Source organism: Anabrus simplex, chromosome 6, assembly GCF_040414725.1.
Source record: "Anabrus simplex isolate iqAnaSimp1 chromosome 6, ASM4041472v1, whole genome shotgun sequence".
Classification (NCBI taxonomy): Eukaryota; Metazoa; Arthropoda; class Insecta; order Orthoptera; family Tettigoniidae; genus Anabrus; species Anabrus simplex.
The window spans coordinates 305,026,368-305,170,546 of NC_090270.1; the positions used below are offsets into that span (position 1 = coordinate 305,026,368).

The 144,179-nt window shown below is 41.0% G+C and overlaps 2 protein-coding genes across 2 annotated transcripts; one reads left to right on the forward strand and one right to left on the reverse strand.

The window, feature by feature from the left end:
- Positions 1-11,583: 11,583 nt before the first annotated feature.
- On the reverse strand, positions 11,584-113,872 carry LOC136876513 (cytochrome P450 6j1). Its single transcript, XM_067150527.2, has 6 exons — positions 113,802-113,872; positions 104,362-104,917; positions 96,010-96,405; positions 88,704-88,925; positions 35,768-36,019; positions 11,584-12,132 (listed from the first exon to the last, which is right to left on the reverse strand). Exons 2-6 carry the CDS (start codon positions 104,876-104,878, stop codon positions 11,966-11,968), a joined length of 1,554 nt encoding a protein of 517 aa, XP_067006628.2. The 5' UTR covers positions 104,879-104,917; positions 113,802-113,872; the 3' UTR covers positions 11,584-11,965.
- LOC137501192 (piggyBac transposable element-derived protein 3-like) lies at positions 41,179-43,478 on the forward strand. The gene is made up of 2 exons (XM_068228054.1): positions 41,179-41,206; positions 41,668-43,478. The coding sequence occupies exons 1-2, from the start codon at positions 41,179-41,181 to the stop codon at positions 43,476-43,478; spliced, it is 1,839 nt and encodes a 612-aa protein (XP_068084155.1).
- Positions 113,873-144,179: the final 30,307 nt, after the last annotated feature.

The window sequence follows — 144,179 nt, forward strand, 5'->3', positions numbered from 1 at the left end:
GAGAGGACTTTTCCTATTTGTGAAACTCACAACCTGACTTTTAACCCCGTTTATCAACATACCATTGCCTGCTGTCCATCTCACAAAATTTTCGAGGTCACGTTGCAGTTGCTCACAATCTTGTAACTTATTTATTACTCTATAGAGAATAACATCATCCGCAAAAAGCCATACCTCTGATTCCACTCCTTTACTCATATCATCTATATTAAAGTAGCTTGTCCTGACTGACTGACTGACTGACTGACTGACTGACTGACTGATTTATCACCGCCGAGCCAAAACTACTGGACATAATGAAATGAAATTTTGAGGATACATTCATATTAAGATGTAGGTGCTCGCTAATAGAGGATTTTTGGATATTCCATCGCTAGGGGGGTGAAGAGGGGGGTGAAATTTTAAAATGAGTGTATCTATATCTCAAAACTTTAAAAGTTTACAAAAGTGAAAATTGGTATTTACAATCTTCTTTAAAAATAAGGAAACACGTGTTTTTTGTTTTCATAAAATCCCAATAGGACGGGTGAAAAAGGGCGAAAAAGGGGTTGAATGCCTTTAATCAGGATACCGGTACTTATATCTCAGAAACTGAAGACATTACAGACCTGAAAATTGGTACTTTTGATCTCTTTTAAAAATACAGAAACACGTGATTTTTTGTTTTTGGAAAATCCAATTAGTGGGAGGGTGAAAAGGGGGGTGAATTTTTAAAATGAGTGTATCTATATCTCAAAACTTTGAGAGTTTAAGATGAAAAAATTGGTATTTAGAATCTTCACTAAAAATAAAGTAACACTTTTTTTTGTTTTCGGAAAATCCCAATAGGAGGGGTGGAAAGGGGTGAAAAAGGGGTTGAATGCATTTAATGAGGATACTTAAATCTCAGAAACTGAAGATATTACAGACCTGAAAATTGGTGTTTGGGATCTCCTTTAAAAAGAAAGAAACACGTATTTTTTGTTTTTGGAAACTCCAATTAATGGGGGGTGAATTTTTAAAATTAGTGTATCTATATCACAAAACTTGTATTTATTTATTTATTTTTCTACCAGATCTACAGCAATGAAGCCTTATTGATCCATTACGGAAGAAAAATAATAATGCCTAGCCTAGTCTGCTTAAGTTGCTGTAGACATATCATGAAGCTCGTATAGTAAAAATAACTAACACCAAACAAAGAAAAAACAAAGTTACTGGAAATAATAATAATAATCAAATGTCAATAAGTCACTGTTGTCTTTTCAGATATAAACCAAACCTCAAAAAATCTCAATATTGCTGTTAAGAACAGGGATAAAACGAAAACTGATAGTATTGAAAATAATAATAATCAAATGTCAATGCGTCGCTGATGTCTTTTCAGATATCAACGATCTCAATATTGCTATTAAGAAAAAGGATAAAACGAAAACTAATATAACTACTGCAATAAGGTAATTCCATCTATTTGACAATATGGCAATAATAGTAATGGGAAACTAAAACTGGCAACATATAACTGAGCAGAGTACAATGCTGTGTCGGGCTGAATCAGCACTTAGGCCACAGAGTATATCACTTCCGGCCGGGATCTCATTCAGCGCATTCTCTCTTGAACACTGACCTTTCTTATATTCTACTTATGTTGAAAACCTGACTACGTGTTACCTCCACTGTAATGCCTGTGTGCCATTTACTACACCTTAAGATTCTCTACTGGTAATCACACTTCAGCATCTAGTATTTCACTATATTTGTTACCTTTAGAGCCCAAACAATTCGCCAACTAAGATGAAACCATATTCACTCACATATCACTAGGCTAACTAGAGCCCCAGCTCATATTCCAACCATCTCCATATATTAACTTTCTCCTTGGCACCTGTCCTATTTACACACACTCTCTTCCTCATTCACTACACACTTCACCATCTGGTATCATGCCTCTTCAGACCCACTTGTCATTTAACTGCTCTTGTCATAGCTATGTATAACACGCACACACTCCACTATTCTCCAGTATGCAGCAATTTACTTCCAACTACAGATTACCTTTTTTGCTTCTTGTCACTATGCCTTCGTCTTCTCTGTTCTTTTTGCCCCATATCTCTCTTATGCTCAGACTTCTCCCTTTCACTAGGGCACCTCTTGCTGCTTCTTCCTGACTCCCAGTCGCATTTTCGCTTCATTACATCCTGCGTTTCTACTCCCACAATCGCTCCCTGTCTTCTTCTTTCTTCTTTCCCACTGGCCTCAGTTCTGGACTCCTTCACTATTGCCCTGGTCTCCCTGGTTTCCTTCCTTATTTCCCTCCTCATCTCTGCTAACACCTCCCTGTTCGCTACTTCGAATGCTTTAGCTATCGCATCCATCCCTTTCTTTCTTTCTTGCTGCGAGCTTGGGTCCGGTGCTTTATTGTCCTTGGTTCTTTCTTTACCTCCATATCCGTCTTCGCCCACTTTACTGTCTCTGGCCTGTCTTACTTCCACACTTTTCCCCACTACCACTTCGTCTTTCCTGTCATCTTCCATTTCTCGTAATTTCTTCGCAGTCCACACTCTGGTCCATATACCGTTAGTCACAACTAATTTTTGACCCTTAATATAGGCTCTCCACCCTTGTAATTTAGCCCTGGCCAAATGTTTTTTCAGAGTGTTAATGTTCTTTACCCCTTCTCTATCAATGTCTTCTTTAATCCAAATTTTTGTGCTACGTATGTTGTCTGCACCTTTTAACACTACTTCCGCCATCAAGGTAGAAAACAGCTTCAATTTTATCGGTCTGTCACCCCTTTTTTTACCTATCCTTTCCACATCATCAATATCAACTTCGCTAAAGTTAATTCTCATCATTTTCTGGATAATCTCCACTACTTTGTAGGTTGTCAGTACTTTATCTTCTGCTTTATCTTCCGGTACTCCATATATAAATAGGTGTTTCTTCCTCCGTTCTCGGTTACAGTCTTCAATTTCCGCTCGCAGCTTCACCACCTCTCCTTCCATCTCCCTTATTCTTGTCTTGAGTGATATAATCTCTCTCTCGTTGGATTCCACTTTGCTCATTATCTCGTCTGTTTTTCCCTGTATCCACCGTCTTATATGCTCAAATTCCTTCATTTGCTCCTTCATCATATTCTTAATCTGCTCAAACGGGCATACTTCTTCCACCACTTCTTTCACCACTTTTCTTATGACCTCCACGTCTTCCCAGTTCATGCTGCCACTAGAAGTCGGGCCGGGGTTTACCTCTACAGCTCCTTTAGCTAGTAATACCATAATCACCGCTGCCGCCAATATCATCTCGTCCATCATTCTTGTTTCCATTATACCTCCTTTATTTCCAGCTATCTCCTTTCCCCCTTTCCTCTGCCATCTCCCAATAGCTGCACGATATTGATCCACGCCAATTATCTTCCTCTTCCCACTCGAATTACTTTACCACACACCGTTCACATTCCACGCCGGCTCTCCTGGCACCTCCACACAATACGTCCGTCACCGAACGCTGACTAGGTTAGACTCACAAAACTTTTAAAGTTTATAGATGTGAAAATTGGTACTTAGAATCTTCTTTAAAAACAAAGAAACATGTATTTTTTTATTTTCGGATAATCCCAATAGGAGGGGAAAAAAGGGGTTAAATGCCTTTAATGAGGATACTTAAATCTCAGAAACTGAAGATATCACAGACCTGAAAATTGGTATTTGGGATCTCCTTTAAAAATAAAGAAACACATTTTTTGCTTTTGGAAAGTTCAAATAGTGGGGGGGGGGGGGGTGTAAAGGGGGGATTTTAAAATGAGTGTATTTATCTCAAAACTTTAAAAGTTTGCAAGTGTAAAAATTGATATTTAGAATCTCCTTTAAAAATAAAGGAACATGTATTTTTTCGTTTTTGGAAAATCCAATGAATGGCGGTTAAACAGGAGTGACATGTTGGGGTGAATATTTTGAAAGACTATATCTGCAGAATATCTGAGAAACGTAGAATGTTACAGACGTAAAAAGTGGTATTTGGAATCTCCTGTAAATGTAAAGAAACATAGGTGGTTTGTTTTTGGAAACTTCACTTAAGGGGAACTAAAAAGGGGGTGAAATTTTAAAATGAGATTTTCTACATTATATCTCACAAAACTTAACATGTTACAGAAGTGAAAAATGATATTTTTTATCTCTATTAAAAATAAAGAAACGTGTATTTTTAGTTTTCGGAAATACCACTTGGGTTTGTGGGTGGGGGGGGGTAAAACTGACTGAAAATGGTGTTGCATTCTTTTAATTAGGCTACTGTTATATCAAAAATGAAGATGTTACAGACGTGAAATTTGATATTTGGAATCTGCTTTAAAAGTAAAGAAACACGTATTCTCGGAAAATCCAATGAATGGAGACACGTATTCTCGGAAAATGCAATGAATGGGGGGGGGGGTGAATGATTTGAAAAATTAATTGACTTAATTGTATGAGAATACTTACATCTAAATTTGTTACAGACGTGAAAATTGGTATTTGGATCTCCTTTAGAAACAAAGAAAAGCCCGTTTTTTGTGGGGGGGGGGCAATCATCTTGGGGGCGGGAGTGAAAAGGAGTTGAGTTCCTTTCATGAGGACACATAAATAAAAAACTGAAGAAGTTACAGTCGTGATAATTGGTATTTACCATTAAAGAAAGAAGTATTTTTTGCTGGAAAATTCACTTTCGGGGGGGGGGGGGAGGAGTATCAAAGTGAAAAAAGTGAATTATTTTAATCTCAAAACTGAAGTTAATAGACGTGAACATCGGTGTTTGGAATCTCCTTTAAACATAAAGAAACACGCCTTCTTTTAGTTTTTTCTTTGGAGGGTGGGGGTAAATAAACTTAACGGCGGTTGGTTGTAAAAGGAGGTGAGACCAATTGATTTTACTATTCATTATGTATTTATAAGGAGCCTCCGTTGCTCAGGCGGCAGCGCGCCGGCCTCTCACAGCTGGGTTCCGTGGTTCAAATCCCGGTCTCTCCATGTGACATTCGTGCTGGATAAAACGGAGGCGGGACAGGTTTTTCTCCGGATACTCCGGTTTTCCCTGTCATCATTCATTCCAGCAACACTGTCCAAAATAGTTTCATTTCATTTGTCATCCATTAATCATTGCCCCAGAGGAGTGCGACAGGGGGCTTTATTCATTCCATTCCTGACCCTGTCGAATGACTGGAAACAGGCTGTAGATTTTCGATGTACTTATTCTGGTTATAAACCGATCATTTTTAATCTTTCCTGGGTTCGTTTTCAAGAGCCATCTTTTCCTTCGGAGAACGTTCTTAGATTACAGTAGATTCCCCTGGCATATAAATAACAATTTAAACACATTTGAAATAAACGATAGGAATGAGATTGAACGTTCAATTTTTCACCTCTATAATAAGGTCAATAATGTACGGCACAAATTCCCCTAAAACAGCCCACCTAGGGCTCTCGCCTTGCTAAACCTTCCTCTCACAACATCTTGCTCTCTTCTATTGCTACTCCAAACGAACATCAATATCTCCCAGCCTTGCCTACTAGCACTAGCTTATTAGATTTTTAATAGCTCAGTGATGAGGGGTTTTCACTTCTGACATGGCGGACTTGTTCCGCCATAGACAGGTCGATTTTCTCCCGCCAGCGACTACTCCCTGATGTCTTCACGCCGCAGCTACAGATGAGTAGCCTCGGGACTCCCAAGTACTTGAAATCAACAAAAAAAAAAGAAACAAAAAAAAAAGAAGTATGTCATTCGTATGGCCAGAAATCCCGCACACTTGCCGACGCGCGACAATGGTGCTGGCCTCACCGCCACACTGACTGCAAAGTACCACGCGAAGAGGCAAGGTGTGCGAACTGCGAGGGACAGCATGCTGCGTCGTTTCCTGGGTGCCCCTACATCAAGAGGGCCGTCAGGTCCCACTACAGGCACGCCAGGCATCTGAACCAACCAAGAGCTCCACACCACATTTCAACTACTTCACTCCCCAGCCTTTCCCACCTACTCTTCCCCAAGCCAGCCAAGACACTTCTGCCCTACTCCTACTTCTTCTAAATCTACTCTCTAACCAGCCCTCACTGCAAGTCCCAGTCATGCCCTCCCGACAAATCCTGGTCCCCTAAAACAGCCCACCTAGGACTCTCGCCTTGCTAAACCTTCCTCTCACAACATCTTGCTCTCTTCTATTGCTACTCCAAACGAACATCAATGTCTCCCAGCCTTGCCCACTAGCACTAGCTTATTAGATTTTTAATAGCTCAGTGATGAGGGGTTTTCACTTCTGACATGGCGGACTTGTTCCGCCATAGACAGGTCGATTTTCTCCCGCCAGCGACTACTCCCTGATGTCTTCACAGATGAGTAGAGAGGCCGAAGTGTGCCTCGGGACTCCCAAGTACTTGAAATCAAAAAAAAAAAAAAAAAAAAAAAAAGAAGTATGTCATTTGTATGGCCAGAAATCCCGCACACTTGCCGACGCGCGACAATGGTGCTGGTCACATTCTTAACAATGACCATGACAGCAGATGTAATTTACCGCTAAGTAGCGGTCTTGCATCTTGCTGTAGGGTCCAGAACATTGATAATAATAATAATAATAATAATAATAATAATAATAATAATAATGTTCTTGACCGTCGTCAAAATGTGCGATCCAAGCTGGAAATAGGTCCTGGCCGGATAATGACTGCGATTTCTGTCCGGCCGCGGGTTCAGTACCGCCAAGTACTTGGGAGTCCCGAGGCTACTCATCTGTAGCTGCGGCGTGAAGACATCAGGGAGTAGTCGCTGGCGGGGGAAAGGATTTGATCCATATTAAAAATGCTTATAGGAAAAGATGGCAAAGATTTAGGGAGCCAACTGACCGGTTGGAATACCTGGACCTAGCCCGGGAAGGACGAAATCGATTGCTGGAAAGAAAGATTGAAAAATGGGAGGAAACTTGCCGTAATCTATTAGGAAACGAGTCAGATCACGAATTTTGGTGGATTCTCTCAGAAAACGGGTCAGATCGCGAATTTTGGCGGATTATATATAAAACAATATGCATTCAATTATATATTTTAGTATAATACCGTAGCGAAGATCGGGTATCTTGCTAGTTTATACAAAGAAAACATACAGGTCCGATAGTACTGCCTTGAGGAATTCCCCTCTTAATTATTATAGGGTCAGATAAAGCTTCACCTACTCTAATTCTCTGAGATCTATTTTCTAGAAATATAGCAACCCAGAGGTAGCGTGCCTGCCTCTTACCCGGAGGCCCCGGGTTCGATTCCTGGCCAGGTCAGAGATTTTTATCTGCATCTGAGGGCTGGTTCGAGGTCCACTCAGCCTACGTGATTACAATTGAGGAGCTGACGGCGAGATGGCGGTCCCGGTCTAGAAAGGCAAGAATAACGACCGAGAGGATCCGTCGTGTTGACTACACGACACCTGGTAATCTGCAGGCCTTCGGGAAGAGCAGCGGTCGCTTGGTAGGCCATAGCCTTTCGGGGCTGTTACGCCATGGGGTTAGGTTTTTAATAAATAAATAAACGAATACATATTAAGAATAAGATAGTATTAAGTGAGAAGCCTCTGTGGCCCAGGCGGCAGTGCACCGGCCTCTCACCGCTGGGTTCCGTGGTTCAAATCCCGGTCACTCCATGTGAGATTTGTGGTGGACAAAGCGGAGGTGGGACAGGTTTTTCTCCGAATACTCCGGTTTTCCCTGTCATCTTTCATTCCAGCAACACTCTCCAATATCATTTCATTTAATCTGTCAGTTATGAATCATTGCCCCAGGGGAGTGCCACAGGCTTCGGCAGCCGGCACAATTCCTATCCCCGCCGCTGGATGGTGGGCTTCATTCATTCGATTCCTGACCCGGTCCAATGACTGGAAACAGGGTGTGGCTAGGTGAGAAATGAGCGGCTCTGGTCGCCCCAGGACTAATATTATGCTAAACCTTGTCAGGTTTTACATGTAGGCTCTTTCTTCTTTCTGCCTATGTGGTTTTTCCCTGACCCTTCAATACCATACTTCAACACCATATACCTAACACAAACTCTTGCCGTGGTAGCGAGTCTGACTCGGAAACCGGCAGATACTCCTTGTATCACCTCCCACTCCTCCCTGCTATCTCTTTCGTCTTCTTAGAAATAATAGCATGTCGGAGGCCATGTAGATTGAGTCGATGGTCACGCGGGGGGAGCGGGCTTCGGGGGCCCCCCCGGGAAAAAAAAAAAAAAAGCAGGTGCTGTGAGAGCTTGGAAGTGATGGATTGGGATGAAGATTCAGAGAGGACGTTTGAGGGGAACTTGGAAGAGTTGAGTTATGAGGGGATTTGCTTGGTCAAGGGATCGCTGGATGAAGCGTTGGAATAGAGCTGAGGTTTGGGCATCGAGTTTGAGGATCTGCAGGTATTTGACCGCAGCCGAAGTGGGTCAGTTTCACTCGCTTACAAGAGTAGATGCAGCAACGACAGACGAGGGAAAATATTCCTCACAACGCGGGTAGGCATAAGCTTACCTTCCTCATTATTAGTCTATTACTTTAAATTGGACACTGAAATAATTCTCAGAAAATAAGTTTACATCGACTGCTTTAAGGCATTCACTCAAAGGATACAACTATGTACAATATCTTTAACTAATAATAATAATAATAATAATAATAATAATAATAATAATAATAATAATAATAATAATAATAATTGGTTGGTGAACACAAATGAGAACCACCAGTGCGTGGACCTCATCGAAATAATAGTAGGATATTATTCTGATGCCAATAACCCCTCAATCAATCAATCAATCAATCAATCAATCAATCAATCAATCAATCAATCAATCAATCAATCAATCAATCAATCAATCAATCAATCAATCAATCAATCAATCAATCAATCAATCAATCAATCAATCAATCAATCAATCAATCAATCAATCAATCAATCAATCAATCAATCAATCAATCAATCAATCAATCAATCAATCAATCAATCAATCAATCAATCACCATTGATCTGCATTTAGGGTTGTCCTCCAGGAGCGGATTCCCTATCACTTCTTTAGCTAGTCAGTTCTTAAATGACTTCAAAGTTGGAGATTTATCAAACATTGATAAATTATTACAATCCTTAGCTCCTCGTCCTATAAACGAATATTTGCCCCAATTTGTCCTCTTGAATTCCAACTTCATATTCATATTATATTTCCCACCTACTTTTAAAACTCCACTTATTCGTATACTAATGCCATTTCAAGCCATACCTCCACTGACAGCTCAAAACATTCCGCCTAGTCGAGCTGCTCGTCTCTTTACTTCCGAGACTTCCCAGCCCAAAGATTGCAAAATTTTCGTAACACTACTCTATTGTCGGAAATCACCCAGAACAAATCATGCTGCTTTACCTGGTTGAGATAAACAGCTCACACACAGAATAATGCCAATCTAGATATTACTGCATAAAACAAGAATAGAAAGGAATCTTACCACAAAAGCATTGCCTTCGTCCTCAAAACCAAACGACGGACACAATACGAAGGCTGGAACTGTAATAGTGGCAACATTACTGTAGAGACGCTATGCAATGGAACCTAATGGTGTCGTTGATAGCACACGTTAGTTACATACCTACCTTACCTCAGAGCACATGGACTCTCCCGTCCCTAGCCACGTTGGGATGGCGGGAAACAAACTTGCGCATGAAGCTGCAAAGGAAGCGGTACTTTTACCTCCAATGTACCTGCTAAAGGTAATTGTTCTCAACTACATCGAAGCATCTTGGCGTCCTGGGAATCGGAGTGGCTAGCTATCCGAACTCCCGACAAGCTGAGAGTAATTAAGAAGACAACTACCGTGTGGCGGTCCTCTTTCCGGCCTTCACGGAGAGAGGCCATAGTATTGTGTAGGCTGAAGATAGGTCATGGACGATCTCAGCACTCTTTTCTCCTAAAGAGGGAAGACCCCCAGTGTGTTCTTGTGGTGCCAACTTCACCGTAGCCCACATCCTTACAGAGTGCGCCGAACTCTCTGGCCTAAGACGGAGCCTCAGCCCGCAGGAAACACTCGAACGCATACTAGCCGATGACCTGACTACTGCTGATATCGTCATTCGCTTTATGTGCGACAGTGGATTAATCAAGGATATGTAAATTACAAGTGTAGTGTTACTCAGGAAACGCACGTTCTCTTTTGATTCGTTAGTAGTTTTTCGGCATAATTCAATATTTTTTGTTTTATTTTGTACTGCGTATCCAAATTCTTTCGTTGAATAAATAATTTTATTTTATTTTAAATTTATTTTCCACTAATTTGTTCAAAGAGGATGATTGCCTAGTTGTACTTCCTCTTAAAACAAAAATCACCACCACCACCTCTCCCTTTCCACATCACGCACATGCGAACTGGCGAGAGGAACAGAGCCTCGTGTTAGCTGGTGGTTTAAGGTGGTGTTGTCACGATGTTTTCCAAACGGGAACAACGGAGTTGATAAAGACTGAATGTGCCAGAGTTCGTACAGCACGACAGTGTCATCATGGTCTTCAAGAGGTTTGCGGGGAATCTGCATTGCCTTACAGATCACTGGCACAGTGGGTAGAAGCCTTCAACGAGGGATGCCAAAGTGTGGAAGACATGCATCGTCCAGTTAGTGTGCCGCGTTACTGGACACTGATCGACGCAATACGATTCGTGAGCTTGCCCGAGACACCGGATTAGCGCATATCACTGTGCTTCATATTCTGAAGGAACGCCAGTGGATGAGAAAAATTACATTACGATGGATTCCGAGTGATTTTACGGAAATGCAGAAATGGTTACGATGCGATGGTGCTCGTAACCACTTGGAGCGCTATGATCGCAAAGGAGAGGCTTTCTTACGTCGTATCATTACGCTGGATGAGACATGGACCAAATCGTACGAGTCACAACTGAAACGCCAGTCGAATGAATGGTGTCATTACGGGTCACCACGAAGATCGAACGTTCGTCAGAATCCCAGAAATATGAAAAGTTATGGTTATTCTCGTGTACGACTGTGATAGTGTTATCTTAACGCATTCAGTTCCTCCATAGCAGACCGTCAATGTGCAGTATAACAGTTCCATTTTTGGAACACAGCATGCGAACAGCTTTGAGAAAGAAGCGGTGACACTTTCTGCAGAACCCATCCATCATTTTGCACGACAACGCTCGGCCGCATACAGTACAAGCTGTTGCTGATTTCTTCGGTCGGTGGGGTTGGGAACTGCTGCACCATCTACCATACTTTCCGAACTTAATTTCATGTGACTTTGACTTGATTCCTAAGATGAAGAAAAAAGGCGCTGCTAAAGGTATCCTATAACTTCGACATCGCTAGCAACGGGTTGTACACAATGCTGGTGGCTACCTTGAAGTACAGTAAAACTTGGTAACATGTATCTCTTTTGTATCAGTTGTAATTACATAGTTGCTACAATTAAAGTTCTAAACCTCGTGTCTTCACTCTCAGAGACCTGATTAATTTATAATAATGTAAATTGCAAAACACTCTTTCAAAATACAGAGGACTCAAGTAGGATATCCAACCAATAGCAGCACCGGCATTTGTCACTTGTGATGCTGTACGATACAGTAGTGCACCCGGCGGTCGCAGGTGAAATAATTTAGTCCCAGGTTGGCTGGCGTAAGCGTAGTGCTGCTGTCACTACTAGGGCAAGGGGTGCAAATTTTGTTGGCTTAAAGTGGCAGTGTGTTTGTGAATATCCTCTGATCTTTTTCGGTAAAAGTAAATATGTGAAATATTTGGTGACTTTTTTTGTTTGTAAAGTGAAAAGTATTAAGTGTACCTTCCATAAACCCCATTGATATGGAAGAGGAGTAAATACCCCGATGTTTGATGTCATATTTGATATACAGTACATAGTGCGTGGGAGAAGTGTCAACAAAGTTTTTAGATAATTAATGTTTTAATATATAATATAAAACACAGGTGCATTTTTGTCGAGTTTCTTCACATTATTTTCTTGAAGCACAACTGAATATCTCCTTTCGTGCTCAAAAGAAATGATTTTGGGTCCAGTTCGATAGGGACTGGTGTGTTTTTTCCAGGACTGACTTCAAAGTGGGAGAGAAGATGAATTAATCCCACCTTGGTTTGCATCAGCCCCATCCGCATACCTGAAAACAAAACCCCATCAAGAGTTAATTACTTGTTTCTGATTTCAAAAATAAGTATACCTGAGAATTTGATAATGACCAATGACAAAATCCACCACTTCATCATCATCATCATCATCAAAATATGACAAATACCAGAGAAATTGTTACTTTTTCAATATTATACGAGGGCTATAATAAAGTAGTGTCAATATTGATAGAACGCAACATTTAATGAATTAACAAGTATAAGTGCATTACATTCCTTTAGTGTATTTTTTTGCTAGTGGCTTTACGTCACACCGACACAGACAGGTATTATGGCGACGATGGGATAGGAAAGGCCTAGGAGTTGGAAGGAAGCGGCCGTGGCCTTAATTAAGGTACAGCCCCAGCATTTGCCTGGTGTGAAAATGGGAAATCACTGAAAACCATCTTCAGGGCTGCCGACAGTGGAATTCGAACCCACTATCTTCCGGATGCAAGCCCCTAACCGCACGGCCAACTCGCCCTGTCCTTCATTTAGTCACCCGCAAAGTCTATTACATTTTGCAAAATATCGAGAAGCCGTTGGGGACCATTGGCAAGGCGTTCTCTGTTGATGTCAGCGAAGGAGCGGGAGTACAGGTGCTACGCCAGGAAATCGGCGGCCTCAGAGGGGTTCCCTCAACTTCGGAAAAAGGTCGAAGTCACAAGGACTCATGTCTGGTGAGTACGGAGGGTGTTCCAAGACCTCCCAGTGTCACCGTTGCAATAAGAGCTTGAAATTGTTTGTGAGATGACAACCTGGGTTGTCATGCAACACAATAAGGCGATCGTCTCGCAATAAACGTGGACGTTACGCCGCATTGCAGGACGAAGATGTCGCTCCAGAAATCGGCAATGGTAGCGACTGATGACGATTTGTCTCTCAGGCACAGCAAGTGTCCTCATAGTCGTCTGCCACAATCAGCATAAGCTTCGCCCCACTGGACTCCTGTCGAAGTTTCTGTGGACGTGGCGAACCTGGGTGACGCCATTCATTCGATTGACGCTTTAATTCATGCTCGTAGGCTCGAGCCCACGTCTCACCACTGGCGATAACACGCAGCAGAAATGAGTCTCCTCCATTGCGGTATTTGCCCAGATGGATGCCAGCCAGTGCATATCGGTGCCATTTCTGTACGTCGGTGAGTTGATGTTGAACCCAACGGGACGCAATTTCCTCGTGTTAAGACATTTCGTCAGTATGCGCCACACCGTTTGATGACTGAGACCAATCTCTACGGATAATTATCGGACAGTTCATCAATGGTCTACGGAAACGAGACCACTCACGATGTCAATGTGATCTTGAGGAATGGACGGCCGACCTGTGTGGTGAAAATCCGCAGTCCCATTCCGACCCACACTAAATGCCTTGACCCATCGTGCAACCGTCTTATACGGTAATGTATTCTCGCCACAGGTTTCACGTAATCCTCGACAGCGTCCTGATGCATTTCTGCCACGGGCAATCTCTACTTTAATCCACGAACGCTGATCACCTGTAGAAAACACGCTTTAGAACGGTCGAATCGACACTCTTCACTTCAACTCCACACAGCAACAGCAATCCCAAGTACACTAAGCATCGACTACAGCCTGACCGCTCCCATATACTATTTGCGCGTGCCCGATCTCCTGCGAGTGTCTGGACTACGTTGCTACTACTTTATCTATAACGCTCGTACAATAACAATAAGAACAATAATTATTTTTGCAAAATGACGACAATACAATTAAGGCACTTCACCAGAGGCACTTCACACATCTAAAGCCCCGATAATTGCTGGCAGGTCACAAATAACAACCATCGCAACCATTGAAAATGGGAGAGGAAAATCATCAGAAATATCCTAGAACCAAAATGTGAAAATGGAATTTGGTTGAAAAAGAAACTGCTGGAAATTTATCAAATTACAAAAATAAATTGCAGATAGAAAAATTCTAATAAAATTTCTCTGACTCTTGCAGCCTATACAATGGATACCTAAGAGAGTATTGAAGATATAGTAGAACAAAGTTCGGAAGCCAAATAAATAAATTTGCACGGAAACATAAAATAAAATATGCAGGATGGACAGAAGAACGCAAGAACGGACTCAGTGATCGAATGATGAGATAATGGGAGGAAAAGAGAGAACAGTGAACAGCTAAATAAGTTCATATGTGCTCCTAGTTGGGCAAAATGAATATAATAATAATAATAATGATAATAATAATAATAATAATAATAATAATAATAATAATAATAATAATAATAATAATGCAGGAAGATATCAGTTCCATAAACACTGGTCATGAAAGCTTTAACTTTTGATTATTATTATTATTATTATTATTATTATTATTATTACAATTGGCTTTACGTTACACCGACACAGAAATGTATTGCGGCGACGATGGGACATGAACGGGCTAGAAGTGGGAAGGAAGCAGCCGTGGTCTAAGGTTCAGTCCCAGCATTTACCTGATGTGAAAATGGGAAACCACGGAAAACCGTCTTCAGGCCTGCGGACAGTGGGGATCAAACCCACTGTCTTCCGGATGCAAGCTCACAGCTGCACGTCCCTAACCGAACGGCCAACTCGCCCGGTATTATTATCACCACAGGGGCAAACTTGCGCGCCTATGCTCAGACTCTACGTACAACTGTGTTATTGCGTTGCTGAGTACGCTACCACGAGAAGGAACTTACCAGCGTCTTCACACTTTACCAGTTAGCAAGGGTTTACGATGAGATATAGGGCCTAATTTTATTTGTTGTCTCCGAAATATTCTTCATCTCTTTCTTCTGAGCATTTTTTCATAGAAGCCTCTCACCTGGCATTGAATTAGGAAGTCTCTGACCTCCTTTAGGTATTTAACCCCTTAATCCCCTTCAAATCCCCCTCCTCAATACTACAACCCTTTTTGCTTCAGGAGTAACTGTTACTTGTGCCGACGACAGTTTAATAGAGGAAAATTATAGCAAGCCACTCAAAGATTATTTTTCACAATCTTATTAGGTATGAATATATAGAAGCCCCCTTTACCATCAGTGATGCTGCGTATGGGTCAACCTTTTTTATAGTAACAGGATTCCATGGACTACGTGTTATTATTGGTACTACAATTCCTTTAACATGTTTAATGCGGCATTTGATGTGCCATTTTTCTATTAATCATCATTTCGGATTCGACGCTGCCGCATGGTATTGACACTTTGTTGACGTAGTGTGATTATTATTATATATTTCTGTTTATTGATGAGGAAGGTAATCTATTTATTTAGTATATAAGTACATTTGACTTTCAATCAAAAATATTGATTAATTCAAAATAAATAATCTGAATCATATTGATTGTTACAATATTCACAATTATCAAAAAAATAACATCAATTGTAATTACCTTAGCTTCAATTCTATCAAGAAATCCATTAATGACCGGGAAAAGAGCTCGCCTTTTGAGTGCGGATTCGATCCTAAAAGTTCAGCGCGGCTTCCCTTCTCTTTACGATTCTCCTTAAATGCTGTAATTTTTCTTATTTTTGATGTGGAAATCGCGCTCCTTCTACCGGTTGTTATTTTTATAATTATAAATAAAGCAAATATCACATCATGAACAATTATTAGCACGTTCTTTTTATTAATTATTAGCTTTATATCATGAATGAAATCAAGGTGCTTTAGAATGAGCATGTTAAGGTTGTAGTTAATTACAACATTTCATTTGTACTCAAAAAGTATTGATCTTGAATCTACCTTAAAAAAGAAGCGATATATTGCAATCAGTTTCGACCTGATCTTAGATGATTACATCCTTATTTACCTTTTAATTGAAATCAAAATAGAAGTGTATTACTGTTAATAATACACAGTTCAAAAATTTAGGGGAACATGTTTTTAAACGTATGCCATGCTCCACAAAACAATACCTCACACCCAGGTATATTACCAACTAAACCATTATTCTTTACCGTTGAAGTATACAAAAGAACATCAATAGATTCACGTTAATTTTCAGAACACAAACGGAAATGGCGAAATAGGGGCGAAAGGAAAGTGATAACAGTCCTCCAGGGTGGATGTTTATCACAGTTGGAGAGCTTAAGTATGGTCTATGTCCTCCACGAGCATTTATCACAGCTTGGCACCTACGTGGCATGCTCCGTATAAGTCGACGGAGGTCACGTTGCGGTATTAGGTCTCATTCTTCAATGAGAGCCTGTTCGAGGTCTTGGAGAGTCTGTGGTGGAACAGGATGCCCACGAACACTTCTGTCAAGCCTATCCCACACATGCTCGATGGGATTAAGGTCGGCACCCACTGCTGGCCATTCCATCTCTTGAATGTCGAGTTCTCGCAAGACAGCTCTGGTGATGCGCGCTATATGAGCCCTAGCATTGTCGTGCATGAGTACGAATTCAGGGCCAACACCGTATGCAACAACCAACACATGCTGTAGTAGTATCTGCTCGGTGTACCCCGCAGCGGTAAGATTATCACGGACGACGACAAGATCCGTACGGCCATCAATACTGATGTCACCCCACATCATCCAAGAACCTTGTCCGAATCGGTCGTCTTCCTGGACAACATTCGGCATGTACTACTCTCCATACGCGTTGACGTCCATCACGCTGTGTCAGGGGAAATCTGGACTCGTCTGTGAACAACACAGGTCTCCATTAGCAAAGTTGCCAGTTGACGTGGGTACGGGCAAACAGAAGGCGAGCTGCGCGATGTTGCTGCGTTAAACGGGCACTCGAACAAGACGTCTGGGTCATAAGGACACTTCTCTTAATCTGGTCCTTACTATCTGGTCAGACACCTTGACTCCAGTGACCCTGCCGAGGTCTTGTTGCAGTTCTCTGGCAGTTGCTGAACGACGCTGCAACGCACAGATGGTCAGATATCGGTCATCCTCTGGGGGGTGTCATGCGTCCACGACCTTGTCCAACGCTCCTTGTGAACTGGCTTGTCTCATTGTAGGGATTCCGCAAGCGTCGAATAACTGACGGAGAGACATTGAGATCAACAGCAATACGACGAAAAGTCCATCCTTCCTGGATCAAAGTGATGTCCCTTGTGACTTGAACCTCGTTAAGATGCCTCATGGGATGTGCTGGTTTACGTACAACGTGCTCATATCAATCAATCAATACTGATCTGCATTTAGGGCAGTCGCCCAGGTGGCAGATTCCCTATCTGTTGCTTTCCTAGCCTTTTCCTAAATGATTTCAAAGAAATTGGAAATTTATCGAACATCTCCCTTGGTAAGTTATTCCAATCCCTAACTCCCCTTCCTATAAATTAATATTTGCCCCAGTTTGTCCTCTTGAATTCCAACTTTATCTTCATATTGTGATCTTTCCTTTCTTTATAAACGCCATTCAAACTTATTCGTCTACTAATGTCATTCCACGCCATCTCTCCGCTGACCGCTCGGAACATACCACTTAGTCGAGCAGCTCTTCATCTCAATTCTTCCCAACCCAAACATTGCAACATTTGTGTAACGCTACTCTTTTGTCGGAAATCACCCAGAAAAAATCGAGCTGCTTTTCTTTGGATTATTTCCAGTTCTTGAATCAGGTAATCCTGGTGAGGGTCCCATACATTGGAACCATACTCTAGTTGGGGTCTTACCAGAGACTTATATGCACTCTCCTTTACATCCTTACTACAACCCCTAAACACCCTCATAACCATGTGCAGAGATCTGTACCCTTTATTTACAATCCCATTTATGTGATTACCCCAATGAAGATCTTTCCTTATATTAACACCTAGATACTTACAATGATCCCCAAAAGGAACTTTCACCCCATCAACGCAGTAATTAAAACTGAGAGGACTTTTCCTATTTGTGAAACTCACAACCTGACTTTTAACCCCGTTTATCAACATACCATTGCCTGCTGTCCATCTCGCAACATTTTCGAGGTCACGTTGCAGTTGCTCACAATCTTGTAACTTATTTATCACTCTATAGAGAATAACATCATCCGCAAAAAGCCTTACCTCCGATTCCACTCCTTTACTCATATCATTTATATATATAAGGAAACATAAAGGTCCGATAATACTGCCTTGAGGAATTCCTCTCTTAATTATTACAGGGTCAGATAAAGCTTCACCTACTCTAATTCTCTGAGATCTATTTTCTAGAAATATAACAACCCATTCAGTCACTCTTTTGTCTAGTCCAATTACACTCATTTTTGCCAGTAGTCTCCCATGATCCACCCTATCAAATGCTTTCCACAGGTCAATCGCGATACAGTCCATTTGACCTCCAGAATCCAAGATATCTGCTATATCTTGCTGGAATCCTACAAGTTGAGCTTCAGTGGAATAACCTTTCCTAAAACCGAATTGCCTTCTATCGAACCAGTTATTAATTTCACAAACATGTCTAATATAATCAGAAAGAATGCCTTCACAAAGCTTACATACAATACATGTCAAACTTACTGGCCTGTAATTTTCAGCTTTATGTCTATCACCCTTTACTTCATACACAGGGGCTACTATAGAAACTCTCCATTCATCTGATATAGCTCCTCCGACCAAACAATAATCAAATAAGTACTTCAGATATGGTACTATATCCCAACCGATTGTCTTTAGTATATCCCCAGAAATCTGATCAATTCCAGCCGCTTTTCTAGTTTTCAACTTTTGTATCTTATTGTAAATGTCATTGTTATCATATGTAAATTTTATTACTTCTTTGGCCTTAGTCTCCTCTATCTCGACATTATCCTTGTAACCAACAATCTTTACATACTGTTGACTGAATACTTCTGCCTTTTGAAGATCCTCACATACACACTCCCCTTGTTCATTATTTATTCCTGGAATGTCCTTCTTGGAACCTGTTTCTGCCTTAAAATACCTATACATACACATCCATTTTTCACTAAAATTCGTATGACTGCCAATAATGCTTGCCATCATGTTATCCTTAGCTGCCTTCTTTGCTAGATTCAATTTTCTAGTAACATCCTTCAATTTCTCCTTACTTCCACAGCCATTTCTAACTCTATTTATTTCCAGTCTGCACCTCCTTCTTAGTCTGTTTATTTCTCTATTATAATAAGGTGGGTCTTTACCATTCCTTACCACCCTTAATGGTACAAACCTGTTTTCGCATTCCTCAACAATTTCTTTAAACCCATCCCAGAGTTTGTTTACATTTTTATTTACCGTTTTCCACCGATCATAGTTACTTTTTAGAAACTGCCTCATGCCTGCTTTATCAGCCATATGGTGTTGCCTAACAGTCCTACTTTTAAGACTTTCCTTTCTATCCCATTTATTTTTAACTACCACAAAAACAGCTTCATGATCACTAATACCATCTATTACTTCAGTTTCCCTATAGAGCTCATCTGGTTTTATCAGCACCACATCCAGGATATTTTTCCCTCTGGTTGGTTCCATCACTTTCTGAATCAGCTGTCCTTCCCATATTAACTTATTTGCCATTTGTTGGTCATGCTTCCTGTCGTTCGCATTTCCTTCCCAATTGACATCTGGCAATTTCTTTCCATGTCGTTTCCCACATAGCTGACTATCCTATCAAATAATTTCGAATCCGCGTCAGTGCTACCCTTTGCCGATCTGTACACTCCAAATATATCAAGTTGCCTATTATCTTTAGAAATGAGCCTTACACCTAGAATTTCATGTGTCTCATCTTTAACTTTTTCGTAGCTTACAAATTCTTCTTTCACCAGAATGAACACTCCCCCTCCCGTCCTTCATATCCTATCTCTACGATACACACTCCAGTGCCGTGATAAATTTTCTGCATCCATTATATCATTTCTCAGCTATGATTCAACTCCTATTTGAATCTCTGGTAAATATATATCTATTAAATTACTTAATTCTATTCCTTTCCTTACAATACTTCTACAGTTCAACACTAACAATTTTATGTCATCCCTGCTTGATTTCCAGTTCCCTGTTCCCTTATCACCGCTCCCTAGGACATCACGTTTCCCTGAATATACCTCCCTATTACCCTTCCAAACAAATTTCCTAACTTATACGTACCACTGCGGTTTAAATGAAGGCCATCTGAGCGCAGATCCCTATCTCCTACCCACCCTTTAGGATCTAGAAATTTCACTCCCAGTTTCCCACATACCCACTCCATAGTCTCATTTAAATCCCCAATCACCCTCCAGTCAGTATCCCTTCTACACAGTATTCCACTAATAACAATCTCCGCTTTCTTAAACTTCACCCGTGCTGCATTTACCAGATCCCACACATCTACAACTATGTTGGAACTTATATCAGCTTGCCTTACGTTGTTGGTACCAACGTGAAACACTACTACCTTCTCCTTCCCCTCCTCCCTCTCTTCTACTTTCCTCAACATCTGCCTCAACCTAATTCCTGGATAACACTCTACCCTGGTACCCTTTCCTCCACACACTTTCCCACGTGTCTAACGATGGAATCCCCCATGACCAGAGCCTCAACCCTACCCACCTCATTTGATCGCCTCCCCTCCTGGTCAGCCCTATCTTTCCTGATAGCTGCAGAAGCTACTTCCTCCTCCCTTTTCTCCTTCCCATGACCCTGTTCCACCTGTCTTTTCCTATCCTCTACTCTACATTTTCCTTTCCTACCTTTTCCCTTCCTCCTACTTCCACACATCTCAGCAACAATTCCCTGTCCCTCATCTTCCCTCTGTTGTTCTACCTGGAGTGACTCGTACCGATTTCGCACAGACACTTGTCCTGAATTCTGATACTGAATAGAGCCCTTAGCCTGCAGTCTCCTTCCCCTTAGAACATTAGACCACCTGTCTTCTACAACTCCTCCCTTTCCTTCCCCTCCCTCTTGTACACTTACTGTAACCTGTACATTGTTTGAGGGAGTCCTATCCTCCTTCCTGTCTTCTGTGAGAATCCTAATTATCTCCCTCAAACTTTCCAACTCCTCCCTCATACCCCTCAATGCCTCACCACACCCACAGTAAGTACACTCGCGCTCCTTAGCCATTCTTTACGGGGGAAAAATGAAATTTAAAAAATAACTTATTTGCAAAAAATAAATGAACGGAGGGATATATTGTCTGGGATAGTACACAACAATAAGGTAATTAATATTCGACTACACTACAATACTACTTAGTCGTGCTCTATTTTTTTTAATCCTACAACCCTTGACAGGATAAAAACTGCTGTTAATTACTGAATATCGAAAGTAATAGCCTACACAAGAACTACACAATTCCAAACTGCAATTAAGCCTATTCTAATTACAACAACAGTATTTTAGTACGAGTTTCTACGGATACCTCTACTACACCAGTACTACACAAATATTTTACAATAATAAAATAATCACACTAAATTCTAATAGGATATTACTCGTATACTACTGTACAGTACACTACAGTAATTTTAAACTACTTTCAGACGTATCCTAATTACGATACCGGTACCCTACCGTATGTCACTAAACTAAGCACAACAGAAATGAAATTTGCAAGAACTACTGTACTCAAAGATTACCAACGAAGCTAAATTCTTAGACAAATTATTAGTATTACGGTCTAATAGATACACACGAAAGATAACACACGAATATAGCAGGCAAGATACGGCACTATCTAAATGTACTGTATCTATACTACAATGTATCTACACTACACTACACTGCGTTTGGTTAAATGCTTAAGTATCGAAAGGATTGCCGATGAACCCGAGTGACATAGGTCCATAGTCAGTCATGATTTGATTGATAAAATAATATATGGTACATTTATTGAAATACAGAAAACTTATTCCGTACAAGCTTTGTTGAAATAATAGGTTGAGTACGCGACAAACTGGAGCCGTGAGGCTTAGCTCGACACAACAACATTTAGCTACTTCACAGCAGGGGATCTCATTAGTTGGCGAACAAGGAAATACAACTCCACAAATAAGTCTTGGTCAGAAAGAGAAAGGGGTAGGTGACACAAAGGAAGCTCGCAACATGAGTAATGCGCTGGGATATTTTTGGCGAACGGAGATTCCGTGACGTCATGGAAAACTACAGCGGTTGCGAGGACATTCGCTAGCCTAGGTTCGGGCAGGTGGAAATTTAAATCACGTGACCATTTGCCGGCCAATCGCTAAAATTTGACGGAAGACTCAGGGATACCATCTTAAGAGATGATGGATGAGATATTCTCGTAACTTCAAAAGTAATCAGTAATAAATTATTGTGAGTACACGGAGCAATGTAATGAATTTATTAGATGTCACGCATGGAAAAATAATCATAAATTGAAGGCTGGATTTCTTGGAAATCAGACAGCTTGCATGTCATTGGCTGGACGGAAACCACGTTGTAAGGGACGCTTCCAAAGGCGCGAAATGTGAGGAGCTAAATCCACCCGTATCTCCTAAATCTGTGATCGCAAGGAGTTCATATTTAATCTAGCAAATAAGCTAGAGGAGTGGATTAATTTGATATAAATTTTAACGTCAAATTCGGAGTGCAAGTGCCGATATTAAAAATCCACCCCCTCCCTCAGGGGTATGACGTCAATGAATCCGCGAGGGAAAGCTTCATCCATATATACGAGCGCAAGGGATACTCGCAAAACACACTTGAAGTGAATCTCTGGAGCTGAACCGTCGTTCCGCAGCCGACTTCAAATCCGTCGGGCGTATAGTAACTCAACATTTAATGGCACGAGCATCCGCCAGTACTTATAAAATGTGATCGCGCTCAAGCAACATGAACTGGAAATAGTTAACTTAGGACAGTGCTTGTCAGTTATAAATATCATAGTGAAGTCAGTTAATTGCATTGTAAGAGTAAGTAATATAGATTGCACCGCAATAAGTGCGTAAATAACATACTGTGTGACGAACAGTACTTTGAGGGAATAATAGCCTGTACTTTGGAATATAACCGATATCATGAACACTTCAAGAGGGCCGTATGAAACAGACGTATCGCGTCGGACGACATAAATCGCGACGGGCGTAGAATTCGACACACCGCCGTACGTGTCCATGTCCATTGTGCGGTAATTGGACGAAGCTTAAAACAGTGTAAAATATTAAAAATTTGGGTCTAGGGTATTAATTTGTTTTATAAAAGTAAATGTTCAGTGTTAACCTTGTCAATGGTAAATTACTGTGATAATTAAGGTATTAGTGTAAAATGGTAATGTGCCAGGAAATCATTTGTGGAACTACGCCCTCAAGAATGGAGGAGTAAGAACGGCGGAGATGGGCCGAAAGGAGCCTCTCATCTGCCAAGCTGCAATGGATTCGATAACTAAGATGAGTACTAAACTGTAAATAATATTTGGGAAATGTTAGCGTGACTGGAAAAATGGGAATAATTTGATTAGATTTGGTTACCTTCTGTAACAAGATGAGTCGCTTAACGACCCCATCCTAAATTTGTAGCACGGACAGTATTAAATAATAACAATGTAAATAATCGGGTCCTTTTACGTATTCAGTTTGTTGTAGATGTAAATTTTGTAGATATAGGGTAGTACGTTAAGTCATGCATGTATTCTTATTTTCTTTGTATTCAAGAATAATTTTCTTTACATTTGATTTCGTTATCATAGTCTAATAGACCCGATATGTGCTTTTCTGTTAGTCATTTTGACGAGTTATGTAATGCCATTGAAGGGAAGTCCAGCCTTGTCATACCAAAGTGAAGTTGTTAAATTTGTGAGAAGCGATAGTAATAATAATAATAATTCATGAGATATTGGAATTTTAAGTGATCAGTGCGTAATAATAAAATTTAAGTGATCAGGTGTTGAGTTTGTCGGAAATCATTTAATGACGGGATGTCGTTTTTAATTCGGAATTAAAGTGTGTGGTAATTTAACTTGATAAATTAATAATATTGAAATTTAAGATCGGTGCTAAGAATCCGTACATGTTAATGAACGTGTGGTTTAAATTACGGTCCAATATTTTTCTTTAGGAATAAATGTCGTGCCTTAAATTTGCAATTCAGTAGCCGGAACACGTAGGACAAATATTACGAAACCATGATTGTCAAATTTTGGTAAATATAATTTCAAAATGTTATGATTATTTGTGGAGAACGAACTAAGGCGTAGATCGAAATGAGATAGAAAAATGTTAAAGAATCTGCAGTCAGATAATGAAAGGTCGTACGATGTCAGAAGTGGAATAAATAAGTCAGTTGATAATTCTGTGAGAAATAAATGAATCAAGGAATATTGAGATAGAAAGGGATATAAATTCCGTACGAGAGACACTTAGGATGTAAATGAGTGTAAAATGTACGGGCAGTGTCACAGAGAAATACTGAGTTACGTAGCGGGTAGAATTCGAACCCGTGACAGCATGTACGAAATAAATAGACTGCACCGCTATTCGTCGAGATACTACGGATTTAAGGATAATGAGAGTTCAGATTCCACATAAATGATCATATATTGTAATCATTGTAATGACGAGTGATGACAATCATGATGTCGTGATAATAATAATAATAAATATTGCAGATAAAGGATTGGACCGCCGTAATTAAATGGGCGTTGATAAAGATGTTAAACGGGAATCTAAATGATAATATGCAACCGATAATAATAATAACAATGTTAGGACGATGTCAAATCATCGCGGTCAGTTTAATAATAATTGTCATAATAATCACAGTAATGATGACGTTGGTTGATCAGTGAAATAATTGTGATCGCGAACGATATCCTAATGCATTTTTGGCGGAAGTGACCGATTCATTAATAATAATAATAATCTTGAGTAACATTAATAATAATAATAATCTTGAGTAGCATGAATAATAATAATAATAATAATAATAATATCTTGGGTCACCCATTCATTAATAATAACCACAAGAGGGATATACTAATAATAATAACAATAATAACCATCTGTGTTTGCGTCCCGCATAATAATGACGATATTAATCAAACGTGACAGTGCCAGGAACCGTTGAGTATAATAATAATAATAATAATAATAATAATAATAATAATAATTTCAAGGATGATAATTTCATGGATAAATGAATATTCTGACGATAGTGAATTAATTAATTAATTGGTGACAACATCCCTCGATTCGTATGTTTGAATAATAAGAATGATAAATATTATAGTCATTTGTTACCTCGTTACCATACGGTTTCCGCACGGGACGAGTTACAGTAATACTTTGTGTGTTTGTTTACTTCGCCCGCGATGCGAGGGGAGGTCATCGACACGGTATTTTCCACCGCTTCTCGTTATCTCATCTGTGGCAGTAGTCTACTGAGGCTACTTTGTACCATCTCAGATCATGTGTAAATAAAATATAAATGCTAATTCAGTGGTATGGCATCAGCTGGACATCGTAAGATAGGAACTGTCCATGTAATCCATTTTTCGTAATTCACGAGAAACATTACCCAGTCCGAGTACCGGTCTCGGAAAAATGTATATAGCCGGGGTGCATCATCTTAGTTAAATCGGGAAGCCGACCGTAACATGGGTTATGCTCGGGCTCCCGATAGAAGGAAGCTATATCCTTGAACAACGGTTCGATTCGAACGGAATCGACCCATAAGTTATACTCCAATGGTAATTTCTTTCAGAAGCAACCCAGCAAGATATTGATACCACTTGCGGTATAGCAAGTGATTTGTTTATGTAACATGTGTGGAAATTTAAATATCACTGCCAAATGTATCAAAGTTTCGTACGCCGGGTGGCGTAATAAACTGCTCCTTCTGGCAATTATTTCAAAGGAAACCATTCTCATAATCTTTTTATTGTAGTTAAATGAGATCCTTTTTAAAGTTAACAGTCACTTCCTAGTCCTATCATGGAGTCCTTAAATTCAAGTTTACAATCGAGCTTTCCCCATTTTAATTTTAAATTGCTCCGTTCATTCCCGTGTTCTATTATGCCTCTATATTTATATATTCGTGGACTTAAATAATGAACCGACACCCCTGAGATAAATGCTAGTCTGGGACTCGGGAGGTGGACGGGTGCAGTACACGAAGAAAAACACGAATATAACTGGCAAGATACTATCTAATATATTATACCTTATCTTCACTACAATTCTACTGAAATGTGGTTATGTGATTATTACAGCTGGTGGATTACTATTATTCTCCCTACTCTACGGTACGGAGAATAAAAGTGTCCTTAATTAGGCCTACTGAAAAATACGAGGTTGTCTACAGTAATTTCTCAAATATTTCTATCAAAACAACTACTACTCCAGGGACTTGAACTGCAATTACTGGGATATATGAACTTTATTATTATTAGCTACCGGTAACCGCTCATAAATACTGAAAGATCGAGGGAGCGAAATATAAATTACGGATACTTTAACTACCTACTCAGAAGTACAAATGAATGGAATACAAGGTCATCTGATTTTTATTTATATTTACTTGACTACACTGCACCCTTTGTTCACGACTGTAGCCAACAATGCAATATTTGAATATGAGGAGCGACAATAATCAATAAGAATATAACGACTGTTAACTATTACCGTGTAATCTCTTTAACTTCTTTTTAAATGGAAGTTTACAGGCGTATCGTGTTTTTTAATGTAGTAAATTATTACCTTCGCGATAGTTTGAACGGATATCTATACGAAATACCGGAGAAGTTGCTGCAGAAGTTACGGTACTATCCCTTATGATAATCTGCCTTTTTAAGTATAACCAACGAACCTACAGATATTTACAAATATTTTTAAAGTTAATATTATTACCTAAAGTATTTCCTAAACCTAAATTCGAAACAAGGTACACCTAGCTAGCCTACTTAACCTAGAAAACGTAATTTACTGAAGACCAACTGAATTACTTGTTACAAAATTTAAATAAATATCACTACTCCCAATTTCTACCAACAAGCACTAAACACCACTATATAAACAGCACTAAATGAATCAGATATACACAAAATTTAGCTATTTCAATCGGTTTTCACTACTTTATCACTACAATAATGCAAGAGCTCTCTCAACAGCCAACCGTTCTCAAGCGCATCCAACAATGCAACTGCGCAGTAGTTTGTGTACCTCACGACGACACACGGATACACCGCTGTTCACTTTGTTTTGAGGGGTCACCTGACAGCTACGCCTACAGATGGAGTATAACTTCGATTTGACATACCCTGAGTAGCCAAAGTCTCAGGGTATGCTGTACGATCATTGGAACCCCATCTACCAAATTAACGTTCACATACCAGACGTTACAAAACTTGTTCCCCTAATTTTTTTGAACTGTGTATTATTGAAATTTATTTCCAATTAAAGAAATGTGTTGATCAAATTAAAGCTGCTAACTTTTTATTTTAATGGTTTAATTCCATTAACATTCCTCAATGTATATAGTTCTTGGTTCAGGGTACTTACAGGAGTTAGACAAGGCTGTAATCTTTCGCCTTTGCTGTTCGTAGTTTACATGGATCATCTGCTGAAAGGTATAAAATGGCAGGGAGGGATTCAGTTAGGTGGAAATGTAGTAAGCAGTCTGGCCTAAGCTGACAACTTGGTCTTAATGGCAGATTGTGCCGAAAGCGTGCAGTCTAATATCTTGGAACTTGAAAATAGGTGCAATGAGTATGGTATGAAAATTAGCCTCTCAAAGACTAAACTGGTGTCAGTAGGTAAGAAATTCAACAGAATTGAATGTCAGATTGGTATTACCAAGCTGGAACAGGTCGATAATTTCAAGTATTTAGGTTGTGTATTCTCCCAGGATGGTAATATAGCAAGGGAGATTGAATCAAGTTGTAGTAAAGCTAATGCAGTGAGCTCGCAGTTGCGATCAACAGTATTCTGTAAGAAGGAAGTCAACTCCCAGACGAAACTATCTTTACATCGGTCTGTTTTCAGACCAACTTTGCTTTACGGGAGCGAAAGCTGGGTGGACTCAGGATACCTTATTCATAAGTTAGAAGTAACAGACATGAAAGTAGCAAGAATGATTGCTGGTACAAACAGGTGGGGACAATGGCAGGACGGTACTCGGAATGAGGAGATAAAGGCTGATTTAGGAATGAACTCGATGGATGAAGCTGTACGCATAAACCGGCTTCGGTGGTGGGGTCATGTGAGGCGAATGCAGGAGGATAGGTTACCTAGGAGAATAATGGACTCTGTTATGGAGGGTAAGAGAAGCAGAGGGAGACCAAGACTCAGTTTTAACGATTTAAAGATAAGAGGTATAGAACTAAATGAGGCCACAGAACTAGCTGCAAATAGAGGATTGTGGCGACGTTTAGTAAATTCACAGAGGCTTGCAGACTGAACGCTGAAAGGCATAACAGTCTTTAATGATAATGTATGTATGTATATATGTATATAGTTTAAACAAAACCGGGCGAGTTGGCCGTGCGCGTAGAGGCGCGCGGCTGTGAGCTTGCATCCGGGAGATAGTAGGTTCGAATCCCACTATCGGCAGCCCTGAAGATGGTTTTCCGTGGTTTCCCATTTTCACACCAGGCAAATGCTGGGGCTGTACCTTAATTAAGGCCACGGCCGCTTCCTTCCAACTCCTAGGCCTTTCCTATCCCATCGTCGCCATAAGACCTATCTGTGTCGGTGCGACGTAAAGCCCCTAGCAAAAAAATAAAGTTTAAACAAAAATACATTTTCGTTGTATAAATAATATATTAATGTATATAAATACTTAAAAGTTAAACAACTTTTCCAACATCTTCAGTGTTGTGCTCTGATATAAGTCACACAAGTATAAAACCGACAAAGTTAACATAATCATTCATAAAATAAAACTAATGAAGTAAACCTTAATGCTATTATTTTGACAACTTTGAATCATTTGAGAATACTGAACAAATTCTTTATAAATTATAAATTATTATGGTATCATTCAGCACATGCGAAACAAGTGGTTATTGATCTCAGTCATGCAGAATAGTTTCTGGCTGTCTGAAATTTACACCTGTCTATAAACTTCTTCTTCTATTTCTTCTTCTTCTTCTTCTTCTTCGTTATTTACAATTTGCTTTGCGTCGCACTGACGCAGATAGGTCTTATGGCGACGATGGGAGAGTAATAATGGGCTGGGAGTGGGAACGTAGCGGCCGTGGCCTTGATGAAGGTAGGCCTACAGCCTGGTGTGAAAATGGGAAACCACGGTAAAACATCTTCAAAGCTGCAAACAGTGGGGTTCGAACCCACGATATCCCGAATACAAGCTCATAGCTGCGCGTCAACACGCTTGCTGGCAGGCATAGCCCCTGCTGGGGTTTGTTGTGAGGTCATAGCACAAACTGAACGAACAAAATCAGTAGAAGACCAAGTTATTCCTCTTCTTGGTTACCAACCTCCAGACCCCGTGTGGGTGGGGGCGGTAGAATAACACTCAAGATAACCCCTGCCAGTCGTCAGAGACGACTAAAAAGGGCCCCAGGGGAGCGTGGGTTGGTGACGATAGAGTGCTTATTTGAGTCCTGACATTGCTTTCACTTACTTTTGCCAGGCTCCTCACTTTCATCTATCCTAAACGACCTCCATCGGTCAACTCTTGTTGTTTTCCAACCCCGACGGTATTAGGTTGCGAAGCCTAGGAAGTCTTTCATTTTCACGCCCTTCGTGGCCTTGTCTTCCTTTGGCCGATACCTTCATTTTCCGAAGTGTCGGATCCATTCCATTTTTTCTCTCTGATTAGTTTTACACACAGGAAGGTTGTCTAGTTGTACTTCCTCCAAAAAAATCACCACAATCTTACCAGCCTCCAAGGAGACGACTTAGATCAAGGAAAAGCGGACAACAACAATGTTCACGGCTATACCACTAGTGTGGATGGAGGGCAAATAAAGCCGTCCTGTAGGCCACGACACCAAATGAGAAATCTGGCGATCACTTCGGAGTGCATAAATGGGGATAGACCTCTCCTTCAAGGTTCAGATCTCCGCAAGTGTGGGGAGAGACAGATTGTGTTATACCTGAGCAATAGCGGCGATTAGGGGAGGCGTGAAGCTGGAGAAAACATTACATTTTTATTCCATTTTAGCTAGCTGAAACTAGAATTATTAAAACAAGCAGTTTGTACAAGCCCTGTTGTCTTATAAGCTAATTCTTTCCTTCTTTTTCTTTAATTATTAATGCAGTGATTATGTTCGTGGCGGCTAATCGTTTTGTATAGCGCCACAGCAAGTAACAGATACTTTGCATGTGATGTGAGGAAGGATAGCAACGGTATATTCTTTTTGCCAAGGTCTTGGACACCGAGGTACGATTCACCCATATGCCGCCCGCATTTGTCAGTCCTGTAGTCTCTGTATTTTTAATTGTATAATCACGCTGAATATTTAATTGTAATAGATGTGTAACATTGTTCTTTTCTTGAAAGTTTTAATGTATAGTATTAACTCAAAATCTCAAAAAAGTATTACCGCACTTACGTCCGTACTCTGTCAACCTTTACCTCTTTGTTGACATTCGCTCAGAAAGCATAAAGAAATGTCCATTTTGTAGCTTTACTTTTCTTTTCAGTGTTGGTGAATATACCTACCCCTCCCCCGTCCCTCTCGGTCCCCCGGACACTATATCCCACAAACCTGGCTACTTATTGTTGTCTGTATATTTCCCCCACCCACCCACTTCTTATTCCCAATCGCCGCTATTGCACCTAAGTACCTATAAACGTGGCCGATTTCTGAGCGACGATAATCTAATCTGAGCCTTTTTTTCTCAGTTTATAATTGTAACGTTCCTTTACTGCAGGGCCTCTCATGGTGCATGTACAAGATGCATGCACTGTGCACGGTGCAAAAGACGACTTCGCTTGGTTGACCGGAGTGCAGACCCCCCACTCCTCGATTTGGAGCAATAGCCCTGTCTCTCTCTTTCCCCACGCCTGTCTCGCTCGCTCCGCCTGTCTCCCTCTTCCTCATTTGCTCCGTAGCGCTCCAAATCCGAGCCGAGTTGAGCCGAAATTAGCCGAGTAGCACAGAGACTAAGCGTTGGTCCGAGCCGAGCCGAGTGGGACCGATGCACTATGCACAGGAACTCTGCGCCTCAGTTTGCACGCGTGAGATTTTGGGCGTTTGAGAGGCCCTGCTTTACTGCATTGTACATTATTACATCTAAGCCGTTTAAATAATAATAACATATTATTATACAGCAGAGTCCCGCAAATCCGAGGTTCCGTTAAATCTGAGCATTATTTTAATTTTAATTTTCGCAAATGTAAAATGAGTTTTGTGCAGCATTCATTCCTTGCTGAAAATAAAGTGAAATGGCGTGTGGCCTCCGGTGAGGCCTGATGTGGGTCTTTTGATTTGACGCCCGTAAGCACTTGAGCGTCGTGATGAGTGTGAAATGATGATGAAGACAACACCTACACCCAGTCCCCGTACCAGGGGAATTAACCATAGTTAAAAATCCCGACCCTGCCAGAAATCGAACCCGGGACCCCTGGAAGCAACAGAACGTGAGGAAAACATCACGAACTTCTTCAAAAAGATGAAATAGCGTATAGCTTTTAGTGCCGGGAGTGTCCCAGGACAAGTTCAGTTAGCCAGATGCAGGTCTTTTGATTTGTCACCCATAGGCGACCTGCGCGTCATGATGAGGATGAAATGATGATGATGACGACGCAAACACCCAGCCCCCGTGCCAGCGAAATTAACCAATTATGGTTAAAATTCCCGACCCTCGAACCCGGGAACTCTGTGACCAAAGGCTAGCATGCTAACCATTTAGTTATGGAGCCAGACCTCAAAGTGCTATCCACAAGGGACATAGGGTATTGGATGATGAATAAACCGGAGATGTATCTCTTGTCTCATAAATATTAAGACATGTCTCAAATGTATATGTATAAGAAAGCTATATCTCAGCAGTGACCTATGCTCCTTGAGACACAGCTTGCTAGCGGATTCCCTCGGAGACATATCTCCAAATGTATATGAATAAACTGGAGCTTAGTCTCTCTGAATGGAGACTGATCTCAGAATTTCTTGAGACTGCCCGGTAGGTGACTCAAGGTGCTAGAGATCAGGCTGAAAACGTGATGGCGGAGTTTATGATGGTGTTACAACGGAGAAAAAATGTATAAAGCACGAAGAGATTCTCTCGAACATGATTATAAAAATCTCTACCGTTTCCGAAAAAAATGTGGAAAGGTTTGCACAACATTTTCTGGAGCCGATACACGAGAAAAGAGGTGGAGTTCTTACAAGTGAGGAAAAAATGGAAATTGTTTTGCGTTACCTAGGTGACCCCGGGTTTCAAAGTGGTGTGGTCGAAGATATCGGTCTCGACCAGATTACAATTTCCTTGACGTTCTGGCAGGTAGTAGGAACAATTAAGCCACATGCAGAAACCTGGGTCAAATTTCCAATAACTTTATTTATTTTTATTTATTTAGCGTATGGCCCATACAATCAAGATGAGTTCATATATAAATTATATACATATGTACATAACAAGAAAACAATGAACAAGAAAAGGCTCCCTACAACTGAATGTCAAGATCACCGATCCACTGAATTGATTCTGGAGTTGCCATCAGGAAATCCACTTTGCTGCCTGTGTATGCCCGCGTTTTACACTCTCTGACAATATGATGTATGGTTTGTCGTGCAGCTACACAGTCACACGCGGGTGTCGGTAACTTGTTCCATTTAAACAACATGTCTCTGCATCTACCATGGCCTGTTCTTATTCTGTTCAGAGCAGACCATGTTTTACGTGGTAGTTGGAATCCACTTGGAAGTTTGGCATTCGAGAACATACTGTGCAGGTGCGTCTCCGTTGCTGCTTCCCACCGTCTTTTCCACTCTGAAGTTGGGTGGTAGCTTCTAGCAACCATGTCTAAGGCGTTACGTAAAGTTGGATGGCGTGAACGTAATCTGTTTTGGTTGATAGTTCGTAGATCTTCATGTACAGGTAGATCGGGGTTTCTTGAAGATTTTATTGAATTCCTTGATGAGAGCGGTGGATCTGCGTAAATCAGACGACATTATTCCAGATAGAAGCGGGAGCCAATGAGTTGGTGTAGATCGAATTGTGCCAGTTATTATGCGCACAGTGAAATTCAATTCAATATGAATGAGTTTTGTGTGATGACTGTTCATCCATACTGGAGCACAGTACTCAGCACTTGAATATACCAAGCCTAAAGCTGAAGACCGTAAAACGCTTGCCGAAGAACCCCAGGTAGTTCCACAAAGCGTATGAATGATGTTGTTAACTTACGTGTTTTCACTTTCTGTGCGGTGTTCAGCAGATGTTGCTTGTAGGTTAGTGTTCGATCCAAGATTACTCCAAGATATTTTGGGTTCCAGCTGTGGTGAAGTATCCTGCCACAGAAACTTACATTCAATTTAGCATTTGCTAAGTGATTATTTAAATGGAAACAAGACACCTCCGTTTTATTGGTGTTGGGCTTAAGTCTGCAGTTCCTGAAGTAAGTTTCCAAAATGGACAAATCCCTTGTTAAAATCTTTTCAGATCTCTCCAGTTCTTTGTGTTGCACACCTAATGCTATATCATCAGCGTAGCAGAATTTCCGTGATGTAACTTCAGGAAGATCAGATATATATAAGCTGAACAGGAGTGGCGATAGGACTGAACCATGAGGCAAACAATTTTTAAGCTTCCTCTTCTTGCTCACATTGTTCCCGATGATAACCTGAAGCCTCCTATCACTCAACATATTGTTAATGAGTCTTGCTATCTTTATGCATGGTATGACCCGGAGAAGTTTATAGACCATACCTTCCCTCCGCACGGTATCAGATGCAGCAGTGAGATCAACAAAAGTAACGTATGTTTTCAATTTTCTTTGGAACCCCATTTCTATGAATGTTGTAAGTGCCAAAACTTGATCACAACAGCTGCGACCTGGTCTGAAGCCTGCCTGATCCATGGGAATTGCTGTAAAATGGTGCTGCTTATTCTGTTAAATATGAGTCTTTCAAACAGTTTGTAGCAACGGCTAAGGAGGGCTATGGGGCGATAATTTTCCAATAATTATTCAAGCATTAGAAAATGCAAATATCCAGTGGCGAGAAAGATATGCATTTCCTAATGCTATAGGAGCAGTTGACTGCACCCATGTACTAATCAGGAAACCACACATACAAGGAGATAAATATATTAACAGAAAGGGGCTACCCATTATAAATATGCAAGCTACGTGCAGAATCATGCGACGAAGTAAAGCCAGACACACTCACGAAATCATGGAAGAAGATTTTAGTAAGTGTTGTGTTTGCTGACAGTAATTCCGATGACAACAGTGATGATGTTAGATCTAATCTAGCACCTACCCTGATGTAAAGATTCTAGTGAAATCGAAGTTACGGAATGGATGAAGAGTCATGAATCATTAAAAGGGGAATTCCTCAAGATTGTATAATTGGACCTTTATGTTTTCTTATATATATATATTATATGAGTTAAGAACTGAAATCAGAGATAAGGCTTTTTGCGGATGATGTTATTTTGTACAAAGTCATAAATAAGTTACAAGATATGAGCAACTTCAAAAAGACCTAGACATGTTGTGAGATTGTCAGCAGACAATGGTATGATGATAAATTGGATTAAAAGTTAGCTTGTGAGTTTCACAAATAGGAAAAATTCTCTCAGTTTTAATTACTGCGTTGATGGGGTGAAAGTTCCTTTTGGGGATCACTGTAAGTACCTAGGTGTTAACAGAAGGAAAGATCTTCATTGGGGTAATCACATAAATGGTATTGTAAACAAAGGATACAGATCTCTAAAGATCTTCATCGGGGTAATCACATAAATATTATTTTAAATAAAGGGTACCGACCTCTGCACATTATTATGAGGGTATTTAGGGGTTGTAGTAAGGGTGTAAAGCAGAGGGCATATAAGTCTCTGGTAAGACATCAACTAGAGTATGGTTTCAGTGTATGGGGCCCTCACCAGGATTACTTGATTCAAGAAATGAAAAAACCCAAAGAAAAATAGCTCGATTTGTTCGGGGTGATTTCCGACAAGAGAGTAGCGTTACGAAAATGTTGCATAGTTTGGGCTGAGAAGACTTGGGAGAAAGGAGACGAGCTGCGCGACTAGGTGGTATGTTCCGAGCTGTCAGTGGAGAGATGGCGTGGAATGACATCAGTAGGCGAATAAGTTTGGGAGCTGCTTTACGTCGCACAGATAGGTCTTATGGCGACGATGGGACAGAAAGGGCTAGGAGTGGGAAGGAAGCGGCCGTGGCCTTAATTAGGGTACGTCCCCAGCATTTGCCTGGTGTGAAAATGGGAAACCATGGAAAACCATCTTCAGCGCTGCCGACAGTGGGGTTCGAACCCACTACCTCCCGAATACTGGGTACTGGCCGCACTTAAGGGACTGCAGCTATCAAGTTCGGTCGAATAAGTTTGAATGGTGTTGTTAAAAGTAGGAAAGATCACAATATGAAGATAAAGTTCGAAGTCAAGAGAACAAATTGTGACAAATATTCGTTTATAGGAAGGGGAGTTAAGGATTGGGATAATTTATCAAGGGAGTTGTTCAATAAAGTTTCAAAGGTGGAGGGCGTTGTTAAGCCCGATGATCCTTCCATGCACACACCACTGACAATATTAACTGTTAATGAAGAACCTAAGAGAGATATTACAACTTCTTACTTACCGATACAGATCCTGGGTCCCTCTCCGAAGGGTAAATAGGTGTAGTTCGGCCTCAGTCGTTTGTTCTCCTCGCTGAACCGCTCAGGGTCGTAACGTTCAGGTTCTGGGTAATACTCCGGATCGTAGTGAATGCCCATCACGGGTATGACAACAACCTGATCCTCATCCAGTCGGATGGTGCTTCCTGGTAAGGTGTAAGGCTGCAATGCCTTCCGATCCAGGAACGGAAGTACCGGGTACTTACGAAGTGTCTCTGTGTGAAGGAAATAACTTATAACAAGACAGGAAATGATTCATGCATAATTTGGCATTTATTTTGCCAAAGATCGGAAATACGACGACTATTTCTTTATTTTTGGAATATAATCGAATACTTCCATCTCCTAGTTCTGGATCACCAAGAACTGGGAAGAGAGTATAATTTATTGCAATCCAAATTATTTGATTCATGCATGTTTTTGTTACAATTACTTTATCTATTAATGCCTTAAATATTACAATTACGCCTACACATTAATTACACCCGATCTGTAAATTGTAAATTTTAAGATGTTTCAATTTTGTCCTAGACATTAAAATTGTTATATAGTCTAGGGAAACATGTATCTTACCCCTATTAATTCTTGTTAGTGCAAATATTTATTTGTCACCAGTCTGAACAGTGTTATTCTTAGCTTATAATAGACATTATGAATTAACTGAATGTTGGTATGAATGAATGAATTGCCTGAGTTGATTATATTGGTACACTTTTGAATGAATGAATGAATGAATGAATGAATGAATGAGTTGAATGCTCTCCACCTATTTCTTTACTAACAGTTACCCGCGGCTTCAGTCACGTGGATTTTGTAATTTGATAAATGTAATCGTTCCCCATTACTGTACTAAGACATTACCCCTATTAATCCTTGTTAGTGCAAGTATTTATTTGTGTCACCAGCCTGAACAATGTTATCCTTAGCTTACAATAGACATTATGAATGAACTGAATGTTGGTATGAATGAATAAATTGCCTGAGTTGATTATATTGGTATACTTATGAATGAATGAATGATTGCATGAATGAATGAATGAATGAATGAATGAATGAATGAATAAGTGATTGAATGATTGAATGAGTTGAATGCTCTCCATCTATTTCTTTACTAACAGTTACCCGCGGCTTCAGTCACGTGGATTTTGTAATTTGATAAATGTAATCGTTCCCCATTACTGTACTAAGACATTATCAGAAAATCCCTACTAGAGTATTGAATCCAAACGGCTCATTTCATTGGCATAGATATTTAAATAATAGAAAGTTACGGGAATATTGGAGTGAAGTTACATGAAAGGCCGGATATGTGTTGCAATTCTGCTTGTTTAAGCTTGTAGCCAGAGAGTCCACGTGTCGGGGTCATTTGATGGCGCAGTATGGAAGCAATGGAATATTCCACGCTCTAGAGAGAAAGGAGTGTGACAGAGCTACTCAGATTTTAAGTTGGTAGGACTTCCGAGTAGCGAATCAGAGCACAGCACGCTCGAGGCTGTGTGGGAAAAGAAATATGGACGCCAACATGAAAGCCCTCCAATATTGGCAAAAATTCGCCGGGAGATGATGTAGAAGAAAATTTAGGCTCTTACAAAGATGGAAAATTAAGACGATATTTCCTAATAAATTATCCATATTTATAAATGTAGCTATATACGACAGGATATTACACACCTGATGAGGGGATTTCCTGAGCTCCACGCCACGAGGCAAGCGTACAGGAGAAAGCCACGCGCTGGCCGTGTCCGGGAGAAGCACTCTGATTTGTGGTTCGGGACGATTCGGACGGACGTGTGTGGTGTTCGCAGTAGAACAGAATCTTGAGCATTTCTCAGCCTGATAATTTTAACAATTGATAAAGTATAACTGGATCCGAGGGATTTTATTTCACTTAAATACTGGGGAGTGTAAATAATCAAGAAATTTGGAGATATAAGTCTCATGTTATCAGCTTTTCGTTGTGCAGTAAAGACCGGAACGATATCAAGTCGCGGGACGCTTTGCAGTGCCACGTGTCGGGAATCGCGAAGTTTTGCAGAGACGGAGTATTATTTAATTGTGATAAGAGTGTAATGTGTACTTGTATGTAACTCATGTATATTTTTCTGTGTATTTTTAGTGTAATAATGCGAGTGAAGCTAGGTGAAATGTTAAAACCAACAAGACTGAAGAACATGGATATCGAGGAAGGCATTTGTGCACATGTTAACGCTACCATTATGATGGAATAAACCACATCATGGGGCCTAGCTGAGGTCAAATATGCTGTGCGGCTGAGCAAGGAACGTCGCCGAACTCGATAAGTACCTCTTGATTCATTATATTTCGTTTATGCACTATCCGCTGTATTCTAACTTGTAAATAATGCTCTTGCATGAAAGTTCATTTTTTATATTTTTTATTGTAGCAAGGGTAGCTAGATATAAGGAATAACTTTCAATGCTAATTCCTTGGGGGAGTGATTTGTATAGTAATAATAAACGTGTGTTGGAATATGATCTTCTATAATAATATGTGTGTTGAAATATGATCTTCTATAGTAATAAGAAACGTGTGTTGAAATATGATCTTTTATAATGTGTGATCTTCTAATACAGGGCCTCTCAAACGCCCAAAATCTCACGCGTACAAATCGAGGCGCAAGAGCTCCGTGCACTGTGCATCGGTCCCGCTCGGTTCAGCTCGGACCAACGCTTCGACTCTAGGCTACTCGGCTAAGCTCGGCTCAAGTCAGCTCGGATTAAAGAGTGCTACGGAGCAAGTGTGGTAGAGGGAGATAGGGGGAGCGAGCGAGACAGGCGTGAGGAAAGAGAGAGTAAGCGCTATTGCTCCAAATCGAGGAGTGGGGCGTCTGCACTCTGGTCAACCAAGGGAAGTCGTCTTTTGCACCGTGCACAGTGCATGCACCACGCGCACCCTGAGAGGCCTTGTTCTAATATGATATCTGTGTGTGTGAATATCTTAAGTAGCATAGATGGCAATCAGTATGTGTTTTATAGTCATGGCGATAGGCTAGGATAGTTGTGGCATGCTGCATGATGTTAAGTTAAAATCGTCGAGAGAGAATTCATTGACATCGTGAAGACATGAACCATTGGCCATCCATGCACATTACAGTGAAATTCTAGAGTCTGTTTCATCAATAAGTAACATATTATATTTTAACCAGTAGATGAAAATGTGCTGTGAGGGAATAGGTATTCTGTCGTATAATTCATTTGAGATTTAGTTGAGATTAGCTTCGAAGAAGACTTTTAAGACACGAACGCTAGTAGCAGGAGACGAACCGGTGATATTGTGGAGCGTAATATTTATATATAATGCCGGCAAAGTGAAGTAAAGCGTTTCTTAATATGTTACGAATCCTGTGAGGAGTGCGCAATTAGACACGTGAAGTATGGAATTAATAATGTGTATTGAAAGCGTTGAATGCTTATAAATAATTGTTATTGTCGCCCAGGGAGGCTCAGTTATATGAAAGATGATTTTAGAGAAACGTATGGAGTTAATTAGAACGGAGAGAAATTCATTTTGTGGTGACGGAAAGTTTACCGTGTCAGTGAAATAAACAGATATGAGTTGCGCTCAGAGATAAGACGTTCGTTTACTGCTTGGCGTGTATATTAAAGGAGATTCAAATTGCGTTGAGTAGGGTCATAAAATGAAAGAATAAATGTCATTTGTTATATAATTCTGATTGAGTGATTTAGGAACAGCACATTGAAGTTAAAATATTAAATATATTTCGTGACGGTCCATTGTAAGATAGGAAATTATAGGTCACTGTAATATTGCGATCTAGGTGGTCGGAGTTCGACGCCCGGCCAGGTTAATGAACAAGATTTTCCTAGTAATTATGCATATGACTGATTTTGTGCTTGTTGCATATGTGATGTGTATTTTATTGTACATTTTGGCAATGCAAATTCTGGTTTGCAGTTGCAACCTTTGTTTTGATGTGGTGAATCCATTCCATTGTGGTTGACATGTTTGCGGCAATATGGTTCTGTCCTATTGTCATAGATTCAGTGTAGAATAAGTTTTGTGGGAATCCAATTTAGTGTAGATCCCTTTGCTACAGAGTCTGTGTTATGTATTAGTGAAACAGCTGATTATGCGTATGCGAAATATTTTTCTTTCATTGATGAATCAGAATAGTAAGTTAAATTTATTCGTGTCAGGGGTAATTATCAATTCGGTCACGTTTCGTGTTAACTGTATATAGATGAGAGGAGGAAGCCGATATAAAAGAATGATTTAACAAATTTGAGGACTTAATAATTTAATGATTTAACAAATTTGAGGACTTAATAATTTAATGATTTAACAAATTTGAGGACTTAATAATTTAATGATTTAACAAATTTGAGGACATAATAATTGAATGATTTAACAATTTTGAGGACTTAATGATTTAATGATTTAACAAAATTTGAGGACTTAATGATTTAATGATTTAACAAAATTTGAGGACTTGATAACTTAATGATTTAACAAATTGGAGGACTGAATAATTTTAATGATTTTTAATGATGTAATGACCTCAGACTTAACGATCATTAATGCTTTAATGATTTTAAATTTAATAAATTGTGGATTTCATGAATAATTTAACAAATGTAAGGATTTAATAATTTCAAACAGCTTCACGATTCCATGATCGAAATTATCGTAATAATTTAAATATTTTAATAATAATAACAAGATGTTTATAACTTAGTAAGTGAATAATTTTGAATTTACCTTTTGTTGATACCTAAGGTCACTCTGAAGAAAGTGATGGATGTAATGATGGTTGACTACATTTTTTTTCGAAATATGGTGTCAACCAAACATAATTGAAACCGAGATGAATTGAGTAAAAGGAATTAGTTGAGTAAAGTAATGTTGGTAAATGATAATGGGATGTAATAAGAACTAAATTAAGTGAGATGCATTTGGATGAACTTTGAATTCATGGACAAGATTGTTGGTTTTTCATGGCCATAATTGACATGGAAGAAAATTTGATTTGATAACTTAGGTTGACAAATTCTTAATAGATAATGATATTAGGGAGTGACTTAAAGTAAATAATTGTGTAAATTAAACCAATTTTAATATGAGTTGACGGAGGTAATGAATGACGTATCCATGTAGAGTCGATTTTTTTTGCAGGATTTTTATTTTGCCCAAGTTTAGTCTTTTATTTTAACCCCTTCAGACCTACGGTGCATAATTATGCACATCGGTTTTAAAGCTTCATAAATGGAAGCATGTTATTCTTACAAACGTTCAGAAGATTTGTTCACAATTCTGGACATGAGCTGAGACTCATAACAACAGCAGTGGTGCTTCCTGTGTGGAAAACAGGGAACTAAGCCACATTGAAGAAAGCATGGCTGACTGCTACTCTACTGACCAAGGTAAGCTCACATATTGTTGCTTTTATATAATATAATCCAACTGCAATTTTGAAATATCTGTAATGAATGTTACAGAAGAGAGTTATTAAGATAGTTGTACGTCATAATATACTTAATTTGAGCCAGGTGATACTCCAGTTTCTCATCTTGAAAATGATGTGCATTATAATGACCACCCAGGCTGAAAGGTTGCATTGTTTAGGTAAATTTTTTACTTGTAGTAATGGTGTGTTACTAGCCTAATTCGACTTCTTGTATATTATTGTGTGGTGGAATCATCATATTTCCTATCATTTTGCTATATTTTAATTCTTAATTAATCCCTTATTTATTTTAGAGATATTAACTACCTTTATTCAGCTGACACTGCCTTTGAAATCAGTGTGAATTCTGTAAGTGTGTCAACAGAACTGTTTTTACAGAGGTGTATTTTTTTTCTTTTGCAGATGTGCTCTGAGCAGATGATGTGGACAAAATATTACAGCTCCTAGAATCTGGAAACCTATCGGATTTGGATCTGAGTGATGAAGATGATAATGTGGAACCTCATGTACAGTCCAATAAATTCTTTATTCGTGAAGGAGGTGATAGAGTGCTGCCTGAAGATACAGTGCAAGAAAATGGTGCAGCAAGTAACTGGGATAGGGATTTTGCTAGTGACAATGTGGATAGTGCAAGTAATGCTAATTTAGAGACGACTGAAAAGCAAAATATAAAATGGAGAAGGCGTTCATTTGACAGACTTCACAATCCTTGGCACAAGTCTGAATCTGAAACTGACATAGTGCACATGAATCCTATCAATTATTTCAAGTTGTATCTTCCTGATAGTATTTTTGAACAAATGGCAAATTTTACAAACATTTATGCCCTACAGAATAATATATTGAATTTTAACCCTACAGATATGCTCGAAATTCAGACTCTAATTGGCCTCCACATTGCAACTGGTACTTTGAAGCTTCCAAGGGTTAGATTGTTTTGGGATCAGTTCGTTGGAATGAATTTATTCTTAGATTCTATGTCTAGAGACAGATTTTTCAAACTACGTACAAACCTACACATTGTCAACAATCTTGACAGACCTGAATCATGTCAAGATAAAATGTTCAAAGTCAGACCTTTGTACAATTCTGTTAGGGAACGATGTCTTCAGTTAAGTTTGGAAGAAAACCTTTGTGTAGACGAACAAATAGTACCCTTTAGAGGAAATTTGTCATTTAAGCAGTACGTTAAAGGAAAGCCCACTCCTTGGGGAGTAAAGATTTTTGTATTGTGTGGGAAATCAGGTCAGGCCTATGACTTCCTGGTGTATCAGGGCTCAACAACTGAGCTTGATCAGGATACCCTCAAGAAATTTGGATTGGGAGCTTCTGTTGTTCTACACCTAGCAAAACGAATAGACGGAGAAGGTCACAAACTATTTTACGACAATTTCTTCTCCTCATACAATCTTCTTCAGCTATTAAAAAGCAGAAAGATATGTGCTGGAGGTACTGCAAGGCTCAACAGGTTTGCTAACCCTCCTCTCCTATGTGATAAAGACTTGAAGAAGAAGGGGCAAGGAAGTTTTGATCAAGTTGTTAGTGCTGATGGTGATGTAGTAGTGGTTAAATGGATGGACAATCGGTCAGTAGCACTTGCTTCCAATTTTGTTGGGTCTGGTGAGTTAGACGTAGTTGAAAGGTGGGACAGAGTACTGAAAACCTACGTAAAAGTTTCACGACCAGAGATTGTGAGACTGTATAATCATGCAATGGGAGGTGTCGATCTATTGGATCAGCTGATTGCTCTGTATCGTATTTATATTCGCTCAAGGAAGTGGACTTTGAGACTTATTTTCCACATTATTGACTTTGCTATTGTTTGCAGTTGGTTGGAATATAAGCGCGACTGTACTGCAGTTGGAGTTCCAGTGAAAAACGTTCTTGATCTTCTGCATTTTAGAATGCGTATTGCAGAAAGTCTTGTAAAGGCAGGAAAACCCCAATCAAAGAAACGTGGAAGACCAAGTTGTGCAGAAAGTCAACCTAAAAGCAATCCCAAGCGCAGTAAAGAGGAACAGCGTCCTATTCCAGAAGTTCGTCAAGACCTTGTTGACCACATGCCACATTTAGATGGAAACAAGGAAGGCAAACGGTGTAAAAACAAACTTTGCAATCAAAAAACACATTCCTATTGCGACAAATGTATGGTTCACTTATGTATTAAGAAGGACAGAAATTGTTTCGTTGATTTCCATCGTCCTGGCAGAATTACAGTGACACAGTAAAGTGACTTGTTAGTTTCGAAAGACTGCTGTGACGTATAACAGGATTGTATTCTTTTTTTAAACATAATATATTTCTAGTATTTCATTGTTTCTAATGTGTTGTATATAAGCTATTGTAATATATAAATAAACATTTTACAACTAATAGATGAATTTGTATTACTGATCAAACAGGAGCAGTTCACCTTGAATATGCAACGTTTGGGTAGAATTGTGCACAATTATGCACATCAAAATTCGGCAATTTAGAAATTACACCCAGAGAAATTAGGTAAATCATGTTACATAATTGAGTATAATAAACAAAAAATAGTATTAAAATATTTTTTTCCATTGCACAAAATAATTCAGGTTTGAAGGGGTTAATAAATCTGTGCTTTTAGCAAAAGGTTCTCATTCAGATTATTTTATTTATCTTCTCTCTTATCCTTCCTGCTTACTAATTTAAGGTTAGTTATACTATTTGAAGATGTCTCTGTGTGTAGTACCCTGTCAGCGACCCTGGGATTCTTTTTGCCGGTGCCACATTTCAAAGGCTGGAAGGGTAGAGGGTTGAGTATAAAAACTAACCGAAAAATAGAGTTTCATTTACTCCAGAAACTCTGTGCAATCCACGTTTGTAGTATTGCTTTTCGGGGCAAAGATGACCATGCGACATAGAACTGTACATGTGAGAAACAGTCTTCTCTCAAGTCGAAAAAAGTACATGTTTCTTTATTTTTAAAGGAGATTCCAAATACCTATTTCCACGTCTGTAAAATATTCAGTTTTTGAGATATACTGTAAGTACCTTCCATTAAAGGTGGTAAGGAATGGTAAAGACCCACCTTATTGTAACAGAGAAATAAAGAGACTGAGAAGGAGGTGCAGACTGGAAAGAAATAGAGTTAGAAATGGCTGTGGAACTAAGGAGAAATTGAAGGAAGTTACTAGAAAATTGAATCTAGCAAAGAAGGCAGCTAAGGATAACATGATGGCAAGCATAATTGGCAGTCATACGAATTTTAGTAAAAAATGGAAGGGTATGTATAGGTATTTTAAGGCAGAAACAGGTTCCAAGAAGGACATTCCAGGAATAATTAATGAACAAGGGGAGTGTGTATGTGAGGATCTTCAAAAGACAGAAGTATTCAGTCAGCAGTATGTAAAGATTGTTGGTTACAAGGATAATGTCGAGATAGAGGAGGAGACTAAGGCCAAAGAAGTTATAAAATTTACATATGATAACAATGACATTTTCAATAAGATACAAAAGTTGAAAACTAGAAAAGCGGCTGGAATTGATCATATTCCTGGGGATATACTAAAGACAATGGGTTGGGATATAGTACCATATCTGAAGTATTTATTTGATTATTGTTTGGTCGGAGGAGCTATATCAGATGAATGGAGAGTTGCTATAGTAGCCCCTGTGTATGAAGGAAAGGGTGATAGACATAAAGCTGAAAATTACAGGCCAGTAAGTTTGACATGTATTGTATGTAAGCTTTGGGAAGGCATTCTTTCTGATTATATTAGACATGTTCGTGAAATTAATAACTGGTTCGATAGAAGGCAATTCGGTTTTAGGAAAGGTTATTCCACTGAAGCTCAACTTGTAGGATTCCAGCAAGATATAGCAGATATCTTGGATTCTGGAGGTCAAATGGACTGTATCGCGATTGACATGCCTAAAGCATTTGATAGGGTGGATCATGGGAGACTACTGGCAAAAATGAGTGCAACTGGACTAGACAAAAGAGTGACTGAATGGGTTGTTATATTTCTAGAAAATAGATCTCAGGGAATTAGAGTAGGTGAAGCTTTATCTGACCCTGTAATAATTAAGAGGGGAATTCCTCAAGGCAGTATTATCGGACCTTTATGTTTCCTTATATATATAAATGATATGAGTAAAGGAGTGGAATCGGAGGTAAGGCTTTTTGCGGATGATGTTATTCTCTATAGAGTGATAAGTAAGTTACAAGATTGTGAGCAACTGCAACGTGACCTCGAAAATGTTGTGAGATGGACAGCAGGCAATGGTATGTTGATAAACGGGGTTAAAAGTCAGGTTGTGAGTTTCACAAATAGGAAAAGTCCTCTCAGTTTTAATTACTGCGTTGATGGGGTGAAAGTTCCTTTTGGGGATCATTGTAAGTATCTAGGTGTTAATATAAGGAAAGATCTTCATTGGGGTAATCACATAAATGGGATTGTAAATAAAAGGTACAGATCTCTGCACATGGTTATGAGGGTGTTTAGGGGTTGTAATAAGGATGTAAAGGAGAGTGCATATAAGTCTCTGGTAAGACCCCAACTAGAGTATGGTTCCAGTGTATGGGACCCTCACCAGGATTACCTGATTCAAGAACTGGAAAAAATTCAAAGAAAAGCAGCTCGATTTGTTCTGGGTGATTTCCGACAAAAGAGTAGCGTTACAAAAATGTTGCAAAGTTTGGGTTGGGAAGAACTGAGAGAAAGAAGAAGAGCTGCTCGACTACGTGGTATGTTCCGAGCTGTCAGCAGAGAGATGGCGTGGAATGACATTAGTAGACGAATAAGTTTGAGTGGCGTTTATAAAGAAAGGAAAGATCACAATATGAAGATAAAGTTGGAATTCAAGAGGACAGACTGGGACAAATATTCATTTATAGGAAGGGGAGTTAGGGATTGGAATAACTTACCAAGGGAGATGTTCAATAAATTTCCAATTTCTTTGAAATCATTTAGGAAAAGGCTAGGAAAGCAACAGATAGGGAATCTGCTACCTGGGCGACTGCCCTAAATGCAGATCAGTATTGATTGAATGATTGATTTAAAATATTCAACGCTTTTTCACCCGCGTTTATTGCCTTTTCCGAAAACAAAATTGCATGTTTCTTTATTTTTAAAGGAGATCCCAAATACCGATTTTCACGTCTGAAACATCTTCAGTTTTTGAGATATAAATATCCTCATCTTCACTTCTTTCCACTCTCCTCCCGCACTTAGGTGAACTTTCGGAGAAAAAAAAGTGTTTCTTTATTTTTAAAGAATTTTCAAAATACCAACTTTCATGACTGTAACTTATTCAATTTTTGAGGTATAAGTATTGAACCCGACAGGGGCATGATCCAAGGACCTTTGGTTGATATCGATCTCCATAATGAGGCACGCAATGCTATTAAAGGGAAAGAACGCTGAAAATGATTAATATTCATATCATTAATAGAGGTCATACCGAAACTAATTAATATTCCTACCATTGAGATAGATAAATTATGTATTTTAAAATTATTCTATGAGATTTCTTTGTCTGCGACTTATTGCGCAGTATTATCCTTTGTGTAGCGGGGGCCCCGCAGATGAAGCCAAGCCAACTTAGACCCGGGAGGGGTTACGAATGGGGATTCCCTGTGACATCACTCGAGAGAAGACATCCCTCCTCAAGACTCACAGAATGAGGGGAAACTAACTTTTTCGAAACGGAATATAGGAGCCATCTTGGAATCGGACTGGCCAACTTAATTACCTACGATATAGAAAATTAATAAAACTCAAATTAGGGGGGTCGTCTCCCGATTTAAAAGGGATAAATGTCATTGGGACATTTATTTAGAGTGTTTAATGTCCTCTTCCGTGATAACTTTCAGAAGAAGAAAGAATACTGTGTGGTTTCTGCGTGGAAAAGTACTGGGCCATCTGTTTAGTCTCACGACAGCTCCTCGAGATCGGGAGTTCACCCCGTGTGGTAGGGGAAGCAGAATATATTTTAATTAATTTAAAGAGATTCACCGAAGGATAATTGAGTGGTTATGTCTCAATCGCACCAACTAGATATTGGTCACCGATCACCCGTACTATCCTACCTCGAGTACGCCGGGAATAGGCGCTACGCAAATTAGTGGAAGGGGTATCGCTCCCTAGTAAAAACTACTGCCGGAAGGGACAAGAGTCAGTTGGGGTTTGCGGCTTATCGACGGCGAAGCTATGCTCGGTTGAGCCCTCGTTAGGTCTTTGTTCAAGTGAAATTAATTCCTATTTTAAGTGAAATAATACAATTTGCATAAACAGAGTTTAGTTTTGATCTCTGTGACGCCAGTGTTAACTTTTTGGAAAACCGTGACGTGAAAAGTCATATTATTATGATTCCTATAATGTAATAATCTTACGTAGTCGCGTATGAGATCGTGACCGGACGTTCACATTGAATGTTGTTAACCGGAGTGTGAATTAAACAGTGACGTTGTGTCTGTACAGGATTAAGTGCTAGCGGCTCCACCATCATCAAACAATGGCTCATCAACTTCAAGATGGACTGGTAATGGAAGTCATCACCGTGGTGCCCATGGAGGAGGAGTAAGCTCAGGATGGACTTCCCGAGTTGACGAAGGCATCATCATGTGATAGAGATGAGTACAAAGTTCTAATATCTGGCATGCATAGAAGGGATGGGAATATTTATTGTAAACTGACGCTATAAGAAATTAAAGATGTAGTCCTGTTGAAATAGAGCGCCGGAATGGGCGCGTAGTAATTAAGTCTTAGCTTAGGAAACCGACTACAGGTCTGAGTAATCGAGTGTAAATAATTAAGGGAATATAATACTTTAGTTTTGCATGGGATAGAGATTCATTCATTTATTTATTTCTTGGGAGATTCTGTTTGTTTATTTGCGTCAGAAGACAAGTAATAATTAGTTTATGGGAGTGCAGTGAGAGTAGTTATTAGAGTATTCATTAAGTGTATGGTATGTAAAATGGTAAGTACTACTGTACGCAAGGGACGTCATTACGAGACTCAGCGGCCAAAGTGACAACCTCAATAATTCCACCATTTGAAATACTTAGATAGGGAGTGATAAGATGAATTGATTATGTGATAAAATTTATCAGGAAATGATCCTAAAGCGTGTGTCAAACATCCATTCGCGTGGATAGTAATCAATTAATTAATGTATTGCCGTGTGACGAAAATGTAGCCATGTGCCGACCATCGATTAATTAGCAGTCAGTAATCAAATGTTAATTGCTGCGCGAGTGCTTAAGTGTGTTGTAGTTGCTGAATAGATTCCGCACGATGACCATGCATAAGTAAGGTAGCGGGTAAGCTATGTAGGACGGCAATAATAATAATAACAATAATAATAATAATAACAATAATAATAATATTAATAACAATCGGGCAAAGATTACCATTATGATACGGGAGTCGCATTGTAAGAATGATTTGATCCTGCTGGGTAGATATGTGTTTAATTCAAAGTGATTTGCGCGAGTCTGTTAAGACCGCAAACTATTGGAGATGTTCTTCCGAGTGAAATGTTACGGTTCCCTTTGGAAAAGGAATGTTATGTGGGTGTTGACCCTTAGGGCGGTCAACTGCCGTCTGGCCTTGGCCCAGTGTGTTTCTTTTTTTTGTTGAATGTCCCGTAAGCGGAGGAAGGAAGGACTTGGCTGTTAAAGAGAAGTTGGTTTCTTTCAACGGCAGAAATAATGTGATTTACCTAACATGGCAGAGCAGCGTAATAATTAGCAGGCGACGCGGCCGATAATGGTAATGTTTGCCAATGAATCGTTGTTTATTGTACGAGTATAATTAGATAGGGATTACAGGACCCTGCCTTCATCGCAAGAGGTTGTCAGTTCGATGCTCAACGTAGGCATTGGAGGCCTACAGTGTCAGAAGGAAGATCAAGTGCCTTTTACGTATTTTTCTTGCATATCATGTACCATGTATGTGTTTTTATGTCATGTGTGGTTGTACATAAGGTCAGTGGTGGTTCTGTCCATCAGCTCGACGATGTCTAGAATAGCGAGGGTCGGTTCGATCCCAGGTGTTGTATCATATGTGTGTATTTTCATTTTTTCTTCATTTCATTGGGAAATCTAGGTCTTTATTAGAATAGGGATTGCTCAGACGTGTTGTCGGACGCATGTTAGTTTTATGTGTTAGCGATAATATAGCCTCAGTGTTATGATAAAATTTCCATTTGCTATATGTCACGATACATCGCTTCGCGATAACGTACTCGTTTCTATCACGTATAACGGACAGAGGTCCACAAACAATCTACAACAAGCATTTGTAAATTTTAATGTAATTCATTAGTGTTATTTAATGCATCATTTCCCATTATCATTAAGGTTCAATAAACCGGTTTGTGAGTTAAATATTTTAATTTGAATGTGTTCTCATTTTTAGTTATATGCCCCGCTTCTCCTCCCTTGTACGCCTCTAAGTTGACTTCAGTTTAGCGCCTATTTATTTCTTACTTCTCGACCTGTCAGCGACCCTGTAGATCTCATGCCGGTGCCAGGTAGGTAGGGGGCGGGTGCATATAAAAAATGGCGCGTCCAACGTGGTGCGAGATAAAAGGGCGTAAGTGAACTGTGGGGCCCGATATGTCCGTAAATAATGGCTACCCAGATGTAGGAAATTTAGCGCCATAGTAGACATGGTAGCCGAGCAACGTGCGACCCGAAATTCCGTAAAGGGGTACCATAGCGCCATATAAAATGTCGGCCCAACGTCCGACGTGTTTTACTGTTAAATAGGGGCGCATATTTACTTTACCTGCCATATAAAATGACGCTCCAGGTGGGACATGTTTTGCGGTTTAATGGACGTATTTTCATGTTTAATAGGCGCATAATTATCCCACATATCGCATACTATTAATGCGAAGATAGGGGCGTGTTGTGTTGATTAATAGGCAAGGCATACTTGTGCGGTTTCCAGGAGTGGGCACGATTATTTGGTAACCCGTGTCTGCTTCTGACATTTCCACGCGAGGCCCAGTTCATTATAGTTGAATAAGTGACACCTTGATGTCCATCTTAAATCGTTTTATGAATGAGAACACAGTCATGGTCCAATGATATGGGCAGAGCCATGACATTCGCGTCAGCAGGGGCGTATCCAAAAATTCAAGGGGATTAGTTCGGATCCCGGGAAACAATAAAATGAATTTCCCATAAGTGAGGTTCGAAGTGAATAGTGGCTCTTTCTTAGTGCATATCTATTCACGGATATTAGCCAGTGGTGCGTGTTTCTTCACCAAACAACCTGCTATTAGGAAATATATTTTACGTTAGTATAACCGTGGATGAGAAGAGGTAACCTCACGCCTACTTTTATTTTTCGAGTGGCAGTAGGTTGATTTCATGGGTTCAGTTTGAGATTCTGATGACTTTGTGTGTTTGAAGGACTTCAATGCTGAGGGCATGGGTTGATTTACTGGCACTATACCACATGTGTTGGTATTTAAAATCGAGCCAAATTTTAGAATTACAGGTCAACCGGCAACTTTATTAACTGAATTTGAGGGCTACTATTATAATCATTTGTCGGAAATTTCCCGTTGCTTTTCATATAAATTTCATGAACCTTAATGATGTTAGGCAGTTAGGCAGCTTCAATGATAGCCGTTTTAAGGCTTAATTTGCAATGATTATTAAAGTAAAATTTTTTTTATTTGAAGCTGGAAGAACGTAAAGTTTGGATAGAGGAATCTTTTCTTTTAAAATAAATAATAATTCTATATTGTTGTGGATTGTTGACGCCGACGTTAGCGAGGGGGGTCCTGTCATCTCAAAGGATAGCGGCATGGATAGTGAAGCCGTGCGGGCTTTGATGGAGGAGATTAGGGAGATTAAGAACAGTATGAAGGGTATGGAGGAGAAAATGGAAGAGAACAGTGCGCAGATTAGGGGTAGCGTGAAGGACGATATTAAGACACTTGAAAATAAGATGGAGGAGAATAGTGCGCAGATTAGGGGTAGTGTGAAGGACGATCTAAAAAAAGTAGTGAGGAGACGCGGAGTGCGCTTGAAAATAAGATGGAAGAGAGCAGGAAGGCGATGGAAAATAGGATGGAAGATAACAGTGCGCAGGTTAGGGAGATGAAGGAAGGTGTGAAGGACGATATTAAGACGCTGGAAAATGAATGCAAGCAGGGGCGCGCAGAGGTCAGAGAACAACTAGAGAACTTTGACGGTAAATTAACACATTTTGAGGTTAAATTGGAAGAAAACCGAACCGAGACTAGTAAGATGATCGAGGAGAAATGCAGTAGTTTAATGGACAAAATTCAGGAGGTTCAACAACAATGCGAAAAGGGGGCTAAGGAACTAAACGATAAAATAGACGCGGTTTCTCAGCTCAATGCCGTTGTTGAAATAAAGGTCGAGGGAATAGTTGAGCGGCTTGATCAGGTTGAGACCAGTATTGAGAGAGACATAACTCGCGTGAATGGCGAAATCGTGGATGTCAAAGGGAAAATCGATCAGCTGAATGGTGAAATGGAACAGGTCAGGTCCAAAGTGAATGACCGCGACACGAACATCGAAGAGATAAGGGAGCAGGTCGAGGATAATCAGACAAATATCAGGATCGTTGAAGAAAGGACAGAGAAAGCATTGGCGGTAATCGAGGCCCTGGACAAAAAAATTACGTCGGTATCGCAAGCAGCGCAGTCCGATATGAAACTAACCTTTGCCAGGATACGGAAGGAAGTGTCAGGACAAATAGTAGGAGAGACGGCTAAACAGATCCATGATTGGAGCGAAGAGAAAGGCTCGAAAATGATGGTGAAATTGGAGATCCACGAAGAACAAATTAACGCACTTCGCGAAGAAATATAGGGAATGAAGAAATTAGACATTCGGGATGAACCACATTTCGAAATGGAAACAGTTGGAATAAAGAAAATGGAGAAGATGGCAGACGAGATGAAAGCTGAGGACGGAACAGAAAGGAAGAGATCGTCTAGTCGATACAAGAGACGACAACGCAACAAGCAGCGTCGAGTTAAGTATGGATGGCTTCCCAGTCAAAGAGGGACATGTTTAAGAAGAAGACGTCGGGATACCAGAGGTTCGAAGCTACAGCATGTGAACTGGAGAGACGAGATGAGAGATGAACGAGTTTTGAAACCCAAACGCTACGTAGAGCAATTGAAACGTAAGCGAGGGAGAAAGAAGGGCCAGCAGTTGGCAATGTTGCAAGTAACAAGAAGAAGTGGAAGTCTTGAGTCCGTGGCACGTGGGGACTCAAGCCGGAAGAACCTGAAGGTAATCGACGAGATTACAGAGGATCCAGGAGGATGTTCTGTGGCTTAACGAAGACAGACCAAACTTATCGACGGTCATCTTATGTATGTAAATATTTGTAAATATTATCACCCAGGCGCAGCTGATGAATTACATTAATTACCCGAACGTGACAGGACTTAGGAGAAGTGGACAACGCTGAAGAACTTGGGGCAACGGAAGAAGAAGAAGACGATAAGGAAGACGGAGAAGAAGATCGACGTGACGTGTCAGATGAAGAATCGGGACCAGATGAGGAAGCCGAAGAAGTCAATTATTTGGAGAATTTGTTTTCACAGAGATATCTTGGGGATGAAGAATGTCCAGAATGTCAGTACCTGGAGAACTACAGAGAAGCATTGCGTCAGATAGCATATTATTTGGAAAGAGAGAACCAGGAACTTCGCCAGAAAGCAAAGGTTTGGAAACAGTTGTGAATCGATATTGCCAATTGACTATTTAGCGACGAAATGTGTCCAGTGCCTGTACCCATTTCTTCTCGGGGAGAGGGGAATATGAACCCGACAGGGGCATGATCCAAGGACCTTTGGTTGATATCGATCTCCATAATGACGCACGCAATGCTATTGAAGGGAAAGAACGCTGAAAATGATTAATATTCATATCATTAATAGAGGTCATACCGAAACTAATTAATATTCATACCATTGAGATAGATAAATTGTGTATTTTAAAATTATTCTACGAGATTTCTTTGTCTGCGACGTATTGCGCAGTATTATCCTTTGTGTAGCGGGGGCCCCGCAGATGAAGCCAAGCCAACTTAGACCCGGGAGGGGTTACGAATGGGGATTCCCTGTGACATCACTCGAGAGAAGACATCCCTCCTCAAGACTCACAGAATGAGGGGAAACTAACTTTTTCGAAACGGAATACAGGAGCCATCTTGGAATCGGACTGGCCAACTTAATTACCTACGATATAGAAAATTAATAAAACTCAAATTAGGGGGGTCGTCTCCCGATTTAAAAGGGATAAATGTCATTGGGACATTTATTTAGAGTGTTTAATGTCCTCTTCCGTGATAACTTTCAGAAGAAGAAAGAATACTGTGTGGTTTCTGCGTGGAAAAGTACTGGGCCATCTGTTTAGTCTCACGACAGCTCCTCGAGATCGGGAGTTCACTCCGTGTGGTAGGGGAAGCAGAATATATTTTAATTAATTTAAAGAGATTCACCGAAGGATAATTGAGTGGTTATGTCTCAATCGCACCAACTAGATATTGGTCACCGATCACCCGTACTATCCTACCTCGAGTACGCCGGGAATAGGCGCTACGCAAATTAGTGGAAGGGGTATCGCTCCCTAGTAAAAACTACTGCCGGAAGGGACAAGAGTCAGTCGGGGTTTGCGGCTTATCGACGGCGAAGCTATGCTCGGTTGAGCCCTCGTTAGGTCTTTGTTCAAGTGAAATTAATTCCTATTTTAAGTGAAATAATACAATTTGCATAAACAGAGTTTAGTTTTGATCTCTGTGACGCCAGTGTTAACTTTTTGGAAAACCGTGACGTGAAAAGTCATATTATTATGATTCCTATAATATAATAATCTTACGTAGTCGCGTATGAGATCGTGACCGGACGTTCACATTGAACGTTGTTAACCGGAGTGTGAATTAAACAGTGACGTTGTGTCTGTACAGGATTAAGTGCTAGCGGCTCCACCATCATCAAACAATGGCTCATCAACTTCAAGATGGACTGGTAATGGAAGTCATCACCGTGGTGCCCATGGAGGAGGAGTAAGCTCAGGATGGACTTCCCGAGTTGACGAAGGCATCATCATGTGATAGAGATGAGTACAAAGTTCTAATATCTGGCATGCATAGAAGGGATGGGAATATTTATTGTAAACTGACGCTATAAGAAATTAAAGATGTAGTCCTGTTGAAATAGAGCGCCGGAATGGGCGCGTAGTAATTAAGTCTTAGCTTAGGAAACCGACTACAGGTCTGAGTAATCGAGTGTAAATAATTAAGGGAATATAATACTTTAGTTTTGCATGGGATAGAGATTCATTCATTTATTTTGTTACCGTGTTTTTGTGGTAGTTAGAGGTGAAAGAAGGTGCGGGGTGGTGAACAGGTCTCAAGCTACGAAAGTAAAATTAATTTAAAATTTAACAAGGTTATATTTTCTTTTCAAAATAAGGAAATAACAAGCATGGCAGGTACAGAGTAGGAAGTCAACAAAATGTAGTTACACAATTTACTGGATTTGGGCTTCACGCCCCGACTTCACAATGCTTGGGCAATCAGCCCAACCTTACTTCAAAATTAGTTTTAATAGAGGGGCAGAAAACCCCATTCATGCTCAGGAGCACTTGCTCCAAATTACACAGAAAATCCTCCTCGAGGCATACAACACTCAATTTTCAAGAAAGAGCTACTCGCTCTCAAACTTTAAGCCTCTGAAAGGCCACACCAAACTCCACCTTCAAGTTGTCCTCTCAGGACATAGACACAGGGGTAAAATACCCAACCTACTGAGGTCTATTAAGTGAGAAAAGATTAATTACATGACCTCTAAAATAACAATTTGAGAGGAGGCGAACTTGCGCTCCTAATACTCTTTGTTTAAAACCTACTTGGCACTAGGCCGTTAATACAAGGGCTAATCCCATACTAAAGAGGTGACTTAAGAAAGAAACAATTTACATTACGTTAAAGAAGAATAGGTTGAGAAAAATAAGTTCACCTCAAAACAATATGAGTGGGAGCTCGAGAGGGTTAAGCACTCTCTATCCCGATATGTAGTTTAAAGATAGAATAGATACCAAAGGTCTTTACATTTTAAGGAAGGTTACATTATGGAAAAACTTCGGACCCGCCCCGAGAGTTAAACTGCTGAGCTAGCAAAGAAAGAGGTTATTAATCGGCCATTACCTTGTTGTTGACCGCTGCCGAAGAAAGAGGCGCTACCCGCCCCCTGCTATGTACTTTACACACTGAGAAATGGTACAGAAGTGGCGCAGAGACCCAAAAATCAGCAGTTTATATACTCTCGCGGAAAGTTCGAGGCGTTTTAGGGAAGAAAACACCCGCCCACAATCACTTTATTGGGTAGGGTACAGCAACATATTCAAGTTGGGGGAAGATACATCAGATTGGTCAGAAATTAATTAAAGAAATTCGGGATTGGCTAAATACAAAACAAGGGGAAAGAGAGGGGTATACAGCCAACTTAAACAATAACAGAAAGAAATTTAACAAGAAACAAACTTTTGAAATAAAAATTTCTCCAAAAAATAGTTCTTTCACATCGCACTAGGGTGCACCATTGTAGTTTTTCAGTAGTGTCCTCTAGAAGAGAAAGTTCACACTTCTTACTACCGGTAAAACAAAAATACATCAAAAGTGGCACAGTTCAAAAACTCCAAAATTTCCACGTAGTGACATATTCTGAGAAACTTAAAAATTAATACCGTCAATAAAGTTCAGACTTCCTCCAGCAGAGGAGTTTCAACTGGCGCAAATTTTAAATTAGCGGCGTGGAGGTGTACCGCCCGGTACAGACCTCCCCCCCCCAAAAGTTCCTCCAGGGGTGACACATGAAATTTGTTTGAAAGCAAGGTCCAAGTTTTGATGTTGATATGTAGATTAATTGCAGAAGTATTTATAAGATTTTCTTAATTTGGTTTGATTCAGTTTCAAAATTTTTGTAGTAACTGGTGAAGTAAAGTCTTTATGTTTGTAGAAGTTGAATTCAGAAGGAAAACTTTAGTTTTTTAAAGTTGAGGAAAATTTTCTAAGTCCACCAGATATTGTTGTTGAATTCTCAGGTGTAGTAATTGCTGATAGTAATTGTCCATGTAGTTAATTAAATTGGTTGGCCAGACCGGCCGCTGCAGCTTGTGTCCAGAGGAGGCCGCTCGGACCCCTCAAGTACCCTGAGATACCGCTCGCCCGCACTATGAGAGGAGTAGAGGTGTTGAAGCACGCCGCGCCCGCGGTGAACATATACAGGCTGCGGGCCAGTAGCAGGTCGTGCGCCGCACATCAGCCTTGGCCGGGAGGAGGGCTCCGGCTCGCCGTGCACATGTCGTCCTCGCTGGGGAAGAGGGGGCCCTTCCTCTACCCCAGTCGCAGCACGGCGCCGCGCGGCTGCGGGGGCACTGAAACATTAAAGCTAGGCGGCAGAATTGTTGGACCATCATCTTTTTTTGAGGGCACAGGCTTGTGGAGAGGTAGAGGGGCCAGCGGCGTGCAGATATCCATGGCATTAAATAAGCCACTGTGTAGAGTGGAGCAGGAGACGGGAGCGTGGTAATGGCCGTGGCAAGAACAGGATGGCAGTTTAACGGTTCGGGGCAGGTTTTACAAAAATGCTTACATATAAAACAAAGTATTATAGAAGGGGCAGAAAGCCTTAAAGGTGAAACTCAAAAAAATATAACCTTCACATTCCTTTTAAATTATATGAAGCAAGTTAACACAAAATTTACACTGGTTTCACCTGTGACAGGTGAACCCTAAATATCGCCTCGGTGGCTGTGTTACTCAATAACATCGTAACCGGCGTAAGGAAATCTAGAATGACACACGGCCCATGAAATCTGGGGGCAAGCTTGCCCGCGGGAACAAAATTCTTGACCATTACCTGGTCACCTACCTTCAAATGGGTGGGTCTCCGTCCACGATCATACCTTTCCCTAACCTTTTCATGAGACACTTTAAGATTGGCTTTAGCCTTCTTCCAAGGATCTTTAATGTTATCCGGATCTATTGTCTCGGGTAGAATGTCACTCAGAGACCAGAGGTTAGAGAGCGGCGTGTTGGGAACAAACTTGAACATCAAAGAGGCTGGAGTAAATTTATGTGATTCACGAACCGCCGAATTCAAAGCAAAAGCTAACCAATGCAGGGACGTGTCTCACCTGGAATGATCTTCATGATGATAGGCATTAAGCGCGGACCTGAGATTACGGTTAACCCGTTCAGCCGGAGATGGTTGAGGGTAATAAGCAGAAGTAGTTACATGAGAGATGGACAAGTCAAAACAGAATTTACGAAAAAGATTTGATGTAAACGCCTTAGCATTATCAGACACAATATATTGGCACGGACCAAAAGAAGCAAAAATAGAATTTAGGCAAGTAATGGTGGACTGAGCGGTAGCCAGCTTAGTCGGAAATAATCAGGAAAATCTTGTAAAACCATCTACGCATACAAAGATGAACTTGTTGGCATTTCCCTTTGACTGGACGAAGGGTCCTACATAATCAATATACAGGCGTTCCATGGGGCGCGACGCTTGATGCGAAGACAAAAGGCCTACCTTGGTGGACATGGTGGGTTTACTGAGCAAACAAGATTTACAAGCTTTTACTAGTTCACGGATTTCACCGTCCATACCCTTCCAGATGAACCTTTCACGAATCTATTCACGAGTTTTAAAGATTCCAAGATGCCCCCCTAATGGGGTCTCATGATAGTACTTGAAGATCATAGGCACAAGAACAGCTGGAACGACAACCTTCATCATCTTATCATGCCTCGAAGGGCAACATAGAACACCATTCCTCAGAACATAAGGGACAACATGTTCCCCAGAAGAAAGGGTTTCCATTATCGGAGCCAGAGTCGGATCTTCACGTTGGTATTTCTCGATATCCCTAAAGAGCATGGGAGCATCTGTTAAGATGGCATTAACATCAGATAGTATGGACTCGGGAGGTGATGAACTGTCGACCGGTTCATGGGTCTCGAGGTCGTTGGAAAACATACGGCTGAGTCCATCAGCGACAACATTTTCGGTACCTCGGATATGCCTAACATCAAATTGGAAGGCAGAAATACGGATGGCCCAACGGGCTATACGACCAGTACGACGCGGCCTACCTAAGACCCAGCTTAAGGCTTGATTATCTGTCTCCAGGTCGAATTTGACATGTTCCAGATAGAGACGGAACTTTTCTAAGACGAATAAAACCGCCAAACCTTCGAGCTCATAGATGGAATACTTGGCTTCTTGAGCCGACAAGGTCCTAGATGCATAGGCGATGGGTCGCCTCCCTAGTTCAGTCTCTTGAAGAAGGACTGCAGCTACTGCTGACGACGACGCGTCGGTTTGGACAATGAATTTCTTTGAGAAATCAGGCATAGCAAGGACAGGGGCATTACAGAGAGCTAATTTAAGATCTTCAAAAGCGGCTTGTTGAGAAGGTCCCCACTCGAATTTGATGCCTTTCCTACGAAGAAGGTTCAAGGGCGCCGCTCTATTAGCAAAGTTAGGAATGGACTTCCTGAAGAAATTCACCATTCCAATGAACCTGGCGATACCTTTGATGTCCTTGGGAGGTTTAAAATCACGGATGGCCTGTGTTCTAGAATGATCGACTGCTACACCATCAGGTGACACAATATGCCCTAGGAATGACATAGAGGGCTTAGCAAAGGCAACCTTGGACAACTTGACAGTTAACCCAGCCTTACGAAGGCGATTGAGAACTTCTCGCAGATGATCTAGATGTTCTTCAAAGGTCTCCGAAAATACGACGACATCATCCAAGTAGTGATACAAATACTCAAATTTGATGTCGGAGAAGACCCTATCTAGCAGCCTAGTGAGTACAGCTGCTCCCGTGGGGAGCCCGAAAGGCACGCGGTTGTATTCGTATAAATTCCAGTCCGTGGCAAACGCTGTAAGATGTTTAGACTCTTCCGCAAGGGGAATTTGATTGTAGGCTTGATTCAAATCCAAGATGGTGAAGAACTTGGCCTTACGGAACCATGAAAAACAAGAATGAAGGTCGGGAAGGGGCACAGATTGTAACACCACCTTCCGATTGAGAGCCCTATAATCAATGACAGGCCTGAAGCCCCCTTGGGGTTTCGGGACTAGAAAAATAGGCGAAGAATACGCCGACTTAGAGGGCCTAATAATACCATCCTTCAACATCTGATCGATGATTTCTTTCAGAGCCTTCATTTTAGGTGGAGATAGCCTATAAGGTGGAAAACGGAGAGGAATCGAATCCGTGACCTCAATTTTGTATTCGATAAGGTCAGTAACACCAAGAGTATCAGAGAACACCTCTGGGAACGACTGACACAACTTACGAATACTATCAGCCTGCTCCTCAGGTAGATGTCTAAGGTCTAACAACATCTCATCCTGGGTAGGCGAAATAGATGAAAATGATACAGAATTACACTTTAACAAGGGAATTTTACAATTGGAAGCAAATTTGAATGTGCACGACTTACTCTGACGATCGAGCACAAGACCAGTGTGAGAAATGAAGTCAGCTCCCAATATGATGGGGCAAGACAGGTGCTTAGCCACAAACAATTTGATTTTCCACGTAAATTTAAAAATACGAATTTTGACATTTACAGAACCTAGGATTTCCAATGGAGATGAATTAGCCGAAACATATTGAACAGGAGAAGAGACATAGTCAGGTAGTTTACAAACAGATTGCAATTTTGAATACCATTGGTCCGAAATAATTGAACAAACACTGCCTGAATCTAATAGAGCTGTTATAGGCTCGTTATTTAACTCAATCTTAAGGAAAGGAACAGGTGCGGGGGTATCCGCCGCAATCCGAAGACATTCTTTGGGGCATTCAAAAGATAGATTTGCAGATTGAACATTCCCTGAATTTACGACCTGTTTGCCAGGGGCTGAGCCTCGGGAAGATGGATTAGTCGACTCAGCCGAAGCCACTAGTCACTTTTGATTGTTGTTGGAAGTTGCACCTGAAGTTGAGCAGGAGGGGGTGCTATTCGAATTGGGACAATTCTTGGCGATATGTGAGAAAGCCCCACATTTAAAACAGCCTTGTGATGAACCAGTTCCATTCCTTGTCCCACTAGACTTGAGCAATGGGCACTTGTTCCGAAGATGGTCGGGAGATCCGCAAGCATAGCATTTACGAGGTGTGACTGGTCGGCGAGGAGGAGGAGGCCGAGGATGACCAAAAGAAGGAGGGGGTTCTTTCGCGACACGCAAAGAATCGGCGTATCTAACTCCTTCCACCGAGACGGCCAATGCTTCAAGTTCAGAGAAGTTTTGCGGGCACGCCGCGAAACACAAATATGACCTATAGGGTGGTGAAATTCCTTCTACAATAGCCTGTACAATTTGATCTTCAGGAAAATGAAGTGCAAACACCCTAGTATAGAATTTAATATCTTGGATGAAGTCTGCTAAATTTTCATCCAAACGCTGTACACGATAATAGTACTTCTGAATAAGGGAGGACCTGGCCCTAGCCGGGATGAAGTTAGCTAGCAAGTGGGCGTGGAAATCCTCAATAGATGATTGCTCGGCAATGGCTCTTACGATTTTGTCTGAGAGAATACCAATAGCATAGGGATAGATGATTTGCAAAATCTGACATGGGGAAAGAGAAAACACAAGGGCATGATCCTGAAATTCAACTAAAAATCTTAAAAATGAAATTACGTCACTGGTGGTATTAACGGAAAACTTAGAGATACCTCTGAGCAACATTGCCAATGGATGAGGCAAGCTGCTAAATCCGGGTGACATAGTAGGTAAAGGTTTCAGTGGCAAGGGAGTTAATTCCGAACGTATATTATTCAACGATGCACGGCGTTCAGACTCGTTGTCCAATGGGGCAGGGATAGTTTGAGCAGCAACGGTTATCCTATTGGCTTCTCCCTTAGGAGGCTCTTCCTCGCTACCTACATTCATCGTGGTGGGTTGATCAATTTTGGGAGGAACTTCCCCAGTTAACAATTGAGTGACCTTGCTAGATAATTCAGAAATACTCTCAAGCAACGTACTAGCTTCCTTCCTCTGAACGTCATTCAACTTCAGAGACAACAGATCGTTAACCCTATTTGAAAAATGATATAGCCTGGCTTGCACACGCTTAATTTGATTAGGAGAAGGATCATTTTCGTCAAAAAAACTAACTACCGATGCTAGCCCAGTAGTATTCTCGGTGATCGTGGAAAGAGAGTCATCAATTTCTTTCTCTCCCAAGTTGGGGATGGAAATAGGCAAATCAAGGGACTCTCTAAGCTTGTTGGTGTCTATCGCAACCGTGCCTCCAGATTGCACATTTCTGATAGTTAACTCATAGATCAACTCCTCCTTGCGCAAATAGTTAAGATGGAGAACATCGCGAGGGCCGGGCATGATGACAGAACAATTTTGAAACAGAAAAGATAAAAAATTCCAGCAACTGAGAAAATTGTTAGAGTTTGAATCAAAGCAATGTTTAGCCGTCAAAAGGGGCTAAATTGAGACCCATTCAACCACGCTCTGCTACCACTTGTTACCGTGTTTTTGTGGTAGTTAGAGGTGAAAGAAGGTGCGGGGTGGTGAACAGGTCTCAAGCTACGAAAGTAAAATTAATTTAAAATTTAACAAGGTTATATTTTCTTTTCAAAATAAGGAAATAACAAGCATGGCAGGTACAGAGTAGCAAGTCAACAAAATGTAGTTACACAATTTACTGGATTTGGGCTTCGCGCCCCGACTTCACAATGCTTGGGCAATCAGCCCAACCTTACTTCAAAATTAGTTTTAACAGAGGGGCAGAAAACCCCATTCATGCTCAGGAGCACTTGCTCCAAATTACACAGAAAATCCTCCTCGAGGCATACAACACTCAATTTTCAAGAAAGAGCTACTCGCTCTCAAACTTTAAGCCTCTGAAAGGCCACACCAAACTCCACCTTCAAGTTGTCCTCTCAGGACATAGACACAGGGGTAAAATACCCAACCTACTGAGGTCTATTAAGTGAGAAAAGATTAATTACATGACCTCTAAAATAACAATTTGAGAGGAGGCGAACTTGCGCTCCTAATACTCTTTGTTTAAAACCTACTTGGCACTAGGCCGTTAATACAAGGGCTAATCCCATACTAAAGAGGTGACTTAAGAAAGAAACAATTTACATTACGTTAAAGAAGAATAGGTTGAGAAAAATAAGTTCACCTCAAAACAATATGAGTGGGAGCTCGAGAGGGTTAAGCACTCTCTATCCCGATATGTAGTTTAAAGATAGAATAGATACCAAAGGTCTTTACATTTTAAGGAAGGTTACATTATGGAAAAACTTCGGACCCGCCCCGAGAGTTAAACTGCTGAGCTAGCAAAGAAAGAGGTTATTAATCGGCCATTACCTTGTTGTTGACCGCTGCCGAAGAAAGAGGCGCTACCCGCCCCCTGCTATGTACTTTACACACTGAGAAATGGTACAGAAGTGGCGCAGAGACCCAAAAATCAGCAGTTTATATACTCTCGCGGAAAGTTCGAGGCGTTTTAGGGAAGAAAACACCCGCCCACAATCACTTTATTGGGTAGGATACAGCAACATATTCAAGTTGGGGGAAGATGCATCAGATTGGTCAGAAATTAATTAAAGAAATTCGGGATTGGCTAAATACAAAACAAGGGGAAAGAGAGGGGTATACAGCCAACTTAAACAATAACAGAAAGAAATTTAACAAGAAACAAACTTTTGAAATAAAAATTTCTCCAAAAAATAGTTCTTTCACATCGCACTAGGGTGCACCATTGTAGTTTTTCAGTAGTGTCCTCTAGAAGAGAAAGTTCACACTTCTTACTACCGGTAAAACAAAAATACATCAAAAGTGGCACAGTTCAAAAACTCCAAAATTTCCACGTAGTGACATATTCTGAGAAACTTAAAAATTAATACCGTCAATAAAGTTCAGACTTCCTCCAGCAGAGGAGTTTCAACTGGCGCAAATTTTAAATTAGCGGCGTGGAGGTGTACCGCCCGGTACATATTTATTTCTTGGGAGATTCTGTTTGTTTATTTGCGTCAGAAGACAAGTAATAATTAGTTTATGGGAGTGCAGTGAGAGTAGTTTTTAGAGTATTCATTAAGTGTATGGTATGTAAAATGGTAAGTACTACTGTACGCAAGGGACGTCATTACGAGACTCAGCGGCCAAAGTGACAACCTCAATAATTCCACCATTTGAAATACTTAGATAGGGAGTGATAAGATGAATTGATTATGTGATAAAATTTATCAGGAAATTATCCTAAAGCGTGTGTCAAACATCCATTCGCGTGGATAGTAATCAATTAATTAATGTATTGCCCTGTGACGAAAATGTAGCCATGTGCCGACCATCGATTAATTAGCAGTCAGTAATCAAATGTTAATTGCTGCGCGAGTGCTTAAGTGTGTTGTAGTTGCTGAATAGATTCCGCACGATGACCATGCATAAGTAAGGTAGCGGGTAAGCTATGTAGGACGGCAATAATAATAATAATAATAATAATAATAATAATAATAATAATAATAACAATCGGGCAAAGATTACCATTATGATACGGGAGTCGCATTGTAAGAATGATTTGATCCTGCTGGGTAGATATGTGTTTAATTCAAAGTGATTTGGTTTAAATTTGAAACTGGTCTCCGACAGGAAAGTGTACTATCCCCCATACTATTCATCATAGTCATGGATGAAATTTATAAGAACATTAAACAGAGATTGGGAAGGCAGGCAACAAAAGCCATGTTGTTTGCAGATGATATAGTGATATGGGGTGAGGGTGAAACGGAAGTGCAAAAACAAGTAGATGTATGGAATCTAGAGATTGAAAATTTGGGATGAAAGTAAGCACGGAGAAAAGTAAACCATTAGTGATGACAAGGGGAAGGAAGGAAGGAAGGAAGGAAAGAAGGAAGAGGAAAGATAAAACTGAATGGTAAAATTCTGGAAGTGGTTAAAAGTTTCAAGTACTTGGGAAGTGTGATCACGGAAGATGGAAAGATTACCGAGGAAACTGGAAAAAGAATACAACAAACAAACAACTTTTACCAGAGTGTAAGGGGTATTTTGTGGAACCAAGATGTCCCGAAGAAATGTAAGAAAGTATTATATTCAACCTATTATGAACCCATACTAACCTATGCAGTTGGATAGTGGACTGCAACAAAACGAGAGGAGAGTAGAATACACGCAGCAGAGATGAAATTCCTAAGCGGTATCGAGGGCAAGACCAGAAATGATAGAATTAGAAATGAAGAGGTAAGGAAAAGGATAGGAATCTTCAAACTTCAAGACAGGATAGAAACAACAAAGCGTAAGGGGTATGGGCATATGGGAGAAGAGAGAGTGCCAAAAAATGCTTTTTCAGAGAAGTTAATAGGAAAGAGACCACGAGGAAGACCCCGAAAGGTGTGGGCAGAGAAGAGGGGAGGAAAACCAGAAGATATACTTAAAAATATGAGAAGAGTGGTGGAGAGACGGACAGCGATGGAGGTCCTTGATTCACAACCCGACCCGGGAAGTTGGAAACGGGAAATGAAGATGATGATGCAGTATCGTCATACAAAGAATTCAACTAATTCAGTTTTGAGATATATGTAACACTATAAAAATAACTCAATTTTTTCACTTCTTTTAACCTTCTCCTTAAGTGAATTTTCCGAAAACATAAACATGTGTGCTTGTTTATAAAGGAGATCCCAAATATCAATTATCACGGCTATGACATTTTCAGATGTATGTATCCTCATAAAAAGAATTCAGATCCTTTTTCACCTCCGCCCCCAAATTGATTTTCCTCCCAAAATGCGTGTTTCTTTATTTTTAATGGAGATTCCAATTTTTACGTCTGTAACATCTTAAGTGTTTGCGATATCAGTATTCTAATAAAAAGAATTCAACCCCCCTTTAAATCCTTTTATCACCCTCTTACATGGTTTTACAAAAATACATGTTTCTTTATTTTTAAGAGTGATTAAAAGTACCAATTAAGTTTTGAGATATATTGTAAATATGTTCATTTTAAAAGATAACCCCCTTTTTCAGCTTCCCTTAAGTAGAATTTCTGAAAACAAAATACCTGTGTTTCTTTACTGTTGCAGGGGATTCCAAATACCAATTTTCATTTCTATAACATGTTCAGTTTTTGAGATATAAGTATCCTCATAGAAGGTACCCAAACCTTTTTCCATCTTTTTCACCCCGAGTAATGGGATTTTCCGAAAACAACAAAACATACATTTCTTTATTTTTAAAGGTGATTCCAAATACCTATTTTTACGTCTGTAAACTTTTAAGGTTTTGAGATATAGATATACTCATTTTAAATGTCACCCCCGTTTTCACCCCCTTACCGAAGGAATATCGAAAAATCCTCCCTTAGTGCGCACCTACACTATAATATAAATGTATTCCCAAAGTTTCATTTCTTTATGTCCAGTAGCTTCGTCTCGGCGATGATGAATCAGTCAGTCAGTCAGTCAGTCAGGATATGTTATTTTATATAAATATATAGATTAGTGGCAATTTCTTCGGCAATGGGTCACGTAGGATCATGCGTGATCAACACTTTTTCGGCTTCCTTCTTGCCCATTAGTTCTGCATTCTGAAGAACTGTGCAAGTTTCCGTTCCTATGACTGTTTACCTCGTGTAGGTTCCTGTTCTTCTTCCTCAAATCCCCGTGGTTGGGCTATAATTGTGATTTTATTCCGATCTAGTAGAATTGATGATCCTAATTCAATAAGGTATTTCTCCATCAGTGTATACAACTTTGGCCTACTGGCAGTAGAGCAGGGCACAACCAAAACTGTCGGGAGTCTGGAGGATATAGGGGGGGGGGGAGCAGACAACAAAATTGAAATAAATAGTTACAAAATGGTAAGTTTTTGATACCATGTGAGCAAATTTCGACAGAATTGACAGTTCACCAACTGAACTGCAGTAATAATAGTTTCTTGAGATTTTGATTGAATTCTATGCAATAAAACATGTATTTGACTGCACAGTAAGAAATTAACAGACACCAGATAGAACTACACAGTCACATCGACTGAGTAAGACTTCCAGACTGATGAACGCGTGCGGCAAGCGAGTGAATTATACCTTATTGTCCATAACTTTGGCAAAAATATAGACTACTGCTGCTTCCCTTACAGCATATGCTAGATGTGCGATTACTATCTGATGGCACAAACCTGCGCGAAGCCCCGATCTTGGAGGGGATATTAGGGGAAGGAAGGTAGTGGAGGGGGTGACTACTGTTGAGCTATTCGGAGTGAAATGAATCCTTGTCACCGTAACGTAGTCAGCAGGAGCCGACGTGAACTTTTCAGTAGCAACTAGTGCTTCTCAGTCATGCTGCAGCACATGTACTTGACAAAATACAAAACTCATTTAGTGCGCAGTTTAAGGTTTTGTGCCATCAGATATTATTCGCGCTCCTTCACGCTGCTGCGCGAGTCTCCACTACTTCGTGTGGCTTTGTACGAATCGGTTAGATGCGTCGAATGACATTTTGTGCATATTTCCGCTAAGTAATGACTGCTCCTCTCGCTCCCTCCCCCATAGTCGCCGCCACTGTATAGTGGCCTTCTTTTGTAGATACTTGCAAATCTTTCTTTCTTTCTTAGTTCGTTTACCCTCCAGGATTGGTTTTTCCCTCGGGCTCAACGAGGGACACCACCTCTACCTCTCTACCGACTGAAGGGCAGTGTCCTGGAACGCGAGTCTTTTGGGTTGGGGATACAACTGGGGAGAATGACCAGTAGCTCGCCCGGGCGGCCTCACCTGCTATGCTGAACAGGGGCCTTGTAGGTGCGGTGAAGATTGGAAGGGATAGACAAGAAAGAGGGAAGGAAGCGGCCGTGGCCTTAAGTTAGATATCATCCCGACATTTGCCTGGAGAAGTGGGAAACTACGGAAAACCACTTCGAGGGTGGCTGAGGAGGGAATCGAACCCCCTCTATTAAATTGACTTCCTGAGGCTGAGTGGACCCAGTTTCAGTCCTCGTACCAGTTTTCAAATTTCATGGCAGAACCGGGAATCGAACCCGGGTCTCCGAGGGTGGCAGCTAATCACACTAACCACTACAACAATGAGGCGCACACATTTGTAAACTTTATGGAAATGTTTTTTTCTTTACAATTTGCTTTAAGTGGCACCGTCTAAGATAGATCTTTTTGGCCACGATGGGATAGGAAAGGGCTAGAAGTGGGAAGGAAGCAGCCTTGACATTAATTAAGGTACAGTCCCAGCATTTAACTGGTGTGAAAATGGGAAACCACGGGAAACCTTCTTAAGGGCTGCCGACAGTGGAATTCGTACCCACCATCTCCCGAATGCAAGCTCACAGCTGCGCGCCCCTAACCGCACGGCCATCTTGCTCGTTGCAGCCCTAAGAGAAGGGATGTATTCACTTTTGCGTGTTTCTATGGTGGTTGCTAGTGTGGGGTGTTATGTGTAGATGAAGAGAAGCGTATTCAGACGAACACAAACCCCAGTCCCCGAACTAGAGGAATTAATGATCTCCTACCTTCTTCTATCTTAATCTGTTTACCCACCAGGGTCAGTTTTTCCCTCGGACTCAGCGAGGGATCCCACCTCTACCGCCTCAAGGGCAGTGTCCCGGAGTTTCAGACTCTGGGTCGGAGGATACAACTGGGGGAGGATGACCAGTACCTCGCCCTGGCGGCCTCACCTGCTATGCTGAACAGGGCTCTGGGTGGGGGATGGGAAGTTTGAAAGGGATAGACAAGGAAGAGGGAAGGAAGCGGCCGTGGCCTTAAGTTAGGTACCATCCCGGCATTTGCCTGGAGGAGAAGTGGGAAACTACGGAAAACCACTTCCAGGATGGCTGAGGTGGGAATCGAACCCACCTCTACTCAGTTGACCTCCCGAGGCTGAGTGGACCCCGTTCCAGCCCTCGTACCACTTTTCAAATTTCGTGGCAGAGCCGGGAATCGAACCCGGGCCTCCGGGGGTGGCAGCTAATCACACTAACCACTACACCACGGAGGCAGACGGAATTAATGATACGTAGTTAAAATTGTCGGCCCTTCTAGGAATCGAACCCGAGCCTCTCTGAACCGAAGTTCAGTTTCCTGACCATTCTGTCAAGGAGCCGGACAAATAGAGCCTGCAGTTGGGTTGAAACAAATGTAAATAAATAACTGCAAACTGACCTCAATGTCCATAGCCTGCAAAAGTACAAGCAATCATTTCAGCGCTAGTGACATGATATATATATATATATATATATATATATATATATATATATATATATATATATATATATATATATATATATTTTTAATGCAGGATCTCGCTCCAAACAATATTGGGGGTTGATGTGGAGACAGAAGGTGCGATTCTGGATGTGTGCAATTAAACCTTGCGGGTCTGAATTAATTCTTCACGAAGAATAAGATAAATTCAATGCAAATTAATTTATTTGCATTAGAACTTTACAGACATAATATAGATTACATGCATTCCTGTTCATGTCTCTCTCCCCAGAGTGTTTTCTTTCTCTGTCAGGATCTAACCCACTAAGTCGGATTGCAAAATAATCATGTTGTCAGAAGCAGTGTTTCTCGAGCCCTATTTTTCGGTGTTAAATACAAGTATGTTACATGAGGCAGAAATTGATTTATTTCCAAGAAGAAGCAACATCTAGTGATTCCAAACTGGTAAAAACTTTCCCAAACATCTGAGATGAGTGAACTTGGAGATAAGGAAGATAAACAAAATACACAACAGTTGATAAGATTGCATCAAAGATGGAGATTGCAAGGATGATGAAATATACAGCACTGTGATAAGTAATAACACAATGCCAAATTACAAAGTGCTCCCACAGATCTTCTGTGCAGATAATAGAACTGAAACTAATTATTATTATTATTATTATTATTATTATTATTATTATTATTATTATTATTATTATTATTATTATTATTATTATTATTATTATTATTATTATACAAGCGAATGGAGCACTAAGGATCAAGCTACAACTTCATTTCTTTCTCTTCGTGCGGAGTTTTCTCTGTATCCAATACTCCTTCAAAAGTTCGCTGGCCTGCTTCCGTTGTTCATCTGTCCAGGCTCTTCCGGTCTTCCTAGTTCTTCCTGCGGCTTGAACACCTTCCAAATTCTTCAGTGTGTTACTAAACGTATTCCTTTCTAACAGCTGGTCTTCCAAGATGCTTAACCTTTCCACATCCCTCCTCGTTTCCTTAATCCATGCTGTAGTGGCCTTTTTTTTCTCTCCAGAGGTAATCAAAAATCTGTTTGGTAAGTCTGTTTGCGTTCATTCTGTATAGATGTCCAAGAAACGCCAGCCTCCTTTTCTTCATGGCCTCTAATAATCTTTCCACCTTCTGGTAAACTTCTTTGTTACTCCGAAGTTTCCATCCGCTTTCAGTTTGGACAGCTCCCATAACTTTTCTGAGGATTCTTCTTTCCAGGACCTCTAGCTTCTCCAGCTAGTGGTTCATGGACAGGCATTATTATTATTATTATTATTATTATTATTATTATTATTATTATTATTATTATTATTATTATTATTATTATTCCGCCTCTGTGGTGTAGTGGTTAGTCTGATTAGCTGCCAACCCCGGAGGCCCGGGTTTGATTCCGGGCTCTGCCACGAAAATTTGAAAAGTGGTACAAGGGCTGGAACGGGGTTCACTCAGCCTTGGGAAGTTAAATGAGTAGAGAAGGGTGCAATTACCTCCTCAGCCATCCTCGTAGTAGTTTTTCCGTGGTTTCACACTTATCTCCAGGCAAATGTCGGGATGGTACCTAACTTTAAGCCACGGCCGCTTCCTTCCCTCTTCCTTGTCTACCCCTTCCAATCTTCCCATCCCCCACCAAGGTCCCTGTTAGCATAGCAGGTGAGGCGGCCTGGGCGAACTACTGGTCGTCCTTCTCAGTTGTATACCCAAACCAAAGTCTCACGCCCCAAGACACTGCCCTTGAGGCGATACAGTTGGGATCCGTCGCTGAGTCCGGGGGAAAATCCAACACTGGAGGGTAAACGGATTAAGAAAGAAAGAAAGAAAGAAAGAAAGAAAGAAAGAAAGAAAGAAAGAAAGAAAGAAAGAAAGATTATTATTATTATTATTATTATTATTATTATTATTATTATTATTATTATTATTATTGAGCCTCCGTGGCTTAAGCGGTAGCGCGCCGGCTTCTCACTGCTGGGTTCCGTGGTTGAAATTCCAGTCAATCCATGTCAAATTTGTGCTGGACAAAGCGGAAGCGGGACAGGTTTTTCTCCAGATACGTCTGTTTTCTCTGTTCGTCGCCGTAAGACCTATCTGTGTCGGTGCGACGTAAAACAACTAGCAAAAAAAAAGTTTTCTCTGTCATCTTTCATTCCAGCAACACTCTCCAATATAATTTCGTCGGTCAGTCATTTATAATTGCCCCAGAGGATTGCGACAGGCTTCGGCAGCCAGCACAATTCCTATACTCGCCACTAGATTGGGGCTTCATTCATTCTATTCCTGACCCGGTCGAAAGTCTGGAAACAGGCTGTAGATTTTAATTTTATTATTATTATTATTATTATTATTATTATTATTATAGGCATATATGTAGGGTATATACATACCGGTACATACATACATGCATACATACATACATACATATATACATACATACATCTTCATTATAGACTGTTATGCCTTTCAGCGTCCAGTCTGCAAGCCTCTGTGAATTAATACTCTTCGCCGTCAAATCCTCTATTTGTAACTAGTTCTTGGCCTCATTTAGTTCTATACCTCTTATCTTTAAATCGTTAGAAACTGAGTCTAACCATCGTCGTCTTGGTCTTGCTCTACCCCTCTTACCCTTCATAACAGAGTCCATTATTTTCCTAGGTAACCTATCTTCCTTTATTCACTTCATATGACCCCACCACCAAAGCCGGTTTATGCGTACAGATTCATCCATCAAATTCATTCTTAACTTAGCCTTTTATCTCCTCATTCCGAGTACAATCCTGCCATTGTTCCACCTGTTTGTACGAGCAATCATTCTCGCTACTTTAATGTCTGTTCTGTTACTTCTAACTTATAAATAAGTTATCTTGAGTCCATCCAGTCTTCACTCCCGTAAAGCAAAGTTGGTCTGAAAGCAGACCGATGTAAAGAGATCCGTCCGGGAGCTGACTTCCTTCTTACAGAATAATGTTGAACGCAACTGCAAGCTCACTGCACTAGTTTTACTGCACCTTGAATCAATCTCTCTTACTATACTACCATCCTGGGAGAACACACATCCTAAATGCTTAAATTATCTACCTATTCCAGCTTTGTATTTCCAATCTGACGTTCATTTCTCTTGAATTTCTTACCTACTGGCATCAATTTAGTCTTAGAAAGGCCAATTTTGATACCATATTCATTGCACCTATTTTCAAGTTTCAAGGTATTGGACTGCAGGCTTTCGGGACAATCTGTCATTAAGACCACGTCGTCAGCAGTTGTTGTTATTATATTAGTATTATTATGGAATGTTATTTATCTTAGAGCATTTCTCAAATATAGGTTGTACGTTGCATCTAAAAATTACCACGTTATTTAGAAATGTTTAATTAACGAACAGAAATACTGTTTTTTCTGGTGATACACACAGTTCAAAAAAATTAGGAGAACATGTTTTTGAACGTATGCCATGCTCACAAAACAAATACCTCACACCCAGGTATATTACAACTAAACCTTTATTCTTTACCGTTGAAGTATATAGAAGAACATCGATGGATTCACGTTCATTTTCAGAACACGAACGGAAATGTCCAAACAGGGGCGAACACAAAGTGATAACAGTCCCCCAGGGTGAATTTTTACCACAGTTGGAGAGCTTCAGTATGGTGTATGTCCTTCACGAGCATTTATCACAGCTTGGCACCTACGTGGCATGCTCCGTATAAGTCGACGGAGGTCACGTTGCGGTATCAGGTCCCATTCTTCAATGAGAGCCTGTTCGAGGTCTTGGAGAGTCTGTGGTGGAACAGGACCCCCACGAACACTTCTGTCAAGCCTATCCCACACACGCTCGATGGGTTTAAGGTCGGGACTCACTGCTGGCCATTCCATCTCTTGAATGTCCAGTTCTCGCAAGACAGCTCTGGTGATGCGCGCTATATGAGCCCTGGCATTGTCGTGCATGAGTACGAATTCAGGGCCAACACCGTATGCAACAACCAACACATGTTGTAGCAGTATCTGCTCGATGTATCACGCACCGGTACGATTACCACGGATGACGACAAGATCCGTACGGCCATCAATACTGGTGCCCCACCCCACACCATCACAGAACCTTGTCCGAATCGGTCACCTTCCTGGACAATATTTGGCATGTACTGCTCACCATGGCGTCTCCATACACGTTGACGTCCATCACGCTGTGTCAGGGGAAATCTGGACTCGTCTGTGAACAACACAGGTCTCCATTGGCGAAGTTGCCAGTTGACGTGGATACGGACAAACAGAAGGCGAGCTACGCAATGTTGCTGCGTTAAACGGGCACTCGAACAGGACATCTGTGTCGTAAAGACACTTTCTTAACCTGTTCCTTACTGTCTGGTCAGACACCGTGACTCCAGTGACACTCCTGAGGTCTTGTGCAGTTCTCTGGCAGTTGCTGAACGACGCCGCAACTCGCAGATGATCAGATATCGGCCATCCTTTGGGGTTGCCACGCGTTCACGACCTTGTCCAACCCTCCTTGTGAACTGGCCTGTCTCATTGTAGCGATTTCACAAGCGTTAAATAACTGACGGAGAGACATAGAGATCCACACCAACACGACGAAAAGTCCATCCTTCCTGGATCAAAGTGCCCTTGCGACTTTAACCTCGTTAAGATGTCTCTTGGGATGTGCTGGTTAACGTAAACGTGCTCGGGGGTCACCTGATACTTTATTGCATGGCAACGCCTACAGATGGAGTATAACTTCGATTTGACATCCCCTGAGTAGCTAAGATCTCAAGGTATGCTGTACGACCATTGGAACCCCATCTACCAAATTAACGTTTACATACCAGACGTTACAAAACATGTTCCCCTAATTTTTTGAACTGTGTATAATATGCTAGGAAACCATGCTAATTCTAATTCTATTTAAGGCGAAATGTTGAAAATGAGACATGTCTGGGATTTCCTACACACTTTTTTCTTGCTATCCTTCAAAAATCGACTACCTCGGCCAGGATAGAACCATCTAACTTGAAATCGTAAATCGGACATGAGTCAAGACCGACTCCAATCCTCAGACCTTAAGGCTACTCTCAATCGTTCAAAGATGGCGAATCGAGTAACCGGATTTGTTGAAAACGTGGGTTTGTTTTGGTTTGTTGTGATCGTGTTCAGTCGATGTTTTTTCATTAAAGTTGAGGATAAACCTTAGGTTATTTGTATAATTTAAGCGTGGGAGTGTGTATATGAATCAGTGGACATTCCGGATGTGTACTTATGTGTAGTAATGTGAAAATGTGTTTATTTTAATATGGGTCGCTCATGCTGTGTGCCGGGTTGTAAATTACACTACACCAATGCCTCTCGTACTACTATTTTTAAGTTTCCTAAGGAGAAATCATTTAGAGAAAAGTGGATTAGGAGTACACACCGTGACAATTTTGAAGTCAGTGATAAAACAGTCGTGTGCATACACCATTTTGAGGATAATTTAGTGATAAGAAGATGTACAATATTATAGGGAAGGATCCACCTTTCAATACTCCGTAGTAAAAAGTAGTTACAACCTATAATATTGTACATCTTCTTATTTCTCTATTCAATACGGAACAATCATGAAGTTTTTAACTTTAAATGATAATTTAGTGGTTAAGGAAGATGTTTTTCCAGTTCTAAATGGAAAACCTATTCGTATTCCTCGAAAATATCCAAAACTAAGTAATGATGCTTACCCCACACTATTCCCTAATCAACCATCACATCTAACAGTGAGGCTAAGTAAAGGAAGAAAAGATCCTGTGCAGAAGATATTACAGAGAGATGAGAAGAATTTTAATGAATGGTGTGCACAGGATACTATCGCAAATTTTGATTCTTTTTATGTGAAATTAAAAATAGGCAGGTAAATCCATTTACAACTATTGTGAAAGAAGACTATGTTATTTTCATTAAAATAGATGATAATGGATATCGAGATCTTCCATCAGTGCCTGTGTGTGTTTTAAAGTGTCCAGCGATTTAGATGTAAGTGTATTTTACAAGAATCTGTGCTTGCCTGTGGAAAAGTTTCCCTGGATCTTGGAGTCTAATGGAAACAAAACCTACAAATGTGATGGATGGAGAAAATTGGAGAATCTGGTTATTTGTCTTGCTAATTATAATGAGGAAAATGTATCTCTCTCTGAAAGAGTAACTTCATTGATAAATGTTACAAAGGTGGGCTTGCTACTCGATGCTGATATGAATGTAGAGAGGGCTGGAAAGATAAAGTTTGCATTAGAACAGTTGGAACTTGCTTTTCCTTGTCAAATTGATATTCAGCTGATATTTTAATATAGACTGCAAGCATTTCTTACTCAAATCCAGAGGCTTATCAATCTTTGAGAAGAACAAACATAATGACACTACCTCACCATGTTTATCTGAGACAATTCTTGTCGAAAATAGGTCCAAACAGTTCTCGTATCGGCCCTTTGCAAAAGTCATTTTTAAGAGAAAAAGTAAGCTCCTGAATGATGATGAGAAAGTTGTCGCCGTATTGCTGGATTAGGTCTATGTCAATTCCAAACTCACTTATAAAGCAGGGAAAATAATAGGAATGACTGAAAATAGCCCAGGAGGAGACTCGGCCACTACCATTCAGGCTTTCATGGTGTCCTCTTTACATTCAGATAATAAAGATGTAATGGATTTTTCCCCTGTGAGAAACATGAATGTATAAACTCTGTTGACTCTAACTATTGCTGTCTTAACCTTCATGGACAAGCTTCAATTTGATGTATTCTGCTTGATATTAGACAACCTCAGCATGAATCGCATGAATCGCATGAATCGCATGAATCGCATGAATCGCAAGATGTTTGAGCTTTTGGGTGGTGGTACTCTAAAATCCTGCATTGCAAACTCAGCTAATCCCTCCAGGTCACTATTTATTCTGTTCGACAGTGTACATTTGCTGAAATGTGTAAGAAACAATTGGTTAAATCAATCCAGTCAAACTTTTGTCATTCCTAACACTGAGCAGACATTTCCAAAAATAGAAAGCATGCTACACTCTACTGCAAACCAATCTACTTTTCAGTGCACAGATGTTGAGGCAAAGTTATCGGATATTAGAGACCTGTTCTGAAAAAAATATGATATTAAAACTGATCCAAACTTATCAAAAAAGGCACTGTATCCCACCGCTACAGAGAGACAGAATGTTGCTCTTGCTATGAGTATGTTTGATACCAAAAAAACACAGTGGCACTGGATGTGCTTAAAAGTGAGGGTGTCACTATTTCTGAGGAGACTGACCAGTTTTTAAAATTCGTTTCTAAGTGGTGGACAATTTTTAATTTTCAACAGCCAATGAAAGGTGAATACACACGAAATGATGATGCTAGCCCGATTAATGGCCCTGGTGATGCTAAGCTTGTCTTTCTAGAAACTATTAAGACATATGTTGATATATGGCATAGCAGCACCTCACACAATGAGGGTAAACTCTGTAATGATTATTCTTAGCTTTTACACACACACTGACTGCAGTTGTTCAGTTATGCAGATATATTTTCAATAAATATAAATGGTCCTACATTCTGACAGGTTAAGCTACAGACAGACAGACAGACAGACAGACAGACAGACAGACAGACAGACAGACAGACAGACAGACAGACAGACAGACAGACAGACAGACAGACAGACAGACAGACAGACAGACAGACAGACAGTTTAGAGGACTGATTTGGAGGGTACAGAAGGTTAAGTGGCTGCACATATAATGTCTCAGTAGAACAAGTGCTAGGAGCCTCCGTGGCTCAGACGGCAGCGCGTCGGCCTCTCACCGCTGTATACCGTGGTTCAAATCCCGGTCACTCCATGTGAGATTTGTGCTGGACAAAGCGGAGGCGGGACAGGTTTTTCTCTGGGTACTCCGGTTTTCCCTGTCATATTTCATTCCAGCAACACTCTCCATTTTCATTTCATAGCATCTCTCAGTCATTAATAAATCACCTTGGGCGTGGCGACCCCATTGTAATAACAGCCTATATATGTTTCGTTCATTACATCCCTGACCCGGTCAATGACTGGAAAACAGGTTGTAGGTTTTCATTTTCAGAACAAGTGCTAGAATCTGAACGAAGACTCAAGGTGACAAGTTTGTTAAAACTTAATTCTGCAAAGTTGGGGGAATTTACTCTCAAGGATCTGACAGTTACTTTCAGCCAAGATAAAGTAGTTGAGAACTTGGACAAATTTCAGTCTGCCTTGGATGAAACATCTTTAGTGTCGATTTCTCTTGAGATGCTAAAAATAATTGTATGTACTGCAAGTTAGCTAATTGCTAATTGCTTTACGTCGCACCGACACATATGTCTTATGGCGACGATGGGATAGGAAAGGCCTAGGAAGTGGAAGGAAGCGGCCGTGGTCTTAATTAAGGTACAGCCCCGGCATTTGCCTGGTGTGAAAATGGGAAACCACGGAAAACCATCTTCAGGGCTGCCGACAGTGGGGCTCGAACCCACTATCTCCCGATTACTGGATACTGGCCGCACTTAAGGGACTGCAGCTATCGAGCTCGGTGTACTGCAAGTTACACGAGCATGAAAGTTTTGTTAAAGTTAGAGAAGAGTGGAAAGTGCACACCATGTAAGCAAGTATTGCAATCTGAAGACGACTTAATCATCAATTGTGACAAGGAGAATCTTCTATATTACTTCAGTGAACTCAATAGGGGTGGATTGAAGTATCCATCTTTTTTGATGTGTTTATGTTGTGACATTTATAGACTTGTTCAGGTATTCATTAGCAGCAGGTTAGAACCTGCATTTTTAAAGTTGGAAAATCAGAGAGATGCTGTGATTACATTAGGGATTCAGTTTATAGAGAGTAATATAAGCAATGAAAGTGATAAAAATTGTTAAGAAATATGTGAAAGTGTTTGCAAACATATTTGTTAATAACTATTCAAAAGTGCTGCATGATAAAAATGTGTCCAGGGAACTGGCAAAGAAACTTGAGAACCAGGAACATAAATGGAAACTTACTGAGGAACTTGGAGTTAAAGTGAACAAACGTAAGGCGTTGAAACTCAGCAGTAAATAAGATAGGCCTAAAGCATATTTTACATTCATTTATTGTTCTGTAGCATTTGCACCCATTTCCCTTGGCTGGCTTGATTACCTCCATTCACCTTCAAACATTACCTTGATTCATTCCAGGAATATTCCAGCTCCACCTCCTCACCAGTTCTCTCTGCTCTGTAATATTATTTTTAAAATGTTTGATTCACTGAAAGCAAAAGTTATGCTCTCATAGCTCTCATGCATAGGAACACATTGACAAATTATACACCATAATTTAGGTTTAAATGTTCAAAATGATGTTATAAAATTATTTAACCAGTTTTGTAATCTTTTCCCATTATCCTGTGAAGTGAATTTGAAGAGACAGTGTTATTTGACTAAGTGAAATTTCTAAATAATCAGCTTGCTGTTCCTTTTTTATTTGGGTGTTGTCCATTTATTGTAGTTGAATATATGTACATCTAGTTGATTATATGTGATGGGTAGTAGTTGCCGACGTGTTTTCGTACGTGCAACAGTGGTTTTGCCTATGATGTTACATTTGAAATGTTATCATTGTCTTTGTATTTGATATTTTCGCGTTAGCCAATCCTAGCAATCCGGCTACTCCAGCCGCCATGCTTTTTAATATTACGGTCTGAGGATTGAAATCGGTCTTACATGAGTCAAGGCAGTTACCAGTGGCGTGTACTGAGGGCTACCAAGGCTATCGGTGAAGCCCAAACCTCAAATGAGGACGATGGAAATCTAAAGTACATTATAATGTAAGCATCTGACACATTACTCCATTTACAAAACTTGAAAGCTATTAGGATAAACGTCGCACGTATTTCTGAGAGCAAGGCATCGGAGACTGATATTGCAGCCCAGACTCTGCGTCCCTCTCCCCTCGACCCACCTCGCGCGACTTGCTGATGTATGCTCGATTGGTGCGGGGGCCGAGGGGATAGATATGCTAGGCTTCGGTCTATCAGATCGCCACTGCTAACTAACAGCCATGCGTTCCTCATCGTATATACTTCTTCACCTCATAGATAACGGAGTGCTGACATTTCACTCCCGTGACTTCTACAGTACATCCTTGTAGGAAGACACTGCATGGCTTCCGTTATAGGACTAATGAAGTTTTCTTTTTATAGGCATATCTCCTAAAATGAAGGAGCCTCCGTGGCTCAGACGGCAGTGCGTCGGCCTCTCACCGCTGAATACCGTGGTTCAAATCCCGGTCACTCCATGTGAGATTTGTGCTGGACAAAGCAGAGACGGGACAGGTTTTTCTACGGGTACTCCAGTTTTCCCTGTCATCTTTCATTCCAGCAACACTCCCCTTTCTCATTTCATAGCATCTATCAGTCATTAATAAAATCATTTTGGGAGTGGTGACCCCATCGTACTAATAGCCTATATATGATTCATTCATTTCATTCCTGACCCAGTCAATGCCTGGAAAACAGGTTGTAGGTTTTTCATTTTCATCTCCTAAAATGAAATGTAATCTTTCAGGTGTAGTGTTCTCTTTTTTTGGTTGGAATCGAACTCATGATCTTGGGTCGACACCACCACTGATCTCCCGAGGAAACTAACAGACCGGTGAACGATATGTACGACCACTGGTAATGCTGCAAAATTCAAAATTTGTATGTAATAATAATAATAATAATAATAATAATAATAATAATAATAATAATAATAATAATAATAATAATGGTGCATGGCATCTGTATAGCTTTCGTGGTGACCTAATGAGGATGAAATGAATGGCGAAGACGTCATTAACACCCAGTCCCCAAGCCAGCGGAAATTACGGTACGAGGGGGTTGATTCTGTGAACTGAAACGCGGCCATCGGACCAAAGGCAGGCATTCTATCCATTTAGCCACAAAGCCGGACTTTCATTTGATAAACCTTAGGCTACCATCTCCACTGATCAGGTGTTGAGTATTGACAGTAGCAGAGGCCAGGGCAGTAGCTTCTGAAACAGCCTTGACAACGCAGCAGGCTACTCCGTTGGCTATTGGCTGCTGCTCAAAACTCTTTAAAAGGCTTGACATTCACTAAACCAACCATCGAAAATGGGTAACCTAAGTCTAGTGGTAGCCCATGTGTTGGACTTAGCATACGCCACTGGCAGCTACCTGCTGTTATAGTTGCTGGGGTAATCTACTTCAGTCCTTTCGTGTGAAAAGATAATGGCTTTAATGATTCTCACTTCATTGGGAAGATATATTTGGTTTGCCATGGAAATGTGATCACATTTCTTGCATATCTGGAGTTTTCTACAATTGGCATTTTAATGGGAAATGTTATAAAAAGTAATAAATAAAAGTGAACGACGATAAGAGGAAAAAATATGATGCAGTGGGAATGTGGGTGTATCGCCAATTTCTACGAGTATCGTGAATGCTTCTGTCCTAGAATCGCTCCAGGGTCAAGGAAAGGCTCGTGAAAAAGCCCACCAGGCATATTGGAGATACTGTAGACACATATCAAGTGGGGCTGGGGCTATGGAGAATGAGGGCAAAGTGCAGAGTACAAGGCCTCAAGGAAGAGCTCTAACACGAGTTGGTTCGGAGGTCTCTACATTAAGCGATCATTCTAGCACGGGATATTCTGCAGCCACACATGACATGCCACCTTACCCTGACAAGAGATAGAAGAGAACGTTCTAAAAAGATTTCATGAAGCAAATATTCAGCATAGGGTGTAATAATAATAATGGCGTATGGCCTCCGGAGAGGCCTGGTGCAGGTCTTTTTCTAGTAGACGGCCTATTAGGCGACCTGCATGTCTTTGAAGATGAGGGCCCTATCTACGATGATTTCTAATGCTGAATATGCCACACACATACCCAGCCCCCGAGCCATTGGAATTAACCAATTAAGGTTAAAATCCCCGACCCGGCCGGGAATCGAACCCGGGACCCTCTGAAGCGAAGGCCAGTACTCTGACCATTCAGCCAACGAGTCGGACAAGCATAGGGTGTGAAAAGTAGAGACAAGAGAAAACGCAGTGAACGCATTAAATCTGATAACATTTGAAGAGACATTAAATTCACTGAATGAGAACATTCATTCAGAAAGGAATTTTCTCTCCTTTAGCTGCTAGGTTTCGCAGTGGTAGACTGAGAGCATTCATTCAATTCGTTTCATTCTTCACTCATTCATTGAATCACTCATACATTAATGAATGATCTCTCCCCAGTTGGTGGCTATCCGTGATTAGCTGAGAAGAGAGTTTATTAATTCATGCATGAACACAATTCAATCATAAAATCATTCATTCACCAATTCTTTCAGTCATGCATTAATTCATTTCATTCATAATGTATATAATAATAACTTACTTTTATTGCAGCCAAATGGCCAGATAAAAAGAGGTAAATTACATACAGATATAAATTAAATTATTCAAGTAATTTCTAGTTTGCGCTCTGGCACCTTGGTTTACTAAGTCTTTAATTGATTTAGTCCTTTTTCTGCACAGTTCTATGTAGTAACGTTCACATGTTTTTCCGCATAAGTTGCTCATGGTATGATATGTTCATAGAGATGAGATGATGAAAAGCGTGTACCGCTAGTGTAGTAAACACGTGCCTCATCTCAAAATTCGATGTTGTCCATGTCCGGTCTATCATGGCCCCCACTCCATAGAACTCTTGGGGTATTTCTTCTCTTTTTGCTTTTAATGTTGATAGAAGGTTTTCCGAGGCTCTACTGTTGGGTAGAGACAAAAGTTTCCTTAGATCCTAGATAAGGAATGTTTCTCTTGCGAGGAGATAGACGAGTCTGGAGCGTGTAGTCTTTGACACTCCTAGTGCTCTTTTGATATATAATGCTTTTACCCTTTGTAGTACGGACAGGTTCTTTTCGGTGAGATGTGACCATATAACTTCTATCTCATACGTTAGTATTGGCATTATTTTAGCTCTAAATAGCATCATTGCTGTCTAAGTTGAAGGTTCTAATGTAGCCTATCTCATGCATCGCCCTTGTCGCCTGCGTTGCTTTCTCAGTTATACACTATGCTTAGTGAAACATTTAGCGCTTGTTTGCAGCGTGATGCCTAGATATTTGAAATCTTTTACGATGTTCATTGTCGTCCTCTTGATGCTGATTTCTGCCAATGCCTTTCCTCCTTGTTTAAAGACCATCATTTCCGTCTTAGATAAGTTGATCTCGAATTCACGCTTGGAGCACCATTTCTCTATGCCATTTATAGTGTTTTGAGGTTTAATGATGTCTTTTGATCCAACCACTATGTCCTCTTTGGGTTATTCGCATTATTTCATAATGTATATATAAAGTCTTATGGCACAAAAGTAAACACTAATTCAACTTAGAAAGGGTAAGATACAAGTTGCCATAGACCAGGGATGGCAAATCTTTATAGACTAGTGTGTTAATAAAGGTCTTGTTTATTACTTTTTACTATATAGTGTGCCATCGGTTATTTACCTTAAAAATCATGACACCCGTCATCTTACTTCATTTCGTTATTAGTTTGCATTACCAAATCCAAACCAAAACCAAACCCCATGGTACTACAGCCCTTGAAGGGCCATGGCCTATCAAGCGACCGCTGCTCAGCCCGAAGGCCTGCAGATTACGAGGTGTCGCGTGGTCAGCACGACGAATCCTCTCGGCCGTTATTCTTGGCATTCTAGACCGCGGCCGCTATCTCACCGTCAGATAGCTCTTCAATTCTAATCACGTAGGCTGAGTGGACCTCGAACCAGCCGTCAGGTCCAGGTAAAAATCCCTGACCTGGCCGGAAATCGAACCCGGAGCCTCCGGGTAAGAGGTAAGCACGCTACCGCTACACCACAGGGCCGGCAGTTCGCATTACACCTAGATCTATTATACTGAACGTTTCATTATTTTATTTGTAAACATCAATGAAAATTACATTTTTAAAACAGGTAAATTTTGAGAAAAAAATATTTGTTTTGCTTAAACCTAGTACATTTTTTAAACAATATCACCATACAATTAATTGTTACTTCTTTATTAAAGCATAATATTTTAAAATATCCTACGTTGCTAGATTTCCGACCTGTGTATTCTTTTTCTTAATCTGTTTACCCACCAGGGTTGTTTTTTCCCTCGGACTCAGCGAGGGATCCAAACTCTACCACCTCAAGGGCAGTGTCCTGGAGCGTGAGACTTTGGGTAGGGGGGTACAACTGGAGAGAATGACCAGTAGTTCGCCCAGGCGGTCTCACCTGCTATGCAGACCAGGGGCCTTTCGGGAAGATGGGAAGATTGGAAGGGATAGACAAGGAAGAGGGAAGGAAGCGGCCGTGGCCTTAAGTTAGGTACCATCCCGGCATTTGCCTGCAGGAGAAGTGGGAAACCACGGAAAACCACTTCCAGGATGGTTGAGGTGGGAATCGAACCCACCTCTACTCAGTTGAACTTCCGAGGCTGAGTGGACCCCGTTCCAGCCCTCGTACCATTTTTCAAATTTCGTGGCAGAGCCGGGAATCTAACGCAGGCCTCCGGGGGTGTCAGCTAATCACGCTAACCACTACACCACAGAGGCGGAACTACCTTTTTACTACATACTAAAAACATTCAAATATGTTGGTATGTTGTGTGACGTGTCATAGGTTCACCATCCCCGTCCTAGACTATCACTGTTAATTTATAGGATACAAATAAATAAATAAATAAATAAATAAATAAATAAATAAATAAATAAATAAATAAATAAATAAATAAATAAATAAATAAATAAATAAATAAATAAATGTAAAAAGTACAATTTAGATATTGGGTGGAAATAGTTAATAAGTTTAATTATAATATTTAATGCAGTACCGGTAATGGATAAACAAATAGTAATAAGGAAAAGAATGCATACTGCATTTATTGTACCCGCCCCTGTTTGCATTCACTTTCAAGTGTTCTAATACTGTCCTTTATTACCTCACTATTTGCCTTTAAATCGTCCTTCATACTATATCTAGTATGCGCACTGTTCTCTTCCATTTTATTTTCAAGTGTGTTAATACTGTTCTCCATGCTGTCCTTCATCTTCCTAATCTCCTCACTACTCTGTTCCATTTTATTTTCGAGCGCGCTCCTCATCTCCTCCATCGAAGCCGGTATGGCCTCAATATCCATGTCGATATCCACTGAGATGACTGGACTCCCCTCGCTAACGTCGGTGTCAACAATCAACAACGTTATTTTTCAAAGGAAATGATTTCACTATCCAAACTTTACGTTCTTTCAACTTCACAAATTTTTACTTTAATTAACATTGCACACTAAGCCTCGAAACGGCTATAATTGGAGCTGCCTAACTGCCTAGCGTCATAAAGGTTCATAAAAGTTATAAAAATGACAATGGGAATTTTCAGAAAGATGAATATGATTGCAGCCCTTAAATTCAGTTAATTAAGTTGCCGGTTAACCTATAACTCTAAAATTGGGCTCGATTAAAATACCAACACAAGTGGTATAATGCCAGTAAATCAACCCATGCCCTCAGCATTGAGGTTCTTCAAACACACAAAGTCATCAGAATCTCAAACTGAACCCATGAAATTAACCTATTGCCACTCGAGAAAGAGAAAGTGGGCGTGAGGTTACCCTTTCTCATCCACGGTTATACTAATCGTAAACTATATCCTAGTAGCAGGTTGGTTTGTGACGAAACACGCACCACTGGCTAATATCCGTGAATAGATATGCCCTAAGGAAACCACTATTCACTTTCAACCTCAATTATAGGAAAGTCATTTCACTGTTTCCCGGGATTCGAACACATCCCCTTGAACTTTGGATACACCCCTGCTTAAGTGACCGTCATGGCTTCGCCCATCTCATTGGACCATGACTGTGTTCTCATTTATAGTAACCATTTAAAATTTACGTTAAGGTGTCACTTATTTAACTATTATAGACTAGGCTTTACCTTCGGCTGCAACTTAAGTACACCGATCCGGTAATTAAACTATACCATTCTCTCAGAGAATAACTTCCCATGGTCTCTTCCAGTTCTGAGTTCTCTAAGTCAAATGCACGCTTACGCTTCAATATGCTAGCTTATGCATATGAAATTACACATATAACATGTGTTGAATGGTAACAATGCATAGAAAATGTCGCTAATGCTCACAATGTTAGCACAACAGTCAAATACCACGTGGCTTTGGCACCTATGACGCAAATGCCTCACGGAAATGCCTTGAATGTCAAAACATACCTGACGTGTCTTGACAGATGTATGTAATGGGTAAAATAAATATACGCGCCTATTAAACAATTGTACAGGTCCCGCGTGTTGGCGTCAAACATATATAATGGGTAAAATAAATACGCGCGCCTATTAAACAATTGGACACGCCTATTAAACAATTGTATAGGTCCCGCGTTTTGGCTTCAAACGTATGTAATGGGTAAAATAAATACGCGCCTATTAAACAATTAGACATGACTATTGAACGATAAAACACGCCTATTAAACAGTAAAACATGCCCCACGTTGGGCACCAAACGTATGTACCCGCCCCTACCCCAAATGGGCTCCGGCAAGATATCTACAGGGCGTTAACGGATGGAAAATATAACAGAATAGGCGCTTATCTAACATTACCTTAGTGGCATACAGGGTAGGAGAAATGGGGCATACAACTACAATGAGAACACATTCAAATTAAAGTTCAAATTAATGCAACCGGTTTATTAAACCTTGATGATGATGGGAATGACGCATCTATATTCACAAATGAATCACATTAATTATTAACAATTGTTGTGGATTATTTATCGATTTGTAGTCGTGTGTGATAGATCCGAGTATTGTTTATCGCAAAGCGTTTTGCCATGACGTGTCGTGAACGGAAACATTTACCATAAACACTGAGGCTATATCACAATATTAGCAAATGAAATCAACATTCATGCAACAAGTCTGAGCGATCCCTATTCTAAAAGCACACAATTATTTTCCCAACGAAATACCATGAAAGAAATTACACAAATGTGGAACAAACACCCGGGTTTGAACCGACCCTCACTGGAATACAATTCGCCCGCCGATGGGGTAGAACCATCGCCGACGCTAATTATAGTCACAACATGTCACATAAAACAACATAAATAATCACATATTATGTACAATAAAGACGTGAGGCACCCCATTCTTCATTTTAGCATTGTGAAATACCAATGCCTGCGTAGGGAACTGAACTGACGACCCCTGGGATGAAAATATGGCACTGAAATCCCTAGCTAAATTATACTCAAATGAGTAACAATAGTAATCTAACAAATACTAGTACCAATCACCGTGTCATTTGTCATCGAATACTTCATTCTGGCTGTTGAATATTTCCCATTATTAGCCGATTCCTACAGGCCTTCTTTTCTTAGATCAAAGCTCCCTCTTATAGAGGCGGGATACACGCACAAAAAGCACGTCCGGTTGCAAGGTCCAGCGTTTCGACCCCCTACCACAGGCGGTCAATAGCCTTGCCCTCCACAGGCACAACAAGCCATTTCTTTAAACAAACCACCCCGTCCCGAGGTACGTTCACAATAAACTGAGGTCTATTCCTCATTAAGCAAATTGCATCGGCTTCCAGCAAATCACCTCGATTCAACACATATATTTTTCATGGCCCAACCATGACTTCAAATATCACACCTATATTACAACACGGCATCGGTTTTTATAATACCACTATTTACATGATTACTACCATCACTGCTATTATTATTATTATTATTATTATTATTATTATTATTATTATTGTCGGTTTCATCTTTACACTGTCTTCTTACGTGATTTACCTGGTCATTGGAGCATACTGAATCATAACACGGAAACTTCCTCGTAATTACGACGTAATTAAATAACCCAGCGGCGATTAATTCATAATTAAACTCTAATCAATTTATGATTATCAAATAATTAATTTCTAATTAAATCGTCATACGGTAAAACAATAATGAATTAAATATTCACACGGTAATTAGCTCAATCAAATATTCACACTGTAATTAACTTCTAATTAAATATTCACACAGTGATTAACCCAATTAAATATTCACACGGTAATTAGCTCAATTAAATATTCACACGGTCATTAACTCAATTAAATATTCACACGGTAATTAGCTCAATCAAATTGTAATTAAAATTATGATAAACCTGATCAAATAATCCAACTTAAATTGTAACACTCCCTAGCTAAATATTTCAAAGGAGGCCTGGGGCATCAGTTCCGTATATATCTCTCGTGACTCCGGTACCTCACGTAGCATACTTATATTACTTACCAGTCATGCATTTACTAATACTGGATCAACTACAGCCTAGCTTGAATTACCCTGAATTTACTAAAATACTAGTCTCCTGACGCATTAACTGACCACAAGTCTCGCAAAAGTAAAGTAAATAATTAAGTTTTCTACCGCATGCAAACCTATTAGATTATTGTTTCCCTTATTTACAATTAAATCACTCAGACCTGTTATTAATTAAATAAAATAAGAAATAAAAGCTACGTGCCCCATTTCAGCACTTCTACATTTAAATAAGTTATCCCTACCATGATAGCGTCAGCTTATGATAAATAATTCCCGTCCCCTCTAATCAGGCCATATAAATGTGAGAAATACTCATCTCCATCACTTGACGACACCTTGGTCAGCTCGGAAAATCCATTTCAGGTTTTACTGCTGACCCATTGGCACCAAGGCGAGCACTGGTAGTTCCATTCCTCCTTCTGGCTGGAAGTCCATAGTTCCTGGTTGATGAAGCCGCTGGCAGTAGTCCTGAGCACACAACACGTCACTATTTATTTCAAAATCTGTTTAATTGCGTTCAGCGTGAACGTCCGGCCACGATTTCGGATATTACTTCGTAATCCGCGGTTCAGTATCGGATTGCGTGTACCTTTCAGCCACTCTACCTTTGTTACTACCCGACATAGTCGTGTCGTAGTAATAATAATAATAATATTACGATTCGCACTGAATGTTCGCGACACGACACAGTTTTTTTGTTAAAGTTTAATCACTGGCGTCATGTACATCAAAGCTATGCAATATTTATATGAATTACACTATTTCACTTGAAATTTAAGTTTAAAGTCACTTAAACAAAGGATCTTTGGGAGCTTAGCTAAACATAGCTCCGCCCTTAGCAAGCTGAGAGTCCCGAATGACGCGCTTCGCCTTTGACAGTGCTTTTTACAAGGAGGCAATTTCTCCCACTCCAAATTTGCATATAGCCTATTCACGGCCCACTAGAGGTCAAATAGTACGACCATCAGGTGACCAGTATTCACCCGATGTGATTGAGACATCTCCGTACGATTATTCTTCGTAGGATCTCCTGTAATTAATTAAAGTTCGTCCTGCTTCCCCTTCCATGCCGGGGTGAACTCCCGCTTCAAGGAGGCGTGATGACACTAAACAGATGGCCCATGTACTTTTCCACGCAGAAACAACACAGTATTCTTTCTCCATCTGAAAATTATCGAGTAAGAGGACATTAGACACTCTAAATAAATGTCCAAATTATAGTTATCTCTTTTAAATCGGAAGACGACTCCAGAATTTGGATTTCATTAAATTTTATATCGTAGATAATTAAGTTGGCTAGTCTGAATTAAAGATGGCTCCCATATTTCGTTTCGAAAAAGTTTACTTCCCCTCATTCTCTTATTCGTGAGGAAGGGATGCCTTCTCTCGAGTTACGTCATGGTGAACCACCGACTGCAGCCCCACCAGGGTCTAGATGGGCTTGACTTCTGCTGCGGGCCCCGTTACACAAAGGAAGGTATTGCGCAATAGATCGCAAATAATGAAAACCTGTAGAATAAATTTACAAGACTCATTTTACCTGTCTTAATGATATGGATATTAATGAGTTTCGGTTTTATTCCCTCACAGATCATTGCGTCTGTAATTTCAAAGACCAGTATTAACCATCGGTCCTTGGATCATGCCCCTGTCGGGTGCATTATCAAAACACATTTTCGATTACAATAAAAGATTACCCCCTCCGCAACGTCAGGTGATCCGAAACTGGGGGATGGGAATATTCTGTTCTATTCTATTCTGTTCTCATTAAATTCATATGAAGTCAATACTTACCTGACACTACCCTATCAAGGTAGACCATCTCTTGCACTCCATCATATGTCACTTTGCCGTCATTCTTCTCCAGTACTGATTGAATTTCCTCCCTCAGTTTCTTCTGGATGTCCTCCTGCAGTGACAACTCGTACAACGTAAATGTCAAGGTCGTTGAAGAGGTCTCGAAACCAGCAGACAAAAATACGAAGGACTGTGCTACAAAGTCGTCACCATCAAGCACTGGAACATACACGAGAACCGCCCTGTATTTCTCACATATTTTAGGCGAAATTAACATATAAGAAGGTGTAAGTCATTTCGACCTGTGCCGTAAGCGGACACCGATAGCAGATTGAGTGGCATCGTTCTGACAAACAAAGGAAAGCAGTGATATGCAAAATGAACACATAGTTAAGACGGTGCAATTGTAATAAATGAAATTTTAGAGGGCATTCGACCAGTGCAGGTTATTGTAAATAAAAAAATGTATGTGAATGAATTAATTTTATCCCCTGGCCTAAGGAGTTTGGACAGCCAAAGTAGGGGACTGCCTGTAGGGGTGAAGTACAGTGGGGACTTCGAGGACCCTGCGACCGCTACGGTAGCTGTGAAGGCCATTCAGGAACTCTGAAAGTGGTGGCAAAGGGGCTCTGGTTAAGACGCAGCAGGTCGTTATGCTACTTAGGTTCCAAATGGGTAAAAAATAAATAAGTAAATAAATGCAATGTAAATTTTAATCTTATACCAGTTGTATAGTATTATTTGAAGTAATTCCATATACTGTATATGAGTTGACTATGTTTGTAAGTACAGGAGATATTATAAGTAGAATTTTGTAAACAATATAAATTTATTAAGGATGAGCTGTGTGTTTAATAGAAAAAATTGTTAGCGCAAATTGTATAATATTGTATTCTAGAAAAATTTCTTCTCTTGTTAATTTAGAATTTAGTGCTTGACAATAATGCATTTTAGTGTACCATTTACCACCGAGGTAGACACCTCATTTGCAAATAAAGAGATTTTGATTTTTGATTTGATAATGAGTGGGGAGGCGGAGTGTTTCATGTTAATGAAATATTAATCAAAGACAAGTATTATCAGTATGCAATGACATTCACTTCTACAGCCGACATGTCAATCTAGTCGTATTTAAAAGGCAGGGTCAATCAACCAGTAAACTGGGATTTTTATTTTTCAAAATTTGATTGCTGCTATTTGATCAAATACTTCACAAAGGACTTCAGTTCTGAAATTGTTCTCCAAAGGTGGCAACCAAAGAGAGGACACACAAGTTCAAACTGCAAAAACCTGAAGAGAAGCAAATTGTACACTGCATCCAGTAGCAAACCTCCTCCTACCTAAACCTCTCTGGGAAGGGAGAAATGTGGAGATGGAGGTGGTATGAGACATAAGTATCTGATGGAAGGTTAATCTTCCAAGGGCTTCCGTGGCCTGTACAGATAAGGATTTTGTTTCTCCTTTTGACATTACTGAAATTCTTTCTTTTTTAATCTGTTTACCCTCCAGGGTTGGCTTTTCCCTCGGACTCAGCGAGGGATCCCACCTATACCGCCTCAAGGGCAGTGTCCTGGAGCTTCAGACACTGGGTCGGGGGATACAACTGGGGAGGATGACTAGTTCCTCTCCCAGGCGGCCTAACCTGCTATGCTGAACGGGGGCCTTGCGGGGGGATGGGAAGATTGGAAGGGATAGACAAGGAAGAGGGAAGGAAGCGGCCGTGGCATTAAGTTAGGTACCACCCGGCATTTGCCTGGAGGAGAAGTGGGAAACCACGGAAAACCACTTCGAGGATGGCTGAGGGGGGAATCGAACCCACCTCTACTAAGTTGACCTCCCGAGGCTGAGTGGACCCCGTTCCAGCCCTCGTACCACTTTTGAAATTTCGTGGCAGAGCCGGGAATCGAACCCGGACCTCCTGGGGTGGCAGCTAATCACACTAGCCACTACACCACAGAGGCGGAGGACATTACTGAAATGTAAGAAGATAATCACTGTTTATGCAACTTTCTTTGCTTATAATTCAGTGAGGTCTTAGATTGGAACTCGGATTATACAGGTTGCCCTCTTCTTCCTAGTGTAACTTCAATAACAAAGTGCACACACTGTTTAAGTATCTATTACAGGATCTGTTGTTAAGTCATATACTCAATTCAATTTTTTGCAAATCAGTCCCATATAACTGTAATAAGAATTATGAATACGGACACTCTTAAACAGTAAAAATAAAAATAATCGTATGGCCTCAGCTACCGTGTGCAAGCATTTGAATTTAATGCCATCTGGCTGTCGTTCGTCAAATTTCGACATTCTGTTTTATTCTAGGTCTACTAGATGGCAGAGTAAAACGCATCTCTCTTGGACGTCGACAGCTGAGTTTTAACGAATTTTGTCGAAAAAACGCCAAAAGTGTCACCAGAGATCTTTAATTTACCGACGTCTAGGACATGCAGTGTCGAACGGACTTTTTTCCACCCTTAAAAAACGACTACCTCTGCCGGGTTTGAACCCGCTATCTTGGGATCCGCGTGCGATATTCTATCACTGATCCACAGAGGGAGTTTAGTGGCACCCTGATACACATGGTATTAACCTCTTCAGGAACAAATTATTTTTTCTCTGTATTTTGTTGAGGAATATTTGGATGGTGCCCGCCTCTGTGGTGTAGTGGTTAGTGTGATTAGCTTCCACCCCCGGAGGCCCGGGTTCGATTCCCGGCTCTGCCACGAAATTTCAAAAGAGGTGCGAGAGCTGGAATGGGGTCCACTCAGCATCGGGAGTTCAAGTGAGTAGAGGTGGGTTCGATTCCCACATCAACCATCCTCGAAGTGGTTTTCCGTGGTTTCCCACTTCTCCTCCAGGCAAATGCCGGGATGGTACCTAACGTAAGGCCACGGCCGCTTCCTTCCCTTTTCCTTGTCTATCCCTTCCAATCTTCCTATCCCCCGCAAGGCCCCGTGTTCAGCATAGCAGGTGAGGCCGCCTGGGCGAGTTACTGGACATCCTCCCCATTTGTATCCCCCGACTCAATGTCTCACGCTCGAGGACACTGCCGTTGAGGCGGTAGAGGTGGGATCCCTCGCTCAGTCCGAGGGAAAGACCAACCCTGGAGGGTAAACAGATTAAGAAAGAAAGAAATAAAATAAAATAAACATGAAGTGACAATAAACGACGTAAACATTCAGAGACATAATTGTAGAAGCAACAGATCTGTATTCACTTGTATCAGGGTCCTTGTTAAGACAAGTCATGGATGTACCTTCATTATGTTCTACCATCATGTTGTAACCATGGACCCCCTCTCCAGCGTCTACACTACTGACCGATCCCATAACAAAAGGGACCTTCTTCCCAATTTCTGCAGGTGCTCTTGTGTTAATATGTCTGAAGTTCAAATTTCTTTAAAATTCATGTACCTGGGCAATAAAATGTACCAAATTGTAGCTTGAGGAATATATTTTCGTAAGCGATATTGCGCTAATTTGTAGCATTATTTATTTTCAGTTTGAGTGGCTATGGAGAACCCTCCGTGGCTCAGGCGGCAGCGCGTCGGCCTTTCACCACTGGGTTCCGTGGTTCAAATCCCGGTCAATCCACGTGAAAATTGTGTTAGACAAAGCGGAGGTGGGACAGGTTTTTCTCCGGATACTCTGGTTTTCCCTGTCATCTTTCATTCCAGTAACACTCTCCACTATCATTTCATTTCATTTGTCAGTCATTATTGCCCCAGAGGAGTGCGACAGGCTTCGGCAGCCGGCGCAATTCCTATCCTCGCCGCTGGATGGCGGCTTCATTCATTCCATTCCTGACCCGGTCGAATGACTGAAAACAGGCTGTGGATTTTTAAATTTGTTTTATGGCTATGGGAAAAATTACGCTCCATCTACACAATAACCTAGCTCTGAGTGTAACCAAAAACAGACTTCCAGCAAACAAACGAATTCCCCATTTGTCGTGTGTAGCTCGTACATTACAACTTGTTCTGAAATAGAGACTTTTCACTTCAAAGAATATTGAGAATCCCCCAGCCAGCCTGCCTAACCATTGTGCGGGTAAACAAGCAAATTTGTCTAGTGCTCAGTGCGGCATCTGTTCGTATCTTGTCTCGGCGTGATCCGGTTAAAACTATACCTGATACGACTGGTACCCACTGAGTGCGGCAAGACAGACGCTGGTCCTCTACGGAGTTTGACCATTTTCCAGTGCTTCAATCGCACCCAAGCAAACCACTCACCCCTTCCTACCCACCCAATAACATCAGCAAGTCCACGACCCTGGTGGACCGAGTAGCCATGACACCTGCACCCCAGACAAGCAATCATCAACAAGCTCCCTTCCCAACGATCTAACCATGGAAGAAGAAACCTTTAACTACGAAATACCCTACTACTACGTCCATCTCAATACACCCTACCCAACCTCTGCCAAATGCAGTGTACTGATCGTTCCCCTCCTAGAAACAAGATTTACCCACGATGACGCTCCCATTCCTCAAGTCAGGAAGAAAGTCCTCCAAGCCCTCTGGCCCATCCTAGATGAACACATTGCCATAATAGAAGAAACCCACAATAACCTAATACCCATCGCACCCATCCGAAATAAGTCCATTCCCAATATCAAATCTGCTATCGAAACAACCGGCCTTCCATATCCCATGCTAATCAACCCACAAATCTAAGAGGTGAGATCCCACTGTACCTACCCCACATCCACCTACCCAATCCACACAAGCCCAAACCAACCCCCACCCACACAAACAGACAATGGATCTGGGCCAGATGACCCAGTTCCAAGCACACAAAACAACACCACACAGACTGGGAGCGGACGTAAAAACCTGCTCCCAAGCCTACCACACCCACCAAAGAAGTCACCAAGACACGGTCACTCACACAACCTCAGAATCGAACCCAGACACTTCCAAACACATCCCTCATCACACAGTGATTTAAATGCCTGAAATTAAATCACACAGCAGCTTCTTGCTCTGAGCCTACCCGCTGCAATAGATGTGGCGGTCCCCACCGTCATACAGATTGTAAGGTGCCAAGGGACCAGGCGAAGGGTGCCAACTGCCAAGGCAGCCACGCCGCTTCGTTTCCTGCCTGCCCATTCTTCAAAGAGGCAATTAAGGCACAGCACAGACAGCCTCGACACCTACATCCAAACCCAACACCACCCCACTACTCAGCCTCCCTGTCCCACCCCTATCACAACCGAACCCAAGACCTCCCCCAACCCCCTTCACCACTCTCACCTCAGACACAACCACCGTACTTCACCTTCTAATACTGAACCTGCTCTCGAACCCAGTCAGCTTACCACCCCCCACACCCACACACCCACACTCCCACACCCCCAGCGCCAACATATCCCCAAACCCCCACCCTCAACCAAGCATAAACTCCACCAAGCCCAGTAAGACCAACGACAAAGTTCTCACTCCTATCCAAGTTTTCCTACCAGGAAGCCAAGTCTAACCATGTCAATATCCTAATTAACATTCATTATTATCAACGTGCCTTTGCTGGCAGGACCTAGTGTTTACAGTGCACTATGTCTTCTGGTATAGGCTAGAACAATTTTGTTACTTTCATTGATCTATCTCAGTCTTATCCTCGGCTTTCACAATATGAAAGTGACAGAGGTATGAGCGATGCTAGTAATGCCATTCCTTCTGCAGCCAGTCCCTGCTATGAACGGTGTGAACATGTTGCTCATAGGGTCGGTTGGTGCATGCATTTCAGTGGGCTTGGCAGACTGATATGTAATAGCTACTTCTGGCTCGGTGAGGAAAGCAACGGGAAACTACCTCACTCCTCATTTCCCTAATACGCCTCTTCAGTGATGCCTAGACCATCTATGACAGCTGATGGCAGAGCTGTTGAGGATCCAACCAGCCTCAGGGTTGAAGACTGAACATACATTATTATCAACATTAATCTATATTTATTATTTTTATACTTATTTTCCGAACAGTCCAGGTGAGGATCGCTAAAGCGAAACTGGTACTGGAGCTCAATTAAATTACAGTACATTTGGATTGAGAATCCCTTTGCTTTATGTAGTATTTCAAATATTCCTCAAAATCTATAAAAATTCTCCAACACCGCCTGATTCAATATGAACCTACACTGTGGAATTCAACTATTCATATGCTAAAAGGACTTCAAGAACGGAAGAAAGCCATTGTATTCGCATCTGCCGATCTCAACCTTCCAGTCAATCTTACAGTATCGCAATGGGAATATCACGTCAGCACCAATTACTTCACGTTCAAAGGTAAAAATATAGCATCAGTAAAATTCACATGTCGTAAAAAATGACAACGCTTTATAACAATGTAACAAAAGAAGTCGATGTACTACTCACCGAATTGGATAATGAATTCAATAAGAAACTAAAAGCCTGCCTTTATAATTTGTAAATTTTTGATACCGTTAATTCATTCTTTCTGGTATTCATCCCAGTGTACTGATTTGGTTTTAAGTTTGTTTGTTTTGTTATTTTGCTTTGTATTCCCGTGTGATCTCAAAGTGCATTTTTCATTTATCTTAAATTGTAAGTAGCATCATACACAATGTTAATATGCATTTTTATTGTTTACTTCACTTTTCGTTAAATTTGAACTTCATAGATATAGATTGTTAATGAATTTTTAAAAGGAGGTTTAAAACCTGTGTACTTTCAAATAAATAAATAAATAAATAAATAAATAAATAAATAAATAAATAAATAAATAAATAAATAAATAAATAAATAAATAAATAAATAAATAAATAAATTAAATAAATAAATAGTATTGAATACTTTCTTAACATTTGGTTTGTGAAAAGATACATAATTAACTATTAACTACAACAATAAATTTTAATTTAATTTACATTTTACAGATATAGAAATGTTAACGTATAAATGCACATTTTATAAGTAACATTCCGTCTAAGAAATCTGTATTTTATTATTTTATTTCAGAATAAAAGTATCAGAGTATCGAGTATCAAGACCGAACCGAATATTGACAGAAACTGGTATTCACTCGACTCTATAGTAAATTCACGAAAATGCAGCCTCGTAAGAATAGGCAAGAAACACAGGCAAGGGGGCATCCAATATTGCCTTGGATCGGACGTTATTGTGAAGAATGACGAATGTAAATACTTAGGAGTCCATGTAAAAATGGTTCAAGATGGGACACTCACTCAGGATGTGTAATTCAATTACTAAACATTTTGTGATGAGAGTGCTGAAGGGAAGCAGTTCCCAATTGCCATGTATTCGTTAATAATAATCAGATACTCACCCACTTTATCTGAAGACTTGTCCACTGTGCCATTGTTAGTGTCGTCGTCCACGTGTCCCTTGTTCCTGATCTGTATCAGCAGGTCCAAGAAATCATTTCTCACCACATTATTCCTCTCTCTATATTCCACAGCGCTCCAGACAGTCTTGCGCATGAACTCAGCAACGTCTTCATCAAGGATCCTCAGTTTTAATACGGTCAGTAGGGCAGGCGCGAAGAAGGCTGCCGCTACAAGTATATTCTTGATGAAGCTAAACTCGGTGACACGTTTCAACATCGCCCTGAAGACACTCTTATCGTTAGACAGAGCATCTCCATCGAGCCCGAAGGCACATGTCGCAATGACGTCTGTGGTATACCTCGCCATTGTATCCTTAACTTCCAGCACTCCATTCTCTATGGAAAAGAACACAAAAAGTTGTATTTTCATTCAAACCGTTGCACAAGCTGCAGAGGAGCTGTACTGGTAAAATGGAGATCATTTATCACCAAAAAATAAAAAAACCAAGAAAACAAATTTCTTTGGGAAAGCCACAGCCAGCCCAGCCGGGTGGTTCATTCTGCCAAGTGAACCGACAAAAGTTTCTAAAATAGCCTTAGGCGGGGTTTAAGTGTCGAAAAGTATGAGGAAAAGTGTTAAATAAACCAAATGCTAAAATTGCCACATCAAGTTGTGATTCATATCCTTCCCATAGCTCTCAAAATGCTAACCTTCTCTGTCATTCAAACTATCCTTCTTTTTCTCACACTCTCCAAATCTATTTGGAAACAGGAGAACAAAAGCAATTAATCATTAATCAATCGCAACTGATCTGCATTTAGGGCAGTCGCCCAGGCGGCAGATTCCCTATCTGTTATTTACCTAGTCCTTTCTGAAATAATTGCAAAGAATTTGGAAATTTATTGAACATCTCTCTTGGTAAATTGTTCCACTCCCTAACTACCTTTCCTATAAACGAATATTTACCCCAATTTGTCCCCTTGAATTCCAACTTTATCCTCACATTCTGATATTCTTACTCTTAAAAACGCCACTCATACGTATTCGTCTTCAGGGAAAATAACTGCCATGCTTCCAATGCCGAATTTACAGTTCATACTTGTCCTCCGGCATTTGGTAGATGTCTCACGACATTCGTACGTCTGGTTTTATGTGTCGTGTTTCTTCAGTGTACATCCCACGTGGTAACCGCATCTTTCCCTGTTTATAGGAGTCTTATTTCCTACCACTTGGTCAAAATTTACCCGTTTATTTATTTATTTATTTATTTATTTATTTATTTATTTAACATTGAACAATACAGGCGATTAGCCCCGAAATATGTTCACCATGTAATAACGCTAGAGAACTTTTTTTTTTTTGCAAGTTGCTTTACGTCGCACCGACACAGATAGGTCTTATGGTGACGATGCGACAGGAAAGGATTAGGGAAGGAAGCGTCCGCGGCCTTAATTAAGGTACAGCCCCAACATTTGCCTGGTGTGAAAATGGGAAACCACGTAAAACCATCTACAGGGCTGCTGACAGTGGGGCTAGAGAACTACTACTAATAATACAAATACTCATAATATTACTAATTTAATAATAATAATAATAACCATCTACTCGAAAGACCTCTTTAAATAACACTTAGAGTAAGACCGGTCTCGGAGACCGGGCTTATTTAACTACTGACACCACGTAAAATCCAGTTATGTTTAGTTGATGAATATATATTATAAACCATAAAAAGCACATTTTACAATCAATTAGTACACTCTAAGGGTATGAACAGGTAGAGAAAATGGTCACAATTGCAAACTTCAAACTCAAGAGTACTGTAAAAGTACAGTGTTATTTTACAAATTATTTTTATGGTGAAATTATCCTTTCACTCCAACACAATTAGCACTGTAACTGACAACAGTTACCTAGGTCTTATGAACAAGATCGGCAGATTTTGAAAGAACGTTCCAAACATATTGCTTTTGCACATCTAATGCACTTGTACGCCGTTTGCCTCTTCTTCTGGTATGGACACGTGCTGCAAGTCTTCCTATTCTCAAGTCTGTCAGTTATAGTGCCTTCTGAAATAGGCAGGTCATCTTCGAGGTTAAGGACTTCTCGAATACTGTTCCTCAATTTAAGTGGGAAGTTTGTTATGGAAACTCGTTCGGCAAGATGAGGTTTCACCATTTCCATCCCAAGTTCATGAACAAAGTCAAACCTCTTCATAATTTTGTTCCCTGAGTAGCACAAGTATAGAATACAGCTATTGGCCACATCTATATTGAACAAAGAAAAGAATACTGCCATGGGCCATCGCCGGGTTCTTCTGTTAGATGAATAATTTGCGCACTTCATGTCAAGTGTATCCACACCAGATTTAGTTGCATTGTAGTAACTGTTGATTTCTTGCATTCCATTTTTATCTTCACATCTCCTGTTATGCATTGATGAAATAAAGATTACAGCTCTATTCTTCTTTGGAACAATATACAACAGTGTCAAGTCCTTAGTAAATCCATACATAGCGGAATTAACCTTTCTTGAAGGTGATGGCTGGAATTCCTTAGGAATCTCTCTTTTGTTTTTCCTCACAGTTCCCACGTATGATAGTCCCCGATTTTTTAAAACGTTTGCCAATTCCACAGATGAAAACCAATTGTCTCCTGTTATATTGCGATTGCTCTTCTGCACAACCTTTGTAACTCTCAAGACGGACTGCGTTGGCTTTCCTAATTTACGTTCTTCACCTGTAAGACCTATCCCGTCAGAATCTTTACCTGTATAAATATAGGCATTATACATGTACGAACACTTAGCATCTGTTAAGCACACTACCTTTATTCCATATTTTCCTGGTTTCTTTGGCATGTATACTTTAATTGAACATCTACCTCTGAATGGTATAAGCATCTCGTCGACGCAAACGTTTTCTCCCAGGACGAACAACTTTCGGCAGTTGCCCAAAAATTTCTCGAAGAATGTAGAGATTGGAGCCGCTTGATCTGTCTTCCTCCTGCTTTCTCTGTCGCTAGAGTCGTCGAAACGCAGAGCGAGTAGAAGGATTTCGAACCTCTTCACTGACATTGTACGCCAAAAACTTGGACATCCTGATGGTCCAGTAGAAAACAAAGAGTGCATATTCTCGCGGCCTGACTTGAAAATGGAAGATAATGCCAGTAATCCAAAAAGAGCTTTAATTTCAACAGAATTGGTGTCCCTGTAATTAGAAAGATTTGATGGATTTTGAATTTTACCACGTACATTTGTTAGTTTTTGGTTTGTCCATAGAACAACTTCATTAATCATATAATTAGCCAAAAGAAGGTTGCAGATATCTGTAGGAGCTTCTTTATTACCCAATGCTTTAGCAGAGGCAGTAAGATCAGGCAGACCTTGGATAATATTGTGTGTAGGTGTTTTTCTAGATTGAGTTTGTGGCTGGCTGTACCAAACAAATTTATTTTTACCTAGATATACCGTACATCAATGGTTGTAGCAGTGTCAGGTGAAGCGGTTGTGGTTGTTATATTTTCATCTTCACGGCTGGCTTCGTCAGGATTCAGCATTTCTTCTTCTAACACCTCGGTGTCTGAATCAGATGTTACACTCTCATCTGTATTGATGATAATGAAATCTGGATCTTGGTCAGAATCATCAATCTCCGAATCTTCCACCTCATCGTTATAGTCTTCCAACTATTCTCCCAATCTTGCGCGAAAATCAACATCAGTTGGCCTCCTTGCCATTGCAATACGGCGAGAGACATTTTCCATGTCTGTGGAATATAATGAGTACAATTACCTAAGAGAAATCTCCCTCAAATAGAACTTACAGCTATGTTGTATTTGATAAATACTATGTTATATGACATAATAATAATAATAGTAATAATAATAATAATAATAATAATAATAGTATTACTATTACAATTAAATACAGTACAACTAATAATAATAATTGGATACCCTAAATAAATCTAATCTAGCCCTTCTCTATCCTTACATTCAATACGCAGTAATTACAACAGGTCGTTGCTGCAAGATCTGCCGACTTCACGTTTCAACATATTCAGCACATGTTCTTGTCTGCTCAGCTACTGAATTAGCATTTCTTGTCCACTGACTTACCACTGGCTGAATTCCAGTGCACTGTTAGTCAACAATTATATAATATCCAGCCGTATCACGATCGATAAGGCCTCCTACAGTTACAAAATCTAGTCAGCTCCCTAACGTAATTCATTACACTCACCTTTCCTTTTTCAAAGACTTAAACACGCCTCTTACTTTGCAGCCTTAACACATCCACTTATTCATCCTATGTCTCTTCCTCTTTCAACTTTCTCCCGCAAGTTTTTTTAGTCGCACATAAGTATCTGTTCAACTCTCCTCCATCTTCCCATTGCCTAATAATCCACCTTATAATATTCTGCTCATCCCCTTTTCCTAATAATTCACGATGTTTGGCACTCAATAAACTATTCCTTATCTTACTCGTTTCTTTACAATTACCAATTAAGTGAAAATCGTCGCTTACTACCCCACATAATACACATACTGTCTTATTTCTACCCTTTAACCAACCCTTATTCTTTTATAGCCCCATCAACCACCATACCACCCCACTCCTATCAACATATCTAATATTTATCCCAGTTAATTCCATTACTTTATAAAAAAACTAAGGGTATGTCTTTGCCTACTTTCTTCTATTAATTTCTGCCTTTGAATATCTCTAATCCTCCTCGAAAGCACCCTCAGCCCTCTGGCTTCTGTCTTCGTCCAAACCTCCGCCCACATGTACCCCAAGCCTATCTTCTCTAAGTATCCTTTAATTTTTTCTAGCCAGCATCCCTTACACATGCTCTTCAATTGTTGCTTGTACGCGGCTTGCAACACCCTACCGCCTTCTTCCCTCTTCAAGATCATCCAATATTTAACTACTCTTTTCACACACTCTACTTCCGTATCTTCCCCACACATTAATTCAACCCCTGCATTCGCTGTGCACTGAGGGAGCCGCATCACCGACTTACCAAAATTACTAATAATTTGTCTTAATTCTACTCTCTTTTTATCCAACCCCCAAAATTCCGCACCATACATTACCCTACCGAGTAAACCGATCTTAAAACTAACCTCAATATTTTATAGCTAATACCCGGAAATTTAGCCAACAAATTTTTGATTGAGGCTAGGGCGGCCATCCCCTTACTTCTCGCTCTTCTAATTTGATCCTCGCAAGTTCTTTTTCTGTTAATAATCACTCCCAAACATTCCAACTTGCTTACTTGTTCTAACCTAGCTCCCTGCACCATCCAATTCCCATATTTCTTCCTTCCTTTGTGTGCCTGCGCAACTAACACTTTAGATTTGTTCCCGTTAATTTTCAAGGCCCATTTCTTTGCGAAATCCGACACTGCATTTAAGCTTTTCTGCATCCCGCCTGCAGTTAGAGTAATCAATATCACACCATCTGAAAAGATCAATCCCGGTATACCCAACCAATTAATCACCGACACGGCCCAGTTGTTCCCCCCGTGTCCATCCAAGATATCATTAACAAATAAAATAAACAATAACAGGGATAAACTTGGTCAAAATTTGCAACAAAAGGTTCCGTTTCAATTCCCAAAAACTCACTTTCGCAATGCTGTTCCATTCGTTCAACATTTTCACCTCAAATGTCAATTATATCATCTGAATCTTCACCTGCTTCTTCCTTCCTGTTCATCTCCTTTTGCAGTTCATCTATCCATCGTAACACTTTCCGTGCAGTCTCGTCACCTAACTTTCACCAGTTATCATGATCATAATGCTTGTAATAGAGCAGTTGTGGAATGTGGACGGAGCGAATGTTTGAGCCTCTGATTCAATTGATAATTTAAACAGCAGCAACTTTAAATGACGATATTGTAATTTTCGTGACAAATGTGTTATGGATATTCAAATCTGGTTCCTTAGCTGAACGGGTAGCATTGTGGCCTTCGGTTCAGAGGTTCCTGGGCTAGATTCTCGGAGGAGTCAAGGGATGTTGTTCGTAAATATTTATTTTACATCTTGCTCGACACAGATAGATCTTACGGCGACGTTGGGATAGGAAAGGTTATCAATCAATCAATCAATCAATCAATCAATCAATCAATCAATCAATCAATCAATCAATCAATCAATCAATCAATCAATCAATCAATCAATCAATCAATCAATCAATCAATCAATCAATCAATCAATCAATCAATCAATCAATCAATCAATCAATCAATCAATCAATCAATCAATCAATCAATCAATCAATCAATCAATCAATCAATCAATCAATCAATCAATCAATCAATCAATCAATCAATCAATCAATCAATCAATCAATCAATCAATCAATCAATCAATCAATCAACACTGATCTGCATTTAGGGCAGTCGCCCAGGTGGTAGATTCCCTATCTGTTGTTTTCCTAGCCTTTATTTAAATGATTTCAAAGAAGTTGGAAATTTATTGAACATCTCCCTTGGTAAGTTATTCCAATCCCTAACTCCCCTTCCTATAAATGAATTTTGCCCCAATTTATGCTTTTGAATTCCAACTTTATCTTCATATTGTGACCTTTCCTACTTTCAAAGACACCACTCAAACTTACTCGTCTACTAATGTCATTCCACGCCATCTCTCCACTGACAGCCCAGAACATACCACTTAGTCGAACAGCTCGTCTTCTTTTTCCCAATTCTTCCCAGCCCAAACTTTGCAACCTTTTTACTCTTTTGTCGGAAATCACCCAGAACAAATCGAGCGGCTTTTCTTTGGATTTTTTCCAGTTCTTGAATCAGGTAATCCTGGTGAGGGTCCCATACACTGGAACCATACTCTAGTTGGGGTCTTACCAGAGACTTATATGCCCTCTCCTTTACATCCTTACTACAACCCCTAAACACCCTCATAACCATGTGCAGAGATCTGTACCCTTTATTTACAATCCCATTTATGTGATTACCCCAATGAAGATCTTTCCTTATATTAACACCTAGATACTTACAATGATCCCCAAAAAGAACTTTCGCCCCATCAACGCAGTAATTAAAACTGAGATGACTTTTCCTATTTGTGAAACTCACAACCTGACTTTTAACCCCGTTTATCATCATACCATTGTCCACCGTCCATCTCACAACACTATAGAGGTCACCCTGCAGCCGCTCACATTCTTGTAAGTTATTTATTACTCTAAACAGAATAACATCATCCGCAAAAAGCCTTTCCTCTGATTCCACTTCTTTACTCATATCATTTACATGTATAAGAAAACATAAAGGTCCAATAATATTGCCTTGACGAATTCCCCTCTTAATTATTATGGGGTCAGATAAAGCTTCGCCTACTCTAATTCTCTGAGTTCTATTTTCTAGAAATATAGCAACCCATTCTCTAGTCCAATTGCACTCATTTTTTGCCAGTAGTCTCCCATGATCCACTCTACCAAATGCTTTAGACAGGTTAATAGCATACTGTATAATTTTCTCAATCTGTAAAATATTACTCAAGTTAATTCAGTATAAACGAAGCATAAAATCTAAAATAATTTTAATCAGACAGATAACAATGAAATAATGCGTCACAGTATCAAGATCACTGTTACAGTCACAAAGAAATCCCAGTGGATTCATTCAGCTATGGACACTCGGGACCATTTCTCCAGTGCAGGCATGCTCTGTATGCCGCTCCTGTGCAAAGGTTGAGAAACTACCAAACACAGCATTAACACCAGCAGTGATGAGTATGGTAAAAAGTCATGCACGAAAATTTTACAATTACAATATTTTTATTATTAGACCTATTATTATTATTATTATTATTATTAGGCCTATATGATTCTCCTGAATGTTTAGTTATGATCAAATGCACATTATTGTTTCACAGAAAACACAAATTAAGGTGCTGTTTTTATTATAAAAATATTCCATAATATTAAAAAATAGTGTTTAAACAAGACTTTCACGACCATCACATGACATTATATTGTTTTGGGAATATTAGGTCATATTTCAATCTTGCAACCAACATTGTCTTCAGTACAATGTCAATAAATACTGAACACCGTTAAAACAGTTATGTCAATACTGTCACTTCGTAGTAAAAATGAAGATGAAAATCCACAGCTCCGTCCGCAGCTGTCGGACCACGGACGAGCCGTGGCCACACCTCCTCTGCTCAGTTGTCTGGTCGGAGAGCAGCTGTCGAACCATGGACCAGCCATGACCCACTCTGCATCCGCCGACTAAGTCTTCTTTGTGCGTGTGTGGTTATTAGTAATCAAAATCCAGGCCGTGTTAATGAACATGTTGTAAATATGTAAGCAATTGAACGTACCTGATTTTTTTTCTAAGTATGTTACGAGTTGTTTCCCACACTCGTCCACAAGTTGGAACATCCTCTTCATCTTCCCTGAGGTGAAGACCGGAGAGAGCTTGGTCCTCAGGTGTCGCCATCTCGGTCCAGTCATCATGAACAAGTTTTTGTAGTTGAGAGGGTCCATCTCTTCATTCACTTTTATATTCCTATCCATAAAATTGTTGAAGTCTTTGACCAACACACTCTTCACGAGGTTTAAATCTCTCACCATTAACATCGGCTGATCAAATGCAAAGATACCAACGCACGGTTTGTCCTTGGACTGCAGGTAAACATCTTTCAGAACAGTACCAATCTGTTTTCTTAACAGAACGACATCCGTTAAATTTCCAAAGAAAGGTGATGGCTTTATAAAAGGAACTCCTTTCCTTTCCCAAATGCTGTAGTTGCGAGAAAGGTATACATAGCACACTGCCAGAAGTCCCAACAAGATAATTCCTAAATCTAGTAGCAAGCTCTCGAAAAATAAAGCCATGCTGTTGGGTTCGTATTGAGTCGAATACGCTGCCGATACCTGAAATGTGTAAGAAATGTATTTTTAATCAATCTCTTTGGTCAGTGGTGGCGATTTGGAATAATAAGTGGAGGGAGGGGGAGGGGGTAAAATCCACAGACAGCAAAAAGTACCCGTGTTTGTAGGATATAGCGAGCGGGGTCGGGTTATATGTATCAAAACTGAAAAAAAAAGAAAAAAAGAAAAAGGCTACAAACTGGTAAGTTTTTTAATGCTCTCTGAGCGAATTTTAAGAAAGAGGTAAAGGTTGACAGTTTACCAACTTAAATGCAGTAATAATAGCTTTTCGAGATATTGATTCAATACTATACAATAATACTTTCACCAAAGGAGCAATATTACATAATAACAATTAAATAGAAGTACAGCGTGATTATACAATTAAAAATCGTTTGGCATTTGCTACACACTAAGAAACCTGTCCGGCCCCGCGGTGTAGGGGGCAACGTGTCCACTTGTCACCCGGTGGCCCCGGGTTCGATTCCCGCTCGGGTTAGGGGTTTTTAATTGTAAATGATTAATATCCCTGGCCTGGGAACTGGGTGTTTGTGTCGTCCTTAACGTTCCTTTCCTCACATTCAACACTTTACACTACTTCCGCCATTCCCATAATAGGCCTATGGTGCAAGTAGGGGCTAAAGATCTTTATAGTGTGACCGTTCATTACGCGCGCCCCTCCTCTCGTTGCGCGCAATTAGGAAAAGAGGGAGTACGAGCGCTTGTAAGTGGAGTTCGTTCTCTCTCTGAGCGAGAGAGCTGGAGCAAGCAAGATGTCACATGACTGAGGAGTGAGGTCACGAAACAGCCTTAAAGAAGTCGTCTCAACATACGAGACGATATCACCCCATGTATTCCCCTAAATATGTAGTGGCACCAATGCGTAGCTGTCAACTGTTTCGAGGGTATCAACATTAATAACTCGGAAATATTTGATGGATAATTTCGAGTTACGACTTCGGTGAATGAGGAGATTTTATGCGGATTTATCATGCAGAGAACCATTCTACATAATAAGAGTAATAGGAAGTACACAGATAGTTGATGGCCTGAAGAGAGTAAAACCAGATGCCCAACTCTGACAGGACCAGGGAAACTAAAAAATCCACGGAGTCAGGCTCCACCTACTGAGAATTGATACTGACGCTTTGATAATCACAGACGAACCCGCGAAGGATTCGTAACGAAAATTGATCAGTGGAGAGTGGGATATACAGGCTTTAATTTGATATTAAATTCAACGTTTAAATATACCTGCCAGCGGACCGATGTTTGACAAGGGGGCGTGGACTGACTCCCCCTCCAGAAAATAAGGTTTTCCATTATAAAGGCGAGTGGCAAGAAGGGAGTATACACAGTATATCCAGTGCATTCGGTCTAATCAGCAGATCTATTCTTTAGTGAACAGTCAGTCTTAATAATCAGTGTTTCACATTGTGAAGATTCCTTATCGAACAGTGTTATGTAGTGATAAATGACAACACACAGTGAGTGACAGTGCGCTGCGTGCTAAATATTTGTTACTTCCTTAATGCAGTTGGCTATGACGTGGAGGCTGAGTGGACCCCGTTCCAGCCCTCGTACCACTTTTCAAATTTCGTGATAGAGCCGGGAATCGAACCGGGCCTCAGAGGTGGGGTGGGGGCACCTAATAACACTATTTCCGACAATAATTAAAATAATAAAGGAATAATTAGCTGGTAAGATAACAAGGCTTGTACAAATTGCTTGTTTTAATAATTTGTATAATTCCTAGTTTGAGCCGGATAAAATGGAATAAAAATGTGATGTTTTCTCCACAACTGGACTCTCCCTAGCCCCCTAATCGCCGCTACTGTCTTTGGTGCTGAAATCTACGTATTTTACAAGGAGTGTACAAGAATTTTCTACTTATGGCAGTGACAAAACTTCCACATATGAAAGCAGTGCTCATGATGTGCAAGTTTGAGAAATGCTGGATTTTGCAACCTTTCCAAATGCAAACAGGGTTTACGAAAATTCTCACATCGTCTAGATGATGGACAGAACTTCGTGTTTCTGAAGGTGCATTTTGTTTCGGAAGATAATTTTAGTCCGCCTCTGTGGTGTAGTGGTTAGTGTGATTAGCTGCCTCCCCCCCCCCTCCGGAGGCCCGGGTTCGATTTTCGGCTCTGCCACGAAATTTGAAAAGTACGAGGTACGAGGGCTGGAACGGGGTCCAGTCAGCCTCGGGAGGTCAACTGAGTAGAGGAGGGTTCGATTCCCATGTCAGCCATCCCTAAAGTGGTTTTCCGTGGTATCCCACTTAACACTTAAGGCCACGGCCGCTTCCCTCCCTCTGCATTGTCCATCCTCTCAGGACCCTGTTCACCGACTGGGCGAGGTACTGGTCTTCCTCCCCAGTTTATCCCCCGACCCAAAGTCTCATGCTCCAGGACACTGTCCTTGAGGCGGTAGAGGTGGGATCCATCGCTGAGTCCGAGGGAACAACCAACCCTGGAAGGTAGACAGATTAAGAAAGAAAGAAAGAAAGAAACGAAGAAAATCTTAATTAATTTGTATACGGTAGGCCCTACTGTAGTGTTACAATTCTAGGGACCCCGCGGCGGAGACTATAGATTGCTTGAATACACTCGGCATCCTGAATCCTACTCCCATGTTAAATCAGAACACCAATCTTCCTCATACAAGTAAAATACGCACTGAACTCCGTGAAGGAGAATTTGTTAAGTGGTGTGAATTATCTCAAAAGGGACTAGGAACAGAGCTGTGTAAGGAATATACTCCTGCCAACACCTGGATGAAGCACCATTAAGGTTTTACATGTAGTGAATGGCGTGAGGCGATGAAAATGGCAACTAAGTTTCCTCAGAAGTATCCCAGGGAGATCTCAAGACAGTAGCTAGCCTCTGTCGCATATGTGGCAGAAGGAATGAAACAGTGGGTCACGTCTTTGGAAACTGTCCTTATGGTGATACATTAAGAAACGCTCGCCATCATAAAATAAGATCATCCATTGCCGAAGAACTTCGTGGTAAGGGTTATACCGGGCGTGTCAGCTGCCATAGTTAAATTCCTTTAAGGGCCACAGATTGCAGGTACATACTACTTTTCTTTTAAGCCCCACAACACGACTTGCGATTACGAAGGCGTGCGAGAATAGCAGATTGCACATGCGTGTAGCACAGATATCCGTTTCTGTGATATCCTGGCCTCGTCTTCGTGCTGGCCGATTTTTCACGCACCTCACCTCTCCCTTTGTACAGACGCAGAGCTCGCTTTGGAAGGAGGTGGATTTTAGCCTTTAAACATGACAGCAAGAAAGGTTAAAATCGATCCCACTGTCAGAATAGAGCATCATACCGCTCAGTCTGAGGAGTTTAACGCTGAAAAGATGGACATCTATACACCTACAATCGAATTGTACCGGGGAATGTATCATTTAGAAGAGGTGGAAGTATTGGTTTCATAGTAGGGGAATGTAGCACTATAAGTATGTTTTAATGAATTTCTGGAACAGATTCGGCTTACAGAAGTCCAGAATCAATCTTTTGGTAATCGCCACTTTACGAGGATCCATATCAATTTTAAAATCACATCTGTATTCACGTCCGCCTCTGTGGAGGTCAACTGAGTAGAGGTGGGTTCGATTCCCACCTCAGCCATCCTCGAAGTGGTTTTCCGTGGTTTCTCACTTCTCCTCCAGGCAAATGCCGGGATGGTACCTAACTTAAGGCCACGGCCGCTTCCTTCCCTCTTCCTTGTCTATCCCTTCCAATCTTCCATCCCCCATCAAGGCCCCTGTTCAGCATAGCAGGTGAGGCCGCCTGGGCGAGGTACTGGTCATCCTCCACAGTTGTATCCCCGACCCAATGTCTCACGCTAAAGTTTTAAGCCTCCGTGCTCAGACGGCAGCACGTCGGCCTCTCACCGCTGGGTGCGTGGTTTAAATCCCGGTCACTCCATGTGAGATTTGTGCTGGACAAAGCGGAGGTGGGCCAGTTTTTTCCCCGGGTAATCCGGTTTTCCCTGTCATCTTTCATTCCAACAACACTTTCCCATATCATATCATTTCATTTCATCTGTCAGTCATTAATCATTACCCCAGAGTAGTGCAACAGACTTCGGTTGCCGGCAGAATTCTCATCCTCGCCGCAAGATGGGAGCTTCATTCATTCCCTCCTTGACCCGGTCATTGACTGGAAAACAGGTTGTAAGTTTTCATTCATGTAATGCCAGTTTTAGCAATCTTCTAAAGATGATCCAATTAGGATCGAACATGTATAGTTGTGACGAATATGAAATTTAAGTTTTTAAAATTCACGTTAAGATACAGTATTGAATTTCAACAATAAATAATGGTTGTAGTGATTTAAAGAATATTAGTTTAGCTGTCAAAACGGAAACATGAAATTTATATTTTGTGGTACGAAAATACCTGTACAAGACAATGTTAACGAAATCACCAACAATAAAATTGAATGACGAGGATCTCAACCTCACATCGTCTAGCTCTAGAATGACATCTTCACACACTAATGAATTATTTGTTTCAAAATCGACATTTTCAAACCACATACACTCAACGTTGATATAGGAAGAAGGAATAATATTTTTTTTGGTATTGGCTTTACGTCGCACCGACACAGATAGGTCTTATGGAGACGATGGGACAGGAAAGGGCTAGGACTGGTAAGGAAGCGGCCGTGGCCTTAATTAAGGTACAGGCCCAGCATTTGCCTGGTGTGAAAATGGGAAACCACGGAAAACCATTTTCAGGCCTGCCGACTGTGGGGTTCGAACCTACTATCTCCCGAACACTGGATACTGGCCGCAGTTAAGCGACTGCAGCTATCGAGATCGGTAATAATCAAACTATATCTTATGTTATATATACTTATCTTCGATGATCTTACAACTACTCATGCAATTATTACTTAAAAATTACCATTTCTACACAATTATAAATACTTTTGGAGAACTGACACACAATTATGACACGAAATATTCACTAAGGACGTGGGTGATAATAAGAAAATAAGCCTCTCATAAACAACATAAGACACTCCTTGGTAGCGAAACCAACTCATCGGAATTATACCTGGACAGCGATACAATAAAAATGGAGATCGCACGCTCCTCACACACCGCAGCAAATTCTTTTTTTTTTTTTTTTTTTGCTATTTGCTTTACGTCGCACCGACACAGATAGGTCTTATGGCGACGATGGGACAGGGAAGGTCTAGGAGTGAGAAGGAAGCGGCCGTGGCCTTAATTAAGGTACAGCCCCAGCATTTGCCTGGTGTGAAAATGGGAAACCACGGAAAACCATCTTCAGGGCTGCCGACAGTGGGATTTGAACCTATCTTCCGAATACTGGATACTGGCCGCACTTAAGCGACTGCAGCTATCGAGCTCGATGCAGCAAATTCTAGGGAGATCATTATTCTCCTAATACCTTAAAGACCTTGGCCTCTCATACCCAGGTACATGGGACGATACTGCAGCTACGAAAATATAATAGTACCTTAGCACTCATGGCTAATACAAAATGCTACCCAAGGCCTGTCACCGTATAACGCATCCATAAACTTACTGGCCCATTAACGATGACTTCCATAGCTTCTCATCATAACAACATGATGTCCGACTCGTTGGGTGAACGGCCAGCGTACTTGCCTTCGGTTCAGAGGGTCCCGGGTTCGATTCCCGGCTGGGTCGGGGATTTTAACCTTAATTGGTTAATTCCTACGGCACGGGGGCTGGGTGTATGTGTTGTCTTCATCATCATTTCATCCTCATGACGACGCACAGGTCGCCTACGGGTGTCAAATAGAAAGACCTGCACCTGGCGAGCCGAACCCGCGCTGGGATATCCCGGCACTAAAAGCCATACGACATTTCATTTTTCATAACAACATGACAAACCACACGCTCTGACAATCATCTCCAATCATGATATCGAAAGGTCACCACTGCCACAAATCTATTAAATGTTAAATCATTCCAACATACATAACTCTATTTCATTATTTAAGCATATTTTAAAGACAGTCCTATCACGCACATGGACATTTAAGATTTTAACACACATTCCTCACAATTTATACAAATTGATTTAATTATTTATCGATGATCATAAAATTAGGCGACCAGGGGTTCACTACGCTCAAATAATACGACACTCGTAAAACCAAACTTAAAACATTCTTGAATGACTGAAATTTAAACATAGGCTATAGAAGACACAGACCAAAATTCTCAAAATGTATTCATCGGAGATAGAACTGAAATCCTGTCAGTGACAACTCGCTCATTACCACTGACATATTTACAGGAAGACACTATAATACACACTTATTAAACCAATCTGTGCATAAACATCGATGCGAAGCATCATTAACCGGGCATCGAACTGAAAACTCTGCAACTACTTAGCAACCAATCTCATAAGTCATATTAACATACCATCACCATCCACAAATAAAAATCGGACAAATACTATATTACAGCACTATCTACATATAAATGAAATAGATCCTCATAGGGTATCGAACACGGCAGAAGTTAAATAGAAAACACAACTTCTTCGTATATCTGGAAAATATGACTTCATGTCAATGGTATATTAATATTATCCACTGATAAAATGAAAGGAATTTCTACTTGAAATAACATCTATTCCCATATCACCATTTAATCCTATATGGAGGGTAAGAGAAGTAGAGGGAGACCGAGACGACGATGGTTGGACTTAGTTTTTAACGATTTAAAGATAAGGGGTATAGAACTAATCGAGGCCACAGAGAGGATTGTGGTGGAGTTTAGTAAAATCACAGAGGCTTGGAGACTGAACGCTGAAAGGGATAATAGTCTATAACGAATATGTATGTATGAATAATAATAATAATAATAATAATAATAATAATAATAATAATAATAATAATAATACGGTCCGAGTCCTTGCCTGAATTTTTAGAGTTGAGGCATTCATTTCGGAGGGTGCCAGGATTGATTCGTGGCTGGGTCTGGGATTTTAATCGCGTCTGATTAACTCTTCTGGCTCGGGGACTGGGTGTTTATGTCTGTACCAACAATCTCTAGTTCATATTCAGACAATACACCACACTATCGACCACCAGAGAAATACGCAATACTCGATACATCCATCCACATACGGTTGGCGTCCGGAAGGACATCCGGCCGTGAAGCAGGGTCAGATCGACATGTGTGACAGAGTTCGAATCCGCGACTCCACAGCTGTGTAAAAAGCGGTATAATAATAATAATAATAATAATAATAATAATAATAATAATAATAATAATAATAATAATAATTTGGAATTTATTGTGTTGAGTTTGTTTGGGTTACTTTATTTATATTTTAATTTTTTGATTATTATTATTATTATTATTATTATTATTATTATTATTATTATTATTATTATTATTATTATTATTATTTTATGGTCACTTATATAGAATTAATAATAAAAGGCTCAAAATTAAATGTTAAACTTAGCCTTATCAATGAAAAATCACAATAATTGGCTAAAAGAAATCAGTGAAGACCTAAATGAAATTGGCAGTAATGAAGAAACCATTCAAGATAAGAGTCTCGACTAAATACGGGATGAACTGAACAACGTAAAAAGGAACACAGCGGGAAGATGAGGAGATAATGGGAAGAGAAGAAGAAAAAAAGTGCTAATAAGTTGAAACGCACTCCTTAGTTGGGCATAACGAATGAAAAAAAAAAAAAATAATAATTTCTCCCCAGTTGCCGGTCACCTGTGACACTAAGATGTTATTATTCTATTTAGTTATTCATTCACTGATCCATATAATAATAATAATAATAATAATAATAAGAAGAAGAAGAAGAAGAAGAAGAAGAAGAATCCTTTCTCTCCAATTGCTGATCACCTGTCATTGGAAGGGAATAGTATTCTATTTAATTATTCATTCATTGATGCATAAATGCTTCTCGAATTCGAAGCTGTTCAGATATGAAGTTGTTACGTATGCAAGGTGAAGTGTGGTGGTTAATTGGTATATACAAGAATATAGTTCAAAGAGAGAGATAACGAGAAACATCGTTCGTTGTGTGGGTAAACAATGGAAGAGGCACATCTGTGGAGAGCCTGTAAGGGGACAGATTCATTTAAAGGCGAAATACAGTATATTGATAGTTAATCTGCCGGGCTGAGTGGCTCAGACGGTTAAGGCGCTGGCCTTCTGGCCCCAACTTGGCAGGTTCGATCCTGGCTCAGTCCGGTGGTATTTGAAGGTGCTCAAATACGTCAGCCTCGTGTCGGTAGATTTATTGGCACGTAAAAGAACTCCTGCGGGACTAAATTCCGGCACCTCGGCGTCTCCGAAAACCGTAAAAGAGTAGTTAGTGGGACGTAAAACAAATAACATTATTATTATTATTATAGTTAATCTAAAGCTATTTTTTTTTTTGCTATTTGCTTTACGTCGCACCGACACAGATGTCTTATGGCGACGATGGGAGAGGAAAGGCCTAGGAAGTGGAAGGAAGCGGCCGTGGCCTTAATTAAGGTACAGCCCCAGCATTTGCCTGGTGTGAAAATGGGAAACCACGGAAAACCATCTTCAGGGCTGCCGACAGTGGGGCTCGAACCCACTATCTCCCGATTACTGGATACTGGCCGCGCTTAAGCGACTGCAGCTATCGAGCTCGGTTTAATCTAAAGCGAAAAGTAAAAAGAGGAAAGGATTTGCATACAAGCTAACTGTCAAATTAGAAAGAATGGATCATGCCAAGGACAACATTATTTTTATGATAAAACATATTTGGCATAGATAAATTAACAGAAAATAAACACTAATGTAATTAATAAAGAGTAAGATACATGTTTGTCCTGGAATACACAACACTTACTGAATACTGTGTTGTGGTCGTTCTTACGTCGAGGTTGCCACAAACGAGACCATGTTCAACACTGACTGCAGTTGAGCTCAGGATCCTCTTAATAGCTCTGGGGAGACTGAAGGCCACTACAGATCAGGTCCATGACTTGCATAATGCTAGCATTCTATACCTGCCATTCATTCTCGATGTTGGCAAATTACGCTCCTCGTTTTCCATAACTCATTTGATGCAAACGAGGTAGACTGAACATATGTGATGCAAGTAGTCTGGCTTTGCAGTCCAGGGTCGCCAGGGATGGTTTAAGTTGGAAAATGAAAACAAAACTTCCGCCAATATGTATACACGGTGGTTGTGATTAAACTTTCGCTACTTGAGGGGGCCCCCATGAAAAACGAGTGATCGTAGGACAAAGAAACTTTGTGAAAACATTTGTAAGGATATGCGGAAGAAAAATAATAACGAATAAACAATTGAAAGAAACACATTTTAATTTTCACATTGCGTAACATGTTTACGTTCCAGGTTACAAACGTTGCTCAATGTGACGACCATCTACATCCACGACAGCCTGGAACCGCACTAGAGATTGCTGTACTGCTGTCCGGAACATTTCAGATAGGATGTTGGCTACCTCCCTCACAATGTTCATCTTCAACCTCTAACGTGTGTCCTTCGGGTAACCCCCAGCCAGCAATCACACGGGTTCAAATCCTGTGATATTGGTTGCCACACAGTTTCGAACGATCGGCCAATGATTTGGGCCTTCTCCAAATGTGTTACGGAGTAAGCGAAAGACCTCACGAGCAATGTGAGGTGGAGTTCCACCGGACACCAAAATAGTTGAGTCCAAAGCACCTCTCTCCCGTAGAGCAGGGATTACATGTTGGCGAAGCAGATCGCAGCAACGTGTTCAGTTCACGCTTCATGTCCTTGGTGTCCGAGTTCCTCAAAGAACAATGGAGCAATTATAAACTGCGCCGTAAAGCCACACCACACAGCGACGCATTCGCTATGCAGAGGAAGTTCATGAACGTTCGTTGGCAGTGACGATCTCCAAATGCGATAATTGTGAGTGTTCACTGCCCCAGTGAGAGTAAAGTGTGCTTCATCATTCCATAAAATGTTCCATGGCTACATGTCGTCAACTTGAACCCTTGCAAGAAACGTAAGAGCAAAGTCTACTCGAATGTCTGCGTCACGTGCCAACAGTCGGTGAGTAGGGTGAAGTTTTACGGATACCATTTCACAATTGTTCGCAGCACTTTTCGAACAGTGGACCATAGAACGTTCAACTGTCGTGACACAGCTCGTGCACTGCTTGAAGATTGCACATTGCGTCCAGTATTCGCAGCCATGGCAACAGAAACGTCTTCAACATTGTGGCGCAATTGGCCGTCGGCCTCTCCTAGGAACAATTCCCAAATCGCCAGTTAATTCGAACTTCCGAATCATGTTCTTCAACCCCGGTGCGAAAATAGGGCCTTTCTGTATTCCCTAAATGCGTCGATACTCGCGAAGAGCAGCAGCACTATTGCTGTTGTCTTGATAAAACAGTTCTACGAGTAAAGCCCTGCTCATCTTGTCCAGACCCATGTTGACTGCCTGAAACTGCAATGCCCACTGATGCTTGTGTTCAACCCTACGTCACCGGACCAGTACCGTCGCCTAGACTCTAGCAATATAAATACTGCAGTGCAAAGTCTGAACATCATTCCTATAAAGTTGGGTATCCATACGGTACATAGCTTTCCGTCTACACTGGCTCAAGTAGCGAAAGTTTAATTTATTATAACCACTCTGCACATACCTCTTATCACTCATGGGCTACAATAGCGGCTTTCTTCTCTCTCTCTCTCTCTCTCTTATCGTTCCCTCAGTTCTGAGAATCGTGATCTCCGAGGAGGCTATTGGTAAATCTTGGCCAGACGTGCTGCACCAGAGATGTTCAGTCCAGTTATACTCTTGATAATGATCTACCACGAGTGGGAACTCATCCACAATCTTTCTTGCCGGGAACATTTCCAAGAATGATCGGGTTTTTCTATGCTCGCCTTTCCTTGTCGCATGGTGTGTCTAAAGAACTGTAAAACTCTTTGTTTACATTTTGATGACACTCTAATTCTGAGATTGAGTGGATGACACTCTAATTCTGAGATTGAGCTGGTTTATGATGGAATCACTGCTGCAAAATGCTGTCCGAAGTATGAGTAACATTCTTCGCCAGCACCACATTTCAGAAGAATCGATTTTCTTCAGATCTGTACCACTAAGTGTCCACTTCTCTGCTTCATACAGGAAAACTGAAAGTCCCAGAGTGGATACTACTCTCATTATCAGTGGTAACGAGAGACAGAGAGAGAGAGAGATCCTTCCATAAATGGAACGAATTCATCATTACATTTTTGGCCACAGCTGTTCTCTCGATCTTAAGAGCACAACTACCTGAACCAAGGTATAGAATTTCTGAGGCGTTCTCCAATTCCTTGAAGATGTCTGTACTGGCCGTCTTGTTTTTTTTGTTTTTGTTTTTTTGCTAGTTGCTTTACGTCGCACCGACACAGATAGGTCTTATGGCGACGATTGGACAGGAAAGGCCTAGGAATGGGAAGAAAGCGGCCGTGGCCTTAATTAAGGTACAGTCCCAGCAGTTGCCTGGTGTGAAAATGGGAAACCACGGAAAACCATCTTCAGGGCTGCCGACAGCGGGGTTCGAACCCACTATCTTCCGAATCCTGGATACTGGCCGAACTTAAGCGACTACGGCTATCGAGCTCGGTCAGTTTATGCGTGAACAGAGCAAAATCTTATTCGTTGTCATTATTTTAAATCAGATTTGAAGAATTTAATTATTGTCTGCGGTCCGTCAGAACCTGAAACTCATTTATCTCAAAATTTGTTTTTTTAACGTAGACTTACATTCCTCGACAAATGGTTCATGGAAAGAAAAATTTTAAGACGCTTTTTTTGTTTGGGTAGAACTCGTATATCTCTGAGAGTATCTAACTTACGATTATGTTTAACCCTCTCCAGGCCGATGATTCCAATCGGAACAACAAAGCTTCAAACTTTCTGTGAGTTCAAAGTAATTCTTTGCCAGATACAGTATCTCTTATTCCTTGGAAGCTTTGGTTTCATGTGCAGAAATGGGTCAGGCTGTCAGGAGGTTCTGCACATTTGTGTGTAATGGCAGTGAATGTTGTGCTCAGTCAAGGTTATCTGCTGCTTTTTGATTTGTGACATTTTTCAATTCTTGTACAGTTAATATACACTGACTGAGCAAATGTCATGGGATAACGGAGCACTGATGCGCAGGTGTGTTGTCTGCGCACCACACACACACCCTGAGCCAGCGGCAGTTGCATAGGAGACCTTGTGAGCAGTGGCTGTGCATCTGACAGGTGTAACATGGAACGTCGTCGTGAGCTGACACCATTCGAACTGGATATGGTGGTCGGTGCCCGACGGATGGGAAGTGCGATTTCGGAAGTGGTGCGGGAATTCGGCTTCACACGATCAACCGTGCCCAGGGTGTATCGTGAACGGTTGAATGCGGGTGTCACCATCCACAACAGAAGAACGATCGGCCGTCCAGCCACCCTCGATGACCGTGACCGGCGGCATCTGAGACGGATTTTCAATAGTGACAAACGGGCAACCGTGAAACAAATCACGGCTCAATTCAACACAGGCCTTGCTAGACACGTCTCCCAGTGGACAATCCGTAAGAACATGGGCTCTATGGGGTATGGGAGCCGGCGCCGCACAAGGGTGCCACTGTTAACCCAACGTCATCGGGCAAAACGACGCGCATTTGTCGCCTGTCACCAGGGATGGACACTGGAACAATGGCGTAACGTGATATGGTCGGACGAATCACCATTTCAACTGCACCATACCGTGTATGGCGCAGACCACATGAAGCGATGAGTTCCTCCTGCCTCGAAGGTGTGGTCCAGAGCACTGGTGTCTCTGTTATGGTTTGGAGTGCATTTTCCTGGTATGAAATGGGCCCCCTAGTTGTTCTGGAAGAGACTTTGAATGGTACGCGATATGTTGAGCTGCTCGGAGACCATCCCCACTCATTTTTGGCCTTCCAGCGCCCAGACGGTTCTGCGGTGCTTCAAGATAATAACGCGCCGCCGCATCGCTCCCACGTCGCCCGGGAATGGTTCCATGAACATGCAGCGGAGGTCCAACGACTGCCATGGCCACCCAGGAGCCCCGATATGAACCCTATCGAGCATATCTGGGATGTCCTGGAACGCAGGCTCCGTGCCATGGATCCTGCACCCACGAACAGACCAGCATTGGCGGCCGCTCTGCAAACGATTTGGTGTCATTTGCATCCAGAGGACTACCAGGGACTTGTTGACTCACTTCCACGGCGTCTCACGGAACTTCGCAGGGCCAGAGGAGGCCCACACGCTATTAGGTGACTATCCCATGACATTTGCTAAGTTAGTGTATGTATGTATGTATGTATGTATGTATGTATGTATGTATTGTCCCCTTCAAAAGTGGAAATAATTTATTAAGGGAGAATGATTTATTCCATCAGCGAGTTGTAACATTATTTAATCGCCAGGAGGGTGAGACTTTACACTCCCGTGCTAGCATGAGCCAGCCGGTTGCGAACCGGTTTTCCCAACCTACCAAGAGAACGAGGAAGCAGGGTGAAATTCCTGTTAGGTGTCCTTCAAAACACATGTGTGTGTACCACGTGAGCGGGCGAGCAGCGTGATTTCGATCGATCAATAAATGCAAGGTCGAGTGACGTGAAACTAGAGCAGCCAATAAAAATGACAACCTTCACAGGAATGCAAAAGATCCACCAATTAGATATAATTAAGAGGCACACCTACGTCTTAAGACAATGAATTAATGGTAATTCCAAAGGAAATTTTATAGAGGGTTTTTACTTCTGAACACTGGATTTGAGCGTTACTCTAAATGCAGCTACGGTCGAGACTGGACGTCGTTTGCTTCACTGGGAGACTTTGCATTAGAGAAGGCACTGAGGACTGAATAAACTGCAATTCAGACATTTGAAAAAATTATCTACGATTTATTTATGACTGCCATAAGATAAGTGTCCATCTCCAAATTATTAAACATCGCGTGTGTATCCTGGACTATTGCTAAGACTTTTGTTAGTTTCAGCTTTTCTACGAGAACTCAGAAGAAGGAAGGTCGTTGGTTCGAGTTCGCTTCAAGATGGCTATCCATTTCCGAGATGAATACTACTGTTTCCTGTGCACCTTCAGCTCCTCCATGAGTCACTAATTATGTAGGGCGTCGGACATGGGCAAGACTTTGTTCGATGGAAGGTGATGTGACCTCGTACTAGGTCATCAGCCAGAATCCAGTTAACACCAGCCACATGAGTATTCTTTAAGAATTTATCTTTCTATCTTTCTGTAAAATGTTTGTAAAACGTAGCCTTACCTTATTCATTTAGATTTCTATTAGTTTAGCAGTAGTTTGACTTTTCATTCTTCTTTCTTCGGTGGGAGGTAGTTTGTGCTCTGGAATGAATGTGAATTTGGTTCTATTAGTTAGAGATGAGGGTGAATGTCATCGAGAGAGACCTCAACTGTCCTAAAATTTTAGAAGGCAGGAGAAATAAAAGTAAATGAACCCCGCGTTAATCTTGAATGATTTTGAAATAATTTGAAAATTAATTGAGACAAATTAGGACAGTGTTCTAGTGTTTTTCTAAGTGTAAAATTTCATTCTACGATTATACGACATGTCTGTGGGCTTTAGTTCGTTTAGAGTCATCTGAATAATTTCGTACGATAGCTTTGCAAGTGAGATTAAGCACGGTCAATAATATAATATAATAATAATAATGAGTAAAAATAATTAAACCTAATTACGGGCTAAAAATTGAATAAGGTCATGGGTTTTATGTTGGTTTGTTCTTGGAAAGAATTATCGTGTGCTCACTTTATATAAAGTAGGCCTGGAACATGGCAATCCTCCGGACGGAGTAATGATGAATTATATGTATATTTTACTGCGCTATTAATTTGAGTATGACTTGCAGATGGACATTATATTTTGTGTGATAATTTATGCATCCATTAGAGTTATTTTGGAAGGAATGTGTCACTGGACATGATTTCTTCGAGCTTGAGTGCAGATTAATCGAGAGCCACGACATTATAGGTGAACAAAAATAAATTCCGCAACTCATGTACCGTAAGCGCGTATTCTAATATTTTGACCTGTGTTGTAGGTATTTTACTTGCTTATTTTGGATGATTTCTGTGTAAAAGATTCCCTTGAACATCGTTGTATAATTAATTTCTGCATAAAAGTGATAACCTCAACTCTATCACATTCTAAATCGATACCTGGAATATACGTGATATTGTCATCTAGAGAATGATTTCCCTAATTTGGAATAAATCCAAAATTTAATAATAATGGGTTAGTGTTCGTGTAAATAATATTTTTATATTGTCGTGTACCTATGTGAGAATGTGTGATGTGTGATTTGATTATATTCTGTGTTTTGTGAATATTTCTTGAATGGTTTTGTGATGATATTCTCCACTGTGCGCGTCAAATTTTGACCGATTTATGTTATTTTCGCGTGTCCGTGATTTGATCAATTATGAATCTTTAGAAGATTTTATTATAATTTAAGGTAGATTAGGGTCTAATTCACTAAAATAAAGTGAATAAGAGAAGGCAACGTCCGTGGATTGATGTCACGAGACTGAATTATTAGTTATTGTACAGTCACTTATTGCATAAAAACGAGTAAAGTTTAGGTTGATATGAGTTCAAATAAGATTTTATTATAAGAAGTTTAGTCACTTAATAATTATAAAAATGAATTAATTGATGAAGGAAAAGTCTAAGGAAGACTTATTAACCACAATTTCTTGAATTAAATATTTTTCAATAATTTTAATAAGGAAGAGAAAATGATCATTTTCTTGTAAAATAAAATGAAATCCAGACTGAATATTTTAATTTAAGCAATTTGATTATCATTATAGGAGAGAGTGATACCAGATATTATTTTGATTTTCAATCCATTTTACCGTAAATTAATGATCCCTATTATTATTATTATTATTATTATTATTATTATTATTATTATTATTATTATTATTATTATTACAGACAAGAACATTCGTTGAGCTTTAATTTGATCAGGATCCCTTATAGATGATAGCACGAGGAGAAGAAATTTGCAAGAATTAATACCAGATTTTGTAAATTTAATTGTTTTATTGGAAGAGTGTTAGTTTTTAATAAATGTATAAACCTATTTTAGTCTCCTTTCATTTGTCGCTAGTCCTTCATCTATTCCTGCCTTTAAAATTTTCTGCACAGCCGATAGCGAACGGTCCACCTCTGAGACCCTCGCTCTCCGGCGAGCTGAGCCCGGCATGATGGGGCAGTATGTATGTATGTATGTATGTATGTATGTATGTATGTATGTATGTATGTATGTATGTATGTATGTATGTATGTATGTATGTATGTATGCATGTATGTATGTACACGCATCACGAGAAAACTGATTAAGAGAATTTAATGAAAATCAGTATGTAAAGTCGGGGGATGAGCCTCTACAACCTAGGATATACAGTAAATCATTTTATTCACGCTGAGTGAAATGGTAGTTTAGGGGAAGGCCTAAAATTTAATTCTCAAATATGTATATTATTAGTGGTCCTATCGATAAATAGCCGGCTCCGTGGTGTAGGGGTAGCGTGCCTGCCTCTTACCCGGAGGCCCTGGGTTCGATTCTCGGCCAAGTCAAGAATTTTTACCTGGACCTGAGGGCTGGTTGAGGTCCACTCAGCCTACGTGATTAGAATTGAAGAGCTATCTGACGGTGAGATAGCGGCCCCGGTCTCGAAAGCCAAGATTAACGGCCGAGAGGATTCTTCGTGCTGACCACACGACACCTCGCAGTCTGCAGGCCTTCGGGCTGAGCAGCGGTCGCTTGGTAGGCCAAGGCCCTCAAGGGCTGTAGTGCCATGGGAGGGTTATCGATAAATACTACACAACTAAAGTTGTACAGATTTAAATTTCCGATCATTTATATCTTATAAATTTTTACCGTGCCGGCTATGATAACAGATATATTCATGAGTTTGTATTTTTGTTGCTAAGTCCATATTAACGCCGAGCCATGAGAAAATGGTTTAACAGAATTTAATGAAAATCGGTATATAGATTCGGGGAATAAAAAACCCTTTTTTCACCCTAAATGAAATTGTAGTTTAGGGGAAGGCGCCTAAAATCTAATTTTTAAAAAGAATAAAAATCCTATGTTATTGGTCCTATCGAGAAGTACTACATAACAAAAGTTATAGAGAATACAATTCTGATCATTTGATTCTGATTCTGATTCTGATCTGTTTTGAATTCACTTTTGTCATACCGACTATGATAAAAGCGGTATTTCAGAGTCGGAAGAAAATTAAATGTGAAGGCCTACAATATCGAAAGCGCATAACATTGATCAACAATAACATTTCATTGACCATTGTTTGTTGTGATGTTCTTTGTCTCTTATGCCGCCACTCAACTCCGATAGATGGGATTACTGCTGCGTACCAAATATAACAGCCTGACTGCATGTTGTTGGGAAATAGCTAGGGAGTTAGAAAACTTTCTTCTTTAGCATGTCATTCCTCTGGTTCATATATTTTCTGATACCGTACTGCTGGTACGTAACACACTGGTTCATCATAGTATTCCAGCTATTCGATCCCTACTCTGACGCGCTGTTTTGAATGAGCAGTGTGCACACTTAAGACAGAGGCTCACTTCGGCACTTCCCATGGTGGAGGAGGTAGGTGGAGCACACAGATACCCAGGGAGTAGTAGTAGTAGTAGTAGTAGCATGACCTGGTCTAGAATTACGATTTAGGCCTATTCCAAATTATAGCACCACAATCCACTAAATAACTCAAAATTGAACCCTGCAAAGAGCCGTTTCTTAAGAATAACTCTTCCTCTTCACTTTTATTAAATTCTACATTCGTTTTATTACAAAGTAGTAATGAAGAGGGGGTTTCTCCTCTGGCTTGGAGGAAAAAATTGCCTCCAATTCAGACAGTTTTTCCACCGCCAGTGTAGTGAATTGAGATTTTCCGACTCATCGGGTACTTCTAGCAAACATATTAGTAAAAGGGCATAGTTTTTGCCATGGGACTTTCGACTATTCGACCCCCACCGCCGAAAAACAGACGAAGAGTTTTCACGGATCACGGCTGTCTGCGGCTTGGACTGGACTGTTAGATCGGCAGCATAGTACTGTTCGTTAAAAATGAGAAAATGTGTGATTTTCCTTTGATCGAGTATTTCATATGAAAGCATTGCTTTTAATCGCGCCATTCCTACTGGCGTCCTTGTAATGAACTATGTTGATTTCAGTTGGGAAAATCACTAAAACAGTCTTTCTAAGGAAGTAAAAATGCAGGTGGAGAGTGAACGTCTGCCGTTTTAATGAAAACTCCCCTAATTGATTTTGAATGATAGTAGGCAAGAGGGCTTTACTTACCATTACAATGAAAATTCCCTAACCCAGTCTTCACATAAGAAAAGACGTTCGGTGACTTCCCCGTCGAGTTTCTAGGGTAACGTTAAGAGCTATGCAATTTAATACAATCTTGCTCACAACGTGTACACTACCTAATCTAGAATTCTGTGGGCAATGTAGAATTCCGTAGCGAAGCATGGGTACATCAACTGGCAGTACTATACAATGTGACTTTCACCAAAGGGAACAATAATTACACACGTAGGCTATTGCAATTAATAGTACGGCGTGATTATACAATTAAAAAGTCATTTAATGTTTAACTACACAGTAACAAAGTAACAGACGCTAGATAGAACTGAATAGACACATTGACTGGGTGAGACTGACGAATGCGCACGGAAAGCGGGTGACATTGGTAAAAATATACCCCTGCTACCCTTCGTCGCAGAACATGCTACACTTTGCTCCGCGGGTCTCCACTACTTGCTGTGGCGCTGTACAATTCGGTTAGCCACGACGAACGACATTTTGTGCGTATTTCCGATTTATTTATTTAATCATATGGTGATTATAACTACAAATTTATAAGTCCAGGTCCAAGTGTTTCAGCCACTCTACAGCACTTTCTGAAATATGAAACAGGTCGCTGGGGCTTCCGGAGTAGGCATGAAGAGGGCAGCGCAGGATGACATGGTCCATGCCATACATTGTATTCACACATTGGAGAAACCATCCAAACCCACGTATGGCGTAAGAAATTGCAGCGTCCATGCCCAGTTCTCAGTCTGTTGAGGCGACACCATAGTTTTCTTGGGAGGTCGAATCCCTTCATTTTCAGGGTTGGATTTAGGTCATGAGCATTTGTTCCAGATGTTGAAATTGACCTCTCATCCCGCCAGCTCTCGTTTAGATTAAAATTATCCCTCAAGAGTCGACCAGCGAGTATACTTGCTGGTCTCCTAGATCGAAGTCGTCGTGGCGATGGGTAATTTTCTTAATAATTAAAGAAATTAAATAATTAGCTGAAAATACGACAGGTTTTGCACATTTTTTTATAATTCTTAGTTTCAAGCGGCTCCCTCTGTGGGTGGGGTGGTAGAATAACACCCTCGATATCCCCTGCCTGTTGTAAGAGGCGACTAAAAGGGGCCCAGGGGCTCTCAGGTAGGGAGCGCGGGTTGGCGACCACGGGACCCTCAGCTGAGTTCTGGCATTGCTGCCACTTACTTGTGCCAGGCTGCTCACTTTCATCTATCCTATCCGACCTCAACACTTGTTCTTTTCCGACCCCGACAGTATTAGAGCACTCGAGGCCTAGGGAGTTTTTCATATTTTACGCCCTTCGTGGCCGATACTTTCATTTTTCGAAGTGTCGGATCCCTTCTATTTTTGTCTCATTAGTGTTATATAGAGGATGGTTGCCTAGTGTTGTACTTCCTCTTAAAACAATAATCACCACCACCGCCACCGGGGGCACCCCCGCCCCACTCGGTCCCCTCTGCCGGGCTGAGTGGCTCAGACGGTTAAGGCGCTGGCCTTCTAACCCCAACTTGGCAGGTTCGATCCTGGCTCAGTCCGGTGGTATTTGAAGGTGCTCAAATACGACAGCCTCGTGTCGGTAGATTTACTGGCACGTAAAAGAACTCCTGCGGGACTAAATTCCGGCACCTCGGCATCTCCGAAGACCGTAAAAGTAGTTAGTGGGACGTAAAGCAAATAGCATTATTATTATCGGTCCCCTCTAATCGCCGCTACTGTTCTCTTCTGCAGTCATGAACATCAATCGTCGATTACTTTCTGTACGTCATGTGGTTAAACTCTAAGAAACAAGCAGAAAACAACCAGGATGGTTATCTGGAGTCATGAACACCACAGAGTTGTAATTGTAATTGCATTAAGTCCAGTTCTCCTGAAGTACAGCAATTGATTATTGTTATTGCGGAAGTAAATAATTGTATCCTGTGACCATGGACCTCGTGTAGCCCACAGGAGCCCCTATAAACAATGACTCAGCATTATATAAGGTCTACCGGTGCTACTTCTAATCGACACGTCTAAAATACTGCATGTCATTTTCTCATTGTACGTAGGCCCCTACGTAATTGCAGAGTTTAAAGGACTTGGCTTACCGAGATGTACTTACAAGACGTGGAAGTCTCCGTACAGTCCTTTCTTTAACGTATTTATTACTAGCTGATGTACCCGTGCTTCGCTACGGGATTCTCAGAAAGACTGACTTTGTGGTTTTCCTAACCTGAAATCAAGATAGGTCATTACAAAAACGTAAGTATGAATGTAGCGATTAAAAGCAATGCTATCATATAAAATACTCGATCAAATGGAAAGTCGCACGTTTTATCACTTTTAACGAACAGTGCTGCGGTTAGACTGCGGTGCCAATCTAATAGTCCAAAGTTCCAGAGCTGGGATGACCAGTGATGATCCAGTGTATTACGTACCAGTAGTATCAGAAAACGTATAAACCATGGGAATGGCATGCTAAAGAAGAAAGTTATCTAACTCCCCAGTTACTTCCCATCAATATTCAGACAGGCTGTTACACTCTGTACGACTGGGCGTGTTGACCGTGTGGTTAGCGGTGCGCAGCTGTGAGCTTGCATCCGAGAGATAGTGGATTCGAACCCCATTGTCGGCAGCGCTGAAGATTGTATTCCGGGGTTTCCCACTTTCACACCAGTCAAACGCTGGGCCTGTACCTTAATTAAGGCCTAAGGCACTCCTAGCCCTTTCCTATCCCATCGTCGCCATAAAACCTATCTATGTCCGTGCAACGTAAATCGAATAAAAATACTCTGTACGCAGCAGTAATCCTATCTACCGGAGATGAGGGGCAACAGAAGACACAAAGCACATCACGACAAACAATGGTCAATGTAATGTTATTGTTGATCAATGTTATGAGCTTTCTATATTGTAGGCCTTCACATTTAGTTTTCTTTCGACTCTGTGATTTGTAAAATATTTTATACCATAAACTGTAGTTTCTTATTCTCCGACTTTACATATCGATTTTCATTAAATACTGTTTACCCATTTTCTCGTTACTCGGCGCTGATATGGACTTAGTAACAAAAATCCAAATTCATGAATATCTTTGTGATCATAGCCAGTACGGTAACAATGTATAAGATATGAATAATAGGAAATTTAATACTATATAACCTTAGTTATGTAGCATTCATCGATTACACCTCTAATAAGAAATATTTGAGAATTACATTTTAGGCCTTCTCCTAAACCACCATTTCACTCAGCGTGAATAAAATAATTTACAGCCTAGACTATAGCGACTTATTTCCTGACTTTGCATACCGATTTTCATCAAGTTAGGACTACTAATAACAATATTTGAGAATTAAATTTTAGGCCTTCCCCTAAACTACCATTTATCTCAGCGTGAATACAATTATTGATAGCCTAGATTCTAGCAACTTATTCTCCAACTTTGCACGCCCATTTTCTTTAAAATACGACCACTAATAACATAAATAGTTGAGAATTAAATTTTAGGCCTTCCCCTGAACTACCATTTCACTCAGCATGAGTAAAGTGATTTATAGCCTAGATTGTAGAGGCGCATCCCCCGACTTCACATACCGATTTTCATTAGACCACTAATAACATAAATAGTTGAGAATTACATTTTAGGCCTTCCCCTAAACTACCATTTCACTCAGCGTGAGCAAAATGATTTATAGCCTAGATTGTAGCGGCTCATCCCCCGACTTCACATATCGATTTTCATTAAATTCTCTTCAACCGTTTTCTCGTGATGCGTGTACATACATACATACATACATACAGACAGACAGACAGACAGACAGACAGACAGACAGACAGACAGACAGACAGACAGACAGACAGACAGAAATTACGGAAAAGTAAAAAATGCATTTTCTTGTTACTATGGACATGACCGATACAGAAATACCATTATTTTCAAATTCTGAGCAATGTACAGACAAAACTCTTATTTTATATATATAGATTACTTGGTCGCTTAGCTGTGAGCTTGCATTCGGGAGATGGTAGGTTGGAATCTCACTGTCGGCAACTCTGGAAGATGGTTTCCTGTGGTTTCCAGTTTTCACACCAGGCAAATGCTGGGGATGTACCTTAATTAAGGCCACGACCACTTTCTTCCCACTCCTAGTCCTTTCCCATTCTTGCGTCGTCGAAAACCTTCGATGTGTTTGTGCGATGTTAAACCACTAGCAATAAATAAATAAATAAATAAATAAATAAATAAATAAATAAATAAATAAATAAATAAATAAATAAATAAAGTTTATATCAATCAATCAATCAATGATTCAATGATCTGCATTTAGTGCTGTCACTCAGGTGGCAGATTCCCTATAATTTGTTTAGCTAGCTTTTTCTTAGCCGGCCCCGTGTTGTAGAGGTAGCGTGCCTGTCTCTTACCTGAAGGACCCGGGTTCGATTCCTGGCCAGATCACGGATTTTTAACTGGACCTAAGGGCTGGTTCGAGGTCCACTCAGCCTACGTGATTGGAATTGAGGAGCTATCTGACGGTGAGATAGCGGCCCCGGTATAGAAAGCCAAGAATAACGGCTGATCACACATCACCTCGTAATCTGTAGGCCTTCGGGCTGAGCAGCGGTCGCTTGGTAGGCTAAGGCCCTGTATGGGTTTGGTTAGCTTTTTAACTTGGAAATTTATCGAACATTTCCCTTGATAATTTATTCCAATCTCTTACTCCTCGTTCTATAAATTCATATTTGCTCCAATTTGTCCTCTTGAATTCCAACTTTACCTTCATATTGTGATCTTTCCTGTTTTTAAAAGCTCCGCTAAAGTTTATACGTTTACTAGTGTAATTCTACGCCAACTCACCACTGACAGTTCGAAACATACCACATACTCGAGTATATCATCTCCTTACCCTCAAGTCTTTCCAGCCTAAAGTTTGCAACATTTTCGTTTCACCCAGAACAAATCGCGCTGTATTCTTTGAAGTTTTTCCGGTTCTCGTATCAAGTAGTCCCATCCACTGGAGCCATACTCTAACTGCTGTCTTACTAGAGACTTATAACCAGTGGTTAGCTCTACGCCCGGCCGCCTTTGCCTCCAGGAATTAACCTGGTACTCATTTTTGGTGTAGGCTGAGTGAACCTCAGGGCCATATGCACCTCCGGAAGTGGAAATCTGGTTTCTTAAATTTTACGACTTCCTGACGGGGATTCGAACCCACGTCCTTCCAGGCGAGCCGAGCACGCCTTTACCGCCTCGGCCAGGGAGCCCCTTTTACATCCTTTACAACCCCTAAATACTCTCATAACCATATAAAGAGATCTCTAACTCTTCTCAACAACCTCGTTAATATGATTATCCCAGTGAAGATAATTCCTTAACACCTACGTACTCTGCACCACGAATTAATCAGAGACCCCGCTGAAATGTGTATTATACGTATAAATAGCTAAGACTACATACGCTAATGCTTATTTCCAGAATTCTGCCGAGCCAGTTTCAACCTTTAAAAAAAATTGGTTTTCGAAAGCTTTGACTAAGTGGATCTCAAGATAAGTTTTAAAAATGGCGGGTTTCACGAAGAAAGAAATGAAAAATTGGAAAAATAAAAAAAACCCTGTGAAATCTTAACTGGTAGATACGATTTGTCAAGTTGGGTTTATTTATTCGATCCCTCCACTACTACCTACTTAATATTGTTCATTCCTCCCCTCAAGGGTGAGGCGTCTCTCAGGCCAGGAGATTTGTATCGGAGAAGATGAGGGCCTTGACGGCTGTGGACGTGGTATATTCGCCTTAGTGCAGGACAATGGAAAACCACGGAAAACCATTATCAGGACAGCCGACGGTGGGGACAAGCTCCTCTCCATCTCTCGAATACAGGGGCGTCGGACCACGGACCAGCCGTGACCACCCTACCTCTGCTCGGTTGGCCGGTCTGAGAACAGAGCTGTCGGACCACGGACCAGCCATGGCCACCCTTCCTCTGCTCGGTTGGCCGGTCGGAGTACAGAGCTGTCGGACCACGGACCAGCCATGGCCACCCTTCCTCTGCTCGGTTGGCCGGTCTGAGTGCAGAGCTGTCGGACCACGGACCAGCCGTGGCCACTTGTGGGCCGAGACACACTCTGCATCCGCCGGCCTCGACCCCTCCCTCCATCCAGAAAAATACATTTTGTGTCAAAACATAAATTCCCTCAATTTTGCTCCATACTCTTCTAGAAAGCCGGGCTGAGTGGCTCAGAGGTTGAGGCCCTGGCCTTCTGACGCCAACTTGGCAGTTTCGATCCTAGCTCAGTCCGGTGGTATGTGAAAGTGCTCAAATTATAAATACGTCAGCCTGGGGTCGGTATATTTACTGGTACGTACAAGTACTCCTTCTTTCTTTCTTTCTTTCTTTCTTTCTTTCTTTCTTTCTTATTTTTACCCTCCAGGGTTGGTTTTTCCCTCGGACTCCGCGAGGAATCCTACCTCTACCGTCTCAAGGGCAGTGTCCCGGTGCGTCAGACATGGGGTCGGGGGGATACAACTGGGGATGAGGAGCAGTACCTCGCCCAGGCGGCCTCACCTGCTATGCTGAACAGCGGCCTTGTGGGGGGATGGGAAGATTGGAAGGGATAGACAAGGAAGAGGGAAGGAAGCGGCCGAGGCCTTAAGTTAGGTACCATCCCGGCATTTTCCTGGAGGAGAAGTGGGAAACCACGAAAACCACTTCGAGGATGGCTGAGGTGGGAATCGAACCCAACTCTACTCAGTTGATCTCCCGAGGCTGAGTGGACCCCGTTCCAGCCCTCGTACCACTTTTCAAATTTCGTGGCAGAGTCGGCAATCGAACCCGGGCCTCCGGGGGTGGCAGCTAGTCACGCTAACCACTATACCACAGAGGCGGACACAAGACACAAGTACTCCTGCGGGACTGAATTCCAGCACGGTAAAGTAGTTAGTGGGAGGTAAACCCAATAACATTATCTTTTATTATTCTAAGAAGATAATGCCTAATTTGAGGAAAGTTACTAAAACTGTTCCCTCTGTTGTGATATGGCAGTGGAAACCAGCACCACGAAGTGACGGAACATCAAATATTTGGCGTGACGGTGACATAACATGAGTTAATATTGTACAGTAAACAAAGAACTACGTGAACATGGGCTCGTTCAGTACCGTGCTTCCTGCTGAGCGCTGTTGCCACAATGACAGAGTAGTCAGAGAACGAGAGATTCGACACTGTGCTACCGGGCAAGTTGGCCGTGCGGTTAGGGGCGCGCAGCTGTGAACTCGCATCTGGGAGATAGTGGGTTCGAACCCCACTGTCGGCAGCCCTGAAGGTGGTTTTCCGTGGTTTCCCATTTTTACACCAGACAAATGCTGGGACTGTACCTTAATTAAGCCCACGGCCGCTTCCTTCCCATTCCTAGGCCTTTCCTGTCCCATCGTCGCCTTAAGACCTATCTGTGTCGGTGCGATGTAAAGCAAATAGAAAAAAATAAAAAAGAAAGGTTTCTATGCTCGCTCGCAATGTACACACGACATTCTCCTTAGACTAGGCCTTGGACCAAGTAGTGATGGGCAGAATCGAATTTTTTCCAGAATCGATTACTATGCATCCGAGAACATTTCAGAATCGAAACTTGCATTCGAAACCAAGTTCTCGAATCTTACATTACTCGAGTAACTGAAATGTAAGCGAACTCTGGGTATCAAGAACAATAAGTGTTCAAAAAGCGCTTTAATAAAGGCTAGCCTTGTATGATGTATATATTATTTGACGAATATATACGAGTCTGCCTCTGTGGTGTAGTGGTTAGTGTGATTAGCTGCCACCCCCGGAGGCCCGGCTTCGATTCCCGGCTCTGCCACGAAATTTGAAAAGTGGTACGAGGGCTGGAACGGGGTCCACTCAGCCTCGGGAGGTCATCTACTCAGTTATAGACTGAGTAGAGGTGGTTTCGATTCCCACCTCAGCTATCCTGGAAGTGGATTTCCGTGGTTTCCCACTTCTCCTCCAGGCAAATGCCGGGATGGTACCTAACTTAAGGCCACGGCCGCTTCCTTCCCTCCTCCTTGTCTATCCCTTCCAAACTTCCCATCCCCCACCCAGGCCCCTGTTCAGCATAGCGGGTGAGGCCGCCCGGGCGAGGTACTGGTCATCCTCCCCAGTTGTATCCCCCGACCCAATGTCTCACACTCCAGGACACTGCCCTTGAGGCGGCAGAGGTAGGATCCCTCGCTGAGTTCGGGGGAAAAGCCAACCCTGGTGGGTAAGCAGATTAAGAAAGAAAGAAGAATATATACGAAATTTTAAATTTCAGCTATTTTATATAAAGTTGATGTTACGCCATTGGTTGTTAAAATGTGTGTTTTCATTCTCTCAATCCCTCTCTTCGTTCTCTTATTACTCCACTGTGTAGTTTCATTCATGTATTACGTACCGTTTTATTTCACCGAGAGAGCGGTCGAGTGGACCGGAACACGAAGCTGTAAGTTTGCATTCGGGAGAGAGTGGGTTCGAATCCCACTGTTGTCCGGCCTGAAGATGGTTTTCCGTGGTTTCTTATTTTTCACACCAGGAGAATGCTGGGTTTGTACGATCTTTAAGGCTACGGCCACTTCCCACTCCTAGCCACTTCCTATCCCATCTTCGCCATAAGACTTGTGCGTGTCGGTGCAACGTAAAACAGATTCAGAAAAAAAAAACCATTTTATTTCTGCTTATAGGAAGTATAAATAAAGCAAACAACTGATTTTCTTTCGCATAGTGACCTATAACCATCAGAACTTGATATTGGCGAATAAGCTCAATCAGTAAGATTCTATTCGAGTACTCTTGTTCATCCGTCTCAGAGAAGCATTCGAATACAGCTTAGATAAATACTCGTATGATGTGCATTACTCTCGTTAATCCATTATGAATACCGAGGTAGTTCTGACTTGCATCCAGAGATGGTGCTACTATCCTCGCTGTTCTCGGATACTGCATGGAGACCGATGTGATCTCGCTTTGGGATTATCAATAACGAATATCTCGAGGGGAAGTATTGGAATACTTTTATCAGGACTCGAGATATATCGAGAACTTGTTAGAATTGAATTCTTCGACATTTCAGTCTCGTATACTCCCATCACTAAGACCAGGGTTTCCCAAGCTTTTTGTGCCTGAGGCCCCAGTGGTAGAGTGTCGGACTCCGGATCCCAAGATACGGTAGTGGGTTCAAACCCGACAGTGGTAGTCGGATTTATGAAGGGCGGAAAAAGTCCATTCGACTCTCCATGTCGTACGATGTCGGCATGTAAAAGATCTCTGATGATACATTTGGTGTTTACCCGACATCATTCATTAAATCTCAGCCATAGACGCCCAAGAGAGATTCGGTTTACTCTGTCTGCCATCTAGTAGGCCTACAGTGAAACGGAACGTCGAAATTGATGAGCGGACAGCCAGATGGCGTCAATTTAAAATCCGTCGGACTCAGCGAGGGATCCCACCTCTACCACATCAAGGGCAGCGTCCTGGAGCTTCAGACGCTGGGTCGGGGGATGAAACCGGGGAGGATGACCAGTACCTCACCTGCTATGCTGAACAGGGGCCTTGCTGGGGGAAGGGAAGATTGGAAGGGATAGACAAGGAAGAGGGAAGGAAGCAGCCGTGGCCTTGAGTTAGGTACCATCCTGGCATTTGCCTGGAATTGAAATGAAATGGCGTATGGCTTTTAGTGCCGGGAGTGTCCGAGGACAATTTCGGCTCGCTAGATGCATGTCTTTTGATTTGACTCCCGTAGGCGACCTGCGCGTCGTGATGAGGATGAAATGATGATGAAGACGACACATACACCCAGCCCCCGTGCCAGCGAAATTAACCAATTATGGTTAAAATTCCCGACCCTGCCGGGAATCGAACCCGGGGCCCCTGTGACCAAAGGCCAGCACGCTAATCATTTAGCCATGGAGCCGGACGTGGAGAAGTGGGAAACCACGGAAAGCCACTTCGAGAATGGCTGAGGTGGGAATCGAACCCACTTCTACTCAGTTGACCTCCCGAGGCTGAGTGGACCCCGTTCCAGCCCTCGTACCACATTTCAAATTTCGTGGCAGAGCTGGAAATCGAACCTTGGCCTCCGGGGATGACACCTAATCACACTAACCACTACACCACAGAGACGGACTACCAGGATTTAATCAAGTCAATTTTCTCAAGTGAGTTTCCAGATCCAGACTGATGTAATTATTGGCCAAGTGTCACATTGTTGTATAATTTTCATGCATTTAGGAAGTTTGTTTATGTAAGTGAAACTAAATTTAAAGTTTAAGAAGAAGTAAATGTCCGGCCTACATCATACGAATACAATATTGTGGGTTCAATGAGACGGATGGGCTGGATGTTTCCCAGAGACCAACATTTTAGCTCTGGTTCAAGCGTAGTTACTCGAAGACGAATAACAGCCTCTGCATTAGCTCTGTTTCTGTACTTCGTTTTCATTTGTGTGAAAGTAGAAAAGGTAGACTCACACAGGTATGTTGTGAATTGCATTAAACACATTATTGCTTTTCTAGAAATTGCCAAAAGGGATGTGCATAGATCCAGAAATCAATAAGAGGCGTATGTTTGAGATACAGGGCCTTCAAAGAAGAGTTACAAGATACTTTGGCTAGTTGATTTTCCTCAAGGGTGGGGAACTTCATGTTTAGTTTCCAAGAAGGGATTTCCAATCCAATCAATCAATCAATCAATCAATCAATCAATCAATCAATCAATCAATCAATCAATCAATCAATCAATCAATCAATCAATCAATCAATCAATCAATCAATCAATCAATCAATCAATCAATCAATCAATCAATCAATCAATCAATCAATCAATCAATACTGATCTGCATTTAGGGCAGTCGCCCAGGTGGCAGATTCCCTATCTGTTGCTTTCCTAGCCTTTTCCGAAATGATTTCACAGAAATTGGAAATTTATTGAACATCTCCCTTGGTAAGATATTCCAATCCCTAACTCCCCTTCCTATAAATGAATATTTGCCCCAGTTTGTCCTCTTGAATTCCAACTTTATCTTCATATCGTGATCTTTCCTACTTTTATAAACGCCATTCAAACCTATTCGTCTACTAATGTCATTCCACGCCATCTCTCCGCTGACAGCTCGGAACATACCACTTAGTCGAGCAGCTCTTCTTCTTTCTCTCAATTCTTCCCAACCCAAACATTGCAACATTTTTGTAACGCTACTCTTTTGTCGGAAATCACCCAGAACAAATCGAGCTGCTTTTCTTTGGATTTTTTCCAGTTCTTGAATCAGGTAATCCTGGTGACGGTCCCATACACTGGAACCATACTCTAGTTGGGGTCTTACCAGAGACTTATATGCACTCTCCTTTACATCCTTACTACAACCCCTAAACACCCTCATAACCATGTGTAGAGATCGGTACCATTTATTTACAATCCCATTTATGTGATTACCCCAGTGAAGATCTTTCCTTATATTAACACCTAGATACTTACAATGATCCCCAAAAGGAACTTTCACCCCATCAACGCAGTAATTAAAACTGAGAGGACTTTTCCTATTTGTGAAACTCACAACCTGACTTTTAGCCCCGTTTATCAACATACCATTGCCTGCTGTCCATCTCACAATATTTTCGAGGTCACGTTGCAGTTGCTCACAATCTTGTAACTTATTTATCACTCTATAGAGAATAACATCATCCGCAAAAAGCCTTACCTCCGATTCCACTCCTTTACTCATATCATTTATATATATAAGAAAACATAAAGGTCCGATAACACTGCCCTGAGGAACTCCCCTCTCAACTATTACAGGGTCAAACAAAGCTTCACCTACTCTAACTCTCTGAGATCTATTTTCTAGAAATATAGCAACCCATTCAGTCACTCTTTTGTCTAGTCCAATTGCACTCATTTTTGCCAGTAGTCTCCCATGATCCACCCTATCAAATGTCTTAGACATGTCAATCGCGATACAGTCCATTTGACCTCCAGAATCCAAGATATCTGCTATATCTTGCTGGAATCCTACAAGTTGAGCTTCATTGGAATAACCTTTCCTAAAACCGAATTGCCTTCTATCGAACCAGTTATTAATTTCACAAACATGTCTAATATAATCAGAAAGAATGCCTTCCCAAAGCTTACATACAATGCATGTCAAACTTACTGGCCTGTAATTTTCAGCTTTATGTCTATCACCCTTTCCTTTATACACAGGGGCTACTATAGCAACTCTCCATTTATCTGGTATAGCTCCTTCGACCAAACAATAATCAAATAAGTACTTCAGATATGGTACTACATTCCAACCCATTGTCTTTAGTATATCCTCAGAAATCTGATCAATTCCAGTCGCTTTTCTAGTTTTCAACTTTTTTATCTTATTGTAAATGTCATTGTTATCATATGTAAATTTTATTACTTCTTTGGCCTTAGTCTCTTCCTCTATCTCGACATTATCCTTGTAACCAACAATCTTTACATACTGCTGACTGAATACTTCTGCCTTTTGAAGATCCTCACATACACACTCCCCTTGTTCATTAATTGTTCCTGGAATGTCGTTCTAGGAACCTGTTTCTGCCTTAAAATACCTATACATACCCTTCCATTTTTCACTAAAATTTGTATGACTGCCAATTATGCTTGCCATCATGTTATCCTTAGCTGCCTTCTTTGCTAGATTCAATTTTCTAGTAAGTTCCTTCAATTTCTCCTTACTTCCACAGCCATTTCTAACTCTATTTCTTTCCAGTCTGCACCTCCTTCTTAGTCTCTTTATTTCTCTATTATATATAATAATCCACGAGATTTCCTCAACTTGAGGCGGAAAATATTGCCTGGGTGTAGATCCTAGCAATTCCAGGTGTTTCACCAATACATCACTCTCTGGCAGTATTTCTTCGTTTTCAGACGGGGAATCATAAAGTTTTGGGAAAAAATCAAATTTGTTTTTCTTGATTTGCCATGCCCATATATTCATTTTTTTTATCATTCCATCTACTTTGTCTTGGAATGAAGAGTTTGGCTTGTGTTCCTTGCAGATTTGAATTTAATTCATTTAATTGACTGAATACGTTTGCTAAATAACCAAGTCTCGCAAGCCACGAGAAATCATTGAAGAAGTCTTTGAAATTGCATATCCCATCGAGAAGAAATATCTGAACTTCACTTCTCGACGACCACATAACCTCTGTTTGCAATTTAGAGGTCTGGCTTGATGAAATTAATAACATTCATAGCTTCTTTCGGCACATCATCCAATTCTGAGGGGATGTTTTGAATTGCTAGTGCTTCACGGTGGATGCAACAATGAAATGAAATGAAATGAAATGGCGTATGGCTTTTAGTGCCTGGGGTGTCCGAGGACATGTTCGGCTCGCCAGGTGCAGGTCTTTTCATTTGACTCCCGTAGGTGACCTGCACGTCGAGATGAGGATGAATTGATGATGAAGACGACATATACACCCAGCCCCCGTGCCAGCGAAATTAACCAATGGTGGTTAAAATTTCCGACCCTGCCAAGGATTGAACCCGGGACACCTCTGACCAAGGGCCAGCACACTAACCATTTACCCATGGAGCCAAACTGATGCAACAATGAGTCCACGTTTCACGAGGGGCGACAGTCTTCACGCGTGCAATTACACCTTGATAAGCTCTCCGGACAAAAGTTAGTCACCCCTGGAGGAAACATTACAAGCATCATTTAATACCGTGTAACTCCACCTCTCGACTTGATAACCGCATGGATTCGGTTAAGAAGTGAGTCCACAAGGTTGTGCAGGTACATCGCATTCAGATTAAGCCACTCGCTGAGGATATGATTGCGGAATTCCACCAAATTGCGGGGATGCTGATGTCTGCGTTTTACCCGCTGTTCCAACATGTCCCACAGATTTTCAATGGGGCTCAGGTCAGGTGATTTTGCAGGCCAATCGATATGTAATAGGGTGGGTGAGTGTTCATAAAACCAGTCACGTATGAGTCCAGTCCAATGAACTCTGCTGTTGTCATCTTGAAAAATCGGAGTTTCAATAGCATACCTGTACTCACGATGCAGATTTTGACTGAAAGACACCTGATCATCCAGAATGTTTAAATAAACATGCTCGTTCATATCAGTGGTCACCACAGTGAGCGGGCCCAATCCATGACACGAAAAACACCTCTAAGACATCACAGACCCATTTCCGGCTTGAACCTGACCTTGCACACATCCAGGATGAAATGCTTCATTTGGCCTTCAGTGCACTCGACGACGTGCGTCATTGGAATACACGCAAAAACGTGATTCGTAAGACCACATTACGTTCCGCCAGTTAGTTACTGTCCACGTTCGATGATTTCTAGCCCATTAAAGAACCGCAGCTTTATGTGCCAGTGTGAGCAACGCCCTCTTGCGGGGTGACCGACTCCAATTAATAATGTTCATTTCATGCAGTTCCCGCAATGTTCTCTCGCTAACAGTTTGGGATGGACCTTCATTCACTGACTGCGCCTTTTTGTCACACTGTCACATTCTTACATCTACCCATGTTGACGTGCACTGTTCACTTGAAACACTGATCTCTACTGCTCACGTAGAGGCATTGCGCGTGCTGTTGAGCACGGGACTCGTTCGCTGCCCCACTGTACAGGCTTAAAAATCTATCTGCGCGTGTTCACAAGGCGACCATTTTTGTCCTGTGAGCTTATTTTCCAGATAAAGCCCTCGCACCGTCGGTAGTTAATCCAACGCATTTTTCCCAGTTCAGTCCATTTTCAGTCACGAATGTGTAGAGGACTCAAAGATAAATTATGTTCGGCATTCGCGTGCGTGGGTAAGATTGAACAAAACAGCAAATCCTCCTGGACCGTGTTTTCGAATTCAATCAAATGAAAGTTAGGACGTTCTCATTGTTACAAATATCAGTGTTTTCGTCGAGCTGCAACGCGTAGCACTCTCCAGTTTTCACTCGTTCCAAGAATGTGCCTCGCACATTTGGTGCCATTTCTCCCAATTTCGCTAGACAGTGTTCTCAGACAAATGTTTTGAGTACCTTTCACGAACTACAGCATTTATCATCGGTTTTGCTACAGGCAGTACTAGCTTCTCTCCAACGGTATGTGGGTAGCATTGTGTTGCAATTAATAGGGAAGCTTGATATGATGCTAAAGCTACATTTTCCTTGCTTCCGTCCGTAAAAACTGTATTCGTTACATGAAGTTCGGCGAGTTTATTGTAAAAGTAGTCCATTGGCTTGTCAACTGCACTGCCATACCATACATGGTTTGGAGATGTCGTTTTAATTTCGATGGTTTCATACACTCCTTTGATAAAACGTCACCACACACAGCACACGCCACACGCGGTGGCAACACTCAACAGAGTAAATCCCAGTTCCAAGTATTTATCGTGATATTTACGACGTTTTTGCACTTGTTCAACAGTTTTCCGGCTGGCGGTTGAGGTTTTCGAATCACACTCAATTGCATCAGTGTTTGAGTGAGACGCACACTTCAATGAGTCTGCCTTCAACCAACGATCCATATTATCGTCTGCGAGTACTATTACATTTAACTTACACTTTATTACTGCTCGCTTCTGAATTTCGGCAGTTTGAGTACGTGGGAAAACGAAGATAGACTCTATCTGTATACAGTGGACGCCGCTTATTATAATCACTCTGGGACGAAGACGATTTGATAACATTAACTGATTGATAACAGTAGCCGAAAAAAAATATTGGTAGCCTCCTGTATTTATTCATAACCTATATGCACTACAATGAAACACCGATTCATAACTTACATGCACTGCAATGAAACAGATATCGGTACACAGCACTGCAATACAGTTAACTGTTTTCAGCTATGTAAAATAGTCTCTAATTGTTGTTTCCTTCTGTTTGTCTCTCAAAAGTCCATTATAATGTTTTTGGAAGTCCACTGACCTACGCTGAACACCTCGTCGCAAGATATCTAGCGAATGTCGCATTTCAGCATTCGTTGGTGTTGGGGAAGTTCGGCAACATCGTATCATCAGCATCACTGTCTTCTACTCCGTGCTCTTTAGCTCTCATATTTAATTCTTCAGAAGTAACTGCCTCACATATGTCGTCTTCTGTCTGTTTCGCATCAGTAATGATGCCCTCACCAATGTTCATCCATTCCTGAAATTCATGTTCCGTTAAGCCTGTTGGACGAAGTTCAACATTCTCCTCTCCTTCTGGTAACTCTCTTGTAGGCCTATACACTCTACTCGCATACCTGAGAGCGAAATCCTTGAAAGCAAATGTGATAACATAAACTGAATTCATGATCACAATAAACGGAAGATTTTCAATGTTTCAGTATTTGTCCGTACGGGACTTCATAAAAGTGATTATATAATACGGTTGATAACATCCGTGATTACAATAAACGGCGTCCACTGTATATAAAAATAAGAGTTTTGTCTGTACATCGCTCAGAATTTAAGAAGAATGGTATTTCTGTATCGGCTGTGTCTACAGTAACAAGGAAACTTTTTACTTTTATGGCTGAAGAGAATTTAATGAGAATCGGTACCTTATGTAAAGTCGGGGAATGTGCCACTATTATCTAGGCTATACATCATTTTAGTCACTCTGAGTGAAATGGTAGTTTAGGGGAAGGCCTAAAATTTAATTCTCAAATATTTATGTTATTAGTAGTCCTATCGATAAATACTGCATAACTAGTTATATAGAATTACATTTCGGATCATTTATGTCTTATGGCTCCATGGCTAAATGGTTAGCGTGCTGGCCTTTGGTCACAGAGGTCCCGGGTTCGATTCCCGGCAGGGTCGGGAATTTTAACCATCATTGGTTAATTTCACTGGCACTGGGGCTGGGTGTATGTGTCGTCTTCATCATCATTTCATCCTCATCACGACGCGCAGGTCACCTACGGGTGTCAAATCGAAAGACCTGCACCTGGCGAGCCGAACATGTCCTCGGACACTCCCGGCACTAAAAGCCATACGCCATTTCATTTTTTTTATTTATGTCTTATACATTTTTAACGCACCGGCTATGATAACAGAGATATTAATGAATTTGTGTTTTTGTTGCTAAGTCTACAGGGTGATTTTTTCCACCGTGTACAAACTCTAGGGATTGGTCGAGGAGAGGATACGGAACAGAAAAGGTCTATGTCCGGAAATGCATGGTTTGTTTGTTAGGGACCATTTATTCAATCATCCTTTGTTACAGAGACGGCGGTTTAATACGCGCTGTACCATGCAGCCACAATTACATTATGTGTTGAAAATGGTTTCCATGCGCCTCCACACATGCGTGTACGCGCCGTATCATGTTCTGTCTCACACGTTCACCTCGGCCAGGCTTCATCCGTACAGTGTCAAAGGCAGCGTGAATACGCTGCTCCAGTGTCTCCTCATCTGGAATGGGCTCTGCATACACGTTACTTTTGAGATGGCCCTATAACCAAAAATCGCACGGGTTGAGATCTGGTGAACGAGCAGGCCATGCAACTGGACCACCTCGTCCGATCTATCGACGATTGAGATGCGTCCGGACGTTCACGGCGAAGTCGGCTGGAGCACCATAATGTAGCAGCCACACAACCCTGCGAATCATCAATGGTCCATCTTCCAGCAGGGGAGGCAAAGTCACCCGCAAGAAACGCCGATAGTTCCGGCCTGTTAGGCGACGTAGAAAGAAGACTGGTCCCAAAACACGGTCGCCAATTATCCCGGCCTACACATTCCAGCTGAACCGCTGCTGATGTTTCGCTGGCTCCAAACCATGGGGGTTCTACATACGATCCCACATTTGACTTTTATGAAAGTTGAAGATACCACTCCGCGCGTAAAGGTGCCCTCATCTGTGAATAGGATGGATACCGAAAATCCCGGAATCGTGGTTGCCTGGTGAATACATCGTTGACAAAACCGCTCCCGATGTGGAAAGTCTGTCGCTAGTAAGCTCTGCACACGCTGTAAGTGATAAAGGTAGTAACAATTTGTCATGGAGAATGTTCCACACGGTCGTCTGGCTTACCCTGTACCGGCGGACCAACTGCCTGGTATAGACACGGCGGTCGCCGTCCACAGTGTTAATCACATTTTCCTCCACGTCTGGTCTCAGACAAACGGCGAAACACTGTTGCAAACATTGAATGCTGTGGTTGTTTTGACAGGAGGAGATAGATCTCCCGATACAACCGTGCTGCCCGCCGCCCGTTGCCATTTGCCTTGCCGTAAGTAAACACCATGTCGGCAAACTCTCGAGTCGAATACGGAACCATTGTGTACAACGCTGTAACTACCCGGTGGGTCAGCACGGGAAGTGACTCGGACACAACGGTACCAATGACTATGGCAGGAGAGGGCGCTAGGGCATGATGTATGAGGAACAGTACCACCCTCTAGGAGGAAACCACGCATACTGTAACTGTGGCGGCATGGTACAGCGCGTATTGGCCTGCAGTTTCTGTAGCAAAGTATGATTGAATACATGGTCGCTAGCATGGACACCATGCATTTTCGGACATACGTTCATTAGACCATTTTTGTTCCGTATCCTCTCCGCGACCAGCCTCTAGAGTTTGTACACGGTGGAAGAAATCACTCTGTATATCAGCGCCGAGCCACGAGAAAATGGGTAAACAGAATTTAATAAAAATCGGTATATAGAGTCGGGGAATAATAAACTACAGTCTAAGATATAAACAATTTTATTCACCCTGGATGAAATGGTAGTTTAGGGGAATGCGCTTAAAATTTAATTTTAAAATACCGGTACCTATATTATTGGTCCTATCGAAAAGTACTACATAACAGAATTGATAGATAATACAATTTCCGATCATTTATGTTTTATTCAGTTTTACCGTACCGACTACGATAAGAGTGGTATTTCGGAGTCGGAAGAAAAGTAAATGTGAAGGCCTACAATATCGAAAGCTCATAAAATTGATCAACAATAATATTACGTTGGCCATTGTTTGTTGTTGTTTGTTGTGATGTTCTTTGTCTCTTATGCCGCCACTCATCTCCGATATATAGGATTACTGCTGTGTACCGAGTATAACAGCCTGCCTGAATATTGGCGGGAAATAGCAGGCGAGTTAGATAACTTGATTCTCTAGCATACCATTCCTCTGGTTCATACATTTTCTGAAACTTCTGGCACGTAACACACTGGTTCATCATAGTATTCCAGCTATTCGATCCCTACTCTGATGCGCTGATTGGATTGATCAGTGTGCACAGTTAACGGAATAATGGCAGAGACTCACTTATGACCTGGTCTAGAATTACAGTTTCGGCCTATACCAAATTCTAGCACCACAATTCACTAAATAACTCAAAATTCAACTCTGAAATGAGCCATTTCTTAAGAAAAGCTTCTTTCTCTTCACTTCTATTAATTCTAGATTCATTTTATTCCAAATTAGCAGCCAAGAGGGGGTTTCTCCTCTGGCTTGGGGGAAAATTGGCCTCCAAGTTAGATAGATTTTCACCCGCCCGTGTTGTGAATTGTATTCCACATGATGGCATTGCTTTTAATCGCCACATTCCCATTGGCGTCAATGTAATGACCTATGTTGATTTCAGTTGGGAAAACCACCAAGACAGTCCTTTTGAGGTTGTAAAAAGGCAGGTGGAGAGTGAGAGCCTGACATTATAATGAAAATTCCCCAAGTTGATTGTGACTGATGGTAGGCAAGAGGGCCTACCATTACAATGAAAATTCCCTAACCCAGTCTTCACATAAAAAAGACGTTTGGTAACTTCCCCATTGCATTTCTAGGGTAACGTTAAGAGCTATGCAATTCAAGGGCGCCCATACCCGGGGGCAAGGTGGGGCCGCAGCCCCCCTCTAGCTCTCAGGGAAAGGCAAAAATCTAGTGTAGTCACGTGTTTTCCTTTCAAGAAAATGTTTTAAAAGTCAGTATTACGTAAAAGCGGTAGTACTGTCCACCACCAACAGGCAGGGGATACCGTGGGTTATTCTACCACAGAATACAAGTCGCCATTTATCTTCCAAGATATTAAAATTACTACGTACCCCCAGGTCTGGGCCCCCGCTAGAAACTGTCATATTGGCGCCCATGATGCAATTCAATACAATCTTACTCACAATGTGTCCAACTACCTAACCTAGAATTCTGTATACAATGCAGAATTCCATAGCGAAGCACGGGTACATCAGCTAGTATTAATATAAAATGATTGATCTGTTAGAATCAGGCAACACAGTTAAACTGCACTGACACAACTAGCTGTGTTCCAAACAGTGTTGCTTGACATCCCGGATTTTACGGGACAGACCATATTCGTGTTAAATATTCCGCGTCCCAGACAGTTCCATTCCGGGACGGCAATTTTTTGAACCTCGAGAGAAATACGCCAGTGTTTTCACCTCTGATAAGTACCAAGAGAGTTTCTTCTTTCTTTCATAGAGAATAGATTTATTCAGTCCTTGGTTTCTTTATCTGGTGTGAATTCGTGGGTTTAAAAAATTTTTTTTTTTATTGTTTGCAGTTCTCGGGTTGTCCATCGTGGTGAATAAGACGCGTAATAGCGGACAGCTACCTGAGGTAATCCGAGTCCACAGCATGTTCATTTGAAATTGTCAGCTGTATGAGAAATATGTTCTGTTGACTTGATTAGGTTCGAGCTGTTCATTTCTGTTACGGTAATTTTTCTTCAATGTCATGTAGAGATTTTTATGAAATTGCTATGAATGACAAAGAAATGGTTAACAGCACTTCAGAGAAATGAAAATACAGTATATAGAAACTGACAGAACTTGTATGAATAATTAAACTAAGCTTTTTCTCTATTTGCTTTACATCGTA

Bases quoted from the DNA above. Each gene is read 5' to 3' on its own strand.
- LOC137501192 (XM_068228054.1), top strand. From the start codon at position 41,179: ATGGCTGACTGCTACTCTACTGACCAAG. The intron at 41,207-41,667 runs GTAAGCTCACAT...TGCTCTGAGCAG, and splicing joins CTGCTACTCTACTGACCAAG to ATGATGTGGACAAAATATTA.
- LOC136876513 (XM_067150527.2), bottom strand. From the start codon at position 104,878: ATGGCTTTATTTTTCGAGAGCTTGCTACTAGATTTAGGAATTATCTTG. The intron at 96,406-104,361 runs GTACGTTCAATT...TCTTTTCCATAG, and splicing joins ATACTTAGAAAAAAAATCAG to AGAATGGAGTGCTGGAAGTT. The intron at 88,926-96,009 runs GTGAGTATCTGA...TGTATGTTCCAG, and splicing joins CAAGTCTTCAGATAAAGTGG to TGCTTGATGGTGACGACTTT.